The sequence below is a fragment of the Pelmatolapia mariae genome, linkage group LG23 (assembly GCF_036321145.2).
Source record: "Pelmatolapia mariae isolate MD_Pm_ZW linkage group LG23, Pm_UMD_F_2, whole genome shotgun sequence".
NCBI lineage: Eukaryota > Metazoa > Chordata > Actinopteri > Cichliformes > Cichlidae > Pelmatolapia > Pelmatolapia mariae.
Window position 1 is genome coordinate 50328779 of NC_086246.1, and position 144179 is coordinate 50472957.

At 45.2% G+C, this 144179-nt stretch overlaps 2 protein-coding genes across 2 annotated transcripts; both read left to right on the forward strand.

The window, feature by feature from the left end:
- The first annotated feature begins 1695 nt into the window (after window positions 1–1695).
- On the forward strand, window positions 1696–79566 carry insrb (insulin receptor b). The gene is made up of 23 exons (XM_063466985.1): window positions 1696–3057; window positions 24668–25216; window positions 56195–56403; window positions 56510–56643; window positions 61703–61842; window positions 62016–62160; window positions 62249–62463; window positions 62564–62690; window positions 62820–63070; window positions 64193–64360; window positions 64434–64632; window positions 65771–65903; window positions 65993–66146; window positions 66263–66411; window positions 68034–68190; window positions 68291–68387; window positions 68468–68535; window positions 68628–68857; window positions 69250–69360; window positions 72645–72807; window positions 72894–73023; window positions 73111–73245; window positions 73325–79566. Exons 1-23 carry the CDS (start codon window positions 2964–2966, stop codon window positions 73677–73679), a joined length of 4113 nt encoding a protein of 1370 aa, XP_063323055.1. The 5' UTR covers window positions 1696–2963; the 3' UTR covers window positions 73680–79566.
- Window positions 79567–86363: 6797 nt separating this feature from the next.
- Window positions 86364–129377, forward strand: arhgef18b (rho/rac guanine nucleotide exchange factor (GEF) 18b). The gene is made up of 31 exons (XM_063466142.1): window positions 86364–86453; window positions 93173–93321; window positions 93613–94220; window positions 94633–94777; window positions 95320–95446; window positions 95552–95606; window positions 96489–96563; window positions 97106–97214; window positions 97438–97621; window positions 106812–106879; window positions 108014–108059; window positions 109698–109902; window positions 110496–110602; window positions 111553–111693; window positions 112030–112280; window positions 112361–112486; window positions 112587–112704; window positions 112785–113039; window positions 113141–113217; window positions 113388–113566; window positions 113692–113765; window positions 113887–114072; window positions 114216–114365; window positions 114627–114742; window positions 115234–115296; window positions 115453–115500; window positions 115647–115928; window positions 116056–116205; window positions 124458–124785; window positions 125251–125394; window positions 125823–129377. Exons 1-31 carry the CDS (start codon window positions 86378–86380, stop codon window positions 126110–126112), a joined length of 4932 nt encoding a protein of 1643 aa, XP_063322212.1. The 5' UTR covers window positions 86364–86377; the 3' UTR covers window positions 126113–129377.
- Window positions 129378–144179: the final 14802 nt, after the last annotated feature.

The window sequence follows — 144179 nt, forward strand, 5'->3', positions numbered from 1 at the left end:
CCTGATTGGCTAATCATGTACAGTGTATTATTGGTGGCCACTTCTTTAGGTACACGTTGTCCAGACCACCCTTTGTCTTCGGGATTGCCTTCAACGAGTTGCTGGAAATGTTCCTCAGAGATTTTGGTCCGTCCTGCTGAGGTCTGTCAGCTGTACATCCACAGTGGGAATTTCCACCACATCCTGCTCTACTGGATTGATGTCTGGTGACTGTGGAAGTCTTTTGAGTACAGTCACGTTCAAGAAAACAGTTTGAGATTATTTGAACTTGATGAACTGACATGGCATCTTATCCTGATAGAAGCACAACCAGATGATGGGTATATTGTGGTCAGAAAGAGATGGACCTGGTCACCAACTATACTCTGGTAGGATGTGGTGTTTAAATTATGCTCAGAGATCCAAAGTGTGCCAGAAAAATGATCTCCCACACCATTACACGAACACAGCCAGCCTGAACTAATGATTGAAGGCAGGACGAATCCAAGATTTAATGTTGCTTACACCAAATTCCCACACTGCCATCCAAGTGTCGCAGCAGATGTGAAGACTCATCAGACCAGGAAACATTTTACAAATCTTCTGTTGTCCAGTTTGAATTGTAGTTTCCTGTTCTCATTTTAAGCTGACAAGCTGACAAGAATGACCCGGTGTGGTCTTCTGCTGCTGTAGTCCATCTGCTTCATATTGTGCATTCAGAGATGCTCTTCTGCATGCCTTAGTTGTAGTAAGTGTTTATGTGATTTACTGTTGCCTTGTTATCAGCTCCAAGCAGTCGGGCCATTCTCCTCTGACTTCAGAAAACAACAAGGCATTTTTAAGCATATTCTCTGTAAACCCTAGAGATGATCGTGCAGGAAAATCCCAAATCAGCAGTTTCTTAAATATTCAGACTAGCCCATCTGGCACCAACAATCACCTTTCCCTCCATTCTGTTGCTCACGTTGAACTTCAGCAGGTCATCAGGAGTTGCTAGCCCCGATTAGATATTTGCGTTATTGAGCAGCTAAACAGGTGTAATTAACGAAGGGGCCGGTGAGTGTAGATTATGTTTGTATAAGGGATTAACTGCAGTATAGGAAAGCTATTTTGGTAATTTAAAGTACAAAATATTACTTCAATAAAAAGATAAAGTGATCTTTTCCTATCTATCTGTCTGTCTAAAGGGCATGTTGGGAAAATATAGTGAATAATGGGTAAGATACTGACACAACACACCGTGTTTTGTTTTTTTTGGTGGCTATCTCATTTTATAAGGAAACCCTAAATTTAATCTAAATATCAGCTCTATTCATTTATGTTACAGAAAATAGTGCGTTTATTTGTATTTCTTATGTTTTTGTTTTTTTTCCCGATGGGGTAATTAACAGTTTATTAATAAAATAAAAGGCAGAGAATTTGAAAATAATTTGCTGCAGCTGTAAAACTGGTCTGGGCTAGTGTGTTCCTATTATTTTGTCCACAGACTCTTCGCTCTGCTTCATCTGATTTTATTCCACATTAATTATATATTTTTTAATTATTTCCCTGCGTTGTGTCTGCTTTTGTAAAAAAAACCCGTGTTGCTATGCGAGGACGGCGAGCGCAGTGAGCAGCGCAGTGTCACACATCGCTCCGTTCCGGGTTTTCCCGCAGACCCTGCGTGGCCCAGCTGAGGTGACTGGCAGGACTTGTTTACTGGTGGGGAGACTCGCAGAAAGAGAGCCGGAAAGAGGGGGAACCTGAGGGAGAGCGATCGCTAAACGGGAATCCAAGTTTTTACACTTGACCCGTCTTTTTAAGTCTTTTTTACGTTTCGTTACTTCATCGTTTTTTTCTCCTCTCTTTTTCTTCTGGGCTGGCGGACTCGGTCTGTTCACTTTAAGCGTGTTTCTGATTTTATTTTTATTTTGAACTCTCATCGCCGACACCGAAACCTCGTTTGTTTTGGATTAGCTAGCTAACGTTAGCCGTTTAGCCCCTCCAGCTAACGTTAATCTGAGGGAAGAAACGGGCGGCGTGGTGTGGCGACTTTCCTCACCTCACGGCGGCAGCGTGCGCGGTGAATGCGGGCATTGTTGTTGTTATTTTCTGGCTTCTTTTACTCCTCACGGGGAATTTGAGAGTAAAGTGGCGTTTTTTCAAACCTTTCCAAGTTAGTTTTTTTCCCCTCTCCGCCGTTTTGTCGTTTTTACGGGCTTGCGGTGGTCAGCGGGGGTGAAGGAGTTCAGAGGAAGGTCGAAGCGAGGAAAGCTGCACGTTTTTTTCCTGCCGGAGTTTCCTGGGATGTGCTCCCTGCTCACTTAAAGAAAGGGGAGACGAGCTTGTGTGAAGACACCAGGACGCAGGAGGTGATATAAAGACTTCTGAAAGAAAACGAGAGCTCAAAGGCTGCCTGTGTTTTTTTGGGGGGTGCTATTCATAACTCCAGCCCATGTCTGCGTGAGGAAAACACAGCTTTTTGTTTTTGAAATACCTCCCGAGGTCCTCCCTCACTGGAGCAGCACATTACAGTGAAATGAGCCCGGGGCCAGCGGACCTTCTTAGGGGATCTCCAAACTAGCTCTCTGTGTGTGTGATATTATTATTATTATTATTATTATTAATAATAATAATAATAATAGCAATCCCCCCCCCCCCCCTCGATTTAGCGGGGCACCAAATCAAGCAGATGAACGTGGACTGTCGACTTCACTACTGGAAAATGAAATTTTTTACTCGCACATGTGTCGCCAGAACCCAGGATCACGTTATTTAGTGTCTCACGTACATAACAAATTTGGCACAGAAGACAATTATAAATTTATAACCCCCCCCCCCCCCTTACAGGGGGAGGAAACCTCAAATCGGCTGGCTTTATTGGACCTTTTTAAGTTTTTAGCAATTTCTTAGTTCGCTTTGAACATTTCTCCCTGAAGATTGGAAGTTTTTTTTGTTTTTTTGAACGACTTCAAGAAGAGAGTACAACTTATCCTCCAGCCAAAATGAGGCGGCTGACGCTTAAACTGCGAGCACAAATGGTGTTGTTTATCATGTGCACCTGCATTATATGCCAGTGTGGACTAATAAAAGGAGAAAGTGAGTATTATTTCATTTTTTAATGACTTCTTATAACTTATAACTTCACGTGAGTGTAAAGTGTGTGTTCGCGGGAAATGACCCTGTCCTAAGCGAAGATGTTTGTATTATAATATGAACAATAGTGTATTTTTCTTGAACCTTGCAGTCACTGCTCGGGGGGGGGGGGGGGCATATTCTTCTTTTTATCAATCAGCGTGATAATGTGAGTCACGGGACTGTTGCTTTCATTTTGGCGCATGCTCAGATTCTCCTCCAGGTATAATTAAGGGGCTCGTAATTTCAGTTTTGTACGTGTGGCTGATAACTTGGCGCACAAATATTAATTATCGGCTAATAAACCCCGCCCCTCTCGTGCCGGCTCTTAAAGGTACGTATTTTAGCGGCCCGCGCTAAATGCGCCACCCCGAGGGTCAGATTAGTGGCTGTAACTGGACGAGGGTGGTCCGCGGCAGCGAGTCTAAACTGGGGGCAGCAGGATTGGCCCTGCGAGCCTTGCTAGGCCTCTCACGCGCACACACAGCCTGAATGTAAACAAATTAGCCGCTGAGAAGTGTCCTCAGAGGTGGCGGGCAGCCTCCAGATCTTCCTCCCCAGAGTCTGCGCCTCGGTTTTATTTCTTTTTATCAATGAATTAGCGCGGAGGGTGATTACAGCTATACAGATGTGCATTGCCACAGATTAATCACGATCCAGCTGTGCGCTGTTTTGTTTTCAGCTGGTGCTTTAACACAGGGACACAGTGCACCATACTTGAGCCCAGATGCCCACATTTTATGGGCCGAATGAAGTTAATGAACACTGTTACCCACTCTGGTATTTCTTATTTGTGTTATTTCTTATTTTTTTAAGGGTGATCTCAGTGAAATGAGAATTGGAAGGCCAGCTCTGAGGCCGGCATTAGATAATACATTTGACTGTGTAATAGGTCACTTGTGTCTTGTTATCTCAAATTAAATGAATGAATGAGTCGTTGTGAAACAAACAGAAAGTCTGGAGCGCCTCTGAAATCAATTATTGAACGTTTTGCTTGTTTGTCAGCGGTTTAACCCTTGGCCCACATTAATCCTTGTGAGATTTGTGTTCAGTGATTTTTGGACGATGTGTTGCCCAAGCCTGAGTGTTTTGCTTTTTTGGGTATGTGAACTTAGTCCAAGTGAGCAGGTAGACCATGTAAATGTGTGGGCACCCATTCATAAAGTGGAACCTGTTGTTTTTCTTTTTGTTAGCAATGGTGGGACTCTCCAAGCTTCAGGTTGTGTTGCTTAAAATGGCTCCCGGCGTCCAGGTTCAAAGGAAATGATCTGGCTACTTTACACAGGTCATGTATGCAGACAGAACAGAGGCCCCTGAAAGGGGGTCTTATGAGACCGGGCTGCTGGTACCCCCTCCTTCCTGGTCTTTTTTATTTTTTTTCCCCTCTCTTGCCGTCTCTCTCTCAGGGAATGGGGTACATGTCATTGGCTGTGAGGACTCTGGGAAGTGACCATATTTGGCACTTTTGAGATGTTTACGCCAAAAAAAGGGGGTGGGGTCGGGGCAACAACCAAAATACTTTGAATATTTCATTCTGGATCCACACGCTGCCTGATACCTCCATCTCAGACACAAGAACGAGAAGAAGCTGTCCTGATAAATAACCCACGCTGTAGCTGACTGCACCTCAGAAAACATGTAACAAATCAGCTTTTACAGGCTGTTATTTGATTGTGATTGGCCCATTTGTCACAGTTAATCAGGAAAGGTTGTTCAGATGTTGCCGCTGAGCTGTCTCCTGGTCTGACTTGTGAAAAACAAGTTGTGCAACTGCCCACTTCTGGCTCCTCTCAGGCACGGCTCTGCTGCTTGTGAGCATGCATGAATATACATACGTGCACGTCTGTATTTCTTTAACCAGCGTGGTTGCACAGATTGAGACAGCAAGAGGGGAAGAGCCAATCAAATCTCCAGAGCGGTGTCATTTATTCAGGAGGAGCAGTTGAAGAGTTGCTCTGACAGCTCAGCTAATGGAGAACCGTGTGCTGTTATAAAAATCGAGAAGGCTCGGCCTCCATTTGTCTGCGAGTTTGTCTGTAGCCCCTTTTGGACACTCAGGCACTCTTCAGTGAAGTGCACATTGGCATTTTCCGACAATGCTGTGCACGTTGTGGAATGTCTTTGAAGTGGCCCACCATGTAGGTGCCTGTGTGTGTGTGTGTGTGCCTGTGTGTGTGTGTGCCTGTGTGTGTGTGTGTGTGTGTGTGTGCCTGTGTGTGTGTGTGTTTCACTATGAGTATGTGCCCCAGCCACCCTTTGCTGTCTGCAGGATCTCATTTTTCAGCTACTGACCAGCCTACTTCCGGGCAATGTATGTCTTCTATTTATATTTATTTGTGTGTGTGTGGGCGTTGATGAGAACACTGTATTAGGCTTCATCCACATGCTTATGGGTGTTTCTTTTCATTTTTAAATGGGTAGTTTGTTTTGACAAAAGCCTGAGTTGGCGTGTTTTCACGCTCGGAGGTCGTTTCCTCTGGTCCGCATCAGTTAATAAGTGAAACTTGCGACTTTTTTCCTCACGCAGAAAAATCCAAGTGAACCAAAATACATCACTACGTCACCACGTGAGAACGTTCAGTTTGCTTGTCTGAGGCGGGAGCAACATGGATCATTTACGTTCATTTCACGGCTGGTCGCGAACCTGTACACACCTTTGTGAATCAAAAGTACCTTCATCCTTATGAAATGTTATTTCACCTCAAACCTGGAGCGTAAACCTGCTTGTCGGTTCGGATTGAGGTCGGTTCACGTTTGTAAACAGCCGCTGCTGAGACCACGTCCTCCAAACGGTCTCAGTATGGTTGTTTTGGTCGGCACCCGGGTGCGATTACTGCTTTCATATCTTAATGAGTGAAAAGGAAGAAGAGTTTGATTTTAAGGGACTAAACACCGCAGGTGTGTGGACGTCCTCGGACTTCTGGATAAGAAAGAAGAGAAAATCTCCACGTCTGAGGTGGTCAGACAAAAGTGTAAACACAGAGAAAGCTGTATTTACAGGCTAATTTAGCGTTAGCATTCACCTGCACTATTACCTCTCTGTCTGCCTTTACCATAGTTTGCTGCTGGAACAGCCTGTGCTGCCTGTTTCATTGGCAACACACAGAATCTTTAAGGCTTTCATATCGCGGCCTGACGTTGATTGCAAGTTGCCGCCGTTTATTTTTGCACGGTTCCTCGTTCACAGAGGCAGTGGACAATCGGGGTCATGAACTGAGCCTCCACCAGCTGTGTACTGGGTCCTGAGTGTTGGCCAGAAAGGCAATATGTACTGCTACAGGAAATTAACTGTTGGGGTGCCTTTGCTAAGTGCTTCCTCCTTTGCTCTTATCTTTCCAAGTGTCCCTTTCAACTTCTCCTAACTTGCCACTGTGTGCATGTTCCCGGCAGTTTTTATCAACAGTGGAACAAGCGGGGATGGAAAACATGAGCCGACTCTTCTGACTCCCACAAATTCACAGCTTGATGAGCCACCAAGTAAATGCATTTCTGCAGCACATCATTACTGTGCTAACATGTTAGATTTACTTTTCAAATGCAATAAACATAAAGCCTGATTGACACTACAAACCTGCAGGTGTCTGAGGCTATGGTTAGTAGCCTCAGACACCTGCAGTTATGCCGGGCTCACACTGTGCGATTTTTGGCCCATTTTGAGCCGATTTTTGAGTCGTGCAACCGTTTTGGCGATCGGCCCGATTTTGGCCTTCATCGTGCGTCGTGCATCGTGTAGTATACGTGGGGTAACGAGAGGCGATTAACACCTCACGACCAGCTCCCGATCATCAATCGCTTGGTCGTGAGGGTGTCACCGCAGCTTCTCGCACTGCGCACGCGCAAACACAAATGTCAGCGAAAAAGACGGCGCAGCACGGGAGTGCAGCGTGTGATCTGGACACAAGTGATGGAGGCACAACTTGTAGAACTATGGCAAGCTCACCTGAGCCTTTTCGATGTGGCCTCACAAAATTATCACGACCACAACAACCGTGAAAATAGTTGGATTTACATTGCTGCTCAATCACAGCTGCCTGATCAATGTTTTTAATTAGCAATTTAGCAAAGTTGATGGTGGTGGTGTGCGTGTCTATGTGAGTGAAAGACAGAGAGGGAGAGGGAGCGACAGATTTTCTGTTATAACCTTCATTTTATGGACGCACAGTGTGAGCACTCAGGTCGCATCAGAGCATCGGGCCGTATAGTGTGAGACCCTGCATCGTGACCTGTGAACTTCTAACCCCTGCGAGTCAGTCGTACAGTTTGAGCAGGAGCTGAATCGCGCGACTGAAAAAATCGCACAGTGTGAGCCTGGCATTAGTAGGTGGTCAGAGGTGGAGTGCCCACCCTGAGTTGGGAACGAGTTGCTACCTCGATTAGAGAAGTTTAGGAGAATTTTAGGGTGTTGCTCACGAGTGAGGGGCGAGCTGAGCGTGAAAGCAAGGCTGTCGCTTTACCCGTCGAGCTACGTTCCCACTGTCACCTGTGGTCACGAGCTGTGGGTAGTAACTGAAAGGAGGAGCTTGCTGATATGAACAGTGGGAATGAGTTTCCTCTGACAGGTGACTCTCCCAGAGAGTTGAGGCCTGTAAAATCTGTGTCAATATTTCATGCGTAAAAAAAATAAATAATAATTTTTCAGACTCCCCTGTGTGTAATGCAGGTGTTGCACATCTGAATAAACAGATCTGACCAATCAGATCACTGGATTTGGCAACAAGTGCACTCGTACCTCAAAATGTGCACCTGTGCTTAATATACAGTGATATGGAAATGGTCTCCAACCACCATGATACTGATTTGAAATGAACTTTAATACAGGTGAAATGTAATTACTTGGAATTCTTCTTTTTTTAAAATCACGGTAAATGAAAATCGTGCAATTTTACTGGTTTTGATACTTACTACTGGTAGTGTGACTTTCCAATACTGTGCCAATACCAGCACTACTGGTATCCGATACCGATACCAGTGATGATATCGATACAGTCGATATTTGAATTGACCCGCCCACCTCTAATCCCTATTTATAGGTAATAATATCTAGGTTAGGTAGTTATAACGTCTAATCACCGCGTGAGTTTCAGTCTTCAGCCAAAGGCCTTCCAAAGCAGAGCAGCAGATTTTATTGGATGTTAAACACTGAAAATAACATAACGGCTGCTGTGGTGTGTTTAACAAAACTGTATTAGTGTCCACACTAAAAACAGATTGCTTTTAAAGATGCTGTCTCCAAACAGAACAAAGCATGAAAGTATTTGGTAAATGAGTCTTAGGCGGACTTTCTAAAGGATTTTACGCTCACTGTGACTTTAGGGACAATAGCTCACAACACTGTTTTCCTGGGAATTTGCTCAGAAGTGCCAGATGTCAGAAAAATTGTCCCTAATGCTATCTTAATTTTAGCCAGTCGTAACATGCTAGGAGGCAAATGTTGCCGCGCTGCTGCTCCCGCTGCTGTCACCTTGCAAAATAAGGAAACAGTCAAAACATGTTGATCCCGACATAAACCTTTCATTATGCGATTAGACATGAATCTGACAGAGCCGAAGAGGAAACCACGCTGTAACATCTAACGGCCCTCGCCGTGATCAGGTGACGTGTTTCCAGCCCATCACAGGCTGCCAGCTCCGTGATAGGTTGTTGTTTTTAAACACAAAGCCTAGCCGATGCCCTCCTCCCTGACTCCCATTCCTAGATAGAGGAGTGTGACCGTTTATGTAAACCCCTGCTCACTGCACAGAAATGTGGTCTAGCTGAGAGGGGAGGGATGGGGTCACACCCACACACACATGAACACACACACGCAGAGCGCCGTTACGCCATGCTGCAACAATCTGATTTGATAGTCCTTGTTGCTGTTTGGATCTGCCCTATTTTAACCGTTGGGGACTTCACACTGTAAAATCCAAGCTGAGCCAGTCCCGTAACGCAGGGATCAACAAAGGGATGTTTTGCAGATGAGACAATAAACCGAATAAGGCCATGCAACTGATTTCTCATTCTTTGGCTTTAAAGAAAGCATAGCAGCTTAATTGATCCCAGTTACAGATTTGTACATCTGCAATACTGTGTGGGCCAGTTTATAAAGTAATGTTAATGTCTGTATCAGAGACGACATGAAGCCCAGCAGGAGAGGAAAAGTTTATCAAAAATCTTTGCAGTTTGTGACACTCGAGTCTGGATTTACTGTCACGTTCCTGCTTTAGGCCATTGGAGCGGTATGGACGAAGTCTCCACAGAACTTGGAGGCCTGTCATGTGACTGAAAAGTGTCTGTTTGGCGCCCAGTGAGGCTGCTAGCAGTTAATGTAACTGCACGCACACAATCGTGCTGTCAGATCAGTTACTGAGAGACGAACCAAACGATAAACGAATCAAACGGCGCACAGGTGACGAGTATTACATAGAGAAATCAATCGTGGACATATCTGATTGTAAATGCCAACAAAATTAGCAGCTAATGTTTTTACAGATTTCAGGCAACTAATCACACCTGTGCTCATTTGAATGACAGCTGCATAGACTGTATATAAAAGATGAACAAAGCTTCTGAGTTTGAAAAGAAAAGGCGGGAAAAGACTCTTCTGTTCAACTATTACAATTAATATATGACCTCATTAAATATTTTCCTGAAGTGTGTGTATGGGCCACATTTCTAGTTGAATCCCTTATTAATTACAGTGTCTGGGTTAAAGTGACACAGATGAACTGTTGCCATATGAGTTTGCCATTTCTGGGTGATGTGGATACGGCAGCCTTTTAAATATCATGTGAAACAATCGAAGATGTTAAAAAGTGATGCAGCTTTTCATGTTTCCTCCACGACAGCTTCTGCTCCCTCTATCCCTCCTTCCTCTCCTTCTTTAAACTCGAGCCCCGTCCTCCTTCCTTCCCTTCGTTTTACGTTCAGGGGTAAGCGGGTTCGCCGTCCTGGGCTCGTTTGCTTTCTTTCACACTGCAGATGCACACAGCCTGCAGACCTTTCTTCCACGCATGCACACACCTGCTAATCCCGCTCTGCGCTGTGGGAAAGCCTCCTCTTTCAGGCCTCTTAAAGGTGTGAACAGCATCCATTTGACGCCTCTCTTTTTATTTGCTTTCTCTTATTAACCCCGCGTGCTCCAGCTGGGTCTAAGTGCTGCTTAACGTGTTCACCTGCACGTTGTGCGCCGCATCACGTGGCCCTCTAAGATGATGTTGTTTGCTGCGTTGTGGCTACGTGTGTCTGTACATGTTTGAGTGTCCTTTTTACGAGAGCTCACGCTTACACGTTTAGTGTTCGGTGACTCCGTGTGCCGGGTTGGGGTCTCTGTTTTTGTCCTGATGAAGTAGCATGAGATGCGTTGCTATGGTGACAGCACTGGCTGTGCTGGCAGTAAGTGACAGAGCCCTCCAAACCCAGCCTCTTCCTGTCTAAAGACACGTCTAGGCCCACTGCACTGAACCCGGTTATACATTTTAATGTGTGATTATGGAGAGAGAGTATGAATCATTTTTGCTGTTTAGTTGCTCTAGACTGATGATTTAAGGTGCCAACTGTGGCTTTTTCCCCCTCTTCTAACCTAAGGTAGATGTCTACCATGAGCAACCTAATCATTTGTGATAGTTTTATATTTAAAAGCACTTGAAGTGTGAGCATCTTGTCTCCTTCCACAATCATCCCTGTAGTGATCGGGCCTTAACTCGCCCACGGTCTGTCAATAACAGCTGAGAGCCGAGCACCTTAAAGCTAAATTCTGTCTCAGGCTTGCTGCAGTAAAAGAAGTGATGCAATTGATTAATAATCCTGTGATAAATGCAGACTGTGATTCACTCTTCAGTTTTGCATGATCGCAAACACCCACAGGAGTCCTGCTTAAAGACTGTGGTGTTCCTCAGCTGCAGCAGATCGCCCCTCTTCTTCTTTGATAACGTTCTGTACAGCAGCGGCCACGGACGGTTTAATGTCAGACACTATTGTCACGGACCGGCCTGTAAGGTGTTGCGGATGAATACAACAAAACAAAATGATACGGCCGAGACAAAAACTTTGGCATTTTGTAAATATAATAATAAATGAGAATTCACTGTGTAAGTTTATTAGCAGCGACCTTAATGCTCTCTGGGTTAAAACGTCTTGATGCATTCTCCATCATCCAGGAAAGTAAATCTCCAAAAGTTGATTCTGTTCATCTGGACGTAGCGTTTTGTGGAAGAAACGTTTCGTCACTCATCCAAGTGACTTCTTCAGTCTCAGCTGACTGCAGGTTTCCCCAAATCTTATAAACAGTACATTTGCATAACGACTGAAACGGAGGTCAGTCACCTATAACATCTCCAAGTTTCTGGCTTCGATCCTCAACCCGCTGGTGGGCAGCTCTGAACACCACATCCAGAACACCCTGGATTTTGTTGAGAAGGTGAGAGATGTCATCATGGAGGCAGATGAAACCATGGTCTCGTACGACGTTACATCTCTCTTCACCTGCATCCCAGTCACGGAAGCGTTGGAGGTAGTCCGTAAGAGATTACAGAATGACCCCAACCTCAGCAACAGGACCACTCTCAGCATCGACCAAGTGTGTTTGAACTGTATCTTCATTCCACCTACTTCACATACAAGGGTCAGTTCTACAGGCAGAAACATGGGTGTGCCATGGGCTCCCCAGTTTCACCCATCGTGGCCAATTTGTACATGGAAGAAGTAGAAAAGAGGGCTTTGCTATCCTACCCTGGAACACCACCAAGCCATTGGTTCAGATATGTGGATGACACCTGGGTGAAAATCAAATCTCAGGACGTACCACATTTCACGGATCACATTAACTCGGTGGACACATCAAATTCACCAGGGAGGATATGAAAAGTGGCAGGTTAGCCTTCTTAGACTGTGAGATTTCCATCAGTAATGGGGGACATCTAAAAGCTGACGTGTACCGGAAACCTACACATACGGATCAGTATCTAAGGTTTGACTCTCATCATCCACTGGAGCACAAACTGGGTGTCATTAGGACGCTACAACACAGAGCGAACACCATCCCCACTGACACAGTGGCCAGGGAGGCAGAAGAACATCACATCAAGAAGGCCCTGAGTAAATGTGGTTATCCCAGCTGGACTTTTGTCAAAGCCGGAAAGACACCTAAAGAAAGCTCCAGCCGATCCAGGAGAGAAGGACAACCGCTGCCCAAGCGAAAACCTGTAGTGATCCCGTATGTGTCAGGAGTATCGGAGCAGCTGAGACGCATTTTTTCTAAACACTGGGTCTCTGTGGCTTTTAAACCCCAAAACACGCTGCGCCAAAAACTGGTCCACCCCAAGGATCGGGTCCCCCGACACAAACAGAGTAACATGGTGAACGCTGTTAAGTGCAGGAGGATTGCCAGGATTTATACATCGGGGAAACCAAACAACCTCTGGCTACAACACAGAAGAGCTACCTCGTCAGGCCAGGACTCTGCAGTCTATTTACACCTACAGGCCAGTGGACACTCTTTCAATGATGAGGATGTACACATCCTGGACAGGGAGGAACGCTGGTTTGAGGGCGGAGTCAAGGAGGCCATTTACGTGAAAAGGGAAAGACCATCTCTGAATCGAGGAGGGGGCCTAAGGGTACATCTGCCACCATCTTACAATGCTGTGATTGCAGCCATTCCCCAACTCTCTGTGAATGGTACTCATGGCCATTGATCAGTGTTCTTTGATCAGTGGGTTTTGGTCAGTGGTTGTTGATCAATGGTCATGAGAATTTGCATAATTATGATTAAGGAACTGACCTCCCAGCCCATTGTTCTTTCAGTGGGCTGGTTTCAGTCATTATGCAAATGTACTGTTTATAAGATTGAAACCTGCAGTCAGCTGAGACTGAAGAAGTCACTTGGATGAGTGACGAAACGTTTCTCCCACAAAACGCTACGTCCAGATGAACAGAATCAACTTTTGGAGGTTAATGCTCTCTGGTTGCTATGGTAACGGGTAAATATTTCTTTCAAAATAAGACACACAACTACAACACGGGAAAAGACCCAGGGAAACAGAGTTAACGATAAAAACCCTGAAAACCATAAATTTCACACCGAAGGCTCAATTCTCGCGGCCCGGTACCAAACGACTCACGGACCGGCCCGCGGCCCGGGGGTTGGGCTCCGCTGCTGTAGTGCGCAGCCACTTCTCTGCATCCGCAGCAGCGTTACAACAGCTGGAAACGGAGGTGGAGACTACCACCTCCAACAGAGGAGGGTCACAGCCATTTTCCAGAAGGACCTTTTCGACCAAAGGTTCTCTTTGTCATGTTGGCTCAAGCTGAACTGATCAGTGAGCGACTTTGTGCTTTTATGGTGGAAATGAGCTCATTGGTGGAAATCAAAAGAACATGCTGGATTTATAACACAATGCAGGGCAACAGTTGTTTGATCTTGATTGTCTGGATTACCAGAATTAAATTAAAAATGACAATTGATTACATCATCTCCTTTGTTCACTCCACCTCTGCACCACTTCATGAAACCAAAGTGAGAATCTGGCCGTGCTTCACAAAACTACCGGCTGAACCGTGAACTGTTTCTGCGTTTTAGGAGTGTCGATAATTTCATTGAGTAACAGGTGACCTTCAGGCAGTCACACGTGCAGTAACGGAGCTACTAATACCTAGCACCAGAATACGTTTGCTCAGGGAAGTTTTTGTTAAATCTGGAGAACATTTACAGCTAATCAGTTGAGCCTTCTCAGATTTGTTCTGGATCAAACAACCAACCGTGGGGAGTGTATAGATACATGACTCACAGCTGCTGAGCTACAGACATAAGTGAGTCATGACTCTCGACCTGTAGAAACCGATATTGTCAGAGGATTTAAGGGAAATTGACGAGAGTTATTAGAAAACAGCTGTAGGTTCAGCCCTGCTGATGCTGGGCTGTAGAAACAGGTCTCAGAAAAGAAAATTGGATCCTTAATTGAAAGTGCAGACAGGCTGCAGTTTAGCTGAACTGAATGTGCAAAAACAAGCATGACCGAACACCTGAAGCGGTCCTTTTATTGCACACTTAATTTGGTTATCCTGGCTCACTTTTTATTTAAACCATAGTGTGCACTCTGTGGGTGAAAATGCCTTGTTGATGTCAGAGATCAGAGATGACCTGATACTTTAGAAGAGCATCTCTGAACTCGCAGCACCGTTCAGCCTTGAAGCAGGTCGGCTACAGCAGCAGAAGACCACAGCAGGTACCACTCCTGTCAGCCAAGAACGTGAGATTGTTTGATTCATATAGGCTCACTAGAAGATTGGAGGAAATGTTCCCTGATCTGATGAGTCTGTTTTTGCGGCTGCAGTTGGCTGGTAGGGTCCGAATTTGGCATAACGAGAAGGAAGCGTGCATCCATCCTGCCTTGCAGCCACGATTCGGGCTGATGGTTGTTATGTGTTGGAACGGGGGATATTTTCTTGGCACACTTGACATTCATTTATGCCCACAGTGTACCAACCTCCAAGGTCTGGTACTACCTAATAAAAGTGTCTGCAGAGTGTGTGACAGTGATGTATGTGAAACGCTGTCGGCGCCGAATTTGTTTCAGGCTTTTCTTTTTTGACTGCACTCTTTCTTTCTTTTTTTTTAATCCAGAGCATCAGAAACTTTCCTCGGGTGCTTGCTCGTCCTGCATGTTCTTAAAGTGGTAACCTTCTTCAGCTCTCATTGCTTCCTCATGTTAAACACACCCCTGCTAGTGTGTCAGCGTGGAAGTGAGTCCACGGGCCCCAACTCTGCTCCGACTGGCTTATTCAGCATTGAAGGAACAGACTTTTATTTCTAAGTCTCGCGCTTAAGCTTTAACATTGATTAGTTGGGCCTGCGGAGCAAACCCGGCGTCGTCTCCCTTATCGAAACTGGTCACAGCACGACTGCACAAACCGACCCGTGGACGGGCGTTATTTCCCTGTAGAAACGAGGTCCAGTCAGACCGAAAGGAACGAAAGGAATTCAGATTTTTGATGTGAATAAATTAAATCTGGTTAGTACAGAAGGCCACACAGTCTCCTCCCCGTAAACAGCACGGAGTAAAAGGAGTGCCTGAGTGGAGCTGAGGCCGTAGACGGGCCAGAGAACGATGCCAAGACGCTGTGAAAGGGGACATAGAGATGGAGTGCTTGCGACCAGTTTATGAGGCCGCATCAAGCGTTCCTAATTCCGTTATAGTTAAAGGAGGCCCATATTGAATTATGCCTTGCTGTTAAATGACAGCGTAATGAATGGAAGTCATTTTACAATACCGCCGTGGCCACAGACGCTCCACTCCAGGGGCCTGTCTGTCAGAGGCTAGGTAACAGCCAGTGATTTGTTGGCTGGTTGGGCTGTTTGAACATTAACATGATGTCAGTATTAAATCCCAGGAATATATATATAGCATGCTCGTAGATATTCCGTATGGAAAAACAAACAGAGGTGGGTTTTTGGAAAAACAAACAGGATGAGGGGATATTTCTTGATAAATGAAACGACCCAAAGGTCTGAGCGTTTATTGATCACACCGCTGCTCAGTGTGTACCGATATGAACGTGACGTTTAAAGGTGGAAGGCTGGATTTCTGCAGATTGGCGGCGTGTTTGTGCTTTGGTAAATGGAAGGAGGCACCAAGACTGTGCGGGTACAGGCCCGAGCAATGGAAAAGGGGGAGGGAGGGAGAGATATGGAAAGAAGTGAAGGAGTGAGGCAAGGATGTGTGTCTGCATATTTGTGCAAATGTCCGTGTGCTTTGCGAGGTTTTCCTGCAGCAGCCAATGAGAGCTGGTGGTCCTACGGTGCAGACAAACAGACCATTAAACGGACGCCGGCCGCTCTGCTCGCCGTCCCTCCGGCCTCTGCTTTCTACCGTTTTCCGTCCGTGTTTATCGACCCTTCGGACATCAAACCTGATGTCTTGGTAGTCGTTGCGCTCTCCGTCTTCTGTCTGCTTCTTTCTTTTCGTTCTTCCGTTCCCACGTCCTGCGTTTTAACTTGACTCGTCCCTCCTCATAGTTTCAGCCCCACACACACACACACACACACACACACGGAGGCATTCCCGGTACGCGAGCAGCTGGAGTTTCATTTCAATGCAGTTAGAATCAAATCATTTCTTCCCCTCTCTGTGTCTGTGTGTTGTTTTTTGCCTTTCCCCCCTCCTGCTCTTTGCTTGGAACAAATGCTGGATTCAGCTGGAGCTTGGAGTTGGCAGACAAGCAGCAATCCAGTCAAATCGATAGGATTTGCCATGCCTGGGATGAGCTTACTCATCCATTCACCACACGGGGAATACCTCAGCTAAAACCCCTAAACTGTCAGAGCCGGACATTAGAAGCACAGCGTGTAGAAGAGCCATTACCACGCTGAGCTACAGCGCGGGCAGCTGTGTAATCACAGCTATTGCATTGTCTTTCTTTTTTGTTTCCTAATGCTGAAGCATAAACAGTGCTTAATTAAGGAGTTTAGTGTTGGAAATGTCTCATCACAACCATTTTTTCAGCTGCAGAGGCAGCAGATGGAAGAAGAAAGAAAGAAATCAAATCAAATCAAATCAAATCACTTTTATTGTCACATCACATGTGCAGGTACACTGGTACAGTACATGTGAGTGAAATTCTTGTGTGCGAGCTTCACAAGCAACAGAGTTGTGCAAAATACAATAACGTAAAACAAGCAAAATATAAAAATGGCTAATCTAAAAAGTAATAAATATATGTACAATATGTAAAGGTATATACATTACTGAATGTGTATACTAAATATGTTTTTCTACGTGTGTGTGTTTGAGTGTGTATATAGTATGTATATACATGTTTTACAAATGAAATAAAGTAAACAATAAAATAAGATATATAAAATATACAGAGGTTGGTATGTGCAGAACAGTGGTATTTATATACAGTATGGAGTGCATAATGTTGAAGTTCCAGTAGTGAGGGTGAGGTGTCTATGAAGTGTTCAGCAGTCTGATGGCCTGATGGAAAAAGCTGTCTCTCAGTCTGCTGGTACGGGACCGGATGCTGCAGAACCTCCTTCCTGATGGAAGTAGTCTGAACAGTTTATGGCTGGGGTGACTGGAGTCCTTGATGATCCTCCCCGCTTTCCTCAGGCACCGCTTCCTGTAGATGTCTTGGAGGGAGGGAAGCTCACCTCCAATTATCCGTTCAGCACACCGCACTACTCTCTGGAGAGCTTTGCGGTTGTGAGCGGTGCTGTTGCCGTACCAGGTGGTGATGCATCCAGTGAGGATGCTCTCAATGGCACAGCGATAGAAGGTCCTGAGGATGCGGGGGCTCATGCCGAATCTCTTCAGTCTCCTGAGAAAGAAGAGGCGCTGCTGCGCCTTCTTCACTGTTTTGTTTATGTGTACTGACCACGTAAGATCCTCAGCCAGATGTACACCAAGGAAGCGGAAGCTGCTCACTCTCTCCACAGCAGCGCCGTTGATGGTGATGGGGGTGTGTACTCCTCTGCACCTCCGGAAGTCCACTATCAACTCCTTTGTCTTTGCGACGTTGAGGGTGAGATGGTTGTCTTGACACCAGTGGGTCAGGGCGCTGACCTCCTCCCTGTAGGCCGTCTCATCACCGTTGGTAATAAGACCCACCACTGTAGTGTCGAGAGAGAGAGAGAGGGAGCCGTATAGGGATAGAAGGAGCAGATTTGGCAGGGCCACCAGGCAGGCGTAGCTCCTCCAGCCTCATGTGTAGCTCTGGTTTGTGGGTCAAAGCGTTGGTGGGGCTGGTGGGGCCGAGCCCTGCAGCTGCTGCCGTTGTGGCTGCAAGTCAAACAGGGTAACTGAGCCCCGGCTGCCTCCCTCTCAGGCCGAGGCTCACCGCACTAAGACGCTGAGCTCGCTAACGTAGGAAGATGAAAAGGATCATCAGATGTTTCTTGCATTACTCACTCTGTGTGTGTGTCTGTGTGTGTGTTGTGTGTTGTCTGTGTCTTCATAAGATGCCGGCCTGCAGTTGATTACCTGCTCCCGTTTCACAGTCGGTCCTGCGTAGGCTCCAAAATGCTTTGACTATGTCAGGAATGCCCACAATGCTTTTTATGTTGGAGTGTCACCTGGTGTGGTCGAATTTCAACTGACTGCAGATCCATGTGATTGTATGTGACTGGTAACATGTGCTTGCAGGTGCAGTTTGCACCAGCTTTTTAGTGCGATGCAAAACTGAACGTTTTGGAAAGAGGAAGGAAAAAGCTCCACACACGGGCAGAAACGTTTGTTTCTTTGACACAGCAGCAACAGGACGGGATTCACTCTCACGTGTGGCTGATTTCACAGAAACACAGTCGCCGCTGGTTTTGAAAACGGTGACTCGCCGTCACACAGCACCTCGCTTCTTTGTCTCCCTCTGTCTGCGCCTCTTCGCCCTCTCTCCTTTTTTTCTTCTCTACTCTTTTCCAGTGCTGGAAGGTAAAAGGGAAGGAGGCGAGCCAAAGTCACCAGTGCGATCTGATTTGGGCCTCTTCTGTTGGCAGACCATCTGACAGCGCAGGGCAGCGCATGTTGCTCTTTTCTACCCGCTCCAATCTGCCACAGCCTGGCCCTGCGCCACAGCTGTAACGGGACCCAGCGTTGTGTATAAATAGGCTAGGCCGACTCCTTTCTGCCATGTTCCTCAATGGGAAGCTGAGGCAATAGAGGAACAGGTGCTCCAACCCACACACTGCCTCCACTCGGTCCAACCCTGCCCTCCCCCCCTCCCTCCACCTTTATCTGATGTCCTCGGCTGTTTTGAGTACAGGACAGTCTCGGTGCACGTGTTAGCTCCGCTTTCTCGTTTCGTTCCCACTTTTAGAAAATAGATTTGAATATTTTCCTGTGTGTGTTTTTGTTATTGGTGGCTCTGAGCCTATTTCCACTATTCAAATGCCCCCCTCCCTCCCTGGCTCACGTACTGTTATTCTGGTCCTCAGTTCTCTTTGTTTTGGAGGTACATGTTGGTACACGCTAATCAAAATGCCTTTCATGCAATTTCTCGGCATCGTTTTTCACTGTGAAGCCACAGCTTGGCAGTGGGCGCACGGGGAGCTGGCTTTACTTCTCAGGACTTTCCACAGTTGTATTAACAAACAAACGCATTTTTCCACTGGCAGTCCACTTGGCACCGCGACCGCACGTTCCCTCCCCTGGGGTTTGTTCAGCAACTGAGCTGCTGACATATCTATAATCAGCAGATCACCTCATCAGGGGCAGCATGTGCCTAAGCTGACAGCGAGAGGAAACTTCTCACAGTCCAGAGTTAGCTGCCACCTGGTTTCATGCTAGACCGGTCTGGTTTCACTTTAAGCTAAAGTGCAGGCTGCCCTCTGTCACTCTGGACTCAGGCTGCAGTCCACGGGCGATAGAGGGCAGCCTGCACGCCACCGTGATGTGCTTTCATCACCGTTAGCTGCTGCATATTACATTTTCTGCAGGGTGCACAATTCTAAAAGTAAGAGAAGAATCTGCCTGAAATCGTAGCTACGCTTTAATGCAGGTCGCAGCAGTGAGAGCTCGCCGAATAGCGGGGACGGCAGTTTCTGTCCGAGAGAGCGGGTACACGACCTCGGCTGCACTAGACGTACCCGAGCGCGCTGAGCTCACGCCGAGCTGGACGGAGGATGTTGGGCTCGTTCTGCTTCACGTCTGAGGTGAAGAGGCAGTAACGAAACAGAGCAGCGTGCATGTCCCAATTTAGAAGTCGCCTGATCTTTCTCGGGCCCACAGTTTGAGAACGACTGATTTACGGTGACAGTTAATCACAGAGCGCACTTTTTCACACTTATTAAAACAGTTTGTGCTGATTTAAAGCTGTCAGAGTTTACTGTGATTCAAAAGGAGCACAGGTCATATGTTTTCCTTCATAACTTATATATTGAGTTATACATTTGGTGTTTAGCTAAAGAAAAATCAGGGTTTTTTGTATTGAGGCAGGATTGTGGTGTATTTGATGTTAGTGTTAATCCAGGATCAGCATTGACCAGTCATGTTGCTGTGATGTCATAGGTCTGCAATGTAGGTAAAAAAGGGGTTTTCTATGTTAATTTATAGAATATAATAAATGTAAATGTATCAAGTTAGGGTTGTTGTTTGTTTGGTAGTAATAGATTATAACAGCATTAGCTATTAGCTAGGCTCATGCTAACTGAATAGTCACACGTGATTGGTTGGTTGCGACGTTAATCCTGGACACTAACACCAACATGGGAATATCAGAACCTCTGAAGCTGTTCCTAGATAATCCTCTGCTTCTTCCTGATGCTCCCAAACTAACATTAAAACAACACAAACCGCCGACTAAACTGCAACAGTTTATTCACTTTGATAAGTCTCATAACTGTTCAAGCAACAAGAGGACAAACTTTTCTGATTCATCCTTTAATCTCCTTGTAAAGGCTCCAAGCTTCTCTCTGCTCTTTCTGTTTGTTTGCCCCCTCCCCCTCAAATATACCTCCCTCCTCCTCCTCCTCTTCATTCCTGCTGCCAAATTAAGTGTCAAACAGACAAGCAGGCAGGTGGATGGCCCACATGTCTCCTATAGAGGTCTGCAGTATGGTACAGAGCATTTCAGCCAGCACTCTGTTATCCCCCCCCCCCCCCCCCCCCCGGTTCATTAGCGGCTGATCGGGTTGTTATTGTAATTATGAGATGCTGTACATGTAGTGAGGGCACTGGGCTGCTCCCTGGTGGGTGGTCCTCTGTGTCGGTGTGGGCTGTAGAGGGATCACGGTCATTGTCCCACCTGCATTAGTTTTATTGGGTTTTATTTGTTGTGTTCTTTAACACACCAGAAGCTGGAGTCCGAATGTTAACTTAAAATGTGGATTTATTGAACCTGTTGAATCCTTTTATTTATACTTGAAATAGAAATAAATATTTAAATATTTTAAAACCTTTGTGATGTTTTTATGTGTTTTATGTGTGTGTGTCCATAGCGGCTCTTCATTCATGCATGTGATCACCAACCGTCCTTTAGGTCCCTTACGTCACTCTGCGTTCCTGTCTGGGCTCAGTTTACACTTTCACCCCCCCACACTTCCCTCCCACCATTTTTCTGCCCCCCTTCACCCCTTTTTTTTTTTTCCATGCGACCCCCTTTCCTTCTAGCCACGCCCCCTCCTCTCCCTGTTGGCTCACTCCTGGATCTCCTTGCTACCAAACCTGGGAGGAGAAGACTCTACAGACACAGGGGCTCTAACAACCAACCCCAGACTGCTGTTCCTCCCTCTTGTCGCCTCGACCCCCGACGCCCCCCCAGCATTCACTCCTGTCAGTTGAAAGCAAGACTCCATTTTGCAATAGAGGCTCTGTGCACATCCATGTGCTGCTCGCCCTCATGGCCCTCTAACATTTCTTTGTGTCAGTGAAGCTTCTCTAACAGGAAGCATGACATGCCGAGCATGTCGGCATGCCGGGCGACCAGAAAGACCTCACTGCCTCTCACGTATTTCTTACCTGCACTGTTTATAAAGAGAGCCCTCCATGTGAAAGGCTCGAGTCCTCTTGGTGTGACTTGAAGATAACTTTGGGCAGGGGTGAGTTGCACCCTGCCCCTGTGCAGTTGTGTAACAGTTTGTTATGTTGTTGTGTTTCACAATAGGTATCCGGTTAGTGCTGCAGGCTGACAGCGAGCGGGCGACCTGTGGGTCTGTTCGATGTGTCCGTGAGATAAGGCAGGAGGGGCAGAGAGAGGTGTAAGGTTGCTGTTATCACTGCGACTTACAGCAACCGCCGCATGGCCGAGGAAGAAGCCTGTTTTGGTGTTTTGCGATGCAGGTTGCGCCGAGGCGTGGTCAAGGCACACCGGTTCGCTGAATGAGTTACTGTTGTTGTTTCAAACTCGAGTGTTATCTGATGAGATGCTTAACAGTTAAAATGGATTTATTGACTACTTTTATGAGTTGTTTTTGGCTGCCGGCGAGGCTCGCCGCAGGGGGAAGTACAAAGTTGATCTGGTGGAGGCTGCGTCCACACAAATGTGGATACATGTAGCTGCACAGTTGTTCTCTGAGCTTGTTGTGCGTCTTCTCACTGGAAGCAATCTCAGCACTGAGCTAAAGACAGTGAAGGATGTGATTTATAGTAGAAGCACAAAATGTGCGTACTGGTCAGTGGATACGTGGAGATGAATTATTTAATGTTACAGATTCTATTTTGCTTTTACTCGTTTCTTTTAAAGCCCGCCACGTTCTTTCTCTCCTGCTGCACTGACGTTTGTCTTACTTGAGTCTCGGCTGGAAGAAAGGATATTTCCTGCACTCTGTGTTTCTCTGAAAGAGTTACTGCAAACAAGCGTAACGCCACTGCAGATATGGCATCAGATATTTTTACTGTTCAGTCTTTATGTTTTCAGAGGAAGGGAAGTGTGTTCCTATGATTACAAGTCAAAGTTTAACTCGACCTGCCCTTCTCACCAGCGTGAATCTGTAGTAAATGTGGTTCAGTAGTGTACTGGTTTTATAGGCGGCTCTGTGTTATAAGCAGCCACTTTGTTGATGCGTGATTCTGGTCGTAGGTTGAACCTGAATTGTTGACATGTTTTTCTTGCTAACCATTAACCAAATGGTGAGTTAATGGATAGCTCACACCTGGGGAAATGGCGTGCTCAGGTGAGAAGTCAGTTTCCAATCAATGTACTGCAATAAATCTTCCCTATTTTGGGATTCAGAGTTCAGTCTTTTTTTAAATGGTGTGTGCATGTGCGTGCGTTGTGATGAGGGTTCATGCATTTAGACGCATGGAGCTCTGAGCCTCATGAGCGACTGAGAGCAGCGTGGTGCGCGCACAAGCTCGAGCCTGGCTTTGAGATTCACTTCTTCCTAAAGGAAAAGTCTACATTAACTGAAAACATTAACAGAGTGAATAATTAGCATGAATTATTACGAGCTTCCTTTACACTGAGTATGGGGAAGAGGTTTTTGTGCTGCGTTGCATTCTTTTTTTCTGTCACTAAAGTGTTTAAAGGATTTTTTCATCGTCTGTCAGACGGCTGCCTTTGAATCAGTCGGTGCTGTTTATGTCCACGACCATCTGTTTTTAGGCCGCTGTTGTTATGGCTGATACAGTCCATGCATAGTTAAATCAAGGGAGCAAATTAGGATTTTATGTCTCACAGCTACTGAGTTTAATGGGCGTGCTCGTGAAATGTAAATGGGTGTGGCAACAGGGCAGAATCTGCGGTCAGCCGTCATCCTCTGTGTCACCGTGTGACCCAGTAAATCACATCTCTTCCACTTTATACAGCAAGTCGGTTCATGTGAACTAAACACCTGCTCTGGTGGAGAAACATCCACGCTCTGTGCTTATTCCTGGCATTTCTGCTGCAGGCAGTTCAAACAAGCAGGAGAAATGGCTGTGTGTATGAGGCTGGGGTGTATATATGATGCTTTATGGATGGCAAAGCTTTCTTTCCAGTAAATGTGTGTGAGCTGGTTGCCTTTGAAAAGATGGTTTCTGTCGTGTGACAGCTGTTGGTTTGGATCCGCAGGTTTGCAAATGGCAGTGTTGTTGATTTTGTGGCCGCTTTGCCGACCTGGAGTTCGAAACCTTCTTTGTCACGTCAACAATAGAAATACTGTTTTCATCGTTACACCTGTCTTGCATAATCAGAACGACGAAGTGTTTCTTCCTCCTGTAATTTGCCTTTAACGTGTTATTATGTGGAGCGAGAAACTCTCTGCACATCTCTCCCAAAGTTACTGTCTGCTGATGAATTCTTCACTCCTCTGATGCGTGCGCTGATGCGTGCGCTGATGCGTGCGCTGATGCGTGCGCAGATGCGTGCGCAGATGCGTGCGCTGATGCGTGCGCATGCATTTGTCTAAACGTAAGCTTGTGTCTGCACCAGCTGAAGTGTGGATCGTTTCTGTTAACCTCCTCATGGCTGCTGCGCTCGATCAAACGCTGCTGTACAATAATGCTGCTACAGCCAATGAGACTGTGTGTGTGTGTGTGTGTGTGTGTGTGTGTGTGTGTGTGTGTGTCAGAGAGAGAAAGGCAATTGCGGAGAGTCTGATTTTCGGACTTGAGTGGCCGCTTTGTGAATGGCTTTCTTCACCTTAATGCAAATCGGCGCTGGTTTTGTGGTTCTGAAACTGGGAGAAAGAAGTTTGTACTGATGTTCACATCCAGTTGTTGTAATGCAGCTGCAAACTGAGGATGGCCCTTTTGTCTGTTCAGCCTGCCACAGTCGGAATAATTGATGTGAATTAAAGCCAAAGCAACATTTTCCAAATGAACAACTCTCTGAAGGATGCAAATGTCCTGCGGACAGGTTTTCATCGTCCCCGTGATGACAGGGATGAATAGTAATAGGCAAATATTGTGCTGCATTCACCTGACCTGTGCAGCACCCTCGCTTCAGTCTCAAACACAGCATTTCCAGTATAAAGTCACAAATGACCCGCTGCATGCTGCAGTGTGTGAGAAATGACATCTATGGAAAATTTTCAGTCCTGAAGTTCATCTGTGAAAACTGATTGTTCTGTATCAAAAGTACATTGAACATTTCTTATTGAAAGAACATTAATAAAGAAGTAATCAGCTTATATTAATTGAAACTTGCTTGTTTCTTATGCGCTTCCCTCTGTCTGTCCTTTCAGTCTGCTCGAGCAAGGACATCCGGAATAACGTGACCAACCTCCAGTCGTTGGAGAACTGCACCATCATCGAGGGCCACCTAAAAATCCTGCTCATGTTTAAGACCAGGACGGAGGACTTCCGCGGCCTGAGCTACCCAAAACTGCGAGTGGTGACGGACTACGTGCTGCTGTTCCGGGTCTACGGCCTCGAGACGCTCAGCGATCTGTTCCCCAACCTGACGGTGATCCGCGGCAACAACCTCTTCTTCAACTATGCTTTCGTGCTTTACGAGATGCTGCAGATGAAGGAGGTGGGCCTGTACAGCCTCATGAACATCACCCGGGGCGCCGTGAGGATAGAGAAGAATCCGGACCTGTGTTACCTGGCCACTCTGGACTGGTCCAAGATCCTGGACTCGGTGGAGGACAACTTCATCGTGGCCAATAAGAATGAGAGGGAGTGTGGAGACGTGTGTCCAGGCATAGCCCAAGGTCAGACCATCTGCCCTCAGAGCACCATCAACGGACACTTCAGGGGACGATGCTGGTCACAGAATCACTGCCAGAGAAGTAAGTGTTTGTGCTGATCAGTCTTTAAATGTGCACACATGCTTCCTCATGATTATGCAATGATTTCTGCATTCTTAGTGTAAGCAGCCAGGGGTCGTGGACACGCCACGCCCTCTGATTAGCATGCGATGTGTGCAAGTGATCCGTAATTACAGGATCGGGATCTGCTTCATGTGCGGAGGGACTCGAGTGAAATGCTGAGTCAGAAAACAGGAAAATCTAAAGTAGGCATTATGGGATGAAATGCCCTTTTAGAGCTGAGGTGAACGTTTGTTATAAAATGTACAATTGTTTTGTTTTAATGTTTAGTAAAAAAGTAACAAAACCAAAAAAACATCTGTGGGTTTGCTCAGCGCTGCAGTCGCTCGCTCTTTCCTACCATAAACACAGAGATCGTCCTCTATTGTAAGACTCACTGAGAGGATGCTTATTATTTTTTGAAGGCGATTATAGCCTGTGTTGTTTTTTATTTTTTTAAACATTTTTTCTTTTCTGTCTCGTGTCTGACAGACAGGCTAGCCTTCAAAGCGTGCCAACCTCGGCCGTGTTTATACTCGAACATCGACTGCTGCAGCTGGCCTGTAGTCCCGCCTCCTCGATTGTCTGCCAGGTCTTACTGTCAGGAAAATAAGACAGGAAGTGCCTTTCTCCACGTCTCAGTCTTCCTCTCACACATGATAGTTTGACTTGAGCTGAGTGCAGATCGTTCACCGACGCTGGATGTTTAAAAGAAATGGGACGTGGCTGTTATCAGTTTTATTTAAACTCACAGTGCAGCTTTTTACTGTGGCAAAAGTTTTAGATGATGATGTTGGCCTGTGCACAAGTAATCCAAGAGCTGCCCTAACGGTGCTTTCCTGAATAAGCTGGAAGTCATAAATTCCGAGTTTCCAGTCAGAAATTTTTGTGGAACGCCACTCTCAGCAGACCAGCGTCGTTACAATCCAAGATGGTGGCGCTGAATCAAAACGAAATTAAAACTGTAAACTCTTTTGACTCATTAAAGAAGTCACGTGCACAGCAGCGAGTAGGTTTTATCCATGAATGTGTTTCTAAAGCGTTTTGTTGTTAGTGATGCCCGAATGGCTCCACCTCGCCAAGAACCAAAACAAATTCTGTTTCCTGGATTTTTTGGGAGACGCTAACGTGACATCACTCCCGAACTCTGACATCCGAGTTTGGAGGTACATAAGTGCTGACACACAGATTTTTAAACAGCCTACCTGCTGCTCAAAAAGACCAAGGGCTGTCTCTAAAGGAGGAGGAGGTAGAGCAGGGCGATATGACCAAAAATATTTATCACAATATACATTTGAAAATTTGCGATAACGATATAACTGATGATATAATTGACACTAGACAAAATACTTTACAACTCCACAACTTTATTAGTGCAAAAAAAACCCCAAAAAATAAACATATTTTCACTTAAACAAGCAGCTGTTTTTTATGTGCATTAAAGTTATATAAAAATTTAACAGTGCAAATGCAAATTCCTTGCTGACAGTTTAACCAAAAGGCATTTCCAGTGGAAACTGGCCGACATATCCTCAGCATAACCATGTATAATATCCACTAAACTTAAAAAGAGGTTATACACACACAGTACGGTAATATTATGTTGAAGCACAGTACGTATCACTCCGCGAGGCTCCTGCCAACGATAGCCGTAATGCTCCCACAATCCATCAAGCGGTGCGGCTTCGTAGCTTAGCAAAGTTGTACTAAAACAGCTGACAGATTTTCGAGCGCCGTGTAGCACATAAAATCGTTTCGAGGTCATAAACACAACCAGAGTTCATACATAAGGCACACGGGATTATAAGGGGCACTGTCGATTTTCAGAAAAATCAAAGGATTGATTTTAAGTGTGCCGTATTTTCCAAAAAACACGGTAATAACGACGGCCCGCTAGCATGCTCTACCAAAAATAGTGCTTTGTTGTGTATCTGACGGACGAAAGCCAAACCAGTTCCACACCACTGAAGTTGCAGCATTTTTACAAACCAATTCTGGTTCATCCGTTTCATTCAACGATCCACTTTCACCCTCCTCATTCTCCGTCACCGCCATGCTTTTTCCGCCATGTGCGTATGAAAACAAAGGAACTGTGCATGCGGGTTTTACCCATATTCTATCACGATATTTCATTTTCTTATCGTTGCCTAACATTATACTGGTATTACTGTGAACGGTATGATATGGCCCAGCTCTAGGAGGAGGTACTCAAAATGTTGACCTGAGGGTCCAGGATGAAATAAATAAGGACTGTTTGTTTTTTTAAATGCACTGTGAGTCATGTCATCAGTCCAGTAGAATCCATATTTACTGTACAGCTGATTAGGTTCACCCTGTATACCCTAAATAAAAGTCAAACCGCTGTGTCCATTAAAAACAGCACAAACAAAAAGCCCACTGACACAGACGTGAGCGTGCACATCTGTTGCTTCAGGGCGCAGGTATGAGGCTGCGCTCTGCGTAATGTGACCGACACCAGTTTAGTAAAGAGCTGGGTGTCAAAGCTGGAGCCGTTTCTAGAATATGATGCAGTGCCTGCCTGCCCCGCAGCAGCGTGTGTGTCGCACACAGGGGTGATACGTGAACGCTGATGTATGGCTGATGTACTGTGCTGCTCGCTCTAAACGAGAGCTACATCGCCACAGGCGTGTTTTCAGCCTACAGGAGCTGCAAACACGTGCTCGTCTGTTTTATTAAATATTATAAGCCGACGTGCATCTGCAGCCGTAATGATAACAGCAGCGCAGTATCAGCAGTGCGTTTTGTATCTGTTCGATACTGATGCAGATGTAGCTGCAGATCCGCAGCGTGACGGAGAAACTAATAGGATGTTTAATGAGGGCTTCTGTGAATGAACACTGGCAGTTTACGAACTTGGACATGTGTGAGCGTAGACGCATGCACGGGTGCGGGGCAGAGGAACATTAGACGGGGCATTAAAGTTTATGTGTGAGTGGAAACTGTGGGGTTGTTTTTGTTGTGTTTTTATAGGGTTGCAGTCGCCTTAGGTAAGAGCCAGAGAGCCTGCATTCCTCTGATCTTACACTGCTGCGAGTGTGTGTGTGTGTGTGTGTGTGTGTGTGTGTGTGTGTGTGTGTGTGTGTGTGTGTGTGTGTGGGGGGATGGGAGAGTTTGCACCTCAAGACATGGAACTTTGAGCCGTGCAGAGCCCCTAAATAACCTGTTCAAACCGCATGTATGACCTCTGAGGTTCGTAGCCCAGTACTGTTTGTGTGTTTCTGCTGTGCGTGTTTAGTTTGTTTGTTTGTATGTGCAGCTTCAGATGTGGAGCTCTGCTACAGTAGTTTCTCAGTCGGTTGCTTTCTGACCAACGGTAGCATGAACAGTCTGTGTTTCCTCCGCTGTGTAAGAAAAATGTTTCTTCTAAAACAGCTGATGCTCTGCAGTCCTGCAGTGATTGGCAGGTTTTCTGCACCTAGTTTCCGCCTGCAGCTCCGTGCAGGACCCTGCGCTAAAACCCAGAAAGTCAGAGTAACTGTGTCTCTGCTGAGGGTTTTTAAGTAAAGACAAAAAAATCTCTGACTGTGCTCAAGTATGGGATTGGCAGGAAGACGAATGCAGCTCACAAACACACCTCTGGAAAGGAAACGGAAAGGGTGTCGGATCAGTGGTGCTTGTGGATCTGTGACAAGGTGTGTAGGTATGATGATAATCTGTGCACCCACATGTTTCACCCAAGATAAGTGAAGTGACAACGTACACGGATCTGCTTTGATTTGGAACTTTTTCATCTGAACTTTGTGGAAACCCAGATTAATATAACGAAGCAGCTTTTAACTCGATGAATGTAGGAGTGGAGATTTGTTTCATCAGATGATCCGCAGTACTGTACAAAAGTCTGATTTCTTTATATTTTGCTAAGAAAGTGTAAAATAGATGCAGCGATTTACTGAAACATGCAAAAATGTGTGGAAATGCAGTATTTTTTACACCACTTGAACTTTCTTGAACAAGCGTTCTTGTAATGTCTTGAAGTAGTCTTCAGGAAGAGTTCTCCAGGCTTCTTGAAGGACAGTTAAAGCTCTTCTTCAGCCACATTTCCCCTGAGACCATTTCTGTGGATCACCTGAAGGTCCTGTGTCAGGTCTTTGTTGGATGTGTTTTTCCTCTTTCGTAAGGACATGACTGTCAAATACTGTTAGTATAGATTTTTATTTTTAAACCTGCCATTTTTTCTTTCGTGCTCCAGTTTCCTCCGATGTTTTTTTAAGGACACTTAAATGCTAAGATGTGCCCTTCAGAATCGCACACTGTTGTTCTGTAGTTTCATTTGAAGTAATGGAAACAAATTTAGTGTTTTTGTGACAAAAAACCCCCAAAACGGTTCTTTGCTGAGTTTTCTGTTATGCGTGGACACGACACCGGTTCATGCCTCAAGTCGGGCGCCTTCTTGTGGTTAAACAATTCCGTGAAAAATAGTCAGGTAAAAGGACTGGACTGAAAATGGGTAGAAAAGCTGAAAATGTTGAAAGAGCTCCACGAGGCCTGGAGAACTACTCCTCCAGACCACCTTTAAAAAAAGAAATGACACGAAAGGGGCGACTCAAGACTTTTGCACAGTACTGTAGAATAAATATCACTCGAAAGTGGTTTAAATTCACCCAGAAAAGTCAGAAGAAAGCTGTTTGACTGAGAGGAGACACAGATATTCACAGGTGTCTGAACCGAGTAAGGAAAAGGAGGTAAAGCGAGCGGAAACAAAGGAAGGGAAACAGTCAGCGACGAGCGAACGAGGGAACAGGAGCAAACAGTCGATCTCCTGTTTAGATAAGCTCTATCTGCTGCCGAGGCCTGGCACGCTGTGTTCAACCACACCAGCCTGCACTCTGCTTGCACAACTCGCACACACATAAACATCCACACAACCAGGAGGATGGAAAGCTTTTCGGGTCAAAGTTCACTCTGCCCACGCTTTGTTTGCTGCGATTGTTTTCAGATACACGCAGCTAGTCACGGCTTCATCTCGTAGCGACAAACGGATTACCCGTGCCCCTTCGAGCCACCTCAGGTTAAACCCGTAACGGTGTTTCTAAATGGATCCAACTGCGTCATCTGAAATGACCTTGTGGTCCTCCTGACCAGAGTCGAATTCAAGTTGGACATCGCCCAGCAGCGGTGCTTTTCAACTTGGTGACAGACGTCTAAAAACCAGTAAAAAGCTGTGAGAGAAGCAGCTGAAGCACTGTGCACGCAGGTGTTTTCACTGGTAGTAAAACAGTGTAGAGGGGATTTTAGCATGTCGCTGTAGGCATGTGTAAGTTGTACGCTTTGTTCTTTGCAAAAGGGGGAAAAAACGCCAGTGTGAGGTTTCAGAGTTAACCAAGTTGGTGTCATTTTTCTGTTTGTGTGTGTTTATTGCCAGAGCGGTGTCCTGGCAACAGTGCACCAGGTATTTTTGTACTTAAAAGACTTCAGAAGTTACTTTGCATGGCCAAGAAACCCGATCCTGCAGAAATCTTTGCACAAACAGATAAGAATGAGTACGAATGTTTCCTCATTTGTCACAATGTTTCTTTTTTAAAAATGAGTGTGTTATATTAAATTCAGGTAAAGTGCTTTACATGCACTGAGCATATGAGTGTCTGTGATTGCTGTCTTAGCTGCGGCTCGTGGGCCTGGACGCTGATGCAAATTTTCATCTGATATTTTTTTACTTCTCATGCTATCAAATGAAGCCAGAGCGTCGGTCGGGATAAGACGTGCTCCAGATTTGGGGGGGGGGGCAAAATAAACAGAGCAAAACAAGCATGGCGAGGCATTTCAAGTGTGGCTCCCAGGTACACGCACAAACACACACTCGAAAGCCACAAACACACTTTAGCCAAAGAGGTGAGCGGCCCAGTTACAGGCGGCTACAGAGAGACAGAAATGATCGGTATTGGGGCGATCGTGGCACAAGAGTTCGCCTTGTAATCGGAAGGTTGCCGGTTCGAGCCCCGGCTTGGACAGTCTCGGTCGTTGTGTCCTTGGGCAAGACACTTCACCCGTTGCCTACTGGTGGTGGTCAGAGGGCCCGGTGGCGCCAGTGTCCGGCAGCCTCGCCTCTGTCAGTGCGCCCCAGGGTGGCTGTGGCTACAACGTAGCTTGCCATCACCAGTGTGTGAATGGGTGGATGACTGAACGTGTAAAGCGCTTTGGGGTCCTTAGGGACTAGTAAAGCGCTATACAAATACAGGCCATTTACCATTTACCATGGTATTAAGGATGGAGGGGCTCAACCGAGCGCGCCGCCGGCCTGCGCTCTGCTCGCCGGCCTTTTAATTGTGAAAGCGTCTCTGCCTGACTCTCCTCTCTGTCTCTCTCGATCCTTCTCAACTGTTTTCAGTTGATTTAGTTTCTGCAGTTGTTTCTAATGAAAGGTAAACGAAGGAGTTTTCCTGCAGCTACTGTTCTTAATTAGACGACGTGGATACAAACACAAAGGGACCGAGTGTCAGTTCTGTTAAAAGCTTTAAGGGAACAAGGTGTGTGTTTTTATCTATATTTCAATGGTTTATGTTGACACATGTCCTAAAGTGTCAGTGGTGCATATCATTTCAGGTCATTATGGTGCTGTGCAGCAGAAAGCTGCTGCCCTGCTAAAGTATCAGTTTATAACCTCCCCATGTGGATTCAGTGCAAACTGTTACAACTCTTACTTGCGTTCAGATGCTTCGTTAAATTGGGCGCGTCGCCGATCTGCGAAGCGACAACCTTTGCACATTTACTGAGTCACTGCTCTCAACACACAAGCCTCCATCTGGAGGAGAAGGCGAGTTGTTTGTCTTATATGCCTGCCGCGTTCCAGTCACCTGTCGAGTTCACACACACACACACACACACACACACACACACACACACACACACACACACACACACACACACACACAGGTTTGCTTTCCCTCTGTCAACAACAGTTGGGAAGAGTGTACCACGAGGAGGGAAAAAGAACATAAATGTATGGAGTAAACACCCGAAGGCCATATTTGTGTCAAAACTGGGAAATGCAACCAAATAATCAGTCAGGAGTCCCCCGGGCGACTTGAACTGTGACCCAGATGTTTTCCTCCAAATGCTGCTCTCCTCCTCTCCCTCACTGGAATTAGCTCGGCTGCCTGGAAGTGGTTAAATAAATAACTTGTACACAGTTAGACGAAGCAGAAAGTGGAGGATTTGCCTGCACTTGTAACATACGGTGGTATTTGCGTAATGCGCTGTTTTATGCATCTTGCCGAGCTCTAAATGGTTAATCTCAAACGCCGAAGGTTTCATTCATTTGCTTTACAGAAGATTACAGCCAAATGTCCAGTTTTCTAGATGCTCTCTTTAGTTCTTAGTCCCGACTCACTGCAACTCCAGTGATTAAATAGAAAATGGTGTTTTGTTCATCGCCAATGATAGGACACAAATAATAATCAGTTCTCGATTAAAGCACGACTCAGGCCGTCCTGATAGTGAAACAAATCAGAGCGCTTCGCACGTGTTCTCGTTTTTCTCTCGTTTGTTGCCATAGAAACGGGAACGCTTCTCTCCGACGCTCTCTGTTTGCGATAGTTAAAGCTTCCCTGTAGTGGCTTGCATTACATCAGTACACGCACTCACTCGCTGTAGTTTGGATTACCATTAATATCTTATAAGGGACAAAGAGTGCAAGAGGCAAAACTAAGAGAGGAGGAAGAGCGGAGGGAAGGACAGAAACAGACAGATGGGAGAGGTAGCAATCGAGCTCCTGTTTTCCTTCCCGGCAGCTTGCATCCTTGTTAACAAATCCAAATTAACTTTGATAAGCTGGCATCAGTTATGTATGTGCATGTGCATGTATGTGTGTGTGCGTGCACACTTCCCCCAGCCTCCATTTGTGCATTCATGAGTACAGAGTAGCGCTAGCTGAGCGCCCCGGGGGATCAGGAAAACTCCTCCCTCTCCTCCCTCTGCTTGCTCATCAATGGACTGGCACTTCCACATCCTGCTACACACACGCGCGCGCACACACACACACACGCGCGCACACACTCACAATGTGTAATGGTACAATTCCCATAGACACATGCACAAAAATACATGGCTGCAGACTATGCACACTGACACCGCTGCCCATGTCATGAGCCTGGCTGCTAGCAGAAATGGTAGTAGCTCATATAGTGAGGAGAGGACGGGGCTTCTGAGGATACGAGCATTCATGGCTACTGCTTTCTTGTTTGGTTTTTAAACTCACATTTATCATTTGTTAAATCAGTGCAGTTGGAGACTGAGAAGGAACTTGACGTCATCTTTAAGGACAACAGTGGTTTATCCGCTTGTAATGTGTCACTTGAATGTGTTTCCCTGTGTAATAAAGCATGCTGGCAAGCAAACGGTTGTTGCAGCCTGAGCCGTCTGAAGGGACTTCCTCATTACTTCCTGCCTTTGTCCTGAAGTACTTCCTACTGCTGTACAGCTCCGGGGAAAAGCTGGAGAATTGAAGGAAGGGTTATGTACTTGTGAGGGTGGTGGATGGAAAGGGAAGATCAGTTAAATGATTATAGCCCTGCAGAGAAATGCTACATTTGCTGTGTTTTCTTTAAACCTCCAGTGCAGGAAGCAGCATGTAGGAATTCAAGCGGCTGACATGACAGGTGAGCGTGTTTGTGTAAGAGGGAGGGAAATAACACGACCCCTCTTCGGGTCGGAGGGAACGGGATTATTGTCGGGTGTTTTGGCCGATCAGGTGACAGCTGCTTCTAGCTCTGACATCAGAAACACATTTGTTAGTGAGTATTCTCTATTTTACGGTGGTCCTGAGGGGTCAAACGGCAAAAAAGGCTGCAAAAGCATAGAAAACACAGCAGATGATGAATATATCACAAATACATAAGTAGGAAAAAAAATGTATGGAAAGCGTTTTTGGGGAGATGCTAACATGCTAACAGTAAACATGTGTCTGCAGTATTTTATAAATAATCATTAAGACTTGTACCGATGAACCTTCAACCTCTTCAGAGTGTGTTTTGGTATTTAGGTTTCTGTCATCTGGTCCGTCACGTTAATGTGCCCCCAGAAACACTTCTGTTGTGCTCTGTGAGATTTTCTTTTCCGTTGTGTTTTGTCTGCTTTTTGCAGCACTTTTCTCTGCTTGGAGTTTGACCTTTCAGGGCCACCATCCATCCCCTCGCTCTGACCTTTCACGTCACTGCTAAATGTTCTGCCTTTAAACCCCAAACAGGTTCGCAGAGCTGGTCCAAAAATGAGGCCACCCTCCTGACATCCTCACACGCACAATGTCTTCGTTCCAAATATCTAAAACTCACGTTGGCCGTCATAAATAGAACCGTATAAATACTGGCAGCAGTAAAAACTCGCCGTGGTCAACAGTAGCCCGCCGTCATAGAGTTGTCCCAACGTGCTGACTGGTGACAAATATAACCGCAGTACATTGTAACAAATAACATGGCGCTGACATTTCCTACTGCTCAGTGAAAGCTGCTTTGACCTTTAACCTTAAATGTATTGGTACTAAATGATTGCTGAAACCAACTTTGTTCTGTTTTCATGCATTAGGGGTTTGCTTTTGATGCAACTGTGGAAAATTCTGATTGCAACGACCATGAGAGACGAATTTATTCATATTTATATATGAAGGACTTTTGTCCTTTTTTTACATTTTCCAGTCGTGACGCAGCAGACATGTCAGGCTCACCTTTGGGTTTTGGACAGGATTTTAGATTTGCTCAGTGTCAGTGAAACAGAGCTGAGGACAGAAACCAGGGTGACAGCAATAAAACACATGACAGACTGCCCTGGTTGCTGCTGCAGCTGTTAAAAAGAAATACATTTAGCGTTACTGCACCAACAAGACAAACGTGGTCATTTTGTTCTGCACTGCTTGGATACAAATACATGCAGAATTGCAGTTTTGATTCTCGTATTTCCAAACAGACGTGCAACATTAAATCTGAAGTATTTTTATATAATCGGGTCCTGATAACAGTCAAGTCCTCCCTTCGCCATCGACAGCTTTCGAAGAAGTCCCGGGCTCCTCAGCCGCAGCAGATGCAGCACCTACCTGTACATTCATTAACTCGCTGTAAAAACAAACACTGCTGGCTTCAGTGGAGCATAGATCCTCTGTGTTCATGCATACGTGATCTGAGAAAGTCCTGTTAGGGGCTTAACATAGTCTGTAAGCACAGCTATTAGTGCGTGCTGCGTTTGCGATACGTGATGGTTATGCTCTGTTAAGTACTTGGAATTTCATGCCTTGCTTTGAGGTGGTAGAGTGGCTCGACTGAAGGGGTCGGGTGAAATGTTTTTTTTTTGTTATATCGCCTCCTTGGGAAAGTACTGTTTCCCACAGTTTGAGAACTCTGTTTGATAATAAATACATGTGCGTTGATTCGCTCTAGCAAAAAAAAAAGAAACCTCAAAAGTCAGTGCTGGAAATGAAACTTTGTTTCTCCTAAGCTGAACTCGTTTGACCTCGCCATCCTTGAAGTTCCTTCCAAACCCAACTCTTTCCACTTTGCTCTGTCCAGACTCGGATCATTCACTTCTCATGTCCTTGGCCTTAAAGAAATGCCTCTTTCCTTTAAACTGTTTAACAGGTTTCTGTTAGGGCAGAAAAACCCAGAGTGTCCTTTAGAGTCCTGCCGTACCCAGGATGTGTTAAGTGTCTGTGAAGGGAGCCTATTAAAGACCCCGGTCACTCAGGCTTGGAGACTAGTCAGCAGATAATTGGCAACAACTGGTCACAAATTAAAAATTTGTATTCCACGACCGACAAGTGGCGAGTGGTTCCTAGAAGTGGCTGGCTGTTGCTAGGCGAAATAGGTTGCAAAGTGTGCCAAAAGCCTCTGATTGGTTGGTAGCAGATTGCTCTGTTCACCCACAGTTTGCTTGTGGTTAGTGTTTGCACAGAAATCGACGTCTTCCACGCAAAGTGGAAACTTGAAGTGTGGTCAAACTGGTGCCTCCTCGCTGCACTCAACACGTTTCAAAAGGGACAACTTTTATTTTGAAGGTGAACGTTTTCTGTTTCCTGTTTGTGTCATACTTTTCACACTCGCTACAGCTAGTTGGCAAGTGTTTGCAGACATTGCACACCTTCTGTGCTACAGATTTCAACTGCAGGTGAGCAGCAACAAACTGAAAGTGGTTTTCACCGTAAACCTCTTTATGACCAATTTCATCTGGTGACTTTCAGAAACCATTCGCCAGCTTTTCGTCAACTTTTTCCATAGTGGCCCGGAGTTGCCGGAGGGTCACTGACCGGTCTCCCGGCCTGGGTGATTGGGCTTTAGCAGTCAATCTGTCAGCAGCGTCCAGCAATCGTTTGCCAGTCAAAGAAAACACATTTTTCCCCGTCGACCGGTCTTTAGGCCTCTGTGTCTGGGGTCAAAGGCGATACTTCTGTAACTTCAGATGAGTTAGTAACTGCAGGGGAGCATCACTGGGAGAATTTGGGACCACGGAGGTTGGGGGTGAGCGTATATAGAGGCAACAACACGGACACATAAATGGGTACATATGTTCATGCACACACTGCAGTGTGACTCACAAAGACGGGAGGTGCCAGTGTGGAGCGGTACACATGTTCCCGGCTGTGTCGCTTGAATGCAGACACGCTGGAAAAAGTATTGTTGTTTTTTTTGTCATCCTCCTCTTCATAACCACAGTGACTTCCTGCACTTTTCATATCTTAACTTAGCCATATTTTTCCAGGATGATTTATGAAGCAGTGTAAACTTCCTGGTTTCACTGTCATCCTTATATTATTCAGATGAGCAGAGCTCCAGAGGAAGCTGTGCCATTAAAGGTTGTAGTAAAGTTTTCCATATTTAGAAACCCACCACCTCATCCAGTAAGGAATAGCTTGCGGTGGCTTCATCACCCCTGCTCTTTGGGTGATGAGTACATCGACTGGCAGGGGTCCAATGTGCAGACGGTACTTTCCTCTGGCCTGCACCTTCTACCACTTTTCTGTTGAGACTTGTAGCATCGGGAGCTTGTAGAGGCCATCTGCCCGAGTTATCGCGTAACACGTCTGATAAGAAATGTTTACGCAGAAACAAAAGTGGGTGACATGCTTTAACGTTCACATGTGAGTGAACGCAGCCTGTAAGATAAACCTCGGTGCCACCGGTGTTTGTGTTGTCACGCCGCGCTTTAGTGTTGGGCCTGGTTTCTTCTGACTTTCTACTTGTCAGTCCTGATGATGTCATACGGAGCCGGTAGAGCAAAAGTAGTCCTGTCCGTGAGGCCGCTTGGCGCCTTTTGTCATCTTTACTGCCAGCCTGATAGCTTGAACAGCAATATAAATTTGCTTTTCAAATATAATAATGCTTTGATAACCCCGTTTCTTCTGTCCATATCAGAGTGGTGACAGTAACAATGGCTGCTGCTGTGTCCCTGTTATCTCAGAAGTGCGAGTAGTTGCTGTAGTATGCATTGCCAGCACTTTACCATCTCTCCTCGAGCTCTTGCTACACTTTGATGGCCCCTCTGCCCTCGAGATGAGTGAAAGCAGTTAATACGTTCACCGTGTCTAGATATCTGGTCTGTGTAAGAGACAACAGCTGAGACGGAGCACTAAAGAGGACAAAAATATGTTTTTGCTTTCTCTCCATTTCTCTTCACTGCTTCTGATGCTCCACCTTACGGCCAGGATCCTCCCTCTGCACCTCCTCCCTTTTCCCTTTCTTCTCCTTTCTGTCCCCCGTTCTTTTACTTTGTACTCTCCCTCCTCTCCCCCCACCCCTCTCTCTCCTTGCATGCTGTGGTATGCAGACATGCAGGAATTTCTGGGCCTCAAAATGATAGACCAAACTTGTCAGCCCTGGCTCCTGTTACTAAAGATGGCTGCTTGGCAATGTGTTTGCCGGCGATTGGTGCGCGTCTGAGTTACTCCCCATGTGATTGGCTGTAACGTGTTTGTCCACAGTTCGTGTGTTGTTGGCAGAAGCAGTTTGCGAGCGCTCGGTGACTGAAAGCCTTTTCTTTTGCTTTCTCTCCAGCGTGTGTGATTTAGGATCACATGTGCTGCTGTGTTCTTGCACAGGGTAGAGCATCTCACCGCTGGGTTTAGGTGTAGTGTAAAGGTTGCGTCAATTATACCTATAATAAAATGACCCCATTGAGTTACTGTACAAAGATGCACATTTGAGAAAAATACTGGATTTTAGAAATATACATTTTTAGTTTTTGTGCAGTTTTATCAGCAAATACAGCGATACACATGCATCATTTAGTCATCACTTAATGATATTCTCAAGATACATTTAACAGTAGTCTAACAAAGTAAGAATAATTGTATTTATATAGCACCTCAGAGATAAAGATGTGTTTTTAGCAGCTTTTTAACAGAACAGCCACAGATCTCCGAGTCGGTGGGAGGCAGATCGGAGTCCTTTTGGGGCGGCTGTGGCAAAATGCTGCGTCTCCATGGGGTGTAAGCCTTGACCACAAGACCTCAGGGACCTGCTGGAGATGATTGGACATGTAAAGCTCTAAAAGTCAAAACCAGAATCTTAAAGTGGGAGGCCAGTGTGAAGATTTTGACCTGTTGTCATGTGTTGAGTTAAATCAACTAAAAAAATGATACAAAATCTTGTTTCATTTGTTTAGATGGCTGTGAAAAAAACTTGAGTCATGTTCAGGGAGGGATTTATTTATGATGAAATGAAATGTGTGACAACAGCAGCTTTATGTTTTGCATCCAGCCGTGGCCGTTTGGCTCTTTGCATGCAGCTTGTATACACTATTACCACCTAACATTGTGTGTGTTTGAGATTTAAGCTTTCACATTGACTACAACTGCATATGAGTCAGTCTCAAACTCTAAGTTGCAAGTGAGGCCTTCAGGAACATCTGTAGATTTCAGCTTCGGACCCGGTTTATGCTCTCTCTGCACAGCTGCGTGACACCGTGTATACACATGCTTTGAAATTTGGACACCCTGGAGAAAAGAGCGGCTGTCATGTCTTCATATTTTGTAGGTTTGCCCTTACTGCCTCCAAAGTCAAACGTAAGCAAAAACCAGCTTTTCCACCATCTGTTGTGTTGCTGGATTAGTTATGTCAAAGCAGTAAAGCCACTTTTTAAACAGCCTCTGCACTTGTATATACTGAAGATGACATTGAGTAGTGCCCGTTACTTGTTGCTTAATTTAGATTATGAACTAGTGAGCTAGTCTCTTACGATGAATGTGTTTGTGCGCGTATCACCCGCAGAGTGACGTCTGGCCCAGCTAATGTTTAGCGTGCTCTTAGCCTCGTGAAGGCATTGTTGCAACTAAAAAAGGTTCTGCTCTGTGGCACTGCTCGCAGCCTGTCACTCATGCATGCTGCAGTCTGCGGTGTGCGCCACACACACCTGTGGTTTGCTGGTATATTGGATGAAGAGCGATGCACCTGTGTTCCTGTGCGTGCGCTGAGCGTGCCCGTATATCATCTGTCCTCTCCTGGTGTGATTTGCGTCTTGACATAAACAGAGTGGAATGAGGATTTTTTTTTCCGTGTGGAATTTGCCGTCATGTGCTGTCAGTTTTCCACTTTTAGTGTGTGTGATGTGTAGCAACATCTGACCTATAGACTCTGAATTTAGGTTAATGAGATCAAGTGGAACCACAGTATTTCCAGTGTGTGGACAACAAGCATGTGATTCTGTAAATCATATCAATCATGAGCGAGGAGCGGCGCACATTAGCGGACACATGACAACAACAACACCCGTCCGTCAGCAGGCCACGAGCCAGCTAATCCAGTACACAAACCACCATTTTGGAGCTGCTGTTTCCTCAGTGTGGCTGCTTCTAAAATAAGAAACCCAGGAGGGGAAAAAGCTCTCCAGTGAATCCTCCTGTAGTTTATACTACTGCTGTTTTTACATGATACACTGTGTTGGAATTGCAAAATGAGTGTGAAGTTCAAGCTGTTCCTTTGACAAATGGCTTTGCTTGTTTCCCACATAAAATATAAGCCCCCAGGAGGAATGCTGGGTTAAGTCGCCTTTATCGCCAACCATCTCTCTTCCTGCTGCCTGCCTCGACCAATAACAGCAGAGCGAGGGGGGGCTGGTTCCACTGAGCTCACGGGGGACAAGGATGCAAGTTTGCGAGCTGAGTTTGAATGTCCCTGTGCAAATATGTGAGCAAGGCCAGAGCTGCGTCCCATTGGCTGTTTTTGTGCCTCTTTTACTCCCAGGAGGCAAGAAAGGGAACACTGAGGTACTGGGCCGGGGCTAGAAAGAGGGCGATGGTCGACATTCCCAAAAAGGAGGTGGAAGCATTGGGACGGGTTCCTGTTTGGTGGTTAAAGCAGAAAATAATCTGTTGCACCTGCGATAAATATTTTACCTCATTAAACTTTGTACACTGGTTGTTTAACATTGAAGATGATGCTGCGTCAGTGGAGCAGCCTGCGACTGCATGGACGTCCACCAGCGCTCTTCTGAACATCTTTCCTCAACGGTCCCTCTGATGCAGCTCGGAGTCTGTGCGCCTTCAAGGTCGCCTCTGCGTTTGTGACCCCTCTCGTTATTGGATAGCAGTGATGGATGTGGAGAACAGCTTGGATGACAAACTCAGCTCCTAGTTGTCTTCGACTGGACGTATGTCTGTAGGAGGCACTGTCTGGCGCTCTCCATACTGTATGTGTTGATTGAGACAGATGCTCTCGGCTCTTTGTCTCACGTATACCACTGACAGAGACAAATGAGTCAGTAGCTACGACACATGGAGCGTCTCGCCAGTTCAAGATGACCGTATCTGCATGATGGCTGTGTTTATTTGATCTTTAGGAAAAAATATTGAAATTGATCTTTATTGGAGTTGAAATCATTTTGACATTTTGCGTTTTTTTTACAGGGTAAAGTTGATTTAATTTGACTGAATCTTATGATAACACTAATAATTATGTTTCCTATTTTCATTAAAGCTTTTATGGCTGAATTGTAAACCAAACCAAATTGTGATGGTTAGTTAAGCTACCAGCTAAACTGTGATTCATGTCAACATTGTAAATCTTTTTACTCTTTTTTTTTTTTTAGAGCCATTTCTTAGTATTTCGCTTCAGAGGAGCCAGACTTTCTCGACTTGTCTCGAGGGTTTCTTAAGGTTTTATAAAGTTTTTCTTTGTACGTTGGCTGCTTTTCCATTCATGTTCAGTCTAGTCCTTGTACCTGACCGTTTTCATAGAAATGCTTATGCACTTAAGACTTGCTTATGAATCACTCAAGCATAAAAAGACACCAAACCTAAGCGATGAACCAGTGTTGTGTCCGCACATAACCGATAATTTAGCAAAGAACCGGTTTTTAATTGTAAGCAAATAATTTGTTCCCATTCCTGCCAAACATAACAGTTTAAAAGACATAAAGCAATATTTTTGCACTAACCATATCTCAGATTCAAGGAAGCTGGACAAATGAAGGGCAGAAGAGTATCTGAAGGTCACAGGAAAAACATCCAGCATCAGAAATGGGCTAAGAAGAAGGGCGGCAACATTGTTAACGCAGTAAAACAAACAAACCTGGATTAAAAATAAGTAAATAAATCAGCCATGGCCTCCACAGAGCCCGGACCTCAACTTTACTGAAGCAGTGTGAGATCATCTCGACAGAGAAGAGAACAAAAGGCGGCCAACATCCAACAAAGAGCTCTGAATGTCCTTCAAGAAGCCCGGAGAACTATTCTTACAGAAAGGAAAGGAGAGCGTGCCTCACAGAGTTCACGTTGCCTTATATGCTGTCTTTACATGCAGGGTTGAATAAGTGGCTGCACCTATTTTCTATTTTCCTAGTAAAATATAAAGAAATGAGCGTTGGCTCGACGCTTTTCTTCTGTGCTCACAGTTCTGTATACGGCGAGAATGATCCAGGACGGTCTCCTCTTTGTTACGTTTGGTCAGCCGGGCCTGTCGACAGGTGAGCACTTCCTTATTCCCTGAGCTGGCCGCGGCTGCTGATGCCATCAATCAGCGGTACCTGTTTACTGTCTCTCGTTAACCGCTCTCCCTTTGACCGCTCAGATGCTCCCCTCTGTACTGATTTAATTTAGTCCTCATTCTACTTTTTACAATCTCATTACCGAGACACACATACATGCACGGCTGTTTACCTCTGCCTGTCCAATGTTCTGCGGCGGAGGATCACATCTGTTATACAGTGGTGTTGTGGTGTCGAAGCAAGTATCATATTTAGAAGCTGGCCGCAGAAGCTTGGGTTTTACTGCACACTAAAAACTCATTGAACACTTTGTTCTTGCTTATTTTGTTACGCTGCGAGCAGCCGAGCGAGCTGCGTGTTTCGCGAAGCTCGTCGTTCACGTTTTTCCCATCGCTCCCTGTCGACGGGCGCTGGAGCGGTTTATATAAAAAGTGCACTTCCACAAACTTCTCCCTGCGCATCACATGCGAATGTTCTTCCTCCCGCTCGCACACGGATCTGCACACCAGCAGCATTTCTTAGAATAACAACTGTGCAGCAGCCAGCTGAGCTGCAGGGAGCCGGGCTTCTCTGTTTTCTCTCATCGTGTTTGTTTTGGCAGCAGCTAAAGAGAAAATTCTTGTACTGTCTTTCATTGTTTGCTACGTTTGTGTGTAAATCTGCTTAGGGTGACTTTATGGTTCAGTTACTCTAATGTGTGATGTTACGCTCACACCTCCACTTAGGAGCGTGATGTTATTCACGCCGCTGGCCTTGGTGCGGTATATTCTGAGCCAGTTGGGGCTCGAGGATCGTTGGTTGGATGGAGTCTGGCTGAAGTACGTAAGCTGTCGTCCTGACAGTTTTCAGTCTATCACAGGTTAACACAGGGAAAAGACACAGAAGCTAGTTTAGGAGCTCAAGTGTGGACTCTGGTGCTTATTTCTTAGACATGCTCTCGCTGTATGACTATAATGTGCCGTGTTATAATAATAGGAGTCCTGTGAAGCACATTTCTTACACTGAATACAGTGTATGCCATTCGGGTGACGGTCTCTCAGCATTCAGCACAATGAGAGAAAGGAAACCAGTAAAGTAGTCGGTGTACACTGGAACACGAGGCTGCAGTAACATTGAGGTCAAATCCATGCTTGAGTGAGAATCGCTGGGATAAACAGGCTGCTGTTGCCTCAGAAAATTAGGCCCAGTTCACCAGTTTGTGCTACAGAGAAATAAACTGGTGTGTTTAAACTGCAGTGTTGAGTTTTCAGAACGTTTTTTCCTCCCCGACCGTCTTTGTTATTTATCCCTGTTGTTACCAAGAGACAATGTCAGCTTGGCTTCTCCCTGTTTACCTCTGGCTGCTGTGTTTCTCTGTGTGCCACCCACACACCCACCCACTCATGCCAACTGACGGTTAGAGGGGGCCTCTGCTGACAACACCTGCACCTCCAAGGATAAGCAGGGCCTCTTCAGGCCCCTGACCCCCCCTCCCCTTCGTATTGTATGTGCTGTATTCTTTATTCTTTTGTCCTTCACGCTGGTATGAATGTATTATTTATGTGCATGCACACATGTACACACATATGGCGTTATGACACAAACAGGTACTCCTTTGTGGTTGGATGGTTCTCCTCCAGAAGTCACCTGCTGGGAAAATCCCTCAGCTTGATTTTGTTCCCCCCGGCCGAGGCCCCTGAAGGGACACCATGTGCCTCAGTCTGGCTTAAGATCCTGCGCTTCTTTATTTCTGCTTTCAGTGTGCACATTATCCCCAGACTCCAGCTATAATAGAGGCGAGCACCTCCAGTGTTGTTGGAGGATCTTTTGGAATAAAGTCGTAGATGAATTAAAGAGCTCGTTTGCAGGTGTCCGACATGCACATGTAGATTTGTACCAATCTGGAGTTTAAAACACTTTCTGTCATTTCCAAAGACTCACTTATTTTGATTGTGCAACTCTGATTTTACAGAAGAGAGGATACTGTTTCCTTTATTTATGACATAAAAGTGGGCCATAAACATGAAGATGTTTGTTTTTTGGATACTTTGAGGGAATAGTCAAACGCAGAATTCAGGATTACTCAGTTCAGAGTCACATTTGCAGAAATTAAAGGTTTTGTTTCTTTGTCTTCTGCTGCCAACAGTGAAAAAGCAGCTTCGGCAGGTTTACTGACAGAAACAGTGAGGTTGGCACTAACCTGGACTTACTGTCATGTACTTTGAAGCAGATATATGACGGGCTTCAATATTTCATGTAGTGCTCTTTACAAATAGTGTTTTTAAGCTAAAGCAAAGTTTTATTTGTTTTGCTAATTTGTTTAAACAGCTGTGTTGCATACCTCTGAGGGCATTTACTTAGATAACAGCATGTAAACCAGAGTGAGTGAATGTATTAATTATGGTTTTCAGGTGTCCATATAAATGCAAGAACATATTTATTGGTAATATTTTAGATATTTTAAATAGACCATAAATGTATTTGATTTTGATTTAAGCTGCAAAACAAAAAAGCAAAGAGTCACGAATCATCGTAATGACTCTTTAAGTAGGGCTGTGCGATATGACCAAAATCTCATATCCCGATATAAGAATTCTATCGTCCGATAACGATATAAATCACAAAAATGTAACATTTTCTGTAAATTCTGTGAATCTCGGGCAGCTCGTCTTGCAGGAAGTGTTTCCAGCTGCGCGTCATGTAGCTGGAGTTGAGTGTTTTAACCGATGCATGAAACTATACATTTTTAGACATAAGTTGTTTTCTTTGTGAGTATTTATTACACAGCGTGCTGCGGGGAAAAACCTGTTCTAACGTTTTAGTCTAAGGTTTATTTTTTTAGCACCTGGCGGCTCTTTTTTTACTTCTCATCCGTAATAATCTGCTCTTTCACGTGATTCAGTTTATTTTGAAAAGTCTCAACAGGATCTTGAGCTTTATTGTGAAAGGTTTATGTGGAACATAAACAAGCGGACACGCGATGCTGTTACCGTCGTTGTTGCTAACGACAACCCATAAAAACAGGCGCTTGTCCGTCCGTAGTGTGGTTATATTAAATATAAGAGAAAGAGAGAACTTTAAGAAATTAATATAGCCACTACAGTGACCATCAAAACCATGAAAAAATATTGCCGTAAACAGTTTATTTTGCGACACCACGAAACAAACGATAGCGTAAAATGAAACGAGACGTTTTTATATCGTCATCCGATAACAGCCCTATCTTTAAGTGAATAATATGTCAGCTACTTAATCTTGCTTTTGAGGAGACGCCCCACAAATTCCTATACAAGGAGAGGAAAACGAGCCTGGGGGAGGGGGACACAGTCCGAACGCTCTGTGCTGGTAAATCCACGTGGTTTGGTTGTCGTACTTTGCTAAGTGTTTCCCCCACAGTGGCCGCGTGCCTGCACCGCCTGCTCGACCCCTCACCAATGTTGCCAACTCCTCAGTAAGGAAAATCGCTATTGGCTGTCCTAAAAGTCGCTAGAAGTCGCTAAATGACGCCATCGCCTAATTTGCATAATTGGTTATGCTAATGTAATTGTAACCGACGTTGTTGGAGAGAGAAATAACATCGTGGAAGAGACATAAAGTGAGTAAAAAACGTCCTAAATGCATTTAGAGTTTATTTAGAACTACAAACTAAATTTCTTTTAGCAATTATTGTTTTTTTAATGTCACAATTCCAACCCTGCTCCTTTATCCGGGCTTGGACCGGCAAAAGTGACCCGAAATAGGCGCTCTGGTGGAGTTACTTTGTGTGTGTTTATAAGTAGTTTTAAACCTTGTGATCCACAAAACACCAACAACAGTAAAAGAAGAACTGACTGCGTTACAGTCAGTGCGGGAGCAGCGGCTTCGCTCATGCGCGATTCGTTTGCCGTTTGGACGCATAGGTGTGAACGTCTCCTGCCCTGATAGCAGCTGGGGGAGGACTATCCTCCGCCTGTGAGCGCTTTGGCACGGGCGAGGTGCCCACGGCAGCACCGCTGCTTGTTGAGAGTAAGAGCGATACGCGTTTTCACGTCAAAAAGTCGTCATAAATAAGTCTCCAATAACACCAGAAAAAGTCGCCAGATTTGTCGCTAGTCGCTTTTTAGAAAAAAAGCCGCTAAGAGGTTCTGAAAACTCGCTAAATATAGCGACAAGGTCGCTAAGTTGGCAACACTGCCCCTCACACCCCGGGCTTTTTTCTGGATCTTTCCTTTCAGCGCGTTTTCCTCCTTTTGAGCTCCACCCTTCCGCCTCGCCATCCACCTTCCGTTCACCCGTTGCCTCTCCTGTGTGTCCGTATCGCTGCGTGCGGATGCATTTCACGCAGACTGCATTGGCCTCTGCTTTTCCTTCCTGGCGCTCGTCAGCGCTGAGTCGTCATGCCAGGGCACAGAGAGTCAGATCAGATCTTATTATAGCACGTCCATATCACTGTAGGTGCTGCTGCATGATACGCGTGGCTCCTGGTAAGCTGTAGTGATGCATCTCCTCCCCTTCCATATGTAAAGCGTGTCGTTATATGAATGCACACGCGTGTAATCCCCGGTTCTCTGTTTGGCAGTTAATTGTGTGCTTATGGCAAATCTCTTCATTCTGGCAGTTATTGAAACTAAGATTTTTAATTAGGGGAGGTTTCAGAGCGGCGTGCCCTGCATTAATGTTACAGCGGGGGCACGTTGAAGTGGTGGATCGGCGAGCAGACAGTAAGTTATCATCCCAGTCAGCTGACGTTAGAGTCCTGTTGAACATGTAAACTCTGTGGTATGCATTTCATTCCTGCAGAGTTCACACAGGAACAGGATGTTTTTGGTGTTTTCAGACTGGATTTGTGGACACTTGGATTTAGTTGAACCATTTGTTGGTCACCTGATCGCACACCTTGTTCCCAGAGATGTAGCCGGTAGTTCGAATCACGTCAGTGGACGTCCAACGCTCTTTTCCAGTCGCAGTTACGTATCTCGACTCGACTGTGCTAGGTTTTTGAGGTTTGAAGCGAGATGACTTGGGCCAAAAATGTGACATCAGCAGACTGCATGCCACTGATTGGCTGGGAAGTGACGTGGTAGGATGAGTCACGAGAGCGACTCCTTCACAAGACTCTCATCCGCCATTTTTTTGAAACCTGGCAACGAGGGTAATGGCTGCACCTAAATCAACACCGTGCAGACGTTTACAAGCCGGTGTACCATCGCCTCCATCGTTGGCTTCTGTTTGTGTCGCATAGAAATGACATCATGGGACTTTCGGCCGCCACTCACAGTGAGGTGGGACTCGAGCAGAGTCGGTGCTGGTGGAAGAGAGGCATTTCTCTCCTGGTGGATTCGGTCCTGAGGTTTCCCCACTGGTGTCATCAGCACTTCCAGTTCAGGACAAAAGAAAAAGGGGAACGTGATGAAACGCCAGAGTACGGGATGTCTCGATATTTCCCAAAGTCTTCTGATCCATTTGAGTCTGAGTCACTGTTGTGATTATGACTAACACCCTCCATGATGAGCCTCTGCACACCGGCCCCCGGAGACACCACGGTCGGTTGTCTCAGCTGTTTTCATTGGCTGCTTGCTGCGCTGATGGAAAGATGGCTCTCGCCGTTTGATAACCACAGCTTTATTTTTCCTTGGGAAAAATGTTATAATCTGTATATGTTACAGTTTGTAACCAGGTACGTTTCAGGCTCGGTGGCTGCTCTCTACACACGGGGGGGTCAGCTTTAAACAACATGGTGCATCTGATATGCATCTGATTTACTGTCAGCCTGTTACGTTACAGAGCTTTAAAAACATTTGTGCCCTTTATCTAATGTAATTCTTCCAGACTTTAGTCAAGCAAGCAGCAACAGCACTACCATTGTTGTGTCAGGGTCAGGGGTTAAAGGGCACGAAGGAAGGGTCTGTTTTCTTCCAACAAAGGAACGTTATTAGAACATGTTTGCAACACGTGACCCGTGTGCTGTATTTTCAGTTTGGGAATGTGTGAATGTGACCTGATGTGACAGGCCTGTTTCTGCGAGTCGTGATGAAGAGTTTCCCTCCTTCCTCCTAGACTAAAAAGTTCTTCCTGTGGGATGCGAGTGGAAGGAGGAGACGGGCAGGATGGGAGTCTTCCGATTTTTGTAAAAAGAGCAGAGGGGGCATGTTTTTCACTGAGAGCTCTTTAACTTTAGCTGTTTTGTTTTTTTGCCGCCTATATTTTTCCATCTGTCGGAACGAAGCGTTCCCTTGAAATTCCTCAAGTATTTAGAAGCCCTCCCATCTTTTCTGAAGCTGCACGATTGACATGTGCATCCACATTGTGCTCTTCTCTGGGCGTGTGCGTGCACGCACGTGCGCACACCTCTCCCCATGCACCGTGGCTCTATGTAGTGCTATGCTGTGAATATGAAATGGGACAGCCAGCATCTGCACTGCAGCCATCCCGCCCTGGCCTCACACTGTGACTGCTGCTCGCTGCAGCTGGTCAGCCTGCACAAACACACGAGCACGGAGCTTTTGTGCGTGCGCGCTTGTGTTTTCTTGTCTGTTCATTTGTTTGTGTGAAATCATTTCCTTGTTTGTCCTGCTTTTGATTTCAGGCAGACGTTGTGTTTACCTGCAGACGCTCTGTGCGTGTTTGTCTTCACGTTTGCCCGCATGCTCGCTGCTACGTTTTAATCTACACGCAGCATCTGTGCTGCTGAGTGTAACCCAGTTAAAGGAAAACAGAAACTTGGCTTCACCTTTCATCGTGTCGCTGAATAAAGACCACATGGTCCAGTTTCATTATTGGTTTGTCAGCTCACAAGTTTGTACATTAAATATTATCAAACAGAGAAAAACAACAAGCAAAAGTTTAAGCGGTTCATTTGTGTCTTAATAACAAGAATTTAATCAGATAATCTGTTTATTCATTACTTATACGATTTATTGATGTCCTTTCAAGGCTTCAGTAAAAAGTCCAGTTTCTTGGCATCCTGGACTACACGCAGCCCTCGCCTCGGTCAGAAGGTCTACGCAAACTCAACGCCCCTGAAATACAAGAAAGCCTGAAAGAGGGAAAGGAGGCAGGGAAGAAAGAAGGACGGAGTAAGGAAAGAGGACAGGAGAAAGGGAGAACTGTGACAATCGGGCCTTTGAAAAACTCTGTGGCAGCCGAGGAGAGAGAGCAATTTGAGTTGTCTTTGACTTTCCTCTCTCTGTGTCTAATATGAGGAGATAATGGGCCATTGAGGCAGAAGGAGAATGCTTTAAAAAAACACCTTAGTCACGAGCGGGCCACGGCTCAGCACCGCCGGTTAAATTATCCCAATGAGGACGGGTATTTATCCAAGAACAGCTACAGTCCATAAAACTGCACCGAGCAGCGCCCGGGCAAAGGTGTCGAGTCACCGTCTGCAGAGTGTTTTACATGTAATGAGCTTCAGACAAACAAGAGCTGCAGCTGAATCCACGCAGGTGTTTAGGTTCCTCCGTCTGATGGCAGAATTTGGGTCTGTGGGATTATCTTTTCCTCGTCGGTCGCTTTCACGATCGATTCATCGTAAACTGTTAAAGGCTGTTTGTATCTGTGTCTGAGTTTTATTTAAAAGGTCGCGACTGATTCGGTGGTTAGTGAAGATCCAATGAGATGAATAATCCTGGCTGGCACTGGTGGTGTCCCAAACTGGTCCACTGGTCCTAAACTGGGCCACATGCTCGGTGAATCAGAGAGAGACTGTTGGACCTGATGGCAGCTCTGAGCTTTTGTTGAACGGCTGAAGACACAAGTGACCTTTGTCTTCTGCTCTGTGTGTGTGTGTGTGTGTGTGTGTGTGTGTGTGTGTGTGTGTGTGTGTGTGTGTGTGTGTGTGTGTGTGCGCGTGTGCGTGTGCATCTGTGAATACGAGTAGTCCTCTGTGTTAAGGAAAATCCTGAGGTCTGTGATGCAGGTGTCTCACTGTCTCGATGAATGTTTTGTCCGCTGCGTCTCTCCATCACCTTCCCACCTAACTACCCAGTCAGCAAATCCTGCTAGTCGTCTGTGGGGGGGTGAGTTTATGTTGATCTCAGTGATGTCTGACTGTTTTGTCTACCGCTCTGTGTGTGTGACGGTGAGAGAAAATCAGTGTTGACTGCAGCAGTGTGTGTGTGTGTGTGTGTTCTCAGCTTGTTTTTATTTGCGGGTGTATTTCATGTTTGCATCTAGATGTCAGAAAAGCTCGAGCTGCTGGCAGTGCGACAAATTAAAGCCGCGTCACAGAGGAGGGAGAGCAAGGAGAGATGAAGCCACGGACGTGGCTCGTCGCAGGATAAGGGTTAACACGGATCAGTAGGTTTGGAGATCGGTAACGGCACAAGCATTGTAGGTGAAAAGAATCGGAAAGTTGCAGAGAGAGCCATCTGTGTGAGTTCAGTTCCACCCTGAGCATCTGCAGTGAGATCCAGTGACTGGGGTTTTCTCGGCGAGGTGATTTATCACCTGCGACGAGACGCACTATGGTGGGGCGGGACCGAGGGAAAGGAAGGTGCCGAGGAGGGTCAAGAGGGGGGGAAAAAAAGAAAGAAGAAGAAGCAGAGTGGAATAGGTCAAAGTGGTTGTAAATCTTTGTGGGGCAGAGAGATGACGAGAAGGTGAGGCGTTACCGTGAAAGACAGGACACGAACGCGACCAGAGGGGAATCTAAGAAAATGCCTGTTGGGAGCATGCAGCTAATTACTGCAGACGGTCTATGTCTGGACTCATCTCCATGGTAACAGGACGGGCCAGCAGGGCTGGCCAGCACACAGGAAGAGACAGACGAGGAAATCGATGAACAGACAGACAAAGCGGGGAGCGAAACCACGCTCGTTAAACCACATTCCCCCCTTTTCAAACTGTTTATCTTCATGTCTGTGTTCGTGCTCTGCGCTCAAAATTAATCAGCCTTACGTTAAGGAGAGGTTCAGCTGCAGCAGGCTGAGCTGGAGATCACAATAGGCTGTGTTTGGGATCAAGATCAGGAAAAAACAGTAAGTCTGGCCATGTGTGGAAAAGGTTTCTCCGTCCTCACAGACTGCTGTTCAGTTTCCTTTCATTGCGATCAATGGATGCTTCGATTAAACTTTTTAGCACTTAATCGCAGCTGTAGAAGGAGCGTGCGTTATAGCTGCACGGCTGTACAATAAAGCACGCGTGTGCTTGTTCACCCATTGGGACGCTGTAGGGTCATTAAAAGGTTTTGCTTATAAATGTCACACAGGTAGCGCGGACGTTTTGTTTTTAAAGACAAAGTGATGACGGGCTATCAAAGAAAGAGGTGCAGATATTCGGGCCTTGCTTCTTGACACGAGCGGGCCGTCACTCGTTTGGGGAGACCGGCAGAACGCTTCTGTTTATGGAAGTGGAAAGAGTCGACATGTTGAGACGGGTATGTCAGATATGTGGCAGGAGCGTGTGATAGGAGAAAATAGTGTGCTGTGTAGTATATACCCTGATGAAAACAAAGCACACAGGCCGTAATGAAACTACAGTCCGTGTGTGTTCATTCTGTTTTCTAAGGTTTGACCTAAGGCTTGTACGAAGGCTGAACTTAGAGTATCGTGTGTGTGTTCGAGATGAACCAGGCCCTGCTCTTCCTCAGCCACTTCCACCCTCGGTAACCCAATCCAGTCTCATTTCATTTTGCCATTAGAGCACACACATGTTGCCCTTTGTTCTTCATGTCACTTTTGTATCAGGTTTCTTGTTATAGATAAAGGTCGTGAGCGTTTCTTTGAACACAGCTTGGCACAAACAGTCCATCGTCCCAAAAAGCCTCCAGGTCAGCAGCAGGTTCACAGCCAAAATCTTCCCGCTGTAAGGTGACCCTGCTCGCCGCTGCACCACCCAACCACACACGTGATCGCTGTTGGTGGGGACATGCTAAAGTCAGACCCCGTGGCTCGGTAAACCACCCGGTTTCATTTAAATGTCCAAACATGTTGGATCCGGGCTCCAGTGTGTGAGTCACACACACCCGGCGTCACGGCCGTCACTGACTCGGTGACGGATCCACAGGATTATAAAAATAACGCTGATGGAAAGGGAGGAGCTGTGGTGGCAATACGCTGCCTCCAGTTTGTTTTTCCTCTCTGCTATCTCAGTATTTACTTATTAGAAGTGATACACGGAGCGCTTCTCAGGAAACGGCGATCAGTTCCCGAGAGCTCATTTGAATAACGTTGTTTGCAGCTCGGCCTTTGCTGCTCTTCCTCTGGTTCGCTGCACTGTAGGAAATTGTGTTTATTATATGAAGTTAGTCTTGTTTCTTTGGCAACAGCTCACCAAATAAAAAGTGCTAGACGGTGTACATGTTTCTGGCAGATTAAAAACAAATAAAGTTTTGTTGTTTTATGCCACGGATGCTCCTAATGGTTGTTTTTGTAACGAACCCGCTGTGGTGCTTTATAAGGATTTAATACTTTGTTCTTCTTCGTTTGAGATAAAATGAGTAGAAAACAGACAGGCTTGTTCAAAAACTGGTTTTCAGCCTCGATTCTGTAGTCGCTCATTCGGACTTCAGCCACTAGACTGATTATTGACAGGAGAGTGGCTTTTTTATCCGAGTGGAAGAGAGACAGCAGCAGACGTGATTGGTGTGTGTGACCTTTGGGGGAATATCGGCTCGAAGCATAAAGGGTTAGAAAAGATCGGATGTTGGTGTTCGTCAGAGCCCGACTCACCTCTCCTTCACCTTCTGCTTCCTCACATCAGCTGTTTTCTGTCTTCCTCTCCACCTCCTGTCTTATTGCCCCTCTGCTCTTTCCTTAGCCTGTGTTGTATTTCCGTGAACGGCAGCGTGGCTTTCGTGCTTCTTGACGACGCCGGTGTCACTCTGGTCCCTCCCAGCAATCAGCGTTATTTTGTTTACACCCGTTCCACTCCCTCCGGTCTCTCAGGACAAATATCTTACATCAGATCACTCGAAGCATTTATAGCAGTGCTTTTGAAGCTCAGGACTCCCACCGTGGCCAAATATAGTAAACGTGAATCCAGCAACTGTGTGTGTGGATGAGTAAGAGCGTGCGTGTGCTCTCCTGAGTGAGTAGCTCTGGGGTAAAAACGTGTTTGTTATTGTTCCCAGCTCTTTGCCTGTAGACACCACGGCCAATTAAAGGGGAGGTTTTAAGTGTTATGAGCAGGAAGTGTTGCCGTGTGTGGCTGCACGCTATTGGCTGCCCGGCTTTCTCCCGCGTTCTCCCCCGAGGATCGAGCAGCCGGGGCTTTTACTGCCGTGGCCAAATGAAAGGTAAACGTAGCACACCTTTGATCACGCCTCGCATTTAAACACCCTTACTGGAACTGTGTGCATGCGTAAGGAGGCGGCGGGCAAATGATTCAATGACACAGTGAGGCTTTACGTGTGTTTGTGTTTGGCTTAATGAGAGAGAACCTCTCCAGGATGCTGCTGCTGCCTCTGCCTCCTCGTCTTGTTGTGCCAGCGAAATCATCCCTTCATCCGTGCCTCCCCCCCCCCTTTCCCCCACCCAGCCAGCCAGCATGAAAACAAAACAAGGCGCTGTATGAATGAAAGTGGGAGGGGCAGAGTGGCCTAGAAAGGCAGGCAGGCAGATAGAGCAGTAGATAGTGGTGCAGGGCAGGGTGAGACTGGGATGGAGAGGACAGTGGAGTAGGAGGGAGGAGGGGATGAATGAGTGAGCTGACTGGAGCATGTTTGGCATAGTAGCTAACCCGCGTTAGTGTGAGCAGACACAGTCCTGCTGCAGTGGTGGTGTTTGTGCTGCACATGTGCAAACTGCACGCTGGTTCTGTGAAGAATAACAGACATTTTGTCGTCTCATTGCATGGATTTGATTGAAAAAAATGAGCCTCTGGCTTTGGGTAAACGGATCGGGCCTCTAGCTTCGCCCCCCCTCGGCAGTCGGTCTTCCCTGGCGTGTTGGCTTCTTAGCTGCATCTGCTCCTTCCCACCTGTCCCAGCACGGCCAGGGTTAACCCTGGGCGTCTCTCCCCTCCAACATGGAAGAGACCATTCAGTGGCTGCCTCCCCCAGCCAGCTAGCACATTGGCTAAAGCTTAGGGTGGATCCAGAGGGCTGGAGCGATACTCCGGCATGGATCTGGATCGGCCCTCCCCTTCACCATTATGCGGCGGAGTGGAGGGTGAGGGCGGGGGAGGAGCTGTGCATTTTTCTTGGTTGTGCGCAGCAGCGGCAGCTTAACAGCACTTAGTAAAGAAGATGTAGAGGAGCGACCTCTGCATGAACTACCCCAGAGGATGGAGATGGTGTTTTTCCCTGCATTAGTCATTCTCCCTCTCCGGGGTTTTTCCCCCGGCTGCTCCGTTCATTATTGTTCCTTTCTTTAACCTCGTTACCCCACCCCATCCTCACCCCTTGCCACAACCCTGTCTGTCCCCTCCGCTTTTACTCAGGCAGCACAATGGGCCGCCCTCTCGTGCAAAAGGAGGCATGCTGGGGTGGGAAGGTGGGGGCCCTGGATGTATCCTTGGCAGCAAGAGTTGTCCTCAACAGAGGCTGCATCCCACAAAAGCTGCAAACATTGCCCCCCTGGCACCTTTTTAGGCTGTTCATCAGCGTGACACCTGAATAATGTTTCCCCTTCAGTTCTTCGCTGCTACAAAAGAGCGATCGCAGCTCAGCTCGGCTCACGCGATCAATTCAGTCATCGCGACAGGCACACACTATACAAACATGCGTCACGTGGGTTAATGGACATGGAGCCCTCATCCTCCAGACTAAAGCAGGACAGAGGAACATTAAAATGTTTGAAGCTTGTATTACATCTGTCTGTCCTGTTAGCACACGGTATCAGAGCTGAACCCGCCGGGGACACGGTGAGATGACCGCAGGGCTCGTCAGGTCCAGATGAGATGTGGACACAATATTTTTGACGTTTTACTGAACAGGCTCTGAATTAAGGGGAACTCTCTGAAACAGTGTTTTTAACATTTTTACCACCTTCTCTAACACCCGCTGAACTTTAAGGCTTAAAATACTGATCAATTCAATCTTCTTTTTTTGCCAATATTTTACTATAAAGACCAACTTCCAGCCTTCAGTTATTACTGCTCCACTGCACAGCTGAGGGCACTTTATTGGCGCTGTGGTGTGCCGATGATAAAAAGGTTGGTGGTCGGTGTAACGTGAGATCTAATGAGTCTGTAAAGTCAGACGGGACAATAGCAGTCAGAGACTACTACAGTCAGCGGGTCAGACCTGACTGCTAATCTGATCACAGCTGACTCTTAGGCTCTTTCCCAATAGGTCCAAAATATCTGGCGTGAGCCCGTGTCACATAGTGTTCAGCCTTTCAGCAATTAAGCCGGTTTCCTTGGCAACGCCGGCTGGTGCTGATGACCCTCGGGCGTAAACTGCTCAGGTGAAGTCGTACAGTTTTCCAGCCTGAGCTGGTTTGATTTGTGCAGTCATGTGTCCATGAAGTACATAAAGTACATACTTACTAATACCATGTTAGTCAGTTCAGTCCATCAAACTCAACACATCACATACAGACACACCCTCCCTCTGCTCCTTCAACCCCTCCCAGTATCCCAGTATCCACTTGCAGTGAACACTGGGATATGTGTGCCTGAAGAGCAGACGAGCTCCCGCCTTTGTAGCTTCTCTTAGGTGTGAGAAGTCAGTGGTGCAAATACCAGCGAGCAAACAAGGAAGTCATCGTGTTTTGGGGTTTTTTTGACCTTTGTGTGGAGGTCAGATGTTTTCCATCTTGTGTTCTTCCTTATGGCTGCGCACCGCTCCTGTTTCCTCTTTGAGCGACCGCAGCAATGACAAAAGGCCAGGCGGACACCTGTTTATAGTTCACGTGTGTATATAAACACCCAATATGCATGCGGTTCACTCGCTGCTCTCAGATCAGTGCAAACCACAGCTTGGTGGCCATTTTGCTGTGATGTTTGGCGAGCTGTTAAATGCTAAAAAGAGCAGCAGTGAGAAATATCGCTGTCAGCGTGCAGCCTTGTGTTTGAGTTCGTCATAGAAGCTGTCCAAACGGTGACGCCGGCAGGGGAAGTGGGATAAAACGCGTATGAAGAGAATATGTATGAGCTCACATTTAACCGCCTCTTTCCCCTTTCTGCTCTTGTCTCCTTTAGTGTGCGTGGACAACTGTAAGCACAGTGCCTGCACCCCCCAGGGCCAGTGCTGCCACGACCAGTGCCTGGGCAGCTGCTCTGAGCCGGGTAACGCCAGCAGCTGCGTGGCCTGCAGGAACCTCCAGCACGGGAACGCCTGTGTAGAGAAATGTCCTCCTGGATACTATATCTTCAGAGGGTGGCGCTGTGTCAGCTTTGCTTTCTGTCAGGTTGGTAATAATTGCAATTAATCACCTAAAATACAGTTAATTAATAAACTCGTACACCAGTGTAATTACATTTTCCCCCATTTGTTGTACTTGTTTTTATATTCAGGACCTCCACAACCAGTGTAAGCAGACTCGGAAACAAAACCAGGACCGGGACTCGGGCTGCCACGAATACGTCATCCACAATGGAGCCTGTATCCCAGAGTGCCCTTCCGGATATTCCAGTATAAATTCCACTACGTACGTCTGGCTGACACACAAACACACGCACGCACAAACCTCGCTGATGGTAGCTGTCGTCACATGGTCAGAGTTGTAAATGTCATCCCACCGTCACTCTGTGGTCACCGAACACATTCAGGAACATTTGCACAGAAGGGAATTTTACATTTTTTTGTTACACTCAATAAGTTATGTAGCGATGCAGGTAAGTCACCGTCTACTCCATCTTCTCCTCGTGTTGTCTCTTAATGTCTTCTGCTCAAGTATTCACCAAATCTAAAATGGGACAAAGAGCATAAATACACCAAAGCACACGCAGGCATCGGGGAACCTGTACGTGATTGTTGGGCCGCTTTGTGCAGTCCTTAGTAACAGTGCGTTACTATTTCACTGGAAACCTGAGCTGGATGAGTCACAAACTCAGCAGCACATCATATGAATAAAGAAAAGGCAATATTTGTACGAGAAGTTACCAAGCAGCGCTGAAGACACAGTTTCCATTTAGGCATTAGGCTGCATAATTTCATATGCAAATTAGTCCTCTAATCTCAGCTGCTGCAAGTACGTCCCCGGTTTGTTTTCACAGCCTCCGTCACATTTTGTTCTCGGTAATTACCCAGCTGCATCGGCGAAGGCTTTGGCAAGCACAACGCTGTCCAGAGAAGTTTATAAAACTTTTAGTACAGAGATTATGTGTTTTTAATTTGCTTAGATGAGGTTTTATTTTGTGTGCAAAAAACACTTGAGAGTTTTGATTAGTCTGGAAACCACATATGAGGGTCCTGTGCTCCCAGTAATGTTTAAACAGTCTGTGCTGGTGAGCGCGTCTCGCACAGTTTTCATGTGAAATTTAGCAAAACACTCTGTGTGCATTTCAAAAAGGGTTTAAGAGTCAGTTTATATATATATATATATATATATATATATATATATATATATATATATATATATATATATATATATATATATATATAATGCCAGAATGCTACGGTCATATACAGCCAGGAGACCAACTTCAATACAGGAGCAGAAAATTAAAGTCAGAGTAATGAGGAATATCACAAACTAACCACCTCCTATTACCACTTTTAATAAATGTATAGAAATACATGTAGCTGTACATAATTGTATGTTTTTAACGTGAATTTCAGTTTTTACTGCGCCCCACCTGCAGTGCCTTCGTGGCTCACCATGGGGCCGCAGCCCACACTTTGGTAATCACTGCGCTAAAAGCAAACTCTTGACGATATTGGGGAGCGTTAAAAAAAACCGCAACCCTATGAACAGAAGAAGAAACCTCGGGTAGATCCAGGCTCGGGGAGGGGCGGTCATCGCTGTGACTGATGTTAAAAATCTGGAGCCTCAGCTCAGTCGTCTCTGTTATCCAGATATACTGAAGTCAGAAGCCACACAGGAGAAGAGTCAAAGGTCGAAACACCGGTTACAGTTTTCCACAGTGCACGTGTAACCTTATCTTATTGATGTCTTAAATGTGACAAGAGCTTTTAATAAAAAGACCTCCGATCCTGTTTACCTCACAGCTTTGTCTGCATGTGTAACGAGCAAGGCCGTGACCTTATTTAGCTTTCTTCTTGTAGTAAAGTGGGTGAAGGAGAGAAGAACATCCCCGTCTCGGTAGCTGTCGCTAAACACGGAGGACGTGTGTTTGTTTTGAAGAAAGCGTGTTTACATGCTTTCAGTGCACGTACATACAGCCGAGGCAGCGAGGACAACATGTTTGTCTCAGCAGCAGCTCGGAGAAATCCTCCTGCAGTCTGTCTGTGGCCGACGGCTATCGATAGAGACGCGTTTCAGACTTAATTATTATTTACTTTTTGATTGCAAAAAGGGTCGTGACCTAGCGTGGTGAAGAAGAAGAAGTGGAGTAAAGTTTGCAGACAGATGGTTAGGACTGTTGAGAAAGACTAAAAGTGGCGAGTGTGACAGAAAAAGCAGCGTTGGCTCTAACAGCAGCAGGTTGTGCGCTGCAGCCGCAGGTGGCTGAATGATTGATGGTGTTTGTGTTTTTCTGGCGTACCTGCGTTTGTGCGCGTGCGTTTTTTGTTTATATATTTGCACGTGCGCAAACACGCGTTAGTGTTTATACGTGCAGAAGGTTCTGGCTCATTACCAGCAAAGTGTACAGACGGGTTACTTTTTCCAGGTGCAGACATGATGTTACAGAGAAGACGGAGTCCTATTGTGTGTTTATTAGATAAACAATACCAACTAAGGCGTTTTACAGCTTTTAGTACAAACAGCAGAAAAGGTAACAGCATTTAATCGTCACGCGCTTTAGAGAGAAATGCATCTCGCCAGCCTGCGGGGAATATCGGGTGCTTAGACGGAAAAGAGCATCGCTGTAAATCTCAATCACACACCCCGAGGCTTTAGGCCGAACGGCAGCCTTTATGTGCGCGTGTTGTTGTTTGTGTGCGTCCTTGCACATCGATGCATAATCCTGGGCAATACTTTCAGGCATGTTAAGAATGCCTTGGTGGTTACGTGCCAATGAGCTACACAAAATGGAAATATTGGTTGGTCGCCAGTTGACGTCCACGGCCTAGAACGAGGCTCGATGTCCACGTCGTCATTGGGAATCTGTTGATTTTTGCGACATTACAGCCTGTTTTGGTTATAGCGAGAACACGTGTCATCATCTGGCAGCAGCTCCACCCAGACAGACACGAGCACGCCCCGTCCGCCACTGCTTTCACACCCACGCCGTCCAACGTGAACATGGGCCACCCATCGGTTTGCATCATGATGTTTTTGCTGTGACTCTTAACAGACTGCTGAGTAGGAGACCCTGCCTCCCTTTGGTGCCTCCAGCATTGTGCATGTGTGTATGTGCAGCGCTGTTAGCACGCATCTAAAGCAACAAAGACATGAGCGGTATTAGATATGATGGAAGCGGCCCTGTAATTCATTTTTCCAGGTACACATTAAGAGAGATGTGAAGAAACGCTTGCTTCATAACTGTATTTGTACTGCATCTTCATCCACCTCTGCCAGTATAAAAAGGGTTTCCTCATCTTTCCTGGATGCTGTGACAGCACAGTAGTAGCGCTGTGTGTGTGCGTACGCTCGCTCTGGGCCCAAACCAAACCCTTCTGTTCTCGACGGTTCGGGGAGTCCGAGTCACAGAGTTCAGCCGGACAGATCAACACTGTCCCTTTAAGAGCTCCCGCTGGACGCCGCCTGTCTGCCTGCGTGTCTGTGTTTTTCACTACAACGACCCAAAACATTCTGTCTTTCTACACTGCAACTAGAGCGTTACTTCTGAGGAGCTGAATATACAATTTTCCATGTGGGAGAAAGAGACACAAAATATGCTTGGAGCTTTTCTTAAAAGTCACTGTTGTTCTGCAGAATTCATTACAGTGTATTTCCACTCACTCACAAGTCATAGAGAGGCAACGATGATTCGTCCACCGAGTGCGAGAAATGAGGAGCTTGATAAGGCGGAAACCACGAGGAGCCGGGCGTGGAGTGGCTGTCAGCGTAGATGGGAAAAGCAGTACCTGTGGGGTGTTTCGTGCCACTGTGACTGTGGTAAATGGGGTCTTCATCACAGCCTGGCTGTCTGGGAGGGGTGGGGGGCTTATTTTGGATAACTGCGTGTATGTGCGTTTGTGTTTCCTGCAGAGAGGGAATATAATAGGAGCTGCACAGAATTAAAGCAGGGTGAGCTTATGAATAGCAGTACAACACAACAGCTTCCTTTGTTGGCTGTTTTCTGGGCACAGGGGCTCCTTTAAAGACGTCCCCGGGGCCTGAGTTTGGTGATCGGTATCTTTTCTAATGATCCAGAGCAATCCCCTGCCCCGGCTGACATGCACTCTACCTTTTTTAAGCAAACGTGAGAAACATTATAACCGAACATCCTCGATTCCCTCAAAATAGGAAATGGGGAAGTACACATTGAGGCTTCCTTGCCCTTCAGCCAGTGTGCAGTATGAAGTACGGCTAAAGCAGACCTTGGTGGGGACATCGAGGGTGGAAATGAAAGCTGGATTCTGCTCTTTGGAGAGTGCTTCAAAAAAATAAACAGTGCTCATTTGTGAATGGAGCAGCACGTACCAGACTACTCGCTACACATGCCAGGCCTTTTGTGAATGATTTTCTTGAAGGGCGCTATCAAGGCCTCATCGCCGTGTGCGTGCGCGTGTGTGCATATGATTACGTGCAAAAGCACATGTTTGCAGTGGGAGGACATCGCTCTGAGAGCTGCAGCTGGCGCACGAGTCTTGTTTCTTTTCTCTGTGACATTTTTTGCATGTGTGTCGCACTAAAACTAACGGCAGAACATTAATCCTGTTAAACCATTTTATTTTGGAGGTTATTAAATCATTTGAGAGAATTATAGAGATTCACATAAGTGCAGCAGCTTATTGAGCGCATGTTTGATGGTTTCTTGTTTGATTCACCACCGTCACTTCCATTAAAATCATTAAAAACAGATATATATGATTATATAAAGTATGCCCCACCAATACACCGATATATCGGTTGGAGGTCAATACTGATATTGTCAGATTTTAACCATTTCTTCATCAATCCACATTTCCGTTTTAGCCTTTAACATGGACGTCTGTGGGGATTGACTCATTCTTGGAGCCAGCCTCAAGTGGACACTAGAGGAACTGCAGTTTTAGACACTTGAATGTTGGCTCGTGTTTCTTTTCTAATTTCCTTTGGACAAAGGGAGAAGAACCAGCAGCTGTAACAGAGCAGATGTCTGCCCATGTAGAAAGTCTGAATAGACCTCAGAAAAACTCAGCTGAACAGATTCGTCCTTGTTGTTTAAAACTGCGACGTCATCCCCGGCTCCGACCCACGGCGCTCCGCTATGTCACCGAGCATTCCTGCCTCATTCCACTTCTGATAACTGCACGCAGAAACATTTGAGGCATTTTCTGTGTGTTTCGCTCAAAAAACAGTTTTGTTTGCTTTAACCGAAGGCGTTTCTCTGCAGTGTCCACGATGTCTCCAGAAGTCCTGACCTTCAGCTAGTCGTGGCTCACACACAAAGCTCATTCATTAGGATTTTGATGTTGTGTGTTTCTCTGTGTAGGCTGACTTGCTCACGGTGTGCGGGCTTGTGTCCTAAAGAGTGTGTGGGAAACAAGACCATCGACTCGGTAACGTCGGCCCAGGCTTTGAGGGGGTGCACCATTCTTAAAGGCAACATGATCATCAAGATTCGAGGAGGCAGTGAGTACCACCTCCTGTTCCTCTCTCCGTGTCGCCTTCTTGTCAATTACTTGGGTTTCGTCACTTTTTCCCCTCTTTGTTAAAACTTTTTGAGCCTTTATCTGTATATACCTGACCTCTGTCTGCTCTCATCAGCTGGTAGCTGTTTATGTGATGAACTGTCTTCTTTATAGATAACATAGCAGCCGAATTGGAGGCGAGTTTGGGTCAGATTGAAGAGATCACAGGCTATCTGACCATTCGCAGAGCTTACGCCCTGGTCTCCCTTTCATTCCTCCGCAAACTACGTGTCATCAGGGGGGAGCAGCTTGAGGCAGAGTAAGTCTCCTCTCCTCTCCTCTTGTCTCCTCTCCTTTCCTCTCCTCGCTGTGAGTGATTTATTTTTCTGATATCCGATCTCTTTCAGTGCCTATGCCTTCTATGCGCTGGACAACCAGAACCTCCGTGAGCTTTGGGATTGGTCCAAGCACAATCTAACCATCCTGCGTGGTCGCACATTCTTCCACTACAACTCTAAGCTTTGCATGTCTGAAATCCGAAAGATGGAGACGGTGACCGGAACCCGGGATCGAAACCAAAAGAACGACATCGCTTTACGCAACAACGGGGAGCAAGCTTCCTGTAAGATGACCAGAATACGAGACTGGGGACTGCCTTGTTTTTGGGATCGCTCTGACCAAAAACTAACGTGAACGTGATTATTGTGTGTTTGGTCCTTTAGGTGAGACAAAACTGCTGAACTTCACTTCGATAAAGACCAAGTCGAATATGATTATACTGAGGTGGGAGCCATTCTGGCCAGCAGACTTTAGGGACCTGCTGGGATTCATGGTTCTCTACAAAGAGGCGTAAGTAAACCACTGCTTCATGTACAGATGAGGACACACAAAAACCAACACTTTACTCTTCAGTCTGTATGACACACGGATGCCTAACAATGCTGGGACGTTGGGTCGTTTTCGTTCCATGTGCAACAGGCCGTATAAGAACGTCACCGAGTTTGATGGACAGGACGCCTGCGGCTCTAACAGCTGGGTGATCGCCGATGTCGATCCGCCGCCTCGTTCCACGGAGGGAAAGAAGGCAGACGACCCGGGGTACCTGATCCGACCGTTGAAGCCCTGGACCCAGTACGCCATCATGGTCAAAACGCAGCTGTCTGCGTCTGATGAGCACCAGGTCCACGGAGCCAAGACCGAGATCATCTACGTTCAGACGGATGCTTCCAGTGAGTAACGCCATGAACACCAGACTTTTGTGTTTGATGGATACTTCAATGACTGTAGAATATCTGACTTTTTTTAAGTGATTGTATAAAACTACTCTGGACTTCTGACTGTTGTTAATTGTTTTATATGATGGGATGTATTAAGAAGCCATTTGGGCTTAAACTGAAACAATTTTGGGACCTTGCTCACGTTTGGATGAACCTTCCTTGATGACGTAAGTAAAAAGAAAAATGTTGGGGGGGGGGGTTGCCCTCATAGTACCGTCAGCACTCATTTCTTTATATTTTGTTTCCAAGTTGCTCGACTTTATTGTAACTTTTTAAAGTGCTCTTGAGCAGGCTCTCTGAAGGTCTGTCGAAGTTTTCCTTTTCGTTTGTGCAGCGTTTGTACCTGATCATTTTCAGGGATTTTTTTATTTGTTTAAGCCTCTTAACGCTGACCATGAACCACGAATCATTGGAGCATAAAAGGAACCAAACTCGAGGGATAAACCTGACGACTTAGCAAAGAGCCGCTTTTTAATTGTGCCTGTAGACTCTGTTACCTGCAGCAAAAACACATTTCTTTAGTTGAATCTGTAAAAAATGCCAAACATAAGCCGTCTGACAGGCAGAAAATAATCTGTTTGAACCTCAAACTGATTCCAAAAGAGCTATTAGCCAAAAACTTCACGGCATGCAGCTTATCCTTAAAAAAGTGAGGAAACTAGAAGAACAAAGGAGAAAGTGGCAGGCCTGGAAAACAAACTGTTTACAGCACATGAGCAGCATCTAAAAGTCAAGAAACAGGAAAATAATCTGGGAAGGCTCCGACGCAGGAAGATGCATCTGTCCCTGCAGCTGATCCATCTGGTCTCAGTGGAGGGTGGACTGCACTGTGCTGAGGAATAAAGGTGTTTAAACAAATATCGACTTTTAAGCTCGTTAGAATTGTGCAAACTGTTATGTTTGGTGTTTCCATGGATGTTTGCATATTTAATAAATCGTTGGACCTATTTTATTTTCCTAACAAGGTAAAAAGAAGAAGAATGGAATGGTGCCTCTAGACTTTTGCAAATTGCTGAGTCTGATGGAGCTAAAGTCCTTTTGATGCACTTACATTTTGTTCTCTGTCCCCGTCAGAACCCTCTGTTCCTCTGGACCCCATCTCCTCCTCCAACTCCTCCTCTCAGATCATCCTGAAATGGAAACCGCCCACCAGTCCCAATGGCAACATCACCCACTACCGGGTGGTCTGTCGAAAGCAGCCGGAGGACAGCGACCTGTACAAATTCGACTACTGCTTACAAGGTTGCAGTTTAAATGGTTTGCCCTCTTCAGTCATTTGAGGGGCTTTCCCTGACAGCTGTGTTTTCCCGTCCAGGAATGAAAGTGCCGTCTCGCATCCCGACCCACCTGGACAGCGAGGATGAGCAGAAGTGGAACCAAACAGATGAGCCCACCTCGGGCGGCAGGTGCTGCGCCTGCCCCAAGACGGACAGCCAGCTAAAGAAGGAGCAGGAGGAGATAGAGTACCGCAAGACCTTCGAGAACTACCTACACAACGAAGTCTTTGAGAGCAGGTACGAGAGCAGGTTCATTCCCAGCATCTGAACATGCAACGATGCCTTGGCTGCATCGTTTACCCACATGCTAAATTTTTATTTCGGAAAACAAAATGAAAACTTAAATAGAGACGCACTTCAACACCTAAATTAAAGCCACCTTAAGTTTAATTCGTGTTCCTGGAACCACTTAATGCCCTCTAGTTTTGCAGAAATGTAACAAATTCTTTTTGTGTGAGTTTAGCTTCACAACAAGCGAAGCACCAAAAGGAGCTTCTTGTCTCGTTTGTTTCTCTTCGTGACTGGGGTTAAACCAGATCACTCAGCCTTGGTGTGAGTCTCCAACGCGTCTGTGCCAATTCTGTGTCCTCCACCACTGTGTGTGGTTTTTATAGACACTTGTTTTTGTGCTGGTCACCCACCGTCGGGGGCTTGGAGTGGGAGGTGCTGAGTGTCTGGGCCCTGGTGCCCCTACCTTGTTCTCGGACACACAAACACCCACAGTCTCTGCCTCTGCTTCCCTGGGGGGGTGATTACTGTGCCCATTATCATTCATGCCGGTCAGGAGCGCAGTCATGCAGACTGCCATTTGGAGACACGCGCACACACACACACTCGTGCGCACATCAGCCTCATTTTGAACTCATGCTTCTGAGCTGGCCAAGGTCAGCTCCATACAGTGCAGGACACCAGAAGCGGCTCACGCTTTTCTTATTTTGTCACGCAAACGGACATGAGCTTCCGTTTTTTCCGCTTTCACTCGGTCCTAAATGCAGCACTCAGGTTCGTCTCTTCAAGAGTTCATACGCGGTAAATCTGCCTTTCATTGCACATCAGGTGAAACATCAGCTCTTCTGTGTCTTGATTTGGTTTGAGCTCAAGGCCTGTTAGCTGGGATGGTGGCTCGCACTCAGATCCATCTGGATTGCCTGGCACCACCTAGTGGTGAGAGTCGGTATGTCTCCTAGGATGATATTTGTGGATAAATGTCATGAAGTTAGACACACAGGAAAGGTTAGTGCGAGCAGAGGTCTGGCTTGCTTCCACAAAACACCATCTGTCATCTGCAAACACTTGATGCACATGAAACTTTACGACTTTGCAGGTCCGCGCTCTGTCACTCACTCATATCCTATTCTAACTTTTACTTCTGCAGACCATCCCGGCGGCGCCGCTCGGTGGGAGTTGCTAATGCCACCCAGCCTCCTCTCTTCCTTACTACAGTTCCCAATCTGCAGTTGGATTCAGGCACAATCTCCCCCGATGGCGAGGATCAAGAGGAATCCAAGGTATCGAGCGTTTTATGTTTACCACATCTTTTCCCTTCACTTTATTTCGAGTTGCAGTCGAAGTTCAATCTCTTTTCGTTTCTGCCCAGGTGGAACAAAAGGTGTTCTCAAAGGAGTCGACGGTCATCTCCAACCTGCAACACTTTACCAGTTATAAGATAGAGATCATAGCCTGCAACGATCCGACAGATCCCAAACGCTGCAGCATGGCTACTTATATCAGTGCCCGAACTATGCCAGAGGGTAAGAACAGACACACGCGTGTGCAAATAGGCTGCTGGTGCACCGAATATCAGATTCTGGAGAATAAATCGTCTGCGCCTCACTGTGAAGTGCTTTTCTCTGTCTGACACCTGCAGAGAAAGCAGACGACATCCCAGAGCCCGTGACCCACGAGATCGTGCAAGGCGAGCCTCCCTATGTGTTGATTAAGTGGAATCCACCTATCAACCCTAATGGGCTCATCATCCTGTACGAGGTCTTCTACAAAAAGGTTGGAGACTCAGAGGTCAGTATGAACCACTGGCAAACCTTAGAGAGCGCTGGGCCTGGAAAATGTTAGTGGGAGTGGGACCAAGGACTCGGGGTCCTTTGTTTTTCAAAACTAAAGGGCACACAGGTGATGTGGGAAAACAGCCGGCAGAAATGATCCCGATTCGCTCTGCTGGAAGGACATACACAGAAGGAAAAATAGATGCAGGTGAGAAGACAAGGAGTGGTCTGGGTAGACTCCAGGGAGGCGAGGCAGGCCGGGAAGGAAAGGCTTCCTGTAAACACCCCAATTTCTGTCTGTTCATTATAGAAGGGGACAAGGAAATATTTGTTTACAGCCTCCTGGTGCTGCGTGTCGACGCTGTCGGAGGCGTTTGTTTGTGGATGAAATTCTGGGAATGTTTGGGTGCATAAGTGCTCATCTGTGACGGCGTGTCCAAGTCTTGTTGTTTACTTGCTCTAAATGTGTGAATTCATCTCTCATTACTATTCGTTGCTGCACTGCCTGACCCCAGGAGCCAGGAGCAGATCTGTTACCATAGTGACAGAGGCAGGATGGAAGACTAGTATGCAGTGGCAGCGATGGACTCGTCTCACGCGACATCTCGCTGCGCTGAAAAACAGCCCGTGGCCCGGACTGATGTGGATTCATTTAAAATGATGTTTGGAGCGCGTTGGAGGCTCACGTCGACGACAACACTGAGAATGTTACAGCACAGTTATGAAGGCTGGATGCATTTATGTTTATAGAAACGTTTGTTCACTGCAGTGATCACTTCCTGCTGCTTTCAGTGGAACGGACTTCAACTGCGACAATGCAGTCGCGCATCAGCCAACCTTAAGCGTCCTTAACACAGAGTCAAACGAGCCCAGCTTTTGCTGTTTTTCACTTATATCAAAGGGCTACAGGCCAAATTTTAGATTACAGTCGTATGTGTTTTTACACATGCCAGCTCTTTGGATACATTTTAGTTCAACAGTATCCACTTTAAAAAATTGCTCCTTAGTGTGAGTGTATGTAGTGACTCCTTTGGTCGGACCCTGAACTCAAAAAGCTCTGGTTGTTCTTCTTACTTCAGTACAACTTTCAGGTTTGCACCAAATCACAACAGCACTCCCCTCGAGGCCCTTTATACTGCAAACCAACGAGCCCAACAAACATCAGCTGATCCTCTGTGAGCAAGAACATTTAAACGTTGGCCCTTTAAAATAAGAGACACAAGTGTAACTGCAGTCAAACTCTGCTTTATTCCCGTACACGAGCTCGAGCAGGTCATTCTGTGAGGTGCAGGTTTGCTTCACAGCAGTATGAGAAGACTGGGTGGAGTGTGGGCTGTCCACCCAATCAGGGGTTAAGAGTAATTGGCTCAGCAAAAATACTTTGGTCACTTTTGATTGGGTGGGAATAGAGCAGCGAGTGAGCATCATGCGTGCTACGTCCTGCACGCTCTACCCTGGCATCTGAGTATTTGAAGTAATGTAAACACATCTGAACTGTAGTATTTCCTGCTGTGCCACATGTGTGTAAAAGTAACCTGGAAATATCCGGACCTGTTTGTCCTGAAAGTCTTTTCCATTATTTATTTAAGCAAACTTTTAGAATAACATGGATTTTCTCTCTTTTCTTTTTGGGTCTAGGTTCACACGACCTGTGTGTCACGGCCGGCCTATCAGAAGCTCGGTGGCACCAAGCTTTCCCTTGTTCAGCCTGGAAACTACAGCGTGAGGGTTCGCGCCACCTCGCTGGCAGGAAATGGCTCCTTTACTGAGATGATTTACTTCTTCATGCCCAACCGTAAGACTTGACTCTAAGAGTCGGACTTCTGAACTTAACAGAAAAGTGGAAGATGTGCCAAATTTACTGTCTCGTGACCACTCTTTGTTATCTGTTGCAGCTGATCAAGGTTTGATTTGGATTGTCATGGGTCCTGTCATCTGCTTCATCCTGCTGCTACTCGCGGGAGGTGGAGCGTTTGTGTACTTCAAAAAAAGGTTAGTCTTTAACCAGCAGGCTGCCCATTACAGCCATAAACTCCAGTGACTCTTAGTGACTCTGTGTGGTCGTGTTACAGGCAAACCGAAGGCCCCTTAGGAGATCTCATCACCTCTCCAAACCCCGAGTACTTCAGCGCTGGTGACAGTAAGAATAAAATTGTTGTTTTTTCCGTCATACGATGATTCGTTCCCTCAGTTCGCTCTGTCAAAACGGTCATTCGCACCTGTGTTGTGTAGTGTACGTTCCTGATGAGTGGGAGGTGCCCCGGGAGAAGATCGCACTGCTCAGAGAGCTCGGTCAGGGCTCCTTCGGTATGGTGTACGAAGGAGTCGCCAAAGACATCGTCAAAGGCGATCCGGAGACGCGCGTGGCCGTCAAGACGGTCAACGAATCGGCCAGCCTGCGAGAGAGGATCGAGTTCCTCAACGAAGCCTCCGTCATGAAGGCTTTCAGCTGTCACCACGTGGTATGACTCTTTAAACCATTAAACCCTCAGACGGCGTCACGGCACGCCGAGAGGACACCGGAGCAGCTGCTCGTCAATTACACTAAATTACAGCTTTTCCGTCGTCTCGCTGAAAGCGGCGGCACACGTCTGACTCAGAGTCGTGTCTTGTTTTGCTGGCGCTGCCGTGTTCACGCACAGTTTGACTCTACAAACAAATGTTGTAACTGTTACTGTGGTCCTACAGAGCCGGCTGATCACTAGTTTAACTGCCAAAGGTTAAAACGTCAGCTGTAAAAATCAGATTGAGATGTAGAGAACTTTATTATTTCTAGTCATTAAATTGAAATTTTGGCTACAAAGTCTCTCACTAGATTAGAGCGCGCCATTTTAACACAATGAATTGTTTGCAGGTACGTCTGCTCGGTGTGGTGTCCAAAGGTCAGCCCACCCTGGTAGTGATGGAGCTGATGACCCACGGGGACCTGAAAAGCTACCTGCGGAGTCTCAGGCCAGACTCTGAGGTATGTAGTCCTGATTATTGTGCTCCCACCTATTTACACACTCTAGTATGTAAGCCCCGCCCCCAAACGTCACTCATGTGGTTTAATACCTGTATTATTTACATATGGATGCACTCCCTGAAGCCTGTTTGCTGAAAATTAAGCAAAGTAGGGCTCTACAAACTCTGGGTTTTTCCACCTGTGTATAACGAGTCAGTCAGACCGATGGGCCCATGCACCAGCAGTATTTATGATTTGGGACGTGCAGTAAAGCCTACAGCCATTTGGTTCGCCTAATGGTTGTTCATAAAAGTTCAAAAAAAGGTGAAAAGAAGCGTGCACGTGTTATGATTTAAGCTAATATTCCTCTGCTAAGGCTCAGTAATGAAGATGGTGATCATCAAAATCAGTAAACGATAGACTCACCTGCTCCTAGGGATGGGTATCGTTTAGGTTTTATCCGATACCGGTGCCAAACCGGTGCTTTTGAAACGGTGCCGGTGCTCAAACCGGTGCTTAAAGAATGGAGAACACAAAATTGGTCCAAAAACCTCTCATGTTCAGCTGTTTTTTTTGTAAAAAGATAACAATGTTAGCCTTTTCTGCAGCTATAGGGCATATATGGTATCACTCTTGGCTGGAAGCAGTGCTTAATCAATGGAAAAAACACAAACTTTGTCCAAAAACCTCTCATGTTTAGCTGTTTTTTTGTAAAAAAGATAACAATGTAAGCCTTTTCTTCAGCTATAGGGCATATATCTCATGTTTAACTGTTTTCCACTTTTTCTTTGGTCATTTTAGCCTTTTTGGCCAGGGTGAAGGGAGTATCTGCCATCAAACAAGAAGACAGCCGCATGTAACTACGATGGTGTTTGCTAGTTACACGCATTAATGTAATAATGTGGTTAGCGTACTCAACGTAAATTACACACGAACAACATTAAGCTACTCACGCAGAGAAGAACGGCTGCTGCTGCCATCATCATCCTCATCATTTCTGCTACACTGGCAGGGCTAGGGGCCAGGACTCTCCTCTTCGGGTTTTTGGGGGATGTTGCTAACTCCGGGTCCGATAACAGGCACCACACCCGCAGTAGATGTGCTCGGTGTGAGGTCTCGCAGCAAGCTATCAAACACGGTGCATTTCTCGGCTTTAAAAAAAAGCGTCGCCAGGTGTTTCATCGGATTCGAGGTGTTACCTCCTTTGCACAGTATCACCTTAAAGCACTTGTTGCAGGCTGCTGAGTTTGCATATTTTGCTGTGAAGTACAGCCAGACTTTTGACCGCTTCGCCTTGGGCATTTTTAATCTGTAGCTCTGCTCTAAAAGAACGTACGTACCTGGCCCCGCCTACTATCCTCGGAAACGTAAAATGATTGGCTAGAATTGGCTCAGGAAAAAAAAGCACCGAAATAAAGCACCGAAATGTGCGCTGCTTTTCGGTCTGGTTACTACCGTTGATGTCAGAACCGGTGCCCGGTACCCATCCCTACCTGCTCCTGCTGCAAGTAACCTGAATAGTACACAGACTGGTTCTTATGTAGTGCTTTTCTACTCTTTTATACAACATGCCTCAGTCGCCCATTCGTACAGGATTTTTTTTCTAAGCTAAAGTGTGTTCTAGCTAACATTCACACTCCGATGGATCGGAGAGTATCCCAGAGATATTGGGCATGCAGACTGGGAATCGAGCAACCTTCCAGTTGGCAGTAGGGATGGGTATCGTTTAGGTTTTATCCGATACCGGTGCCAAACCGGTACTTTTGAAACGGTGCCGGTGCTTAAACGGTGCTCAAACCGGTGCTTAGAGAATGGAGAACACAAACTTTGTGCAAAAACCTCTCATGTGGTGGTCAGAGGGCCCGGTGGCGCCAGTGTCCGGCAGCCTCGCCTCTGTCAGTGCGCCCCAGGGCAGCTGTGGCTACAATGTAGCTGCCATCACCAGTGTGTGAATGTGAGAGTGAATGGGTGAATGACTGAATGTAGTGTAAAGCACTTTGGGGTCCTTAGGGACTGAGTAAAGCGCTATACAAATGCAGGCCATTTACCATTTACCATGTTTTTATTTTTAGCAGTCTCTTTTTTTCTGCAAAATGATAACCAAGTTAGCCTTTTCTGTTGATACAACATACCTCCTTTGGTTGGAACCGGTGCTTAGAGAATGGAGAACACAAACTTTGTCCAAAAACCTCTCATGTTTAGCTGGGTTTTTTTGTAAAAAGATAACAATGTTAGCCTTTTTTGCAGCTATAGGGCATATATGGTTTCACTCTATCAAACAAGAAGACAGCCGCATGTAACCACGACGGGGTTTGCTAGTTCACCTTACATGCATTAATTTAATAACGTGGTTAGCCTACTCAACGTAAATTACACACGAACAACATTAAGCTACTCACGCAGAGAAGAACAGCTGCTGCTGCCATCATCATCCTCATCATTTCTGCTACACTGGCAGGGCTAGGGGCCAGGACTCTCCTCTTCGGGTTCTTGGGGGATGTTGCTAACTCCAGGTCCGATAACAGGCACCACACCCGCAGTAGATGTGCTCGGTGTGAGGTCTCGCAGCAAGCTATCAAATACGGTGCATTTCTCGGCTTTTAAAAAAATGCTATGCGCCGCCAGGTGTTTCATCGGATTCGAGGTGTTACCTCCTTTGACAGTATCACAGTATCACCTTAAAGCACTTGTTGCAGGCTGCTGAGTTTGCATCTTTTGCTGTGAAGTACAGCCAGACTTTTGACCGCTTCACCTTGGGCATTTTTAATCTGTAGCTCTGCTCTAAAAGAACGTACGTACCTGGGCCCGCCTACTATCCTTGGAAAGGTAAAATGATTGGCTAGAATCCAAAGTGTATGACATCTCAGGGAAAAAAAGCACCGAAATAAAGCACCGAAATGTGCGCTGCTTTTCGGTCTGGATACTACCGTTTATGTCAGAACACTGGATACCGGTACCCATCCCTAGTTGGCAGGTGACCCAGGCTACCTCCTGAGCTCCAGCCACCCCACCTTTGCACTCCACCAATCCAACGAAAGTCTTTGAGTTTAACTAAAATGCCAGACAGTAGCTGTGATATTGGGGCAGAATATGGATCACAAGTGCCCAAAATCTGTAGTGTCTCTGTCTTCATTTTCCCTCCATGGGTAGATGATCCAAGTAGTCATGATGCAGTAATATTTAGCTCGCCAGTGTAGCGAGTCGGTCACGTGACTGAAAACTATGCACGAGTATTTCAGCAGATGGCTAGCACAGCGTTACCTGTGGGAAGCTTTGAGTCGGTCTAACCTGTTTTTGGTTTGTAGAACAACCCGTCTGGTTCCCCACCACCGACTCTGAAAGACATGCTCCAGATGGCTGCAGAAATCGCAGACGGCATGGCCTACCTCAATGCTAAAAAGTTTGTCCACAGAGACCTCGCAGCCAGGAACTGCATGGTGGCGGAGGACTTCACCGTCAAGATCGGAGGTACCAGAACGTGTTTGGTGTTGTCGATACCGCCGTGTAGTTGGAGGTGTTGTCTTAACCTTTGTCTCCGTCGCTCTTCCTCTCAGACTTTGGTATGACACGAGACATCTATGAGACAGACTACTACCGTAAAGGAGGGAAGGGCCTGCTTCCTGTCCGGTGGATGGCACCCGAGTCCCTGAAGGACGGAGTCTTCACCGCCCACTCTGACTGCTGGTGAGTCACAGCTCACACAGTGGCCTACCGTACAGCTGCACGTCATTCGGCCTGATCTCATTTGTTTGTGCGTTTGTGCATCTGCAGGTCGTTCGGTGTTGTGTTGTGGGAGATCAGCACACTGGCCGAGCAGCCTTACCAGGGTTTGTCCAATGAGCAGGTGCTGAAGTTCGTCATGGAAGGAGGATTCCTGGATCGACCGGAGAACTGCCCTGAGAGGATGTGAGTAGATGCGGAGCTGGGAAAACTGCCTTCAACATTACACAAGACTAAATTGGCCTTTCTTCATCCCTCTTCCCAGGCACAGCCTCATGCAGATGTGCTGGCAGTACAATCCCAAGATGCGTCCGACGTTCCTCGAGATCATCGAGATGCTGCGGGACGACCTGGACCCGTCTTTCCAGGAGGTCTCCTTCTTCTACAGCGATGAAAACAAAGTCCCCGAGACGGAGGAGTTTGACCTAGACCTGGACAACATGGAAAGCATCCCCCTGGACCCTTCTTCTTACTCCCAGAGAGAGGAGAGCTTATCCAGGGACAGCGGGCCCTCGGTGGCCCTGAGGGGGAACTATGAGGAGCACGTCCCCTACACACACATGAACGGTGGCAAGAAAAATGGAAGAATTTTATCATTGCCCAGATCCAGCCCTTCCTAACATTTCCCGTTTCCTTAAAGAACTCTTTGAAGCTTTCCCTTTTTCCCTTTCCGATCTATTTTTCTGTCTCCTTCGTGTTCCTCTCATCATTTTCGATGATCGTGATTTTCTTATTCTTCGGAGAAGCCCTTCAAAAAAACAAAAAACAAAAAAAGAGACACAAATCTCAGGACTTTTTATTTTCTTCCTCGTGGCTCCAGAACACAGGCAAGGAGACGATGCAAACGTGGCGTAACACATCAGACCAGAAAACCAAACTACCGCTCGTCACTAACGCCGCGTTTCCAGGACTCCTTGTGACGGAAACGGGGAAAAAACAGAAAACTGTGAACACAACAAACCTTAGACAACCAAGAAGGCTGCTCGTGCTCGACCTCCTCGAGACTCGCCCCTCCTCCTCTCCCACCGATCCGCATTTCCACGATTCTGTGCTTTTTTTATTTTATTGTCCCTCTTTTTACTCAGATAGTGGCCTTTGTATACGTGGCCTGTAAACAAAGAGAAGTGTCTGTCAGCGCTCACACTCATTTTCCTTTTTGAACAATGACTTAATCAGTGGGATGACTTGCAAAGACTTGATCGTAGAACAAACATCTATTCCTAGAGGAATGTTTTTGTTGTTTGTTTGTTTGTTTTGGTTCTGCAGAATTCCAAACGACAGATTCGTCGGGTGTTTGGTGACAACTTTTAATTTATTTGCTTCAAACGTTTCTTTTTGTGTCCTCACTATAAGGCTGAAGGATATTTAAACAGTTAAGAATTGGACAAAAAGAGTCCCTCAGACTGACCAATAACTGCTGCTTTCATATATTTTAGTGGGTATAGAATTATATGAGTATATATAATACACATATATATGGAATATTGGTATTTCCCTACCAATATTTTATATATATATAAAATAGATGGCATTGTAAATAGTTTGTAATATTTTTCATCAGGAGCTTTGCTAGTTCTTTGTTTTGTCGGGTTTATTATTCACATTTTTTATTTCCTTATTTTTATAGCCCCAGAAATCGCTCCAACCTAGCGGCAGTACTCTCGGTGTCTTAGGCCTCCCGCCTCCCTCTTAGTCTTTGCTCCGTCTGGATGGGGAAGGGAAAACCTGGAAATGCTGTAAGCTAACTGCATTTCTTTCCTCTCAAAGTGCACAATAGTTCAATACTTCACTACAGCTTTGAAAAAAAAACTAAAAACAAAATAACCAAAAAAAGAGAGAAAAAGAAGCTTTATGAGTGAGGCGTTTGTAGGTCGGCGTGTTCGGGTGTGCCGTCTCTCGTGTCTTCGGTGGCGTTGAGGCTCCCGCGTGTTTGTCGTGCTGTTTTTGTTTTTTTATTATTTATTTTTGTGGTGCCGGTTTGCCCGTCTGTGTCAGCTGTTGGCGAGGTTAGATGGCGCGGTGCTGCTCGGAGTAAAGGCGGAGCATGAACTGACAGCAGCTGTTGGGTAGAGAGGGGGGAGGCGTTCTGCGTTAGATGGAGGTGTTTATCAGATTCACGCGTTACCCCTCCACCCGTGCTCCTCCTTAGTCTCCCGAGGCGTCCTGTTTGCTGCTTTCAAGATTAGCCTGGTGGAAATTTCCAGGTTTTGTGGTCGAAGCCTGAAGGAAAAATACGGAAAGTTCCACCTGCAGATGAAACGCAGAGGGGGGCAGTCTCTCCCTGTATTTTTGAGAGAGCACAGGGAGAGGGGGGGCTGCCAGTTGATTGCTAATCCCATTATTCTCCCTGCTGTCACGTGCAGACTGTGTGCAGCAGCTGTTTCACTCAGGTCTGACATTCCAGTTGAGTTGGAGCTCCTCGTTCCCTCGCCCTCGAGCTTTTGCTGCCTGTTGGCAGAACTCACACTATCAGACACACAAGACAGACGTTTGCTTTTTTGATTTTCCTCCTTAATAGACGACTTCTAGAGATACAGTGGCAGACAGATTTTTCTGAACATTCACACAAGCAGAAACTTGTCAAATTGCTCCTGATGGTGATTCAAAAACATTCCTGTCCACTGATCCCTGATTCAGAGTTAAAACAAGTCAAGTGTCCTTACGGCTGACCTTTCACTGACCCGCCGCGGCCTTCATCCAGAGCCCAAAGGTCATCAGTGTTTCACAGCGGGCCAGCCCGCGGCCACTCTTCTGTCGTCCTCAGGCATCAGCCGATAGTCAGCGGATCTTCTTCTCCCCCCGAACACACAGAGCAGTGCGGGTGCCAAACTGAACAGCACTTACAGAATAGCCAAAACGTTGCTGTCTCACCAAGAACCCAGAGAGTCGAGTCAGAGAAAGCCGGGAAGCTGCCTCCAGATATTTACCAGTGCCTTCTCAAACCTGAGCCTCTCCCAGGCTAAATCTATTGGCTGTAGTTCAACACACACACAGACGACTCACTGCTTTCTCATATTTTTTTCTTGCCTGGGTTCATGATGAAGCTGATATAGTTGTAGCTGCATCAGTATTTGTTTTTCAAAGTCGTCTTTGGAGGCGATGTTTCTGCTGCAGACACCGTCAATCACACCCGGCGCGGATCGGCCCGAGTCTGCGCCGTGGCCACTGAAAGGGGGCCGGAAATAATGGAGTCGTTTTTAGCTCATCATACTGAGGAGTTTGTAAATAATCTGTGAGGTAGTTTGGAACGATAAAAGCAGACAAACATCAGCTGCGTGTACGTGAAATATTCAAACTGCATCATGATCCGATCACGCAGCCAAAACCCACTTAGTCGACACGTCGCGTGGTGGTGTTCCTGCACATCTGCAGTTCTGAACCTTTTCTTATGATCATCATCCTGTAAACAAGAACACCGTCAGCATGTTTAGGGCCGCTGAGGGCGGAGTAAACGCAGCAGGCTGGTTAGCTGTAGAGATGGAGTCGGCGGTGGTGAGCGGCAGGAGTGCTCGTTAGTTAATTAGTTAGTAATTATTGTCGTCTGTGTGTTTGGCCGGAGTCTACCTCAGTGCACACGGAGGAATCAGTCTGTAGAGCCTCAATCATCCCACCGTTTAAAAACCAACACCGCGGATGGCGTGTGAAAGCTAATCTTCCCAGTTTGCCGTCTTGCGTCCGTGGGGTGCTCTTATAGACTCTCACATCTTCAAGTCCGCGCGTCGCGTTTTTAAGAGCACTCATCGGCCCTCTCCTCTGCACGTTTCATGAACATTTCTTCACACAAAGCTTCCCACGGTCACTGGAAGCAGCACCGTAGCTTTACGGTTCCCCTTTTCCACGCACGCCGGGCCTCCGGACTGTGCGTAAAGTGGCTCTGATATCAGAGAATGTGACACTGGCGTGCGTCAACACCGACAAGAAAAAACAATAATATCGTGACTCGGTTCATATCTGTGATTGCCTTCACGCAGCCAAGGCTAACCAAGCTCAGCCGTGGACCTCACGCTGCTTTATCTTCTTCGGCGTGTCAAACTGTCTCCGTGCGGTCAAAACAGTCGCTGTGTTCACATCTCGAGTCTCCTCCTGTTGTACTTTTGTTTCTCTGTTCTGATTTTATTCTGTACGTATGCTTTTGCTTTTTCTACTGTGAATGTCAAGTGATGACCTGTATTTTCTGTCAATGCCGTGGATTGGGTCTGTCGTGGCTGATCAGGACGCAGACGTCCGGGCTGCTTAGAGGAGGACTTTAACCCCCTCCCCCGCCTCTGAAAGGGAGAAAAGCTGGACTCGGACCATCCTGTGTGCCATAACAACTATTAACTGAAATCTCGATTGTAACTTTTTCGTCTCAGGGAGGCGGCCCGATGCTTACGGTTGGAGAGTAAAGAGGAGGAGGAGGAGGAAGAGCTACCTACCTACCTTTTATCTGCTCTGACTGAAGCGCAAGTTCTCAGCATCCTTGCAAAAAGGCAAAAGGCGACAAAAACCTAAACACTCTCTAAATCAGTTTTTCCCCCGGCCTGTGAAATCAGTCAGGAACGCTCCTCTCTCCACTCACACGTGATCTGGTGTGGACTGCCCTCTAGCGGTCGGATGGGAGCGTTGCGCATCAGGGGCTGCAAAGACAAACGGCTTCCCCGCCCCTCCGCCAACCCACAGTGCCTTGCTCAGACTAAAAGCTCCGTCTGACCCCCCTCCTGAGCAGAACCGCCCCTGACAGTCCACCAATCACAAAAGAGGATTTTCCGACCTCCGAACAAGAAATGAAAATCACATAAATTTTGTTCTTGGCGAAACTATTCTGCTTTTTTTGTTGTTTTAGGAAAACATTGTTGTTTTTCTTTTTAACCTTCCCTCCACCCGGGAAAAGGAGAGGAACAATAATAGCTGAACTTGTGTCTCTACTCTGCTAAGCTCTGGCTTGCTTTGTGCATGAGAATGAAACATCTATACCAGCAGATAATTTGATGCTTACTCATTTTTTTTGTTTTATTTTTATTTTGACAGCCCAAAGTCACGCAAACACCTGCAATTAGCAACAAGTGAGCGCATAAACATTCAAAAGTGCGTTCGTTTGCTGCACGATTTGTATGTTTGTCATTTTCTTTTTGAATGAACCCAATAATAAGCTCTTACGTGTAAATAGCAGCAGATCTTCTCGTCCCTGGAAAAACGAAACAAAACGAGAGCGCTTCAGTTTTAGGGAAGTTTAGCTTTGTTTTGCTGAACTCTGGTTGGACAGAGCATGCTAGTAACGCAGCACAGGGTGAGAACAAAGCATTGTATGTATTATTGTTTTGTTTTAAAGAGAAAAGTATTACGTTTTAGAGATGTTGATATCTATTTTTTTTTTAGCCAAAGTAGGGAGGCCGACTACGATGACCTTTTCTGACTGTAAACTTTTACTACTCTTGTACATTTTGAATTTAACATTGTTATCAATGTGTATATAACTTTTTCTAAATTTAAAAAGATTTTTTTTGTTTTTCATGAAACAACCCACTACACAGAAAAGAGCGCAGTCGAGTCTGTTATTGTATTTGACCCGGAGCAGCACGGCTCCAGTCGGAGGGCTTCACGCTGCGGAAAAGACGCAAACTGCACACGGCCTGAAATGTTTCGCACACCAACCCCGCTCTTAGTCCGATGCATGTTCTGAATGTTGGCCCGAGAGGTCGTGCGATTTCGGCCCGCCCCCGCCTCCACCCAGCCCCAGCGGCATGCCGCCGTGTCACCCGTAAAGCCTTTCTCACGTCACAGATGCTTCACCTGTCGCAGGTGTTTTTGTGTGAAAATGTTTCCAAGTGACTTGTTTGTTGTTGTTTCTTTGTGAGTGTGGACAAACTGGAAAAGACCACTGTGCGTTATTTTGAAGAAGAAAACAAAAAAACACAAGCGAGAAAATCCTGAATAAGCTAAAGAGAAAACGTATTATTTGAGAAGCATATCCTCTGCCAGGTTCTCGACTGCAGAGCTGGAAGGCTGTCACAGGAGTCGTGCAATATTTTGGTAAATTCCCTCACGGAGAGTTAAAGGGGAGCTATTATGCACTTATTTTTATATGAGCTGTTGCGGGGTGAGCGCTCATATTAAGCTAAAGTTTCCCAAAAAATGACCTCAGTGTATGTGCATGCAATCCCTGTGACTTTTTTCTACTCTTGGCTCTTTGTGATGTCATAGAGAGGGGCTAGTGTTGTTTCAGGCAGTGGATAAAGTAACTGGTTGGACCAACCCTGAGATTTGGATAAACAAAGGACTCATTCAAAGCGACTGTAGCATAGCGGGTCCTCTAAACGCTCACATAAAGATTAGAAAGGGCGAGCGTGACTCTGATTAACCAAATCCACCTTTCAGATGAACACATTACACCTGGATGGTTTAGTCCACAGAAGACCAGTGACAACAGTTTTTCATATTTACTGGTGGTTATTTGCTGAACCATGTCCTCGCCGACTGCACTAAATTCAGAGTTTCTCACTGTTTAGTTGTGTGTGTGTGTGTGTGTGGGGGGGGGGGGGGGGGGACTAAACAGATTAGTTATAATGTGTTTAATATTGAATTGTAGGATTTTAAGGTGTTTTATTTTGTATGGAAGCTTGTTTCTGCCACTGGAGCAAAAAAAAAAAAATTGAGTTGGGTATCCTGGAATTTCAGCTCGACAGTTTAGGTTAGGAATATCAATTTACTTCTGCATAAGTATAAAAATGTGACTTATTCAGAAGTAAATTGAAATTTTGAGATAATAAGTCAAAGATTAAACGTAGGTCTGTGATGGGCTTTATTCGTCTTCGATTGGTGGAAACGAGCCTCCGTAGCTTTGCTCAGAGCCACACTCGCCGTGTTCTCCAGCCCCAGTGTCAGACTTTGTGCTAAGCTAGCTGCCTCTGTGCTACAGCTTGGTGTTCCCCCATAACACGAACAAGCTTTATAAGAGCGTAAAGACTGAACCCCTCTCCTTTGAATGAATTCCAGTCCTGTGTGTCGTAGCCCTTTGACAGGTGACAGACATGAGGACGAGCTTCTGAGAGTCACCCGCCGGTCCAGTGGTCTGCTCCAGTTTACACACCAGTGTGCGATGCTCGTTTCGTTCCCGTTCCTCGCGTGTCGTCGTCCTCGGTTGAGATCTTCACGAGCGCTTTCTTCGTCCTCCTCCTGTTACTTCACGTTTCCTCTCTCCTCCGTGCACATAGGTGGTCCCCAGAATGCTCTGTGTAGTCTTGCAGGATACCTCTTTGTTAATGTCATTTTATTGGCGATGAATATGCTGATGTATTCATTTTGGGATATGTTGTGTATACGTTATGTTGAAATGTCGGTGTGTACGCATACAGCAGGTGTATATGTGTGTATGTGCAGTGCAAAAAACCAAAAACGACAAAAAAGGACACCTCGCCCCAAAACCCGCAAATCCGCAAGAGATCGCTTCATCCCTCACACTGGATCCAGATGTGCCATTATCTTTATGTACCACAAAATATCGACTGCACGGTCTCACACACACACATATTGTACAGGATCAAAAATGTGCCATGACGAAAGAAACGCTTGACAATTTATTTTTTCTATGTTTTCAAAGGAGAGCCAAGTAGTGACGTGTACAGAAAATGTTGCAATGATATGAAAATAAAAATCTTGCTGTGTGTAAATTATTCAACAATTAACTGTTTATATTAAAATTATGAATAAAATTATTGGAGAATATGCGTCTTTGTGCACTTTTTCAGCTTGGGGAGTTAAACTGATCGCAGACTTTGTGTTTTTCAGGTTTGGATTCATCCTGTTTTCTGCTGTTAACACTTTAACCCTGCTGCTGCATTTCAGGGCAAATACAGTATTTGCTGTTCCATTAAAATGATGAACATTATCTCCAGGTTGATTCGATTCCAACATTTAAAGCTGGGCAAGGCAACAAATCCGTAAAAGAACAATCAATCATTTTTCATTATTCTGTAACTCGGAGGTCTGATCCAGAGCTGGACTCTCTCTTGTCTCAGCTCCCAGGCTGGGAAAGAGCAGAGCTTTAAACTGGGACCGTGTTTTGAGTCGGATGTGAGGGTCTCAAAATAAAGTTTCAGAGTATTTTGTTGGATAATGTCACAATGCCTTTATCCAACTAATCTCACATGAGCACACCTTTGTCAAACACTGCCATATAAAATGAATAAAAAGCACCACAGGGTTAGAATAGAAGGATCTGCTGTTGGGATTGTAGCACTGGAATGAGTGATGATGAAAACCTGTGGAGTGCAACAGCATCAGACGGTCCTCTTTGTTGGTTTTGTCACTGATTAAATTAGGATATTCATTAAATGTAACAAGTGAGAGGAACTTCAAATACAACACAAATTACACCAGTGACTTTATAAATAAATGTAGAGCTGCATTAATAAATCTCTGAGTGTATTTTGTGTCTAAGGATCCAGATGTCTTGAGCAGCTTTGGACTCTTTGGTGGGGCCAACACTTAACGCAGTAACACGACTGTTACTTTGTTGCCACCTGTTCTAAAAGCGACTTATGCGAGTGAATCGAGTGGCAAAGATAAGTGACAGCCTCCAGGCTTTGTGGTTTCAGTGGTCGGGTCTGCTCTTTGCTTCCTCCTTTTCAGGTCCTAATTATTTGCTTCTGTCATCTATTACAGGAAATGACATCACCTGGTTGCTATTCTCCATATAAGATGGTTTCCAACTTGGTTTTTATTTGCTTTGGTTTCACTGTGCTCTGGTTACCGCTGGTTTGAATGCCTTGATGCTATTATTCATTAGTTTAGCTCCTGTTTTGCTTTTCTTCACCTTTTTGAACTTTTATTTCTACTTGGTAAAAATTGTTACCATGCGGATCTCCTTTCTTTGTTATGCAAATGAACAAGTTGTTAAATCTAGAAAATTAAGCTTGTAAAATGGGCTGATTGATTTTTTGAGTGAGATGTTTTGGGCTGTTGGTTCTTAAGAAATAGAAACAAATGTAGTTTTTGGTTTCTTGTGTGGTTGATTATGTTAGTTTTCTTTTTTGTCCGGGCTGTCCTGGTTTTGTCTCTGTGCCGTGTCCTCTGTCTCCTGTGGAAATCAGTCTTGTCTCCATCTTTGTGTCCCTGTGTGTGTTTCTGTGCCCGTCTCTGTAGTCGCTCTTGTTTTCCCTTTTGTTCTGTCAGGATAGCATGTCTAAGTTGCATGTCCCTTGTGTTATCTACTTCCTGTTTTATTTTGTTAGGTCCTTGTCCCGTGTATGTCATGTTCAGTTTTACTTCCTCTGTCTCCTCAGTTAGATTCTGCTCAGCTGTGTTCCTCACCTGTCGCCTGTTCCTTTGTCATCTTGTCTCTGCTGTGTGTCTTCCTAGTGTCCTGTAGTAAGTTCCAAGTTCCTCGTATTCCTCGTATATTTGTATTCCTGGCGTACTTGCATTCCAAGAGTTACCTTGTGAGTTTCAGCAGTAAAGCTGTATTTCCGAGCACTTCCCTACGTTTGGCTCCAAACCTGCCAGTCATGCAGTTTGAGTTACGACAATTTCACAGAGGAAAATTGCTGATCATGTTTTCCTTTCGGGACCGTTTGTTATCTTGGTGTGTTGTCCATGTGGTTGAAGTGTTTAGACTGGGAGCACTGGGAGTACTGGCTGGGACTTCTGTGTTTCCCAGATCCAGAGATACTGGTAGTATTTTCACATGATGGGAGGAAGCTGCGTGATTATATTCGCCCTGTGGTTGTTTTCTTCTGGATTTGTCTTCAGCACTTCCTCCTTGTTTAGTTTAAGTTATGTGATAAATATAAAATATGAGTATTGTTTATGGACTAGCTGGCAGTGCAGGCTCAGGTGACACCAGGTGGATGTCCTGTGGCAGCAGGTAAAAACGAGCTGATGGAGTTTCTTGGGTTAGCAGGACATCGCCACAGATTTGTAGTCATTTCTCTGAGGTGGCTCCTTTGACCATCCTGTTACAAAAAAGCACTCCCAGCTGTCATGTTGCTTTAAGTCATACGATGAAGCACATTTCTTCTGCTCCTGATCCTGGAGCTCAAAATTGTAGAAATCTTTTAAGATGCTGGTTGGATGCATTTGTGGGCGTGCCCTCCTGGAGGCCGGGGAGGGCAGAGCTGAGCATCCTTGTCGGCTTCTTTTCATGGAAAGTTGGTCATCAGCTGAATTACTCTGAGCGAAAAGGAAAAACTGATGCTCATTTGGGCCCTCAGGGTTTTTTAAGGTCCACTGGACCATCACTACCAGTAATGTTGTATACAGATCGTAATCTGCTGACTACTACTTTTTTTAATGCGGTGTGCAGAACGGTTACTAGAGACTTCTGCTTTGGCTGCTGTCCTTAAGCCTTATACACTCATTTTGTATCATATTAAAGGTTAAGAAAATTGTGCATTTTCTCAAACACTGATGCCTCAAATTACAGCAACAAGATGATTTGCAAAGAAGTTTTGGCCAAAAACCTGGCTTATCTTGGTGTGATGTGCAGTATGTTCTTAAAAAAATGAGTAAACAGGACAAGTGGAAGATGAGCCTAAAAAAACCAAATGTACAGCAGATCGCATCCATGATAGTCTAAAAGGCATGCCCTTAAAGTCCTGCACGGATGACACAGGACCTGAGAGATGGAGCTGACCCTTCAGTCGACCCATCTACTGCTCACTGAAGTCTCATCAGAAATGGTCTCAGTGTTAGCGTGGCTGCCAGGAAGCCATTCTTACAGAAGGGAAATGGTCTGAGAGACACCAAAGTGACAAATCCAAATGTGAAATTTCTGGATCAGATCTTCATCAATATGTTCAAGGGAGGTCAGGAGAGAGCCACTCTACTGTACCTCATTTTTAAAATGTATTTTTCTCAGAAAATGGAAAGTAGATGCAACGATTGAATGAAAGGAGTAAATAAAAATGGAAAAACACTTAAGTTGCACATTTGGACCTCAACATTACTGAAGCATTCTCACACTTCAGCATCCTAGTTCAGATTCAGAGCTGTGGCAGGCAGCTGATAAAAATCGTCATGTACCTAAACAGCTTTGCAAAGTGGTATCTTGATGGTGGTTGAGAAGGATGCTAAGTCTTACCTATTTGCTCTCGTCGACAAGATGTTTTCAGCCTGAGACCTGTTGTGGTGAACCCATGCACTGCAAAGGAAAGCAGAAGAGTAACTGAGACGATGCACCCCCATCTGGCCAATTTAAGCTTAATGAAAAAAATAACTACAATAGATTTTTGTGTGTGTGTGTGTGTGTGTGTGTGTGTGTTTTACAAAATCCCAATCTGAAACACAGAGACGTGTTAAAGCTGCACATTGCAAATACTTTTCTTTCCATTCTCTCTGCATGTAGGTTGGATTTCAGGGGAAAAACACAAAGACTGCACGGCCGGTTTGCACAAGCCTTAGTTTTGATTCAGAAAAAGATCTGAAAGTAAAAGAGCAGCAGTGCAGCATTCATCGTTATGCACTGAGGGAAACCACTAGAAGCACATCTAGTTCCTCCCGAACTCGTTTTATCTAAATGCTTTGCATGGAAGCACAAAGCTGCACAATAAGAAGATATAGTAGCAGAAAAACACACACCAGAGACGTCAAACTACATCTCAGCGTATATATATGTGCTGATGGTCAGTGACGAAACTATTGCTCTGTTTTTGTGAGTAACAAAGTTATGTCAGGACAAAGGTTTACTGCCAACAGGTCACTCATTCTGAAGAAAACGCTGTCTGTGGTTGCACTTACACACTGCTGAGCTATCACGCTGCTGCACTGATGTGTCAAACTGTATGTGTGGGCCATTCAGAGTGCGGTTCTTCTCAGCTGAGCAGAATGACACACAGAAAAAAGGGGAAAAAAAAAAAGAAAGAGGAAGCGGGGTTGAGAGACGGCAACTGTTTTGGCTGTCTGCGCTCAGTTTGAGTACGACGTTCCTACAGAACAGTCCAATCTGAAGGATTTAAAACACCTGTTTTTTGGTTTTTTCTGCCTTTAATTCACTCTTTTGGCCAACAGGAGGAATTTACACGCTGTGACTTGTGACCTTCATCCAGCGTAAGTACACTTTGTGTGTTTTTAGGTTTTTTTCTAAACTTTTACAGGCTTCTTTACTGGAACCCAGGTTGTGACTTGGAGGTGGATCAAATGTGAGACGATGTGCAGCGCATTTGTAATACGCTTCAAGCCGTGTCATCTGTGGGAAAGTAGGGAGACTCTTCCACATGATGTGCACTGAGACAGCCGTCCGCAGCGGCTGTCTCAGTGGTGCAAAGGAAATAGTTGCAAGAAATGCCAAGCCCCACGTCTAGCAGCTGCAGCAGACAGCGGTTTGTACCTCCTGTACAGTGTTTTTAGCTCAAATTTACTGCTTTAGTTGTTCGACTTGGTCTTTTCTGTAATGGGCAGTTCCCCTGTGAATCTGAATCTAAGAAAAACCCAGCATGGATCATTACCCTGTACTTTCATTGCGTATGCTTCCTTCTCCTTTTCTGTTTTTGTTTCTCTAAAACAGCTGCGTCTGTTAACTGGTCTAAAGCAAGAGGTTTGTGCAGATTAACAAGCCTGAATGTCAGTATTTGGCATGACTGGACCTTTATTCTCCATCACAGCCCGATGCATCTGTCACGTCCTGTGTCGGGTCTTTGCTGGATTTCTCCCCCCAAGGCCTGAAAGTGCAAAGTGCTTAAATTGGTTCTTGGCTAACTTTTCCGTTAGGGGCTCATCCTTTGAGTTGGGCGTCTTCTGCATGCTTGAATGATTCATAGGTCAGCGTTAAGTGGACCAAGAAAAACAGAAAATGCTACGATGACTGGACTGAAAATGAGGGAAAAAGCATCCACACACAAAAAAGAAAAAGCTTTGAAAGAGCTTCAGAAAGTCTGAACAAGTGTTTCTCGAGATCACTTGAAAAACATGACAAGAAACTTCTGCACGCTTTGGAATCCAAATGCAAAGAAATAAGTGGTGACTGGAGACGTTTGCACTGTGCTGTAGATCCATTTTATGAGTGCATATTGAAATAAAACTGCAAATCTCCCCTCCTCCTTACTTTGTCATTCAATCAGCTTCAAATGAATCTAAAAACAAGAGCTCTACCTCCCCCTGGGAAAGTCTGAGAGCCCACTCCCTCCCCCCTTTTAAAGAAACCATACTGATATGCTTCTTGATGCTGACATGCTCTCTCTTTCCACTGGAGGTAATTCTTAGCTCCGAGCCGCTCGCCCTCTCTCTCTCTCTCTCGCTCGTTTCTTCACTCCCTCCCTCTCTCACCTCCCTCTTCCTCTTGCTGGGTGCCAGAGCTCGAGTGCGAGCGAGCTCCAGTTCCTGCTGGCCTACCCACTGTGCTGCTCCTATGGCGGACTCTCCTCTTAACAACTCCTGGCCATCCTTCTCCAGACTCTGGATGAAGAGATGGTCCTTCAAGAGAGGTAACCTGGTTTTACACTGACTTCATGTTTCAGCCATCGTGGGTATGTTGGGTGGATGGGGGGAGGTCACCCAGCATGGGCTGCAAACTGGATGTGACCCAGAGATGTGTGTTATACCTGCTGGCTACTGCTGCTGACTATTTTAATGTTCTCCTGGCTTCCTTTGGCCATTTTCACACCGTTGTTGTTCACCGGTTTGACCTGGTTGGGGTTTGTGGTCGGTGACAGTTAGTGCAGCAGATGAGACGTTGGTGCAAAGTTCAGTGAGTCATTTCTCACTCTGTGCAGTGTCACTATGCACCTTTCAAATTTGAGCATAAATCTCCTATTACTGAATTTTTGTGTCCAGCGGTGGTGCTGCACCGTGCGTGGACAGTTCAGGGTGTGAGTGAAGCTTTGAGTGGGACTTGGTGTGGCACTGCTCTGGTTTTGTTGCCTGCTATCCTTTTAGAGAAAGCATGACTAACAGGTGGAGCTTCGTCGACAGCTAGTTTCCTGCTTTCTGCGCTTTCGTGGTTTTAATGTAATGTTTAGCACACACGAGCAGCGTGGAACGTTTCCATTTTGCTTTCGTCCAAAGTACCTGGGCCGCTCAGCTCTGTGAAAACAGCAGTCGGGCGCATTTGTGATCAAAGAGGCTCTGCAGCCTGACAGTTGTTTTTTGATGTTTGCTTCAACCTCAGATCTAACAGCTTCTGTGTTCTGCCTTCACCTCCAGCCCGTCACGCAAACACAGAGACACACAAGCCCACACTTTGTGTGATTCAAGCACTGGTGACAGATACTAAATGGTCACCACAACCTTAATGTGAGCTCTGTGTCTCAGAGGTAAACCAGACAGGAGCTGTAAGTTTTATTAAATGAGTTTTCAGCTTAGTTTTATTTCCTGTGGTTTGTGTCACTGGGTGATGATGTATCGCCACACTGGTGATGTGTAAGAAAACATCAAGATCACAAAATCAACTGACATAATCACATGAGTTCCTCTTGTGATTAGCTTTGCAGACAAACGAACGACAAACTTTGTGGCAAACACGTGCGATCGTTTCCTCCTCGTCACACCGGCTGCAGCGGTGATGCACAGCTTCTGGTTTCTTTTTCCTTTTAATTAGCGGTTGCATTCATTCAGCAGCTCAGCGCAGTTCATTTGACTTAACTCACCATTAGAGCAGCTGAATAATAAACACCTCTTTAGAGATGGAGAGAAAATGTGTGTGCTGCTTAGAAAGTAAAACGAGGCTCGATGCTGAGTAAATCACAGATGTAAAACTTTAAAGCCGTTCATGTTGTTGGTGTTGTTTATTACAACCGCTAGTTTTAGTACGTGGAGCCGGACTGCGAAGAAAACAGCTGACAGCGACAAACACGCAAACGCGCTCACCTGAGGACGCACACGGACGTTTATCTTTGTGTCATGTCGGGGGAGATATGAGAGGCCGACCATAAAAGGCCACAGTGGCGCTGCAAGGCAGCATTAAGCACCCGCTGCAGCGTCTGTACTGGGACGCAAACAAATTCTCCTTCCAGTGAGGACACTGCCAACGCTGCAGCCTCAGCCTGTGATTTAGTAATATAGAAAACTGGATCTACAGCGCGTCTGTCTGTCTGTTTATATGACAGCATCCCTGGCTGTGCCGCTGAAGCCGGGAGTGGATGCTGCTGGTTTACAGCAGGACACGATGTCTGCGTTTCATCATAGCGTTCACCCGCTGCCGAGGTCTCTTACTCAAAAGTGATTCTGAGAGAGGGAAAAACAGACATCAAGTTAGTGGAGTGCTCTTTGTGTGTGTGTGTGTGTGTGTGTGTGTGTGTGTGTGTGTGTGTGTGTGTGTGTGTGTGTGTCGCGCTGATGGTTAACGGTAATTTAGAAGGGTTTGTTTTTTTTCTGAGTCTAACTGAGCTCAAGATGTCTTTTGGAAGACGCATCAAATCAACACAACACTAAAGAGGAGACACGTATGATGATAAATAGAAATGAATAAAACTTTTCATTGCAAACAACCCTTCAGCAGCGCACAGTAACCATGATATAACTCAAGTAGGAATAGAAAAAATAAAATAATAATAATTTTATTTACAGGCACCGTTCTTATAAGCAATCAAAGACCAAAATCATGCATGCAGTTAGAGTGATGCGTAAAATAATAGTTGGTAAACATAATAAAAAGTCAACAATAACAAAATAGGCAAGCTTCGTGTCTTTTATTTATATTTATATATATATATATATATATATATACATATATCTATAAAATTTAGTTTTTGGATTGTTTTGCAGAAATTAAACTTCAGATCAGCTGATGCATCCCAGATGTCTGGAGCTGCTTGGTTCCTCTCGGATTCTCTGCGTGGTAGTGTACCGCCCTCCAAAACGTATTAAGGATTTTATCAGCGAATTCACTGACCTTCTAGGATCTATCCTAATGCTTAATGATCGTGTTCTTATTTGTGGTGATTTTAATATTCATTTATGTTGTGAGGCTGACCACCTCGCTAAGGATTTTTTATCCCTCATTGACTCATTTAATATTACTCAGTGGGTTAGACAACCAACTCACACTAAAGGGCATATGCTGGATTTGGTTCTGTCGTACGGCCTGGATATTTCCATCACTGACATTAAAGATGCTGGGATTTCGGACCATTTCCCAGTTATGTTTAACGTCCAGTCATGTAACTTGGAACTGAACTTTGAGGGCCCACAGTGCCTAACACGCCTGATTAATTCGGAGTCTGTTGCCCTCTTCTCTGAGGCCTTTACTAACACTGTTTGCTATGATGACTTTAGTAATGCTTCCCTCTCGGTTGATGGTTTAGTTAACTTTATTACCTCTACATGCTCCTCCATCTTGGACACTGTAGCCCCAGTAAAGACCAAACGCCGTAAAATCTCTTGTCAACCCTGGTTAAATGAATCTACCATTGCCCTCAGACGTGATTGTCGCCGAGCTGAGAGGAAATGGAAGAAAGATCAACTCCAGGTGTCTTTAGACATCCTGTACATGAGCCGGTCCAAATATCAGAAGGCCGCTAAAATGGCTAAAATGTCTTTCTTGTCAAACATTATTGCAACTAACAGTCATAACCCTCGAGTTCTATTTAAAATTTTTAACTCAGTGGTTAATCCCTGCCCTGACGTCTTGATAGATGCCTCCCCGGCCCTTTGTGAGAAATTCTTAAACTATTTTGTAGATAAAATTTCACTGTTAAGGGCCTCACACCCCCTGATTGTAAATCATGCCCCAATCTCAGTATGTTCAGCTGCCTTCCATCGGTTTGAACTGGCATCACTCACGACGTTAAAAGAATTAATTAATACCCAGAAAAATTCTAACTCTTTGCTTGACACCATCCCTTCGCGCATAATTAAGGAGGCGTTCGATACTATTGGGCCCTGTATCCTATTTTTAATGAAGTTATCATTGTCATCTGGCTGTGTTCCGACTGCCTTTAAACATGCAGTCGTGCAACCAGTTATAAAGAAAGCTAGCCTTGATCATAATACGCTAGCGAACTACAGACCGATTTCTAAACTTCCTTTTTTGTCAAAAATCCTAGAGAAATTAGTGCTTCAACAACTTCAGACTTACCTAGAGAGAAATGGTCTATATGAAAAATTTCAGTCTGGATTCAGACAGCGTCATAGTACTGAAACTGCTTTATTAAGGGTTTTCAATGACCTTCTCCTAATTACTGACACGGGGTGTCCCGCAATCTTAGTCTTACTGGATTTGACGTCAGCATTTGACGCTGTTGACCATGATATTCTTTTGACAAGGCTTGAACAAGTAGTTGGCCTAAAAGGAACTGTCCTTACATGGTTTAAATCCTATTTCTTTAATAGGTCATTCTCAGTCATGATAGGAAAATATTCTTCCACACCTGCTCTCCTTCGTTGTGGTGTCCCCCAGGGCTCGGTGTTGGGTCCTATGTTGTTTTCCTTGTATTTGTTGCCTTTGAGTTCCATATTTGCTAAACATAATGTCTCTTTTCATTGTTATGCTGACGACATTCAAATTTATCTTCATCTGACAGGACTTGCGTCCTCCCCATTACATCTTCTGCTTGATTGTTTAAGGGATGTTAAGGAATGGCTATCACAAAATTTTCTTACATTAAATGAGAAGAAGACAGAAATTATTGTCTTTGACCGAGATACATCTCCAGGACGGCTGAATGACATATTTGGTCCTGCTGCTAGTCATCTTACTGATGCTGTTAGGAACCTTGGAGTCATTATGGATAGCTCATTTAAACTAGATAAACAGGTATCTAGTGTGGTTAAATCCAGCTTTCATCAATTACGTTTAATTTCCAAGGCTAAATCTTATATTCCCTACAAGGATTTGGAGAAACTTATTCATGCCTTCATTACTACAAGGCTAGATTACTGTAACTCCTTGTATATGGGCCTACAACTCTCCCTTCTTCAACGACTGCAGCTAGTTCAAAATGCCGCAGCTCGCCTTTTGACTGGCTCAAAAAAGTACGACTCTATTACCCCTGTTTTGGCAAACTTACACTGGCTTCCTATTAAATTTAGAATTGATTTTAAAGTTTTATTGTTTACTTACAAAATACTAAATAATATGGCACCTGATTACCTAGCTGATCTTCTCTGCCCGTATAGCCCCATAAGAGCACTAAGATCATCAGACCAACTGCTCTTAGTGCAACCTAGGTCTCGCCTGAAAACCAGAGGTGATCGTGCCTTCGCCGTTGCAGCACCTAGGTTATGGAATACACTTCCTTTCCATATACGCGCATCGGACTCTATTCAGTCTTTTAAATCACGTTTAAAAACATATATGTTCGATATTGTATTTAAGGTCAATTAGGGCAATTTGTATCCGGATTGCATTGGATTATGTAACCATTTTATTATATTTTCATATTTATAATTTTATTATATATTGATTTCATTTGTACTATGATCTTATGGAAAGCACTTTGGAGTACTTCGGTCTTTGAAATGTGCTATATAAATAAACTTTGATTTGATTTTTTTGATTTGTAACTGGTGAATGGAGTGGTTCTGCTCTACCCGAGTGCACTAACAGGCCTCATTCATCCATTCACACCCATTCATTCATACAGGCACAGTTTTCTATGCTTTAGTGTTTTTATCTAACGTTCACGCAACCGATGGATCAATTTGAGGTTAGTATCCTGGATATTTGGCATGCAGACTGCAGCAGCAGGGATCAAACTACCAACCTTTAGCAGATTATTAGATGACCTGTTGTCAGCAGTGACCATCTGCGTGATCATTTTCAGCGTTTTAGTTAAAGTTAGAGGATAAAGCATCTAAAATCGAGTTGTGTAATGTTTGTCTTTCAGGTTTTAAGCTTCCGTCATTTAAGTTGATCAATTTTTTTTTTAATATTAATATTTGTGCAAAGAGACTCGCTGGTGCAATCAGCAGCTAAGAAGCCGGACATCTTCTACAGGATCTGGCAAGTATTCAGACTGAAATTTATCTCTTAGACAGAAAAGCAACAATTGCTGTTCATGATGGTTTTCTGCTCTTGGATATATGATGTTTGGGTGTTTTATTTCTACACCAGAAGTGACTGGACTTGTATGACCATCTGAACGAAGTACAAACACACATCAGCTGCATCTCACCCTGTATTAGCACTGAAAAACATACTGATTGGCCCTGATGTGCCACAGTAAGACGAGATTTTGAGCCCATTTTGTGATAAGAGAGAGGCCCACAGAGAGTGGGCTGAGCAGCAAAACAGCAGGAGATACTCCCACACTGAGCTGAAATCAAACATAAAATAGGCAAAAAACATGTCAATAAAATCTCTGTCTTAACTTTTTTGGTTTTAGAGGCTCTGGTAAAATCCTCCAGAGCGCTCTCTGCTCAACTCGTGCTCAAACTCAGGAGGCTACATGCACTAAAGTCATCGTGGCTGGACGGGCTGCCGGAGCATAGCACAGAGAAAGTTGGAGCACAGCTGTAGCACCGAGCTGTTTGTTGCCATGTCTTTGAAGTAAAATATTTACTTATCACTGCATTATTGAGGGGAAATTCCAGTGTTTATATCTACACCTTCTTTTTAACTACATACATCATATCCTCTTTTTTCCTTCCTACTGAGTTTACACACATATTACACATGTATCATTGGAAAAAGCCCATTTTTACATTGAATGAGGAAAACAGAATAAATGTGCATCGTGTGGGTGGAGCCCCACCAGTGGACGTGACGCCGTGAAACTCTGACATGTTTGCTCTTATCGTGTATCAGTAATAAAATGACACACTTTTAGCTCCAGAATAAGATCCAGAAATTCCACGTTTGCCTCTTCTCTGTCTGTTCCCTTCACGTCACATGAGCGCACTGGTATATGATTTATTGCAGGCAAGCCGCTTCTGGGGCTGCTGAAAGCTCAGCAAGGGAATAATCGCCAGCCTTCCAGAAATGACATGGAGACTAATGTTGGCTCACTGAGCAGTTGCCAGTGGTGACGGCGGTTTGTGGCATCATGTGAATCGAGGAATCTGTTTATGCAATGGAAATGTAAAGGAGCTTTCAGCGAGGGGCTGGAGCAGGGCTGCCAACGGGGCCTTTCTTCCATTATTCACTGCAACTGTTCAAATGCATTCCACAGGTGTTATACAGCTGACGACGTCTGCCTTTTCTCCTCGTGTCGGTTGTAAATTTGTATTTATCGAGACTAATAAATGCCAAATGATTTCTTTTTAGCATCAGAGAGCAAGCCCTGCAGTCAGCCCTGTGAGCCTCCCAGTGCTCATCTCAGTGTCCAGCCTACCAGTGCAAAAGGATCTTCCTCCTCATTATCTCCTGCTTCTATCACTGAGGATGTCTCCTTTGGTTGGACCAGTGATGACCAGGTGAAGCTGAACACTCCTTTTTGAGCGTTACTATTATTTTAGGTTCTCAACAAATGCAATGAAATTTACCAAAATAATAGTGATCCGAGGTCCGTTATGGACAAATAAATTCTTCCCTTTTGTCTGACTTTACCTTTAGCAGCAAAGGCCGGTCAGCTTCAGCTTTAACTCGTTCAAAGAATATCTAAACGCTAACATTTTATACACCAGGCTCCCAAAGTGTGTTAGGACTTCTATTCACGTCTGCTGTGTTTGTCTTGTTGTCTTCGGGTGCCTTTGCGCTCTGTTCAGGATGCGTGTTCGGTGGTGAGCGACTATGACTGCCCCTGCATCGAGGAGAGCAGCAGTGTGGAGGACTTGCAGAGCATCAGCCCCTCTCTCAGGGACTCTGAGTACTTAAAAGATCTGCAGGGAGGTACGCCGACCTCACAGACAACTGCATCCACAGTGACCGCAGCCCCGGAGAGCGTCGACCTCCAGGAGCCTCTAAACACAAACAGTCCAGCCCTAAACAGACCTGCACACTCTTTTCTGACCACGCACTCCCCACAGTTAAATGCACCGTTCCCGTCCTACGAACAGCCTGCAGAGGAACTTCCTCACAACCTTGTGGTCACTCAGCTCAGTCCTAAGTTGTTACCAGGTGGGTTCACTGATTGCGAGGACTCTCTCTGGGGAGGCTCTGCAGTAGGGCGGAGCTCGCCAAATAATTTGAACGGATTGTCGGGATCAATGGAAACGGCATCGACAGCAGCGATGGAGGGAGCAAAGGACCAGTCCTCAATGGATTTTGATGGAGAGCCAGACCTGGACAGCTTTCCTATTCTAATCAGATCCATGTCTACATCTCGGAGGCACAGCTGGGGTGTCCCTCTGTCCCCCATCAACCTGGGGAGGAGGTAAGACAGAGAGCCGGATACGCAGAAACATTTCAGAGGAAGTGTCTCTTGTTACAGTCCAAATCTATTTGACTCATAAGTCATATAATAACGTTTCTACATAGGAAGAGAAACATCTTGATTCAGTATTACTCAGCACGGCTGTCACGCTCAAAAACAAAAACACTAGTCTGCCTGTGTTATTTAAGTAAGCTGAACATTTCCTGTGGTTGGTCTTTTACAGCTTTTTAAATAATGACGGTGAAGCTTCTTTGAGCTGTGAAAATGAAACATGCACAAAAATACTGACAAAACAGAAAATATACACAAGTCATAGACACTCTCTGTCTCCCACATATATGTGTGTATATATATATACACATGCTTGTATATGTAAATCTATTTGCTTTGTGTTTGTTTGCCGTGCTGCCAGACTCAGTCTCGACACCAAGGCCATAGACAGTGACGGAGAGAGAGATGATGATGACGAGGAGCGACATAGTCTTTTCCAGTCCACCTACAGCTGCTCACCGTGTCCTGAGGAGGACTCCGGCAGTCCCGATGGCTTCAGCCTGAGGGTAAGCTGCCCAATAATCAGGGGCACTATGGTGGTAATAACTCAAAAGTGGCATCGAGGAACTAAACTTTTATTGTTAAAGTAATCTCACAACAAACCAAAAGCAACAATGTCATTTAGTTCCCTCTGAAGACAGACGTCACAGACACGCAGCTCTGTGCTGAACTCGAGCTCAGCGATTTCCTCAAACTGCAGGATGCTGTTCATTTTTCAGAACATTACTCAAGCAGGTGCATTTCTGTGGCATTGCAATGAATGAACACGTCAACCAATGAGCTTCTAATAGTGTTTGGAAAAGACTGGAAGTCACAGAGGACTTTTGGTCTGGGATATATGGACGATAGGAAAACTGTAGGTGACCACAGCTTGGATACTTGATACTAAACAACAAATTAACTAAACCACAAAGAACTTTCTGACCACATTGACCAAAATAACTGAATGTAAATTGCAGTCTGCATAAAAAATCTATCGTATACAGTAAGTGTGTGTGTGCTGTTTGTTGAGGAGTGGATACACGTGCATTTCTTCCTCTTCTTTCAGGACCACGGTGAGCCCGGCAGGCAGCTATACTCCCGCTCAGAGATCCTTGCTACAGACGATTGCTCCCGTGCTGCACACATTTCTCGTGTTGTACAGACATCCAAACAGGCTGCCAGGGCAGCAGGAGGTGGGGCCGGCTGCTTTAACGCCTGTAGAACAAATTTAAGTTTAGGTTTTGTCATCTGAAGGCATCTTTTCTCATAACTGATCAGTTGATCTTTTTCACCTGTAGCTGAGGAATTTGACCCAGAAGAAAACCTGCATTCTACTGAAGGACAGACGCATATGTGAGTACACGTCATTTACATCTGCAGTCTGAGCAGCAAAATAGCTGCTCGTTCTCACGGTGTTCGAGAAGGTGTTTCTGTCGAGTGCAAGTTTGTTTAAAAGAAGGAAAGGAAGTGGTTTGATTTATAGGAGCAAACACATCTTCTAAACTATGTTGAATTGTATTATTGCAGTTTTTAAATCCTTTAGTGCAGCAGTGCAAATCCTGCTCTGTAGCTTTAAATGGTGTGCTGCAGCTCGCTCACTCCCACATAACAGAGGGGCTTTCCCGTTTCTCTGCTGACATTTCTGCTCCATGTCATATGTCAGCAACCTCCTCCTCCCACAGTTCCCTCTCCCAGCTCCTTAGATGGCCCCTTTGTGTCTGTGTGTGTGTGAGGGGGAGGGTTATTTTATATGTACCCGGGCGGTGTGTGGACACAGCACACGGGGGAGGATTCTTCAAAATCAGTCTGACACCCAGCTCCTAGAATTGTTCTCCTCTCCTCCACTTAGTCTCAGTGTCTTGTTTGTCTCAGGGTGATGGTACAGAAAGTTCTGCAGGAGCTAAAGAAGTACCACGGGTAAGTAAACAGGAGAGGGAGGTCTGCGTGCTTTCACTGCTGTTGTAGCGGCGTCCCAGTCTATAAAGCACCAGCAGAGCCAGACTGTAGAGCGTGCGTGTGCACACACTGCACTGTAAGTGCAAGCATGTTTTTGCCATGTTTTGCATGTTGACATTGTGCAGTGACACCGCTGTTATCACTGGGAAAACACTCACTGAGTCTAAACCACACTCTTTGTTTTTGTACAGTTTAAAAACTCGAGCCATGACAAACATGTTTCTCACATTTGGGAGATTTTTGAATCAAGCCTTTCGTTGTCATTGTTGTCATTGACAGAGAGAAGCAGAGAAACAGCAGATCAGACACCAAAGATTCAGGAAGTGTCACTTGGTACGAGTTCCTCTCTAACGAGTAAGTACGGCCCTCATCGTTGTTCCCCTGTGACTGAAGCTGATCGTTTCACATTTGGGAATGTTTGTGATAAAATGACTACAGGCACAGCGAGTCCTGAGAGGTGTTTTATTAGCCGTCGGTGACGGGATACAAAACTGAAAGCAGTGAAAGACAAAGTGCTGATACAGTGCAGGCTGCTCTTGGTTCTGCAATAATGTGGTTTGTTTTTATGGAAACCATCAGAAAAACTGTTACTAATCAACAATGTCCCCTGTTTGCCAGAATGAATTTCTTATGTGTGCTTCAGGGGAAAATTTTACGGGTTTTTATTCCCTTACTATGTAAAGCACCCTGAGATGACCTGATGCTGCACAAAAAAGTCAACTGAAACTCAACAAAGAGCGTAATGCTTTTAATGCCAGGGATAGCAGTGGATCATCTGCTTCCATCTCACCCTCTAAAGGACCAGCTGAAAGCAGAAGAAAAAGACGCCACAGAGATGTTGTGGTGTCTTTACATTAGCTTGTAGTTTATACTTTACTCTCTTGCTCATCTACCAGGAATGAAGAAGAGGAGGATCGTATAGAGAAGGTGGAAAGGGGCACAAAAGTAAAAAGGACTCTGAGCTCTCTCAGGAACAGGATGACCGGCTCCTTCAATAAAGATAAGGTAATCCTGTGAAGCCCCTACGACTTTACGGCGGAATATAAATGTACCTTTTGCACTGAAGTGCGTGGCACGTTTGGCCTAATGATTGCATTTTAAAGCAGATTGCAATCGCTATCCTAATTGTATGTCCTGCCTCAGCCATGAGATGTCATGTTTATTATGTCTGAAGAACACAACATGTGCATAAAAAAAACAATCTGCCTCTTTCCTTGTTACTCTGCAGGGTAAGAACCGCGAAAAAGAGCTTCAGAAAGAGAAGGTGAAGGACAAGGACAGGGAGCCCAAAGAGAAAATGTGTGGCATTCACAGCAATGGGCATCATTTGGTGCCAGGTTCCTTCTCCAGTTGTGCCACGTGCTCATTGTGCAGCAAGGCGCTGCAGAAAAAGCATGGCCTGCAGTGCACGAGTGAGTAACACCACAGCCACAGGTGTACACGCACCCACGCTTGTTCCCAGTCGGACACATATGTGCACAGGTGCTGCGCTCATGCACAAGCTCGCATCTATTTATACTGCATGCACACTCACTCGCCCACTTAGTGGCGCACTCATGCACACAGGTAAACAAACCACATGCACATACAACATGAAGAGCTTGTGTTCAGCCTCTTTACACTGACATCTTTGTCAAAGCACATAAATGTGAATCAGACAGCAGCTTTTCACCACCCGTCACAGTGACTGTGGCTCCTCTTTGGGATTGTTTTTGCCGGGAAGACATTTTGCTGAAAATAAGGCGTTCCCTTCCCTTGTTAGATGTTAAGATGACACAGCCTGCCCTTTTTCCGCCTCATCATTACTTTACCTCATCAGGTCACACACCTCTGTGAACTTGTTTGGACAAATTCTTGCAGATGTTTCTGTGAAGCTGCAGCTCACCTTAGATTTGTTTTTCTAGTTTGCAACATATTTCAGATTTCTGCTGTCTTGTATGTGTTGGATGAGCTTGAAGTGAAAAAGCTGAGCCTCGCTTTGTCTCAAGGTAACCACAGCTTCATGAATCCATTGGTCTGTTACTCTTAAGCCAAGCAAGGGCAGCGTACAGGCTATAGTCAGAATAATGTTATCGAATGTGTCTTTGCACATTTGGAAGATTATATATAACTGTAACAGTTCTGATGAACTACTTGTACCGTGCATGGAAGACGTTTCCCAGTGAAACTCTTTAATAATGGCAGTCGTGTTGGTGGACGTAGACAAGAGTTAAGAACCTTCAGTCTGTATTATTCACAGCCCAAATACCACTTAAGCATCTCGTGCTGATCTGACCATAACGTGTCTGACAAGTTATGTTGAAGTGAACTTTACTCAAGTAAAACTAGTTTGCATGTCAAATGTTAAGTTTCATGTCAGTAAAATGATAAAAAGTCTCTTCTCTTGATAAAGACGATGGCAGCACAGGTTTCAAAACTGCATCTGACCAAACCACAATGCACAGCGCCGCGTTTGGAGAAAATCAAACACAGCATACCAGCACAACAACCTCACACCAACTGTTGGGCACGGTGGTGGGCGGGGCAATGCTTTCAGCTCGTTTTGCAGCCCCGGGACTGGACACCTTGCACTCACTGAGTCCACTGTGAACTTCTTAGTATACAAAAGTATTCTAGAGGCAAATGTGAGACTGTCTGTCTGACCAAAACTGGGTCACGCAATAGGACAATGATCCCAAGCACAGCAGCAAATGTTACAGCAGAATGACTGAAAAAGAAAAGAATCGAGGTGTTTCGATGGCACGGTCAAGTCAGGTCAGTTACATTTAATTCAGTTTAACTTATACAGCACCAAATCACAACAACAGCCTCAGGGCTCTTTATACTGGAAGGCGAAGACCCTACAATAATACAGATGACCCCTTTGAGCAAGCACTTGGCGACAGTGGGAAGGAAGAACTCCATTTAAACAGGAAGAAACCTCATTCAGGACTCTAGGAGGGGCAGTGACAGAAATGCTGTGGGCGGACCTTAAGAGCATAAACAAATGCCCACAAACCTCAATGAACTGAAGCAATGCTGTAAACGCTCGATGGCCCAGCAGTCATTCACACACACATTCATACAAGCACTTTAGCCTCTTTAGCCAACATTCACACTCGGGTTCAACATCCAAGGATACTTTAGCATGCAGACCGGAGCAGCCAGAGATTGAACCACCAACCTTACCATTAGTGGATGACCTGCTCTACCTGAGCTGCAGGGTGCGCTCGGATTCCTCCACAGTAATGAGACAGACTGATAAAGTCATACTTTTTCATTCCTACTATAGGTGGTCCTGCGAAAACTTTATTTTTCTCACAACTGTGTTTAAAGTGATGCAGTTAAACTGGATGGTTCTAGACACACTCTCAGTATTGATGTTACATTTATGTTTATACAGGTTTGTTAAAGTGACAGTTTTAAACTCCTACTGGGTATTTCCTTTCCATCACCGTGACTGATGCTGGCAGTGTGGACTTTTGTCACACGTGTTGACATTATTGTAATCCAGAGGCCGTCTTCTCATAAGCCATGTGGTCTGGCTGTTGAGAATTTCACATCAACAAATAAAGTTTCCAGTAACAAGGAAACAGAAGTGTTCTCAATATCATCACCATTTCTCTTTCCTTTCACTAGCAGATGTGGATGGGAGCACTGGGGGGCATTTAGTCATTCTGTGCTATTGCTTCATTATTTCATGACTATAACCCAATATTTCCTTGCTCCCTCTATTCTGTGGCAGACAAAGGCAATAATATGTCCAGGATATTTATACACCGTGCAGTCTGGCGGTCAGGATGTAATATATGGTTGTTTCTTATTGTTTGCTTATTAAACAGAGCTGCTCTGGTATCCTTCAGCGAGGCTCGGTGCGCCACACATTCAGTGTCTTCCTCTTTGGACTGCCTCTTTTTTGACATCAGCAGAAAACAATAAGACATCTTCATCTTTCAGCTTAAGGGTGGATCATCTGCTTCCATCTCACCCTGTCCCTAGCATCATCACAACGACCCTCTACATATCACTACATCCATGAATCCCCTCTTTTGTCCTCCTTCCTTTTCTTCCTCCCTTCAACATCCTTTGCCCAGCATATCCACACCTAATCTTGTACATCCTGGTCACTCCCAGTGAAAATCTGAGCATCTTCAACCATACACTGTCATCTTGTAAACCTTCTCTTTCATTTTGCTGCTATCCTTCTGCCGCAAATCATCCCTAATACTCGCGGATGAAGCAGGCTCTCATCCACCTGCTCCCCGCTCTCACTACAGATCACATTGTTGCCTGTAAATATCATAGTCCACAGAGCCTCCATCACTGTGTCAAAGAAGGAAGGGTCTTAGCAGATTCCTGGTGTAATCCTATCCCCACCTTGAACCTGCCTGTAAACCTGCTGTACACCCTGCACCACCCTCACATCCTTCCTCACGCAGTACCACAGTTCCTCTCTTGCTTTCATAGATGCACAGAAACCACAGTGCAGTTCTTTTTGACTTTCTCTATACTTCTACATCAGCAATCTCAAAGCAAACATATCTGTAGTGCCCTTTCTCGGCATGAGGACACACTGCTGTTCACTTATCGTCACCTCTCAACAACTCTTTCCCATATCTTCACGGTATGACTCATCAGCTGTATCCCTCTATAGCTGCCTCAGCTCTGTACATCACCCCTGTTCCTGAAAATCAGTACCAGTACACTTTGCCTCCGATGCTCAGGCTCTTTCACTCTCCAAGATTGTGTTAAACAATCTGGATAAAATAATAATAATAATAATAATAATAACGATAATAATAATGCATCTGTTACATTTCTCCATCCATCAGTCATCACTGCTGCTGCTGAATGAAGTCACAAACCCTACATGCTCATGTGTTGTTGTTCCGCGGACACAGGCGTGAGAAAACAAGTGAGTGTCCCTTTAATTTGAACTCAGCCCTGTGGGGATTCAGCCTGTGGAATGCGTCGTTTGTATGCCAGAGATTGTTCCCAGTGGAGACACAAACTGGACAAAACCGAGTATGTGGGATACTTGTTGCTACTGATCTCACTGGCCAGTGTGTTTTATTTAACTTACGGACAGACTACATTTCCCTTCGGATGCAGCTGATTCAGGCAAATCCGAGTCTTCTTGGGGCGGTAAGAAGCGGCTACTGAAGCGATGGTCTCAAGCGGGATCAGGTGGATAACTCCCGTTGTTTCCCTCTGTGGACTTTTCAGTCATCCCTGTCGTTAGCTAAGCCAGCTAAAAGCTAATCAAAGCCAACTAGGAGCTTTTTTCTTTTCCCCTCCAGTGTTGAGTCGGTGTGATAATAAGGGCAAGACACATTTACTTTCCCGAGAGTTTAATTTATACTTAGCTGGCCCAAATTAGCTCCCAGATATTCTCAGCGTAGCGCTGGCTACTTATTAGCCACGCAGCGCTTAGCGTGCTAGCTCGCGAACAACCTCTCCTTCTCGAAACACAAGGTTAGCTGAAAGCTTGTGTCTTTGTGGCGTAAACAAACCCACAACGCCACGAAACTCGTCTGTTTGTTGAACTTTAGGTCAACTTTACGTGGGTTTTTCGGTGACTTTGCTCTGCTGCCGGTTGTAGACTTTGGACGAAGCTCAACAGGTGATTGCTAGCGTTAGCTTCCAAGATGACTTGGTGTGCCTGAAGTCTAATTTACTGGCGTTTCCTCTCATGTAACGTGTTTCAAACGGAGCGTGTATTCACATTTACAGCAGTAATGTTAGAGCAGTGTTGACCGAGGCTGTCTCCACCTCGTTTCCACCAGCCTCCTTTATTTGTCTTTGCTCCCTCCTCTTAGCTGACTGAGACCCAGGCAGCTTTTATTCCTTCTTTCTTTTTAAAAAATTATATATTCTTCAGTGTATTAAATGAGATGCTTCCCATTCCTCAGCCGGGCAGGTGATGCCCCTTTGCCAGAGCTTTGTTGGCATCAGGCGATAGGAATGCCCCAGGCTGAGGGGTGACCATTCAGCCTGTCACCTCACTCTTCAGCCTTTCTGTTCTGACTGGGTCACATGGTGCTAATTGTGCTTGGCAGGTCTACCAGTGCATAACAGCCCACTCCACTGACTCTGGGTCTCACCCATCTCTGCCTGTTAGCACACCACTTCTTTATGCATCACTGCCTTTCCTTCAAGCATGCCTGGCTCTCTGAATGTTTGCATTTTACACGATTTGGCTCTCACAGTAGTATTCTCCTCCTGTGGACCATTGTTGTCTACTTTTGTACTGGTAACCTTTGGCCTAATTAATCAGGAAATGGAAAAAAAGCACCATTACCAAGAAAAAGTAGAATGGTATGGACCATTATTTCCAGGAGTGTGAACCAGATTAATCTAATAGTTCAAACCCAAGCAAGGTCAAGTGTACGACAATGAAGGCATGGTTGTTGTGCTAATTTATGTTGTGCATTAGATTATTGGTGGTCTTCTTTTGGTGGAGAACTGCAATCAGCAGAGATGTTTCACTTCACTTTGTAAACCGCTCCGCTTCCCTCCCGTTTCATTAGATGATGTCATTGGGTTGGCCGGCCACTTAGGACTTTGTCCCAAATGTTTTTGTCGCTAGTGTTTTTGGGAATTAAGAGTAACTTCTTCTTTCTTTTTCTTTTTTTTTTTGCATGCATGATTGCACAGGAAGCTTTGTGTTAGAATATTTTTTTTAAAGTGACCTGTTTTCCTCTTTACCTTTAGTGGATCTGTTCAGCTATTTGCGGTAATAAGGTTTTTCTTTGAACTGAAAAGAATGATTGGGGTCACACATGGTTTTCACATGGTTTCAAAACCATAAGTAGCCTACTTATTGAACTTTACCGTCAAGTTAATTTCCTCTCAAATTGTGACACTGCACTGTCCAAGTTATTCTGTGGAAGGGTGATATGTTTAACTTCTATTGTAGCTTGCATGCTCTCTGTGTGCCTGCATGCGTTTTCTCTCGGTTTCCCATCTAGTTGATAGGCATGCATTTAGTTACTGTGGATAACCATATCCATGGTTTAATAGCTGTTTGTGTCAGCTCTGCTGTGGACTGGGGATTTGTCCTCGGAGTACCCCGTGTCACCCTGGGTCAACCGGGAGAGACTCCAACCCCGTGCAAGCCTAGTTAAACAAGCTTTTAAGAGAATTCATACATGGGTGGAACTTATCTGACAGAGAGGACATGCTTGAAAATGCTTTTCATTCACATAAATCGAACGACGTTCACATACAAAGGGTTCTGGTTCTCTAAGTCACGGGAACCAAACGGACTGCCTTAGTGACTTTGAATGCCATGTATGGGATTCTGGTCATAACAGAGCCACTGGATCCACTCACAGCAAGCGTCTATAGTCAGTGTTTTTTGTTTAAGTCGTCATTAGTCTGTAAGTGAATAGTGGATGTGACCTAAAATGAGCTCTTGTGGCCCTTGACACCAATTGCAGTGCTAGCCTCTATGGTTTAAAGCCTATACTTAGAGCTGTGACAGGGTTATTGCTTTCACATGAATTAACACAACAGCTTCCTGTGTTTTTGCACTTTGTCTTTGCTATGAGTTATATATATTTTTCACAAACCAGGCTGCACCTTCAATCTGCATCTTTCATATAGTAAGGAATAAAGTAAAGAAATTTGTGTGTGTGTGAAGCAGGATTATGCTCACAACGAGAGCTTAAGATTGACAAAAATGCACAGCTGCTTGAATCTGAGCCACCCGAGCACCATCAGGTAGCCAGGCGTTCTTAAATTCTTTCTAAATAGATTCAAAGCCGGCATCGGCAAACTCACAGCTGCTTTAGGATCTAAAATATGCATCCTTTGTTATTGCATGTTGTAAAACCACCTGCGACGGAAACTGCAGTTTCACACTGTCGTGAACCTGACAGTGTTTCTGGGCTGCGTGTGAAAACAGTGTTTACATGATGTGATGTGTGAAATAATGCTTTCCTGGAAGAAACCTCTGTTCTTCTGTTGACCTCTGCCAAATCCAATGCCGGGCATGTGAGATAACACATTTCCTCTAGAAGTGGAGTAGCAGCACAGCTTTTTTTTCTTCTAATTTTCTATCAGTTACAGCAGAGAGCAAGGTATCATTTTCACTTCTAGTTCACTGTGACTCACTGAAGTGTGCACTCTGTACCACAAGAAGACTTGTTGTGCGATGGGGTGTCAGCAGATGTTGGGTGTGGTCGTGGTTTTGTTAGGGAGCCGAGTGTCCCGTGGATCAGCGACTGACATCAGTGACTGTAACCGACATTTCTCAACAGTATCAGACGTCCAGCTGATGATACGCGATCCCGTCCTCACACCTGAGCTCTGCTTACTTTGATCTTTTTCTCTTTCACAACCGGTGTGTTTCAGCATGACTGTTGCACAGTGTGCTATTGTTAACGAGCTGCAATGATAAGCTTGGTGATATCAGTAAACAGGAAACCTACTGTTCTTGCTTATCTTTTGTTAATCTTTTACTTCTATTGAGTGATAATATTGCAATGACATTGATTTTTTTTTAAACTCCACATAGATATACTTAATTATTAATCCCGTCTGCTTCTCAATACCTTTCCAAGAGAGGAACTGCCGTACTGTATAAGGAAGTGCGGGACACATAAAAGGACGGTGACACAGTGGTGACCTGTGTGGTAGGAGTCAGAGGTGGGCTCTGAGCCCCCTTTGTGTTTGCAGTGTTGATGGACAGCCTGACAGATCGGTCAAGCAGGAGTCTCTGTGGACTGTTCGCAGATGACATTGTGTTCTGTAGTGAGAGTAAGGAGCAGGTAGACAAGAGCCTGGACAGGTGGAGGTATGCTCTGGAAGAAAGAGGAATGAAAGTTAGGCAAGGGAAGACAGGATGCATGTGTGTGAATGAGAGGGAGACAGGTGTACCTGTGAAGGTGGAAGGGGATGTAATGGAGGACATGCAGAGGATTGGTGTGATGGGATAGGGTGAGACGGAGGCAAATGATGTGCCGTGGCAACCCCTAAAGGGAGCAACCAAAAGACGAAGCAGTACCTGTCCCAGCCTTGCCCACGGGGCTGGTTGTCTTCATTAAACAATGAATTTGAGCTCGTCTGTCGAACAGCCAGATTAGCAAGAAGATTAAATTTTATTTTATTTTGCATTTTTTAGTTGAATCAGGATGAAAAGTTGGAAATTTCTAGTTTCTTCTGAAGTCCCTTCTTGTTCCTTTAGCTGCTAAACAAAGTCTAAAAGGGGAAAATCGGCTCAGATTCAACGCAATCTAAGTGCTGCTAGTTGCTATTCACAACTTTATGTATATATCTGCTCAGCACAGCTCAAAGAGAGACACAGCGGTGCTGGTTTAGATTATTCAGAAGCCAGTTTCTGTTTTCTTTTCCTTCAGCTGAGCCAGCAATTGTTCATTTATTATGAGAGCGAGCGAGCAGCAGACACAGAGGGGGAGTAGAGAAAAAAGCTAAAAGGCAAAAAGCTGCACGCAGAGCGTTTTCACACACAAACGATCACCTGTCTCACTGCTTCATGCTTTTTCTGGGTAAGAAGATACAGACTTATCATTTGTCTCCATTGTAGCAGCTGTAGTGTGGTACCAGCATTCAGAAGGGAGGGGTAAGGACTAGAAACTTTTAGCATTTAGTGGAAGTTGCTGGTACGGCTCACGCCAGCATCACCTTTGTCAGCCAGCTACAAAGCCTGATTTTAAACACTCGCCACACTGCCTGCGTCGTTCCCCGTGTAACAGGGGGGTCGGTGTAAAGGAGGCAGCGCTGACAATGAAGCTTTAGGATATAAACATCATCAGTGAACGAGTTATTTTACGACGTCACACTTTCTCTTGTGATGCACTGACTTGACGCAGTCAGCTGAAATTTGTTTTTCACCAGTCACAGCGTAGATAAGGTTTTACGGCTTCAGTCTGCGTACGCAACCATGTACTTGTCTGTCTTGTTTGTATTATCGTGGTTTTACCTGGAAGGGATGGGAACACGCTTTGCATGCTGAAGCATAACTCATTTGTTTGGCTAGCCTTGTCCTCCAGAAAAGGCTTTGGGCGTTTACAGTATGTGGTTTGTAGTGTACGCTGCCAGGTTGCAAGATTTCAGTAATCGCGTACACGATGGAGGAGAACTTTTCTCGCCCCCAGTTTATTTTTCCACAACAGCTTTTATCTGTGTAATTAGCAGAGAGGTATAAACAGTCATGTCATCTAAACATGCAGGCAGCAGCAGCAGCTTTGGGTTTAATAAAGACAGAAAGGTGGACAGAAATATAAACCTGTTACTGAGAAAAAGGAAGCTGCTGGTCCGACTGCGCTCTAACTCTGTGTCTTTATGTGGAAACAAACAGAAGCCACAGCCACTGTTGCACCAGTCCCACCAGTTTTACTTTACACTGCAAATACATGTCTGAAAACAAACATTGTGATTTGTTTGCATGAGCTGAAAGTGCTATCCTTCAGCTTTCTGTTTCTTTGTCTGAATCGCAGCTTTTTACTTGTGATGGCGTCGCCTTCAGGAGCTGCTCAAATGTTGTTCTTTTTCATTTCAAACATGCATCATTGCCAAAACTTTGTGGTCTTGTATATACCTGCTCCTGCAAAGACTAATGATACACTGACTGTAAGTTTCTGCCCTGGTGTTTTTCAGATTGCGCTGTGAACGTTCACAAGAGCTGCAAGTCTCTGCTGGGGGAGTGCACCAGCAGCAAGAATAAGGTAAACACTCGAAGCACGGCGAGCAGCCACGATTAGGCCACGCTGGGTTTGATTGCACTCTACAGGCCTGGACTTTAATGTGATGTTGCACGAAGGAGTTGCGTATCACTTCCTGTGTCCTCTTCTTGTGGTTCGATTACCATTAGTGCTTCTGTGCAACACTGGCAGTGATGACACGTAGAAACCTTCAGACGGGATTTTTTTTGTCAAGCATGAGAAATTTGGAGGAATGCTTACATTAAAATGACTTTTGGATTGATGATGAAACATCAGAATTTGCTGTTTGACCGTGACGGCAGGATTCAGTGTTGACTGTGACAGTAAAGCAGGTGTAAACAGAAGTTTCAATGATGATGCTGCTGCATGTAATTTCCACATTCAATACGAGGGCTGTCGAAACAGTTTGCAACAACCGCGCCCATGACTTCCAAACATACCACCGTCTCTTATGCATGTGCACAATATGAGCTCACTGGAGCATCAAGCAAAAGAGGACTAAGGTTATCCTAGTCTACAAGTCATACTTCTTAAAAATATTTTGGGGGATTTTTATCGTTAATTGATTTGATGGAGCGCTGATCAGAAAGCAGGGACAGTGACGTGCATGCAGTGACTCGTGTGGACACGTTTCTGGGTTTTAAGTATATAATGTGCTGGACATCTTATTTTAAAGGGCTGTAATGCCAAATTATATCAGGAAGTGGAACAAATAATCACATTAGTTTGTTTAATAAAAATAACAAAAGTGAAATATAACTCAGACTTTATAAATTCCAGTGTTGTACATTTTATGACATTATTTCCTCTTTTTTTGTCTCATTCAAAAATGTAAGAAAAAGACAGAAAACTGAGAATGAAATAGGAATAGTAAAAAAATTTAAGGTGGTGCATGAAGCTACTTCATCCCCTCAGAGACGTATGAATCCACTTCTGTCGGGGCGCTTTTCCCGGCTCATTTGCGGCCGGGCTTTAGGAAGCTCGACTTTTCTGTTCTTGTGAATCTGCCTGATATGAACTTGTTAATAAAGACTAACTGTGTGCAATTTTGAATAATTTTATATTCTGACTCTCTGTTGATAAAAGCACGAGAAACTGGCCTTAAAAATGTCGTCTTTCTTTATTTTCTCCACGCAGAGAGATACGCTACCGAAGACTGGCTCATCGGGATCTCCTAACCTTGGTGAGTAGAGCGCTGATGTGCGGATGTACTGCTCGCAGATCCCACTGACACAGTATCAGTGTAACTGTGGGGGTTCATCGATGGCTGAGAAGGTGGCTTTAGTCCCTTTATGTCTAATTAGAAAGCTGGTTGCCACACCGGTGGTTGGCAGAGGATTAAAAACATGAACCCTCAAGACATCTGATGGTGGACTTGTCCTATTTTTTTCTGGTGTGTGTATTTGTGTGTATGTGGGTCTGTTTCTCTGTGGTGTGTGCGCCTACACACTGAGCATAGGAGGGGGAGATTGGCCTCCAACAGCCGGTAGGCAAAGGTGATGATTAGCCACCGTTAAGAACAGTCAGATTTACTTCTGGTTTACCTTTTGTCCAAACTCTGATTTTGAAATGTTGTTTATGTACCGAATTCATATAAAGACACACAGAGAGCTACTGTACTAATACTGCTACATCTAACTACTATGAAGTGTTACACAAGTGTCACCTGTGCATTCTGACCTCATTCATCTTACTCTTTGCCGTGGGGCGTCACTGTTGAACAAAAGCTTTTTTAAAGAAAATAAAAGACTGGGTGAAGCTGCACATTTTAGTCTCTTTAAAGTCGTTTCTCAAAAGCAAGTGTTAAGTCTGAGCAACGGTGCTCTATGGCACAGCTGCATAGGCTAATCACCCTGTGGCCACAGATGATACCGCTTAGTAGGATGAATCTATAAGTGGTTTTGGTCTTTTTATGGGCTTTGCTGACTATGATACAAATGCATTTGCTTTTATTCATTGCCGTGTATCTTAGGAAAACTCACTCATCGCTAATTGTAACATGCAGCAGGTCCGGTTGCATGGGACCGAACCCACGGGGGATGTGAGCAGCAGCGGCAGCAGCAGCTTAAGTTAATCTCCTGTAGCAGTTGTTATTCTCTTGTGAACAGCTGGAGACCTGTCACCCACACCTGATTTCGCCTCATGTCTTGCCTCCAGCCAATCAGTAGCTTGTGCAGGGGGTCAGGAAGATCAGCGAGAGAGGGAGGAATTGAGGAGACGTGAAGGATCAGAAAGTGCGAGAAATATCAAAGGGGTGTGCTTCTTTCTAGAAGTTACTTCCTCTGAGGAGCTCGGGCTTGAAGGGTCTCGTGGGCTGCGTATAAAAGCAGGGTTCGCGCTGTTCTCGGCTCATTGTTTACACTGGTGACCTCGCTTATTGCTTGTACAGTAATATCTCAGTATCAGTTTGGATTATTGCACTTCTCCTTGAGTCACTCATCCAATTTGAAGACCTTTGCAATGGAGCTGGTGGTTGCTAAAAGATCTTGCCAAACAAAGGGACCCTTCAAAGCGTGCTCCAGGGTCATTAAACCGTCCTCCCCATCGTCCTCCGCCTCCTCGTGGGGTCTGTCTGGACGTGTGGGGATGCGAATGTTGATGCACCGCGACATGATCACCTGCAGATTCTTCCGATCCCTGCCGCGATCCTGGCTGAGAAAGTACTGGGGTCGGCTCGGGCAGGACACGAAGAGCACCTCCTCCGCTCCACTTCGCTGGTCATCTTCTCCTTTCTCTCTCTCCTCTCCTCGTTTGTCCTCATGTTCCCCTTCTGTGTCCTCTAATTGCATCCGATCACCTGTCTCTCGTCTTCCTTTCCCAGCGCTAAAAGACCGGGACAGAGAGTGGGATCAGGCAGGCCCAGCCGCATCTCAGGCCCTGGATGGCCATCGAGGTTCATTCAGTGGCCCAGGCATGACCATTAGTGCGTTGGGATCTAGCGCTTCGCAAACCGCCCTCGCCACCAGCACTTCCACGGCTGCTACCTCCAGCATTGGCTACAGCCTTCATTACAACAATAGTTCAGTGTGAGTACAGACTTCATTCACTTCTCCCCTGAAAAGCCTTTTTTATTTTGTCAAAAACTTGTTTTCTTTTCGAGAGATTTTTTTTTTTATTGCACCAAGTTGAAAAGTTCACAGACGAGCACGGAGCAGTCTTTCTTTTAAATGTATATTGCTGTACTGTAGATGTTTGCAGGCTCTGCTGTATGTAAATGTCTCATATTTTTAGATTCTCGTCTCTTTAGCTCAAACAATATTTTGTCGTTGCCACCGTAAGATGTTTTTATAGTCGACACTTAAAGGCAGGCTGTCTCTGCTAATATGACGCCCTTTGAAGCTGAGTGTAGACGGCTTGCAGCTGCCTGCTTTTCTGCTGCATGGCTCGGTACCGGGGTGGGGGGGGGCAGTGAAAGAGAGAGGTGTAAATGAGCAGAAGACAGAAAGCCAGAGATGGGCAACAGTAAGTGGAGAAGAAGAAATCAGGAAAGATTTTCTCTACTTTCTTTGATTTATTTGCTACTTTGGATCTTTAAACGCACGTGTTGGCTGCTAGTGGGATTAAGTTGTTTCCATTTCACCATGTATGCCACCTTGGACCTGTGGTTGTCTTCCCTCAGATCCCTCCCTGGGGAGATGGATGAGACGGACACTCCCCGCTCCAAACGCTACAATGAAGACGCGATTTCCCTCGCTCCTTCGACCACCGAGTCCATCATTGTAGAAGGTGAGCAGCTGTCTGAGTGACTGAAGTGCGGCTTGAACTGGAATTACTGGAATAACAGTTCCAGTCTCAGTTGGAATCGGTGGGAAATTGTTGACCAGCTTTTCTCAGACTGAGTCTTCTAAGGGCTGCCTGCTCCAGCGACAGCTCGCCTTCAGGGCTTTTTTCCCCAAACCCAGAGTGTGTCCTGCTGGTTGCGATTTGTGGGTTCAGGAGTGACCTCGACCTGTATTCTAGGCTGGAGACTGACCAGCGTGTCTATTTTATGGGCTTATTTATGAAAGAGCTACTGCCGATACCCATCTTTATTGTTTTATTCCACGCTTTAACAATGTATGACATGGCAGGATGATTGTTTTTCCTCACAGTTGTGTTATAAATCTGGAGGATAATCACCTATATGATCTCTGATATTATCACAGCATGCACTGTGCTCATGGATAACTGATGAAAGGGGCGGAAATCTTGAGTCATACGTTGTTGAGGTGGAGTCACACTTTTGTTATCGGCCCTTTGAGGAAAGTGACCTTGATGATAACGTGTGACGCGGGTTCGGCATTGCTGGAAGCGATCGACTGTAGCGTGTGTGAACTAGTGTTGCTCGCCTCTGCAAAGTGTGAGCTGGCAGAGGTGACCAAGTTTCCTGTAGTGAAAAACAAAGTTGCTACAGATCGTTTAAAAGGTGAAAACAAAGGCCGTGCGTCGTCTCGGCAGAGCTGATGATTTTATAAACTGTAAATGTCTCATTTACAGTTTATAAAAAAAATAATTTAGTTCAGAACGATGAGCTGTTAAACATGGACCCTGCACAATAAGAATCATTTAGGAATCTTCATTATTTATAAAATTCTGCACATGTTGAGGTATCATCATGCAATATTCAGAAGTCCTTTTCAAAATAATTATAATCCAACAAAACAGAGCAGGTCTGATGCCTCTGCTGCTCTCCTCAGACGCTCACTATGCAGCTGTGCGGGCTGATCTGGAGTCTGATGCTCAGGATTTGGAGGCAGACTCGTGGAGTTCGGCGGTTGATCAGCAGTATCTCAAAAAGCACACTAAAGAAACGGCGAAGAGACAAGACGTGATATACGGTAAGTGTGATTTCATTGTTCCTGTACGTGTCCGGCCAGTGAGTCGCCTGTCCCGCGGATCAGTGGATACAGACGGCGCTTTTACCTTGAAAGGCACACTGATTGGGCCGTGCACTTTAACTGTAACACAGTTGGAATCACACATTTAATTCAGCGAGAGCTGTAAATGTGTAAATAGGGTGTGTTAATATTTAAAAAGCCTAAATATAACAGAGTGTATATATGAGGGGAAAACCAGGAGCTTTACGTAACATCCAGCACCTCAGTGCACTGCAGTGCACACATGTGCATGACACACACATGTGCATTACAGAACATGCGTATGTCGTCCTGTAGAGCTGATGCAGACAGAGATGCATCATGTGAGAACTCTGAAGATAATGCTGCGCGTCTACGTCCGGGAGTTGAAGGAGAACCTCCAGATGGACGCAGGAAGGCTGGACTGTCTGTTCCCCCGCTTGGAAAACCTCCTTGACCTTCACACAAACTTCCTGTCTCGTCTCAAAGAGCGGCGGCGAGAAAGCCTCGTCCCGCCCAGCGACAGGAACTACACGATCAACAAGCTGGCAGACATCCTGATCGCACAGGTATGGAGGAGACACACATGCACGCTGATGCCCACCATCGATTTTCTCAGTGACAGAGCTGACGTTTCTTCTTTGTCCAGTTCTCAGGTGAAATCGGAGAGAAGATGAAGGACAGCTATGGAGATTTCTGCAGTCACCACCCTGAAGCTGTCAGCTACTACAAAGATCAGCTGCAAAACAACAAAAAGTTCCAAACCATCATCCGAGTACGATGCAGATACAGAGTTAGCTGTATTATATCACATTAAAGAGTCGTTAGTTACCGTGCAGCGTTAAATCAAATATTTCTGCTTTTGTTCTTTGTAGAAAATCAGTCACCTGTCTATTGTGCGGCGGCTCGGAGTGACTGAGTGTATTTTATTGGTGACACAGCGGATTACAAAGTACCCGGTACTAGTTGAGCGCATTCTTCACAACACTGAAGGTATTTCTGCTCAGTAGATCACAGTTACTGCCCAGAATGACTTGGTTCGCTGTGTTTAATCATTTCTTCCTCATTCCTAGCTGGTACGGACGAGCATGTGGATTTGACTCGGGCGCTGGGTCTGATCAAAGACACCATCGTACAGGTGGACACGTTGGTTAATCTCCACGAGAAGAACTCCAGGCTCAGAGAAATACACAGCAGGATGGAGCCGAAGGCGCAGGGGAAATTCAAAGACGGTCGTGTCTTTCGGAGGGAGGACCTTGCGCCGGGCCGGAGACGGCTGCTTCATGAGGGCACAGTCAGCTGGAGAGCTGCTTCAGGCAGACTCAAAGGTTATCACATAATAAACTATTACTCATCTGCTGTCTGTGCACGTGTTCTGGTGCTATAAAGCAATAATGCATCTCTGTCATTTCTGTTGCTCTTCCTTTAGATATTCTTGCCGTGCTGCTGTCAGATGTGTTGCTTTTGCTGCAAGAGAAAGATCAGAGATATGTATTTGCTGCAGTGGTGAGTACGTCGGTATCTATGAAAATAAAACGGCATCAAAGAGAAATGTGCTCAGTGTGTTTTGGAAATTGTAAAAAGGAGCAGAATTATGACAGATTTGTAAATTCATCGGTTTAGCTCTCATTCTCGTTTCCGCCCCCTCCTCTCTTTTGTTCTTCTGGTCCTCCCAGGATAACAAGCCGTCAGTTATCTCTCTCCAGAAGCTCATAGTCAGGGAGGTTGCCCACGAGGAGAAAGCCATGTTTCTTATCTGTGCCTCTTCCAATGAGCCGGAGATGTATGAGATCCACACCGCCTCCAAGGAGGAGCGAAACTCATGGATGACGCAAATACGACAAGCTGCAGAGAGGTAGCTGCAGCAACACACAAACACGCATCTGTTTATCACTCAGGTTAATCCAAAGAAAGTGTTCACACACCTCAATCAAAGCCAGGATCCTTTCCTCATCTGGCTCCTGTCTTCTCCCCCATTAGCTGTCCTCACACTGAGGAAAGGCTGTTCAGTGAGGAAGAAGAGGCCCGAGCTTCCAGGTTTAAAGAATTTCGAGGTAACTAGAGGCCACAAGGTGGTGCTCGTGTGTTATCTTACCCTTCAAATATCTAGAAGTCTAGAATATTAAAGCTTATTGTCCAGGAATGAGTCTTCTGTGTCATGCTTCCCAACTGTAGAACGGCTAAGCCAGAAGGATGCAGTGATCACGCAGGCGCTGACCGAGAAGCTTCAGCTGTTTGCGGACATGGCCGAGTCTGTGGCAGGGCTGGAAGACACAGCGTCGCGCTCCAGACTTCTGCTTCGAGGAGACTTCTCAGACCTCCAGCAGGGGGAGGTCCTGCTCAAAGGAGCTATCACTGAGGGTAGGACTAGGCCGCGTGACGATATGTGCATCTGTCTAAGTTTCAAAGGGAATTAAATGACATTCACACACACATACATTCTCTTCTCTCAGCTGGTGCATAAATTAGTAGGTTGTAATATTATTGATTTGTTTTGGCTTCAGTGGAGAACCTTCAGAACCTGCTGCAGTCTGGAGTGAGGGAGGGGCCTCCTGCACCCGCCAGGTGGGAGGAAGGAAACGGCTCTGGGGTTCTGCCCAGGCGAGCCGACACCTTTGGGGGCTATGACAGCAGCCCCGCCATCTTCAACAAGAGTGAGTCCAGCACACTGCGAGCCGCAAAGAAGTCTGTTTTACGTCATGCATACAGTACAGATAAATAAAAATGTATAAACAAAACTAAATAAATAAATCTGTGGGGACAGTTTACACACAAATCTGGTTGTATGTGTGAAGTTTCTGTGAAACTCTTTTAGATTATGACTGTTTGCTGGTCAGTTTCTTTCCCCCCCAAGCGTTTGTGATTTGTTAATGTCACCGTGTGTGTCTGTGTGTGTGTGTGTGTGTGTGTGCCAGATGGCAGTGTGAAGAAGAACTTTTCTGGCGAGTCCAGAAACAGAGACAGGAGTCAAAGAGCCAGCTCTGACCCTCAGCTGAAAGACCTCAGTGGCAGCCACGCCCTGGAGCAGACGGTAGGACGCGCACACACACACACACACACACACACACACACACACACACTTCTCGGGATGAGTCGGTGTTATTTCCTGTAAATAGTAAGAACCAGAGCAAGTCCTCTGGAAATTTCCATGTGCTTGCAGGTGACTTCATCTGTTTCTACATAGATGAAACCTCGATAAACAAATTCTCTGAACATTCATTTGATTCCAGTAAATGTCCCTCCTGGACAGCACGCCAGCAGACTTCAGTTTGTGGTTCATACACAGGTTCAGTGCTCTGAGTGTGAAATACCGTTTTGGTTTTCGTCTTTTATTAAACATTATTATTTGTTTTCCACGGCTGTTTCCTGGAATCACTTTTGGATTTTTTCCACAAAATTAATTCTACTAAACTGAAATTAAATAATTCAGTGCTGAGGTCATATGTTAACACATTTTATATTGTACTGTACATAATGTGCAGCACTACAGTATGATGGCCTCGCTGTGTATCTCACGCTCAGGTCGACGAGAGCTCTCCTGCCCGATGGAATCGCATCTGGTCCGACTCGTTCCCAGAGGCTGAAGTAAGCGTCTCACCTCTTATCTCTCAGCTACAGAACAATGTCAGCTTTGATGCTCACAGTCGCGCCTGCTGGAGCCATGAGATGTTTATTAACCCAGTAAAATGTTGTGTTGTGGATATTTGAGCATGCTGACCTTGTCTGTTCTTTGCACTCTAGTTCTTTGACAGAGTGCTGATGCTCTCACAGAGGCTCTACAGTCTGCAGGTAAAAGTCTGCCCTTCACTCTATAAATGAAACGCATTCGTATGTTTTGGCTGTTAAAATAACATCTCAGCTGCTCATCATCGTCTCAGTGCAAAAATGATCTGCGATGTTTTTGTTGTTTCACCTGGTCTCGTGTGTCTCTTCAGGCCATCGTTTCACAGCAGGACAGTCAGATCGAGCTGCAGCGGGCCTCGCTGACGGAGCGGGCCTCCCTGCCCGGCCGCCACAAGGGGAACGTGCTCCTGGAGCAGGAGAAGCAGCGGACTCTGGCCTTGCAGAGAGAGGAGCTGGCCAGCCTCCACAAGCTGCAGTCGCAGCACCGGCAGGAGCAGCAGCGCTGGGAGAAGGAGAGAGAGAGGCACCGCCAGCAGGTGGAGGCTACCGAGGCCAGGCTACGACAAAGAGAGGAGGAGTGCAGGAGGACGGAGGTGAGGTGCTCTCTGTTACCTAAGAGCTGCAGAACAGTTACGTTTGGCTTTCTGTTTGCTGAAGACTAAACTTGCTGAGCTTATATTTAACAAAGCCTAAGCTGCAGCATCACTTCTTGTTACGCAGGAGCAACTGGCAAAAGAGAAGGAGGAGTTGGACATGCAGAGGGAGACGTACCAGCAGGACCTGGAGAGACTGAGAGAGTCCACCAGAGCTGTGGAGAAAGAAAAGGAACGCCTGGAACACCAGAAGAAGATCAAGAGGAAGACCATTGAGGTGGGGCACCCGTGCTAGTGGCCACATTTGGCAACACTTACTGTTATTATTGTTATGATGTATTACGGGCTCACTCATGTTGCATGCATTTGATTTGAAGCATTTAATTTCTTTGTGCTTGCTTTTGGGGGCGATCGTGGCTCAAAGAGTTGGTTGCCGGTTCGAGCCCCGGCTCGGACAGTCTCGCTTGTTGTGTCCTTGGGCAGGACACTTCACCTACCGCCTACTGGTGATGGCCAGAGGGGCCGATGGCGCGATATGGCAGCCTCGCTTCTGTCAGTCTGCCCCAGGGCAGCTGTGGCTACAACTGTAGCTGCCTCCACCAGTGTGTGAATGTGAGAGTGAATGAATAGTGGAATTGTAAAGCGCTTTGAGGGTCTTGAAAAGCGCTATATAAATGCAATCCATTATTATTTTGCATGATGGTTAATTAGTGTGTCAGTGTGCAGAATGCCCTTTCTCTCTTCATCATTTTGAAACTCTTCAGTTACATGAATAAGCTGCCACAGGACCCTTTTTTTAGTTGCTTATCAGGTCTCCTACGAGTGGGACAGAAGCATCAGTTTCATAGACGGGCTGTAATGATGTTACACTGACGGTTGAAAACAATTGTTACAGTTCAGCCCAGAAATCCACCTCTGTGTGGTTCATCTCCTTACCCCCCCGCCGCTCTCGTCTTTGCTTATGCTTCCTCTCCTTACGCTACAATGCATTGCATTGTGAGCTTCATGGGAGAGCAGTTCTGAGAAAGAGCCACTGACTGTAATTTCATGCCCGATGCTAACAAGTCTGTCAAGGAGCTACTTAATATCAGCCTTTAGTGTTTTCAAAGGTCTGCAACAACCAATTACAGCTTAGTTGGTTGGATGGGTGTCTGTGTGCACCGGCAACTTTTGTCTTGACACAGATTTTATCTGTTTGTCAAAGAAAAAAAATATCAGTGGATAGAGCATTTCTAATCACCGCCTGAATCACATACTTTGAATTTACTTAGTTCATTTGTAGCTGATACAGCAAAGCTTTATGAATCCATGAACAGCGCCGCCACATTCACTCTGTGCAGACCTGGGACTCACTGCACGCTCTGGTTCTTGGTTGTAAAGAGTCCTGCATCCCTGCTTACCTGAAAAAGTGTTATGATTTATGTAACAGTGCGATGTGTTGGCTCAAGTTCTTTCACAGCCACTAGAAATACCTAAAGCTAATTTCAAATACTAATATTACAGCGTAAATGTGAAAAGCTACCAGCACTCCACATGTGCGTGCTGCCTTTTCCCAATGCAAAACACACCTAATGATGTTGTGATGACTCTGACTGCAGCACAGTGATTCACCGTCACTGGACTGCAATTACTCAAGTCTGACCGTAAACCATTGGTGCTGTTACATGGGCTCATATGCATGTATTTCTGTCTGATTGCGATCTATAGTTATGTCATAAGTCCCTCTCTGCTGATTGGCCAGTGTCTCCAGTAGAGATGGACCGATCCGATATTACGTATCGGTATCGGTCCGATACTGACGTAAATTACTGGATCGGATATCGGAGAGAAATAAAAAATATAATCCGATCCATTAAATATCAAAAAAGCACCTCACAAAACTTGCGACACGGCGTAACTCTGCTCATAACCGTAGCACGTCGGAGCAGTGTGCCTCATGTGATAGAGCGGCTGTGTTTATTTGTAGCCTCGCTACCAAACCAGCATTTCATCTCCGAGGAAGTTATCCCAGAGAGAAGTAAAGCAAGTGTGTAAGTTCATCTCTGAATGTTTGTAAAGCATTCCCACGTTAAGCTTAACAACCGATATATGGAGCCACTGCCTCTCCCTCTCTTGCTGCTACTTCAATCATGAAACTGCTTAATGATCAGCTGATCGGCTTTCTGTCGGGAGTCAATTCAATTCAATTCAATTTTATTTATATAGCGCCAAATCACAACAAAAGTCGCCTCAAGGCGCTTTATATTGTACAGTAGATAGCACAATCTCTCTTCTTTGTTTTCTTTGTTTTTGGCCCACTTTGCACCAGAAAGAGGAAACCAGCGGCTGAACAACAGCAGCACATTTAACCTTGATAAGCTGTTGTTAGAATTTATTTAATATTACTTTCTAGACCAGGATCCTTTTCTACGTAGCTGACGGCTGGTAACTGTGCAGGGGCGGATCTAGCAAAGTTTAGCCAGGGGGGCCGATAGGGCATGAACAGGGAAAAGGGCAAGGCAAGGCAAGTTTATTTATATAGCACAATTCAACAACAAGGTGATTCAAAGTGCTTTACAGAGACATTAAAAACAAAAACAAATAAAAAGCATGATTTAAAATTGATTAAGACAAGCAAACAAACAAACAAACAAACAAACAAACAAACAAAACAGTATTTAAAATCAAAAATCAAAACAGTAGATAAAATCAGAACAGTAGATAAAATCAGAACAGTAGATAAAGTCAGTAGTTAAAATGTAAGTTTTGAAATTTAAGCTTAAAAGTGTGGATTTGGTGCTTTATTCAAAAGCAGCTGAGAACAGGTGAGACTTCAACCTGGATTTAAATAAACTGAGTGTTTCAGCTGATCTGAGGCTTTCTGGGAGTTTGTTCCAGATATATGGAGCATAAAAGCTGAATGCAGCTTCTCCGTGTTTGGTTCTGACTCTGGGAACTGATAAAAAACCGGATCCAGATGACCTGAGGGATCTGGAAGGTTCATACTGGGTCAGGAGGTCACTGATGTATTTTGGTCCTAAACCATTCAGAGCTTTATAGACCAGCATCAGAACTTTAAAGTCTATCCTCTGACGGGGGCACAAAGACATACTTTTCTTTCTTATTCTCATTTAAAATGTCTAGCTTTCAATAAATAATTATCTGAGTCTTACACCCAAAGTTTTAATCTGATGTAAAATGTATAGAAGTCCATTACTGTATATAGTAACTGTTAAGTCTAATATACCCTAGTGAGCTATAGTACTTTTTCCTTTGGGAAGGTACCATCTGTGCAGGCTGCAATTCTGTTGAAGAAAGATGTTGAATCTATTTAATTATTCTTGAAAAATAATTTTTTTTCTGTGCATTTTTTTGTCACGCTGCATCAAATTAAAGTTGATTACGTCGATTAAGCATCATGAGGTGGAGGGTGGGGGTGGTTCCCTATTTTTTTTTGCTGGGAGTTTGCAACCCTATTAGTTAGGTTGCTTAATATTTCTGCTAAGTACTCTTTAAAATACCAGAATAGGAAGGATGGAGTAGGTTTAAGTTTATTAGATTGATCAGTGTTGCTGAACTATGAAATATTTTGGGCGCAGTGTATTTTTTACATACAGGTATAACAGAATAGCTTTAGTGTTGTTGTTTATTTAAACTTGAGTATGAACTTAGACAAAATGCAGCAAGATATTAAAAAAAAAGTTTTATTGATTAAAAAACACATTATATCGGATTCATATCGGTATCGGCAGATATCCAAATTTATGATATCGGTATCGGACATAAAAAAGTGGTATCATGCCATCTCTAGTCTCCAGCCTGCATACCATGCTGAGTAACTGTCAGCTGACATGACGCTGTTCATTCACGCCCAGACAAGTCCCAAAAAACGCTACAGTGCTCTTTTGCAACTGTGCATTCCTTTTTTTAAATTCTTATCGTCTGTAACTTTGCTCAGCTTCACACGGTGACCTTTGTCCTCGTGCATTCTCACAGATTTCATGTTAGGAACCTTTTTTAATGCCCCAGACCTCAGTTAACGGGAGCCTAGACTCACGATGTACACAAACATAACCAGCTGATGTGAATTATTGCAGTTATCATCTCATTACAAGCTGCAGAGGCCTTTGATTGTGAGTTATATCTAGAGTACTTCACAGTGGCTCCAGGAGAACCACATCCTCTGCTCTGATGAAGCAGCAGAGCCTCTGGGTGAACTGACCTAATCCTCTGTCATGAGTAATCCTCTTCTAATTATAGAGCCCTCTGCTGAAACGGTGACGGTGAAAAAGATTTCTGTGAAGTTTGTTGGATGAACTGCAAGATGAGACCTGAACTACATCACACTTACAACCTATGTAATCAGTCTTTGTGCGTGCATTTTGTACATATGTGCAGCGTCTATGGGTTTCAGTTCTATACTGTTGGCTGGGACTTTTTTGGCTGTTGTTTGGAGAGATTTGGAAGTGGTTTCTTCTCCCTCTGTGTCAAACACATCAAACGGTCTTTTCATTAGCTACAACCGCAGGATCTGTTCCAGGCTCCTGGCCAAGTTGATATCAACAGACATTTATTTGCCACCAACCAAAATTAGAACTCATCAGCAATCCCAGAGAGCTTTGATTAGACCTCATAAAAAGAGACCTACTTCTGTGTGTGCATTTCTTAACATACGTGAGCAAGAACTGTGCAGGTTTTGACATGTTCTGACTGATGAGAGCATTTTTTTCCTCTTTGATCTGTGTTATCTCGTCTGATCGTAGTTGGCTCCGGGATTTGGGTTGGCTGTGGTCTGATTGCTCACTACTCTTGTAATTGGAAGGTCATACAAGCCAAGCGTTGCTGAGGTTACATCTCGATTTTTAGGTTTAAGTGAACGTAAACACCATGAGCGGCAGATCAAGAAACAGTTGGCCAAATTGCTCCATGCACCAGTTGTTTTTTTTCTTTGATAATAATGATGAATAATAATGGATTGCATTTATAATAGCGCTTTACAATTCCACTATTCATTCACGCTCACATTCACACACTGGTGGAGGCAGCTACAGTTGTAGCCACAGCTGCCCTGGGGCAGACTGACAGAAGCGAGGCTGCCATATCGCGCCATCGGCCCCTCTGGCCAACACCAGTAGGCGGTAGGTGAAGTGTCTTGCCCAAGGACACAACGACCAGGACAGGGAGAGCTGGGGGATTGAACCGGCAACCTTCCAGTTACAGATGAGCTTCCCAACCCCCTGAACCACGGTCGCCCCATAAAATTCTAAATGCTTGAAAATGGGAAAGGTGATATTTTTTTCCCAGCAGTTTACGACTGCTTCTTTCATGAGGAACCGCCGCATGTTAACCTCCAAAGGTGAGCGGGGCCTTGTCTCACCTGCAGACTGTAACAGGGCTTTTATAAGAGATAAGCCTTTATGTCCCGTCGGTTTGATAAGCATGCACGGTCATATTCTTTGTTTTGATCACACCTTGTAAAAGTTAAAGTGTTATGCTCTTAAAAGACTCCAATCTTTCCAAGCCTCAGTTACAGTGAAGGTCTTCTGCTGCATCAGGGTGCAACAGTTTGTGCATTCAGAGATGCTCTTCTGCATACCTCAGTTGTTACGAGTGTTTGAGTTGTTGTTTTCTTCTTATCAGCTTGAAGCAGTCTGGCCACTCTCCTCTGACCTCTGACCTCTGGCATCTACGAGACATTTTCACCCAGAAAACTGCTGCTCATATTTTCTTTGTGCCTAATTGCATTGAGCTGCTGACTTGGCTGATTAGAGTTTCACGAGCAGTTGAATGGGTGTACCTAAAAATGTGGCTGGTGAATGTGACGTAAAGGGCAGTGCAAGACAATAGGAGCAACTAAGAGTGAGCATGAAAGCACAAAGGTGGAGTAATTAGGAGCCAAACATGCATAACGGTGTTATTTAGATCCTCTATGATTTCTTTATGTGAAGACACACAAATGTGACTAAAACATAAAGTCTGCAAAAGAAAAAACAAAGTAAAAGTACTTGTTGCTCTTTGGCTTTAGCCTCCAGACTGATATTAATTGCTTTGGTGTCAGTGTGTTTCTGTCTGTGAAGCTCGCAGTAAACACTCATCAACACCTCACCATGTGCACAGAAAACTAAAGGCCTGTTTCTGGGTTCTTCTATAATCAGCTGCTAGCAGTTGCTTTGTGGAGCTGAGACGGAGCACCGCGCTCGAGGGCAGATATTTTCTCTAAGCCATCTGTCACTGTAGCTATTCCCCACCTGTTAGCTGTACACTGTGTGCAGTACTGTTCAGTCTTTAACCACAATATTGGCAAATTGCTCACAGTCCAAGTGAATCGTTTGCTCTGAGAGAGGAAAGTACTGTTTTACATTAAAAGTACTTTTAACGGAGTCTTGGAGAAAGTTGCTTTTTTGGGGATTAATGAGGATTTTTAAGGTAATAACAGGCTGTGACATGTTATTGATAAAGCTGCAGTGTATTGATCATTGTTGGTGTAAGGAGATGTTGTCTATGTGAAAACAGTGTGTAAAACCCAAACATATTGCGAGTCTGTAACAGACACGGCTGCTTTCTTTCTTTGCAGCCGGTGAGTGACTGAAATGTCATAATGGGTTAAAGTGATGCCGTTCCTCCACATGTTTGTTATTATTTGCAGCCAAAGAGAATCGACTGAAATCTAAAACTTGTACTGAGTGGAAAAGATGGAAATGGAGAATGTTTGATCTTTTGATTGATGCGAGACTTAAATGATTCATCACGCATTAAGAAAAAATGTTGCCTAATAATTTTGTGCCATGAATAACTGCTGCTGTGAAACACCGTGTTCCAACATGGTCTTTCTCTGAGTAATTACCACATTCAGGAACTGTAGGATTTACTTAGGTGCAATTTGATTTTGGATTAAACGTGTTTTGCCTGCTAATCTCGTGACTTCACCCTGGATCACAGCTGCAAATTAACCATAAAAAACAATTTTTTTAACGTTACTGTTCAACACGTGAATTACTCCCGGCTAAAAGTCCCCGAGCTGGTGTTGTCCAGTATATAGAAGTCTTTGTGCAGGGTTGGTGGATACATTATGATATGGAAATATGCAGGCAGTTTTCAGGATGAGAGGAACCTGGCTCTATAATCAGCTAGTCCAAACCTACCATTAGCAGTACCCTCTGGAAGGCAGCCAGTGCTAATTGTTTATGTGCTGTCAGTCAGAGCTCTTTGTGCTCGGCAGCTTGTGCGTGGTTTACTGCCCTGGAAACCTGCTGTTTGCGTCGCTTAAAGCAGATCACCTTGTTGTGGGAACAATGAAGGATCTGTGTGCCGAGATGAGCGAGTGCCGAAAGAGGAAAAATTACGGAGAAGAAGCAAAACCGAGGGGTCAAGAAGGGATGTATGGAGACTTTGCCCACAGAGGGCCCCTTCACTGTCTCCACACATGAGAGCGTTCAGATGAGTCTGCCTTCAGTCAGGCATTCCCCATCACCACAGGAAGTGCTCAGCAGCAGCATCAATCATGTTGCACATGGACTGCTCGCAGACAGGCTGATGCCAGGCTTTAGCTTTGGTCACAGAGAAACTGATGTTGATATTATTACAACATTAAACACTGTTTAGAGGAAGGCTATTCGTTTATTTTTATAATTAAGACCATCATAGTAATCCCCAAAGATTTCCTGTCCAGTAAACCCAAGCAGCTATTATTATTATTATCATCATCATTATCACGTAAGAGGAACGGTGAAGAGTTAACCCCTTCTGGCTGATTTGTAGTCGGCTCATTGTTCTTTGACTTCTTATATAATGTCAGATAAATATCATTCTCCACCATAACTGGGTCACAGTGCTGCAGAGGGGATTAGCAAAGTTTGGTTGTGTAGTATTTCTTACAATAGCCCGCTGAAAGGAGCCTTTGTGGCGATGAAACTTGTGGGATTATTAACACAAACACCACATCACTGCATTGTTGCAGAAATCCTCCTGGTCAGTCTCACTGAATGCAACTTGGACGCTAATGTTGACTCGGCCTCGAGATCGTCTTTCCTCCCTTCTAGTAATTAAGTGGACAATGCGATTTCTATTATCCGCTCATGTCACCGGAGCCGTTTTCTTGTGCGCCTGCTTGTTTAGCAGTCCTGTTCGTTTTGTTCGACACGCCTTTGTGTGCTCACGGATTATTGAGGGTTTTATGTTTCTGATTTTCTGTGTCTGTGTCTCTGTGTGCATTGTCCTCAAGCAGCTTTGGGGGGGAATCAAAAGCTTGCACCAGATGTACCAAAATGCATGCTCAGCAAGAGTCCAATGTGTTTCTGATTCCCTCTTTAGCCCGTAAATACCCAGCGCCTCAGCAGATTTGATGACGCCTTGCCATTACAGAGGGCAGACGATTTATGGCGTGCGATCTGTGTATTCTCTGCAGTTGTTTGAAGTTGTGTTCTCATGCACACACACACACGGGCTGTGCAAACATTTGCAACTGTGATTCTAAACTGAATCGATGCATCGATATGGAAAATGAGCTTAAAAGTCCACCTTAAGAATAATCCATTCTTTCCTGTCCTGCAGGTGGCTCCCCTTTCTGGAAGTCTAAATGGAGATCTCCTCATGTCCTCTGGGTCCACCGACTTGCCTCCGAAGCCGCTGGTGCGTGGCAGCATGTCCGTGGCACAAGCCGACTATCCGGAGCGTCCCGAGGTGATAGTGCGACGTGAGACGGGCTCCTCGACTTTGCCGCTAAAGACGGAGGTGCCGCTCCATCTCTTCAGCACCACCAATCAGCTGCACAAGCCGGTCGGGGTTCAGCAGCAGATCCCCACCAAGCTGGCAGCAATCAACAGCGGCAAAGGGAAAGGAAGCAAGAGCGGCAAAGCGTCGCATCGCACCGACAGCACCGGTGAGGCGTCGGGATCGTGACCGCTGATCAGAAATTCCAGCACTTGCAGACTTGATATTAAATGGCCACAGGTGTAAATACTATACAGTGCAGTCCTTTTTAGAAAGGTACCAAAGAAGGTGATAACAGTGCGGGTCGTCTCATGAGAGACTGTTTACTCAAAGCAGTTTGTAAAGCTCAGGATGAGGTGCAGGCTTTTTTAGCAAAGCACTCTGGATGTTGGATTTAGGCCGTTAGGTTTTAAGTCTCTCCCTCCCGTAGGTGATGTTAATCAGTGCAGCAGACTCTCTATTAAAATGGATTTTTCTTCCCCACCGATTCTTGCCTGACCTGCGCTCGGCCTGATCAGTCTCATTAGAATCACATTGGCAGTCTTCACTGGGTCGGGCTTATCAAAGAGGCCAGGCTGCTCATCTAATCTGACAATCTCTCTGCTCCCCGTCCCCTCCCTCGGTCTCCCCGCAGCCTCGCTGGACATGAAGCAGGTGCTCCCACTGAAGCTTTCCACCAAAGAGGACAACGCCCACAAGGTCAAGCGCTCCGTCAGCCCCCACCAGCAGGTCCCGATGTCGGCCCCTCCTCAGTCGCACACCCAGCATCACCACGCAGGTATCGCTGCGCACGCGCTCGCTCGCTCAATCAGACGAACTCAAACACAATCTCCTCTCGTCCGTCTTTGCCTGCTGCATTATTAATCTTGGTTCTCATAGACGCAAACAAAAGAGTTGCATTCTCCACCTGGGCAAACCTGACCCCACCCAGTCACATTCCTCTCTAAAGTCTGCCTACATGCCCAGCCTCACCCTGTGTAAACACCTATCAGTTTCATGCTGCAGTATGATTAATATCAAGCTGTGCTGCTGACACAGACATTTTAACACTTTAATCCTGTCCTCTCTGTTGCAGCTAACAAAGAAAAAAGCGCTGGCAGGATTTTATGTGATTACATTCCTGTATGAGTAAGCCTGACTGCATCGAGCTGCTATGAATAACTGTATTTGCAATAATTCTTTGTTCTCTTATTGCCTTTCCTGCAGATCAGCCCAGTTCTCTAGACAACGCTGGACCAGACATCCAGTCTGCCTCCCACCCTCCAAATGTTCAGAAGCCCCCCATGCTTCCTGCACAGTCCCATCCTCAACCCTCCGTGCAGCCTCCCATCATACCTCCCCACTCGCAGAGCACCGGCGCTCTTCAGTTCCACTCCCCCGTGCAGCCGCAGAGCCTCAATCCCAGCGCACAGGTTCAAGGGCTCAGCCACAGCATGCCGCCGCCCTACAAGTTCACCACAGAGGACCTCAATAAGGAGGATGTCATCTTCTTCTGAACTTACGATAGAGGAAAAAAACCAGTCCAGGGATTGATGGTGATCCCCATTAAACCATTAGGCCCATTCCGAAGAGCACCTTCCATGCGATCATGTGAATGCAGACGCATTGTTTCAGTAAGGCTGGTGAAGTTTGTTGCAGGGAGAAGGGCTGCAGTGGTTCACACACGGAAAGAAAGACAGCGTTTGTTTTTAATAACCCTCATCTGGCCCTAAACTGCCAATATTAGTGTAATCGTTTAATCTTATTTTATTTAATTTTTAGTTTTATATCTAAACTTAATTGGCTGAATCATGAAGGAGAGACCTTTGTGAAAACAAAGGCTCCTTCCAGAGTGTGAAAAAAAGGTGTAAATGAAGTTTTAGCGATCCAAAGACATTAGCCGTGAGAGCTGAACCAGGATGTGACTGAAAGGAAGAGAAACTGTTGTTTTTTGTCAAGAGGAGTGAAATCAGGAGAGTCGGTGAAGCGATGAAGATCTTACGGCACCTGGAACCACGTAAAAGAAACTCTTAATACACAAACACTGTCTGCTCGATGTTTCATTTGCACAGTGTAAATACTTCAGCCCAGACTGATGGATGAACAGACTAACTGTGTACTGTTTGATTGTACAGCTGTTAAAATGATGAAGCTTCCTTTCATTTTGTTATTTGTCTTAATTGTGTTTATTGATTACGTCCTTGGTTTGTCGTCTTTTTATGAAACCCGTCTTGTCTAAGCTGTCGCGTCCTGTTACTTCATTTCAACCAAGTTTGGCTAATTGTGCAACTAATGAAACTCATGCAGAGTGAGACAAACTTTGTCACGTAGTTTGAACTCTGGCATCATTTTCCCCCAAACACTGCGTGTTGAATAACAACAAATAAATGTTTCATAAATGTTGCTGACTCTGAAACATAACAAATACAAATTTATTAGCATCAGCTTTAATTTTAAGGCTGTAATTTTCCCACACTTATACTTATTCAGGAAGCTAATTGAAGATGTCTGAGTTAGTCCCCACTTTACTGAGTTTGTCTCACCGCAGGAAGCCCCTCCCCACCCCCATCATCACTTAATGAGTCACATCTGTATGAAACATTTGTTAGTGGAGCTCGAGTGGGTGTACTGTACATTTCATGCTGGAAGCTATTTTAAAAGCAATCTTTAAACTGCTTTAGTTTTCTTTTCAGTAGCCGGAATAGAAAAATAAGACAACATATTGGAATGTAACCATTTCAGGAGAGGATGTGGGCTTCAGACACTGAAAAGTATCAAATATATCGTGAAATAGAACAAGTGGTTACAATATAACCCCAGTTCTCTGAGTAAAGAGACCACCTGTCCAGCTCCATATATATGGAATATACAGGGTGGACAGGGATTCTTGACTACATTTAGTTACATTGCAACCCGGGCTCTCTGAGTGGACACATACACCCGACATATTCCATATATACAGAGCTAGAGAGATGCTCTGGACACAGTGGAGAACCGTATCCTCTGCTGTCTGTCTGGAGAGGAAAAATGTCAAAGGAATCAACCGTGTCTGTTTGACGCAGACATAAAAACGTGCTGTAGATCACATTCACCCTGTCAGCTTTTCCAGTATCAGAATTTGAATAAGATAAACGATCACACAGGAGTGAAGCGGCTTAAAGGTTCTTTATTTTCCATTTCAATCCACATGAGTCTTATTATTATTATTATTTTTAGGTTTAATGAAATTTTAATCTGTTTTTGAAATGTTTTTGTCACTCGAGCTCATTTTGATGACTTTACAGTTTGTAAGAAAAAAAAAAGTCTGGCTGGGGACATTTTAGCCAGTTCAGGTTTGAGGTAAACGTTTTGAGGTTTGAGTTTCTGTATTTATTGTTGAAGACGTTTCATCAGCCGTGTCTTAAATCTCTGTGCCTGCCTGACAGAAGAGCGATGCTGTGACAGCTGTGGAGGTACAGCCATCGTCTGCTGTGGTTTGTTCCTCTGCACGCGTGGGGAACGTCAGAGTTTGTTGATCCAAAATGAGCTGGTGTCTGAAGCTGTGATCACAGGCTCGACTTGGAGCAGCTTTTTGTGTATATTATGTATATTATTGTACATACTGTCCGTTATGTGTATTTCTGTATATACACTTAAAATACACACATGGCTGTCTATGTACAATCTGGTACTGTTTCACCTTCCTGAATACAGTCTTGGCAGAAATCACAATCGTTCATCATTGTTGTGTAAACGAGCGTATTTAACCAGCGGCGGTACTGCCTGTCGGCTCTCTGGTACTAGTCACAGTTTCACTGAGTTCATGGATGAAATGATCCACTTGTTTCAGTTGGTTAAACCAAAGATGCGTTCAGCTGACTGGGCTCTGTGTCGTTCCTGCAGGGAGTGTCCGTGCTTTCTAACATTCACACACACAATCATACTCCGATGGATGCATCTGAGAGCAATTTGGGGTTAGCAGTAAAGCCAGGAGTCGAACCACCAACCCTCCGATCAGTAGATGACCTGCTCTACCGCCTGAGCTACAGCCACCCCCCATTTGCCGCCTCATCTCAAATATCGCTTTAGTCACAAATGATTATTGGGTTATTTACATTTTTATTCACCTAATATGTAGTGTGTGAGTTTCTTGTATTTATGGACTGACGCTCACGAGTTTGGCACAACAAGCAAGTTCACAGGTTGATCAGCCAGCTTGCTCTGGTGGTTACTTAGCAGGTGAGACTCGATCATGAAGATCATGTCAGCTGAAAAAGCCACCTAAGCTTTGTCACACTTTTCGGTGCGTCTGTATTTCTGTGTTTTCAGCTCGTGTACGAGCGCTTTGCTTCTGCTCCAGGTCCGAGACTTTAATGAAACCTCAAAGGGGAGATGAAGGCTGCCTTGTGGTTCAACTCGAGTCTTAAATGTTGCTTCGCTGTAGTCTCGTTTCTGTTTTCCAATGTGGAAGCCGGTCAGTCACGTCCCTGTGTACGGTGTGTGTGGAAACATTTTGAAATGGATTTGTTGTTTTGCTTTGACACATATTTGTTGGACCTGTAATGTGTAAATACTTATTTTATTCCCTCTGCCAACTTTACACTAGTCACTTTGGATAGTAGCATACTTGAAAGGGAAAATGAATGTTCAGAATGCGTCTTTGTTGTCATGTGAACTTTTGTTTAGTGAAAGCTGTCTAATGACGTTTGTAGCACACGGCAAAACTGATGCTTTTTTGTACCGTTTTATTTTATTCACTTTGCAACATTTAGAATGACCTGCGGACACAAACTGCTGAATTAGAAACATTTAGTAATAAAAAAGTCTTGAAATAATTTGGCTTTTGTTTGTCCTCTTTGTGCAGAGCGTTTGGATCATTGCTGTTTAGTCCAAAGTCGAGCACGCAACTAAATGTCTGTTTACTGGCTGGCCGCGCTCGTGCAGCGTATAATTCTGACTCATATGCACTTTTATTCACTGCTCGTCAAAATAATCCTGACCACCCAATTAGCTAGCACCCGTGCCATCTCCCAGTGTCTCGGAGGTGCCGTGGCGGTGTTATTGACCCTGTGTTTAGACGACTTAATAACAGCCTATTCCCAGACGAGGATCTATTCAGGTGCTGCGGTTGAGGCTGTTCAATCCTTTCGTGGACATCGCTGACAGCGGGGCTGCCAGCTCCTCCCTTATTGTCATTCTGGCTGGGAAGACGCTGCAGCAGCGGCCAGTTTTTATTGTCTGCTGTCATTAGTGGCTTTCCTCTGTCTCCTCTCGACAATTATTTTTCCAGGCTGCTTCCCCTGCGGAGGAAAGCTGCACTTTAATCTGTCTTTGTTTCTGTCTCAGTCCTTCCACCGCTCTGCCCAATTCCTGTCTCCCTGTTTCTTCCCCCTTCTCTCATCCAGCGTCTCCAATCCATCTCAGCCCGACTGATTCACAGCTCGAAGGCGGTTTATGTAATGCTGTTTGCAGGAAGTCAGGAGTCAGAGCCTGTTCTCACCGCAGAGTTAAACAAATAGATTCTCCGCAGAGCCCAGACGTGCAGACAAACATCCCTGCAGGCTCATAAAACACTGAGACTAATCTTGGTTTGATGGACTCTGTGCCGCTGTGGTTTCCTACTTGTTGTTCAGTGCGCTGCTTGCTGGAATGAGCCGTTAGGTCATCATGGCTACTTGCGACCGTTGGAGTCATGTTTTTGTTGTCATCACTCAAAAAAGAATTTACCTCCTCTCAACCGCCGCTGTCGCGTTATTACATCATCTTAAGTGGAGATTCTAATAAATAGAACATATACAAACAAATCAGCTTTTCTTCAACGCAAAATATTTTTTCATAATAAAAGAAATTAAGCTTCACAATTTCCCTCAAGCTGCTCTAAGGTCTTCTCTCCCAAAAATAACTGGGAAAAAACATATCCGATGTTTAAATTGTTGAGGAAAATTGACCATTTTAAGAAAGAAATTCGCTCATAAGTTGGGAGGTGGGGCTAGTTTGTCCAGCACGTCCCACAGATGCTGGATTAGATTGAGCTCAGGGGAATTTGGAGGCCGAGTCAACACCTCAAACTCATCGCTGTGCTCCTCAAACATTCCTGAACCATTTTTCCTTTGTGGCATTGCACATTATCCCGCTGAGATATTTCACAGATGTCAGGGAATACTGTTTCCATGAAAGGTTGTTCATGGTCTGCAGCAGTGGTTTAGTAGGCAGGTGGTAGTCAGGCCCATCAGTGAGCCGTTGCTGGTTGTCAGGGACCAAGCAGTAAAGCATAAAGGACACAGGTGTTTAATTAAAAAAAAAAGGGGGGGTTTTATTTAAATATGAAAATATATTTAACAAAGCCAAAAAACTTAAACAGGCAGACCAATAAAAGAGGTCAACTCAATAAACTAAACTCAGAATAACAATTAACGAAACCTCAAACAAACATAAGACAAACTGACCTGCTGAAATGACACACATGGGGGGGAAACAAAATGGCTGCCATATAACCAACTAATACAAAACAATTAAACAAACATGAAACACCCCCCAGGCAATGAAGCATGTGGTTTCATCCAATTAGGCTGTCAGTGGTACTTCAGCTCTCCCAGCCCTTTGCCAGACAGGAGAAGCCAAACCGCAGGTAACTCAAAGAAAGATTTATTAATATAACATAAAACAGAACTTTGACCTTGCAGTGTTAATATGTGTGCACGCCATATAAACACTGGAAGGTGTGATGGAAAAATAAATACATTTAATAAAGAAACAATATTGAACAATAAGTAGAATATATTAAAGTAGTGACTGCAAAGTAAACTAAAGTGAATCAGCTGGTGGTGAGGTGTGGAGCTTACCATGTGTGGCCATCACACTGGTTCATCACTGTTCCTTCGTTGGACCGCTGCAGACCCAGAGCGCCCCACTACAGTTGCACTTTTGGAGAGTCGTCTGGCCATCACAGTTGTCTAACAGGTGCCACGATGAAGAGATAATCTGTGTTCTTCACGTCAGTGGTCATAATGTTTGATCGGTGTGTTGCTGTAAAACCTGTATATACCTGTCAGAACTGATGGTGCCTTTCCAGATGTGCAAGCTGTCAAGTCCATAGGCACTAATTCACCCCCATACCACCAGAGATGCAGGCGTTTGAACTGAGTGCTGATAACAAGCCAGATGGTGTCTCTCGTCTTTAGGCTGGAGGACGTGGTGTCCATGTTTTTAAAAGGAATTTCAAACTTTGAATCCTCTGACCACAGAAGAGTTTTCCTCCTCAGTCCATTTGAAATGATCTCAGTGATGCTCGTGTTCACATGTTCCTGCTTTAATCTGTATCTGTGGAAGCAGCGACAGAGTCGTGCCCGAGGGAAGGAGGGACATCCATTATTCATTTTCAGCCTCGTCTCCTGCACACAGAGATTTCTCCAGATTGTGAGTCTTGTGGTGATATTATGTACAACAGATGATGATCACAATTTTACATCGAGGAACATTATTCTGAAAGGGTTTCTTATCTCCCTGCATAAAAAACAAAACATTTAAATGTGTCCAGCTTTGCTGTCAGTGGCTTTGTGCACATCTACCAGCATTAATACCAGTTTGTGGTCCGCTGTGCACTACTCTCCTGCAGGGTGTTAAAAACAGGTGTGCCTCAAAAATTGAATTTCAGTAAAGCAAAATCTTAAAATCTGGACAGGTGGTGAGTTAAGATTGTGTTGGCGTGATTAAAAAACTGTGTGTGCTACGTGCCGGTGCAGGATCGTAACACGTGGTGTCCACTGGTCTCTGTCAGGCTGAGGAACAAACTGCATCACCCAGTGAAACCCACAGCTCCCAGTTTGACCTGATTATGGTTTAACAGGTAAATAATATTTTCATGCAAATCGATGAGAGCGTTAAAGTCAACAGGAAACAGCATCTGCACAAAATGTGGCCAAAGAAGCTTTCAGTATGGAGGTCGAGTGGTTTAACTGACAACTGATGTTTTCATGCTGTAAGGCTGACACAAACGCTGGGGTGTGTGTGTGTGTGTGTGTGTGTGTGTGTGTGTGGGGGGATGTGTAGCCAAAACATTTTTCAGCTTTTCTCCCAAAACGTCTCGTGACCTTTTCATTTCATTTGTCAGCCGCAGTGTTTCTAAACCTGCATCCTCAGCATTGTCCTGCTCGCTGTGTTTGAAACTAAGGCTATGAAGGAATGTGCGAGATGTCTGCTTATCTGACGGCTTCTTCATCGCTGCTGGCTGACACAAGGATCCTCTTGTTGAAAAGACACAAAGCAGACTCTATCTGTCCTCTTTTCAAACACCCAAGGTGATAACAGGAACACAGCCAGCAGTAAAACATGTCTCTCAGCCAAGGCTGCTTCAGATTTGGCTTACATAACCTTCTTGGCAGGATGTGGTGCATTCTGGGAAAGGGAAGCTTGTGCGGGATGCGGTATTTTGAGTTTTGACTGTTATCAGTGATAAAGAGCGGAACAGTGAAGGTCACTGGCCTGAAACAGCTTGTGTGCATGTACGTCTTCTCACGAGCTGTAAAGTACGATGTGTATAAGCAAAGTTTTGCTTCAGATGAATGAAAATCATTGTTGCTTCAACCTGATCTGATCCTTCATCTGGGATCAACAAAGGTCCCTGTGTCGGGGGAAGTGGTGAAAGGTTATGCCAGGTAGAGATCAGATCAGGTGGAGGTCTATTGTTCTGCTAGAAGAGACGCCTCAGGTGACTCGAAAAGGCTCCGATGGATTATAAAGGAAGTGTGCTCTGTGCTGACTCGCCCTTTGTGCTCACAGGATTTGCATTTTGCAGTCAGCTACAGCCCGGCGACTGTCTCGTTGGTCCAGTTTTATTCCCGTGTGCCCGAGTGCCGATTACACCATATGAGGAAGTGATGAATGGCCCCCATTGTCACAGATCAGCCGGTTGAAGAGGAGCGTAAACATTAGAGTCTCATATTGTCGTGTCTGAGTTTCGCCAAGACAAATTTGCGCTCGACTACAAACAATGTTTAGTCTGAACTGCACCTGCTATCTTACCAAGGATTAGATGAGAAAACTGACACCGCTGTAACACCAGTGCGTGTAATTTAAAGCTTGGGCACAGTGTGAGACCACAAGCAGTACTTATCTAGATGTTTGGTTCAGATGTTGGTGTCAGTTTGTCTGTGCATCATCAGAAGGGCTTCATTTTAAAAAGGATGAAGGGGGGGGGGCAGGGTTCAGAAACTGTGATCTCACAGAGAAACCGAAAATCCGATTGCTCGAGTAAACAGAGCGGAGTCATTCCCGTGCCCCCGGGGTCTTTTGTTCCCCTGGACTGTTCAGCACATCAGGTGGAACCTGAAAAACACGTTGCCCGGCTCAGCCTGACATTTGCTATTGTTACAGTTAGTCAGAGGCTTTAGGGGAAACCAAAGAACCAATGATGACCATCGCTTTTGTCATGCTCATGTAGTTGTTTAATTGCTTTTATCAGAATCAGAATACTTTATTGATCCCTAGGAGAAATTATTTTGGTTACAGTGCTCCAGTACAAACAGTAACAAAGACAGACAATACACTAAGTAAGAAATAGACACAATATATACATGACTCATATACATATAAGTCACTTATTGATAAATAGCTGAATAAGAGGAGAGCGTGTGTAAAAAGGGTGTAGCTATTGCAGTATACAGTGTGTTAAGTTGTACAGGGAGACGGCCACATTATTAGGTACTCACTCAGAAATGTGGATTTGGTCATCTGGACGTTTCAGTGGGTGAAACATGAGACCGAAGAAGTTCGTACGAGTGGTTGAAGGTTTCTCCCGCTCACAAAAACGTGACGTCCAGATGAACAAAATCAACTTCAAACATTATTAGAGCCACCCTGCTAGTACTGGGACGGGTCCCAGAACGGCCTTCGTTCTTTGTGTTATTGATCCAACGAGGAGTCTCAATGAGACTTTGCTCCATGCTCACAGCATCTCACAGCTGCTGCACATTAGTTTTGAATCTCTTGTTTCACCACAGCCCAAAGGTGCTCTGTTAGAGGCTACAGTAAAGTCATGCTAAGTTCATGTTAAAGAAAGCAGCGTGAGATGATTTGGGCTTTGTGCGTTATCCTGCTGGAAGCAGCCATCAGAAGACGGACGCACAAAGTCACGGTCAGCAACAATACTCGGGTAAACTGCTGTTTGCTCGGTTGGATATTTTCTCTTTTTCTGACCAGTTTTCGGATCATTCTCTGTTTGGAAAATCCCAGAAGATCAGCAGTTTCAGGCCGGCCCATCTGGCACCAACAACAGTTCGACCAAGTCTACATATCCCAGTGCACTGAGGTGCTGCCATGTGATTGGCTGATTAGATGTTATTCCTCTAACATGCAGTTGAACAGGTGTGCTTAGGAAATCTGTTGGATGAGCTCATCTTTGTGTTGGCTGTCTTATTGCTAGGCTATATGAATAAGCTGAAATGAGTAATTCAGTGATTGAAGCCTTTTCTTCCATCATATCGGTGCCAAAGTGCATTCAGTTTTTCCCACTTCTTAAAGCTGATCAGTTTCTAGTTGTTTCATAGCCAATAAAGAGCCTTTCAACATTTTACAAGGTGATTCTCTGTTCGCAGCTTTAAGCACTTCATCTGTGCTTCAGGATGCAGTATTGTTCAGGGCTGATGCAGGGTGGCTGGGAGGTCTCTGTGGCATTTCAAAGAATTAAAAAGAACTTCCCCCATCCACGCACACGCGCACACACGCACTTATTCAAACACATTTTCTGGTACCTAAGTCCAATGCTCGTGGTGCCAAGGCAAATTAGCCTCCTGGCAGCAAGCATGGAAAACCTCCTTCATGTCAGAATGTGAAGATGTGGGCAATTTAAGAAGCTAAGTCTCTCCCTGGAAAGACCCGGGGGCTTTGTGTCAAAGTTTCTCGCCATTATCAAAGTTGTTTTTGAAAGTCTGGAGAGCATGTGTTATGTTTCCAAGTAAATGGCAAGACGTGGAGGGGAAAAAAGGCTGCATGCATGTATATGTAGGGTAAAAGGGAACTTTAATGCCTGAAGGAATCCTTGAACGCACAGAGTGATGTGCAACGAATCAAAAGGGAATAAAAGCAAGCTGAGAGATTCTCTCACCAGGTACACATCAGGTAAACAAGATGCACTTTTGTTGATGGTGCACTTAAACTCTGCGTGAGGATTTGTTGTTTCGAAGATTGCAGCCTGAGGCGGTGCACTTCACTCCAGTCGGACCATCAAAGCAAACGAAAGCTGTTTCCTTTGTCTATATGAGCTGCCTTTGTGTCCTGCTAATGGTGTGTTATTTGAGATTTTCTTTGAGTACGTCTCGGCGTTCAGAAGCAGCTCTCTGGGTTTTGTTTCATAGTCTTTTATAAATGTAACTAGAAGGTGAGGATTTAAACAGGCTCGTAAATCTGAAGGATAAACAGGAGAGAATAATTGCATCGGCACGTCCTTCGTTCATCCTGGAAGACAGCGGCGCTCCCAGTGCAAGTGCAGCTCAGCTCTACATGGGGGATCTAAACACAGCCTCTCTGATTTAGGAGCTGGAACGGAGCAGTCGCCAGCCTCCCACCAGAGCTGGCAGGATCGGTTGGCTGTCTGGCGGCTGTTGTTGATGAGGGGAAGGCGGGTGGAGTGGGGGAGTGGAGACGGGCAGACGCTGCCAAAAGACCAAAAGGCCACTAACTGCTGTAACGGCAAACACCAGACTAGGACAAAGCTGGGTGGATTTCCTGCACGCAGGAAAAAATAATTTTGTTGCTAAAAATCTGTTTATATAATTACTCAGTAGTACTGCAGCAATTACCTCTACAGAGTTACATCCCTGCAGTTCAGAAACGAATCCTTCTGGGTCCAAAAATCTACAAATCCAATGAGAAAAGTTGTCACAAAGCTGAGACCATGACTGAAAAAGTGTGAACAGGCCCTGAGACTCGAAATAATGCAAAAACCCCAAACTGAGCCCTAATAGCACATGACACCTCTGTCTTGGAGCCAGATGCATGCATATCAGTTCCTGCGAGCACCTGAGCTGTTCGGCTATGAGTAATGTTTATTCAGAGCTGGTTCCTTTTGTTCGGCCACTGCACCCATGTTTGAGGGATGGAGTTGCATGTGGGTGTATACAGTTTGCTTCAGGTAATAAAAGCAGTTTGGCTAAGGTTAGATCAGGATATTAAAGTTAAACATTAGCAAAGTCATGCCTCGCATTGCTGCTGACTTCAACCTTAAAAAGTATTCCCGATTCTTTATAGGCAAAAGAAAATTTAGCAGATGTGTTCATTAAAACTTTTCCTTCTTATGTTGAAAAGAAAAGCAATCAAAATGTGGTTTCTCCTGCAAGTGTTAAACATCCATTTCAAATCACGAGCAGCTGATTTCAGCTACTTTAAACACTGGTAGCATCGATCCGTGTTCCTCTGGGTTTAAATGCCTTGTTGATGCCAGATGTGAGAAGCGAAACTCCCGACTGTTGGAGCTGCTAGGAAAGCAACAGTAACTCTAATAACCACTCGTCACAGCCAAAATATGCAGAAGAGAATCTCTGAATGCACAACGCAGAAGACCACACCTGTCAGCTAAGAGCAGGACACTGAATTCCCTCAGGCTCACCAGAATTAGACAAAATAGAAGCTTGGAAAAAGTCGCCCGCTCTGATGAGTCTCGATTTGGGATGGTGGGGTCGGAATTTGACATAAACAGCAGGAACGCACGGCACAGCTGGGATCCCCGAGTATTCATTACGTGTTGTTTAAATGCCACAGTCTGCCTGACTATTGTTGACCACAGTGTGCATGTCTTCTGACGCCTGCGTGTCACAAAGCTGAGATTATGTCAAACTGGTTTCTTGAACTTCACAGTGAGTTTACTGGACTTAAATGGCCTCCACAGAAAACTGATTTCAACAGAAGGTGTAAGGTCAGCCCACAAGTCTGCAGCTGTGTGATGCTATCATGTCACTATAGATGGCGATTAGACTCTGATGACCCATCATGGTGACGACAGGGTTTAAGGCAGGACCACCCTAGACGCTGATGGTGGTGGTGAAGATGAAGACTGAGGTGGAGATGGGGAGGAGGTGAAAGGGAGAATGATGGAGAGCACAGATTTAAACCATGAGAATCGGCGCCTGATTGGTTCAAAGAAGGTGGGTGTGAAGATGATTGGACTAGAATAATGATGTCGGTATTGAGATTGACAGCGTGGGAAAGCGTTGGTCATGTAAAGAACAAAAGCAGCTGAACACCCAGGAAAGCAGGCAGATGACTGATTACAGATCTTTCTTCCTGAACTTAAGCATAAGCTTCATTTCTATTAGACAAAAAAGACAAAGTTCAGTTTACAGGCAGACACCACCGAGTATCTTTTACTCGCCTCTTGACCTCCAGCACAGTTAACACAGCTGTGAGTGTCCTGAGGTTTTCATCACCTCTGAATTTACCTTATGCAACAGAGGCGACACTGTCTGCTGTGAAACCACTCTTCATCGTGCAGACATATGAACAGTGTACTTTAAATCTTACCTACCCAAACACAGTGTCTCTTTTGATCCATGGATCTTATTTCAGGCCATTAAAATGTCATCGATTTTTGGCACAGTGTCGCGGGGCATTAAGTAGGATCATACCTTACTGTCACTCAGCTCAGTCATCTACTGTAACTTGCACCCGAACCTGTTCCACACAAAGGCAGACTGCTCTGTTGTTAATAAAGAAAACCTCTCCCTGCCGTTTCTGCTCTTTATTCTCGAGCTGTCATTCCTCCCCTCGGCCCTTTGGGAAATGGTGTGTGTAACCAATCAGAGCGCAGCAGCTGGGTCATCGCCTTCTTTGAACATAACCTCCTCAGTTCAGTTTCCTCCTTGAACAACGCGCCCAGCTACAGTGAGATTTGTCATGAATCATTCAGCGTTTTGCCTTTTGCTTGGGGGCCGGCCTCCGCCGGGCCTTTCCTCCTGACCGGGAAAATCATTTTTGTATATCAAAAGCAGAGCGAGCTTCTCGGGGGAATTTGAGGGGTCTGAGATGAGATGCCACATGGCACCTTCTGCACTCACACTTTTTGTCTGTCTCTATATGTGTGCATACATCCATGAGAGAGTGTGTTAATACAGCGTGTCTGCTTCATTAGTTTTGTATAAGCCTCTGCGCTCTGCTGTGAATGAGGAGGGAGGACGACACACGTCAGGCCCAGACACAGACAGATGCTGCTGACACATCTGAGTGTCTCTCTATTGTATTATTCATCCTCGGTGTCACGTCTCATCCGGAGTGGTCAGCCAGACACGGCTCAGCAGAAGGGGTCGCCTCGAGCGCGCACGCACACTTGTGGTTTGTTTTCATAGTTCTGTTTGGGTGTGACTTTCTGCGGCGTGTGTGTGTGAGAGAGGGCGGGTTTAAATCTCATCAGGCAGTGGATGATGCTTTTGATGTTCGTCTCTCTGAGCAAAAGGGGGCTTCTGATTGGAGAGGCTGTGTGTGTGTTTTTATGTGTGTGAGCATAAATTCGTCACCTCAGGCAACCTATCAACCCCTTCCATGCCAACCCAACCTTGAGCAACCCCCTCCTTGAGCCTGGCTCCGTGACGACTGGGAATTCATCTGTTTTATTAATGAGACTCAGAGGAAATGGCAATTACATGAAATAAAATCTCAGTGCAGGAGATGAAAGAAGGAGCTTTGGAGTGTTTTTAGTTGGTAGAGGAAGAGAAAGGCATCTTTTTGTACCACACGAATCCAAAAATGCCCGGCTTGCCTGGAATGTCCGCTGGCTCGACTCTGCTCTGCCCACAGTCTTTGCTCATCGGCTACGATCGGCGGATGAAGCCATTGTGTGTTTTTTCCTGTGAATGAAATTGTCCCCGTGTTGACTTTGTGACATGATTGCATACCGCTCCTCTACCAACGCACATACTTCACATGGTCCTCCCACCTTTGTCTTCAAAGCAGAGGAGAAAAATCTATAAAATACTTCTATTGATTTATTTTTTTAGAGAGCCACGCAAACATTTAGTTAATATCCCATTTTATACAGAACTTTTGCTTGAAATCATATTTTTTAAAGGAGAAAAGCTGAAAAACATCAATGAAACTTTTGCACTTTTCTCACAGTTTTGCTGTTTTGTGTGAATTGAATGAAACCACTGAAGAAGCTCTCAGAAGACCCGTCACTCTGCTGCACGTGCCAACAGCATTAGTGCCGTATAACCAGTGTTGGGAAGGTTACTTTTAAAATGTATTCCATTACAGATTACAGAATACATGCCCCAAAATGTATTCTGTAACGTATTCCGTTACGTTACTCAATGAGAGTAACGTATTCTGAATACTTTGGATTACTTAATATATTATCATGCTGTTTACAACTACATGAATGTACTATTGCTGTGATTTATTACTGTTACTGAAGGTCCGCGGCTCCGAACCGTAGTAAAGGGACCTCTGGCTAATACGTCGGGTTCGTGTCGGGCTGGTAGCCGAAAACTAGCTTTACTTTGTTGTCTGGGTCAACTTTGCTAGCGAGAGACAGAGAGAGGCGTTGAAAGGCTGCTCCAACGGAACTTATTGTTTCGGAGGAAAACACGAACACAGTGTACAGTCGAGTCTTAATAGCTTACTTACAAATAGGCTCGTCAGGCACTCTTCTTGGCTGCAGTGGTTATTATTATATTTACATGCTTCCAGCTCCCGTTTCTGCTCCGTAACAGCTCGGACTTTTCCTTTCTCTCCCTCCCTCGCTCACAGACACATAACGTGTATGGCAGTCCATTCTCGCTGCAGCACGGACTACACTGCCCATGAGGCTACATTCTTTAGAGCTGTACCTGTAGCATTCTGCCTTTTAGCTTAGCACAACAACAACAAAAAGGCGCTCTCTCACCCAGGAAACACGCAGAGAGAGAGCGTCACCCTGTAACCATGGCAACCGTAACGCTGCCGCCTGGAACAACAGAGCGTAGCTGTCAAACAAACCCAAACAGTCCTGACCCGCGACAATATGAAACAGGAAAGTACCGCCGTGTAATCCATTTATTTCAACAAAGTAACTGTATTCTGAATACCACCTTTTTAAACGGTAACTGTAACGGAATACAGTTACTCATATTTTGTATTCTAAATACGTAACGGCGGTACATGTATTCCGTTACTCCCCAACACTGCGTATAAAGACAGCTTTGCAAAAGCCAAACTCTTAAATATCTGCAACAGATCGCTGGCGTGTCCAGGGTGAACCCTGCGTCTCGCCTTGTCATAGGATCAGTTAGAGTTAAGGTTTTGCTCCAGGGCCTCTGCAACTCTGGACAAATGTTTATATCTTTTTTAGAGAGCACTAAGATCCTCCAGCCAACTGCTCCTAATGCAACCAAGGTCTCGTTTAAAAACCAGAGGTGACCGTGCATTTGCCATTGCGCCCCTAGACTCTGGAATAATCTCCCAGTTGATATCAGTACATCGGAATCAATTCAATCGTTCAAATCCCGTTTAAAAACACACTAGTTTAACTTAGCTTCTTTCAAATTAGTTTGACTTTCATTCGGCCTGCAGTACGCCATGTTAATGCAGTTTTAAGTATAATTGTACTATTTGTTCTTTGTTCTGCCCGCACTGCGGTTTTATGTGAAGCACTTTGATGTGCACTAGCCTTTTAAATGTGCTATATAAATAAACTTTGACTTGACTTTTTATTTATAGATCATCAGTTAGATAAATGTAGAGGAATAAAAAGTGTAACATTTTCCTGCCATACGGAGCCAAGTAGAAGCACAAGCAGGAAATGGAAATACTTGAGTATGTATACAGCACCCCAAAATTGTACTTACAGTAAGTGCAGCACTTAGTACCATCAGGGGTCGTTATCGTCATGACGACTTGAAATTTGAATCTGCAGGCAAATAGCAGTAAAACGCAAGATGCTTGTTTGGTGGAGCTCGAGTCTGAGTGCAAGGAAGCAAATATATGAAGCCCATCAAAGACCTGAAAGCTCTGATGGGCTGTGTCCTCCTCTCCTCTCCTCCTTTCGTTCCCCTGCAGTTTACTGGGTAATTATTGCATTGTGTAAACAGCTATTTCTGTGGCAAGTCTGAATGCGCCCTTCCATCACAATGCTCACATCTCCCTCTCTCTCTCGCTCCTTCACAGCCACAGGTCCTCGCTACACTCAGAAATTAATCTGGTGGAGAGAAAGTGAGAGAGGGAGGGTCTACAGGAACAGACGTAGAGTGAAATGTTTATACATGTGAATGGAGTTTTTTCAATAGCACGGATGCATAAGTTCAGCTGCACAGCATGTGTGTTTGTCACTGAGATCTTAATTAAAGGTGCCAAACAACACTGTACGCATAGGTGTTTACTTTTTATTGTTCTTTCCATTTATAGAAACGTTGGATGACGTCAACAAAGCTGATTACAGGCTTCCTGAAAGTAAACGTCATGGCAGAACACCTGTATTGGATTTCATTAAAGTCTACCTAAAAATGCAATTAAATAAAAGCTTTCACGAAGCTGCAGACTGGAGGTAATAAAAGCTTACATGTAGGAGTAACTAAGTAAACAACAAGTAAGTAAATAACAAGCCGTTACCAATAACAGCTATAGTGATACTTTTAACTCACAACAATAATGATCACTGTGATTTTAGGCTATAATAAAGTACACACAAACAGCTGTAGACGTTTTTCATAGTGCATGTTTCAGCGGAACCCCGACTTACGAAATTAATCCGTTCCCGAAAGTCGAAACACCCATCGCGCCTTTTGAGTGAGGCGATGCTGAACGATAGGCTATAGGCTAATTGCTAACTAGAACAACTATAGCATTGTTGCCAACTCCTCAGTAAGGAAAATCGCTATTGGCTGTCCTAAAAGTCGCTAGAAGTCGCTAAATGACGTCATCGCCTAATTTGCATAATTGGTCATGCTAATGTAATTTTAACCCATGTTGTTGGAGAGAGAAATAACAGCGTGGAAGAGACATAAAGTGAGTAAAAAATGTCCTAAATGCATTTAGAATTTATTTAGAACTACAAATTAAATTTGTTTTAGCAATTATTGTTTTTTAATGTCACAATTCCAACCCTGCACCTTTATCCGGGCTTGGACCGGCAAAAGTGACCCGAAATAGGCGCTCTGGTGGAGTTACTTTGTGTGTGTGTGTGTGTGTGTGTGTGTGTGTGTGTGTGTGTGTGTGTTTATAAGTAGTTTTAAACCTTGTGATCCACAAAACAGCATAACAGTAAAAGACGAACTGACTGCGTTGCAGTCATTGCGGGAGCAGCGGCTTCACTCATGCGCGACTCATTTGCCGTTTGGACGCATAGGTGTGAACGTCTCCTGCCCTGATAGCAGCTGGGGGAGGACTATCCTCCGCCTGTGAGCGCTTTGGCACAGGTGAGGTGCTTATGGCAGCATGGCTGCTTGTTAAGAGTAAGAGCGATATGCGTTTTCACGTCAAAAAGTCGTCATAAATAAGTCTCCAATAACACCAGAAAAAGTCGCCAGATTTGTCGCTAGTCGCTTTTTAGAAAAAAAAAAAGTCGCTAAGGGGGTCTGAAAACTCGCTAAATATAGTGACAAAGTCGCTAAGTTGGCAACACTGAACTATAGGGCTTTGGAGTTGACGTCACGCCACAGTGCATTGTGGGATCGCGGCGCCATGTCAGAAGGCCACAAATCAAAACAAACACACTGTGTTGGAAGCAGGACTGCCAGAACCATGCTTAAAATCAGCGCAAAAGACAAAGGGCTGTATCGCGACCGATTGCGCCCATTCGCCAAGAGACGGTACATGGAAAAAATAGCGTGCATCGGTAATGTGGACCCGTATGAAAAAAGGCAGTGGAGCGGAAACCCAGACGGCCTACCGCCGTTGTCCTATCCCGATATCGTCGCGTACCTTGTCTGTGGAGTCAGCGCATACACGGCGAATCATTTTCGGAATTATAAATCCCTGGAGGCGCACATCTAATTCACAAACGGTTGGGTACAAGATTTGGCCGTTTTTAAGCCTCCAATTTGTGAGTACGTTGACCATATGACCAAGATACAGCCAGAGGTTGCCAGCTGTGCGTTGCCATGTAAATAGTTTGCATTTCATGTGTATGTACTTGCTTAGTACATGTGAACAGATCTTGAATAAAAAAAATAAACATACTTTTCTTTTCTGTTTCATATTTCATATGTTGGTTTGCCTGCAATAATGCCAAATAATACGCTACTCCGTCAACATGACGTGGTTCTGCAGCATCACACATTAGGATGTTTTATCTAATTATCTATGACCTCAGCGCATTCAAAATAACACTAAAAGCCTATTAAGAGAGATATGAATTTATTTAGAACTCACCGGAAAGAAAATGCCGCGAGCAAACCAACAAAAAATTGGGGATGGCAGAAAACTCGATATCCGCTCGTCTGACCGCTGCAATCCAAGCCTGACGTCTTCGTTTAGTAATACCGGATACATGAGATCCCTCCCGTTGCCTCCAGGAGGGGAAACGATGAAAAGAGAGCCCATTTTCCAGCTTCTTGCCTTCCTTATCGTGTGATCTAACGTTGCAACACAGCACGTACGAACCATAGCTGACGTTTCCGTGTGCTTTCTTTGGCCTACTGTCATGGC

Coding starts and splice junctions, on each gene's coding strand:
- insrb (XM_063466985.1), top strand. CDS start 2,964: ATGAGGCGGCTGACGCTTAAACTGCGAGCACAAATGGTGTTGTTTATC. Junction 61,843..62,015: donor CATCAAGATTCGAGGAGGCA/GTGAGTACCACC, acceptor TCTTCTTTATAG/ATAACATAGCAGCCGAATTG. Junction 62,464..62,563: donor CAACGGGGAGCAAGCTTCCT/GTAAGATGACCA, acceptor TTGGTCCTTTAG/GTGAGACAAAACTGCTGAAC.
- arhgef18b (XM_063466142.1), top strand. CDS start 86,378: ATGGCGGACTCTCCTCTTAACAACTCCTGGCCATCCTTCTCCAGACTC. Junction 95,447..95,551: donor GGCTGCCAGGGCAGCAGGAG/GTGGGGCCGGCT, acceptor TTTCACCTGTAG/CTGAGGAATTTGACCCAGAA. Junction 113,567..113,691: donor ATACGACAAGCTGCAGAGAG/GTAGCTGCAGCA, acceptor CTCCCCCATTAG/CTGTCCTCACACTGAGGAAA.